Below are 130462 nucleotides of genomic sequence, written 5' to 3' on the forward strand. Positions count from 1 at the left end.
TTATTTTCACAGCTTCCTCTGGAATGCTGAATGTTTTGAAGCTGAGTGAGAACCAGAAATTACACACGGACATTCATACACAAATTAGATTTTAATAATTTTAGTCAAGACTGAAACATTATATTTCTCTGTGTTTTGAATATGGGGAACAAATCTTCTTCTTTTTTCCTCTGAAATTATGACATTGAGTTTCGTCCGTTTTTCTTTGCACGTTTCCGTTCATACATGTGATAGAAAAAAAAAGCAATGTTCGTTATAATTAAAAGGTAATCATCAATGCGTATCGGTAAATGATCAGCGGTGGACAGCAAAACGCTGTGGTATTTCTATTAAATTGAGGTAACTTTTGATAAAAGCATGGAATTTACTGGACATTTTCACGCTGATGAGAACCTGCGTTTTATTGCTGTTATTGTTGTTTATATTAAATGGAGTAAGCCATATATTTTAAAAAGTATTTTTTGTTTATCCTACTCGTTCACGTTCTCTTAGGTTTGTTTACTTCTTTGCGTGGTTATGTTGAATTGAGGTGAGCAATAATCGACATTTCAATCCATAATAAATTGCAATTGCCTGTCATGCCCTATACAGTGTATACCGAAACAAAAATCACATGTCATGCTGTTTCACTTTCTATATTTACATATCGTGTGTTCTTTTAAAATTGTCTCTTTCTTATCCAGCCCTGACCAGTTGGCGCAAGTCAGATTTCACCCGACCCATTTAAGTGTCTCCTGTGCAGTCATGCATGAAAACTAAGTGAAAATGTCACCAAAAGAAGCAGGAAGAGTTACTCTAAAATTACATATGAACATATCTTATCTGAATTGCTACAGAATAAAACTACGGCCAATTCTAAAAGTGTATATTTTGTGACTCGCACTGTATACTATCTTTGGCCGTTTATTGCATGTACAGTAGTTGTAATAAATAATGTAAATATAGAAAGTGAAACAGCATGACATGTGATCTTTTTTGCGGTATATCTGAAAACAATCAACCAATCAATCAATCCAGGTGAATACATATGATTATAACTTTGTGCAAACTACCACACCACATGCACTAACACACGATGGCAGTAGGTAAGCGATCTTCTTGCGGATACCTGTTTTTAATTGTCTCCTTCTTCAACAAATGTTGCTCAGGTAAGTAGGTTGCCAGTCTGTCAATTGTCATTTGTGATATTTTGGGGGGATAAAAACCTAGAGATTCGCGTTTGTTGAGTTATAAATGCTAGGTGATCGGACTGAAAACTAGTTCGTATGACACTGCCCAGTTGTGAATATTGTTTTATGTCACAATAGAAAAACAAAAGATTCTGAAATTCAGCCATTCCAGTGAAACCATTAGTTTTCATGTTAACAAAGGCATCTCTGTATTATGATAAATTTCAATATACTTTTATGAACACGTACACGTTATTTCTGGTTTCATGACGTCATCAGTAATAATATACAAACTGAATGCTGATTAAGTCAAGGAGGATATTTACTCACCATGAAGTAACAAGAACTTCTGAAGCTGAAGATCAATATTGTACCCGATATCATTATTTGTGCTACGAACATGGGGGAAAAATCATTCTAAATTCTCCCAACGATAACTTCAGGTACGATGACGTCATGATTCTGAAACCTTGCAAAGTCATTTGTGGTTGTTTAAAGAGTATCTAGGGGCAATGTGGTAAAATTGTAATAAATGTTTTTTAAATTAAAAATGTTCTACTGTCTTTGAAGAGCTGCCAGAGGGCGTCCTTTTTTTTTAACATTCCTCACCAAGGACTTCCATAATTTGTGTATCTGTTGTAAATAGCTTTCATTTTCAAGTTATATTCAATTTTCACTGTACTTCCGGTAACATCGGAAGTAAAGGTCAAACGGCGTTGTGCCTGGGAATACAAAATATTGCCCGAGGCAATGCCTTACCGATCACCAACAATGAAAACGGCACTCCAATCATTTAAAAGTAAACATCCAAAGTAATCAGTCCACCATTAAACTTACACAGCTTGTGATTTGATACCTGATGGCGTCATGATGACGTCACAAAAGTTATAACATCTTCGGACTGAGGTCCTACTTCATACCAGGTTTTATGATCACCACCTCAACCGTTTGGAAGAAATCTTGGTTTGTTTTGATTAGAGGCTCATTCTATATTTTGAATTCACCTAACTTTAATATCCCGATAGCCCCAGAAGGAAAGGTCAGACGACTTTGACTTACATTTTCATTAAGGTATGGTCGTTCAGGTCGCAGAGTATGTGCGTGATAGTTCATTTTGTTCATGAGTTATAAAGGACAAAACCGTAATATTTTTTTTTAAATCGCTTGTCATTTCATACCTGATGACGTCATCATGACGTCAGAGTAATATATACACCTTGGATCAGTTGTGGGGAATTATTATCAGGATATTTTTGTAAATGTTTTAATTTTATTTTGTAGTCGGTTTCATGGGCGTGGTCACTCTTTGGCCTTTATGAGGCAAATGTGCACAAAGTTAACAGTGTATTACAGTGAAATCTCGATAATTCAAACCGCACAGGAACAGGTTCGAAATTCTACTTAAGCAGAGTTGTGAGTTAAGCAGGGTTTTATATCATTGTTATACTACTGAAGGGAATGGACTCTTTGTTGGACTTAACAGTTGTTTTGAGTTATCAGAGTTTGACTTGTCGAGATTTCACTGTATATCATAAAATATTCTGCTTCAGTTTGTTATTGCTTCCCGAAATGGACTAATACAATATCCCAATGTCATTTTCTCCAGTTTCTTCGCAGGAGGTAGAATTGTCCAGAATAAGTCGGTATGAAATAGAAGGGCAAGGGACGGAGTTTAAATGTACAGTCGGAAGAGAATATTACAATCGAGACTATTTCTCACACTCAGTCTGGCTCCTTAACGGGTATCCATTGTTCGAGCACCCCGACGAATTTCCAGCAACGCTGGAAAGTAGCAAAAAGATAACGCTGCACAGAAACCAGACTGGATCCACGTTGATGTGTCTGCTGCATCCGATTGAGAAAAACTCGACCTTGACACTAAACGTAATGTGTAAGTAGTCCTCTCCTTTAAATATTGCTAAATCTATACCTTATTCTTTAATTTGAACGTGATCCACATGCACAGCGTTCGATTACTTCCCCCGCGCCTATACTCGTACAACCGCAACTGCTTTCGATATAACCCTCACGTGACTTGTCGCGCTAACTAGAGTCTGGCTCAATGGTTCAATCCAGTAAATATGCCAAAAATCCGTCCGCCGAGCTCATGAATAAAAATTATGCACTTAAGTTATTCTATATTTTAGAGAATTCAGAGAGCCATGGAATTGGGGAATTGAAGACATGTATAGCACTGCACTAGGCTCTGGCCTGGACCTGGGGCTTCCGATTCTGAGCATTTTGGATGCGATTCGGTCCGAAAGTGGCGCTATTTAGCCATGTTGTGCAGGGAACCTTTTTCAAAATGGCTTCTTTTCCAGTTTGGGAAACATCATTCGTTTTAGGGGTGAGAATTTCTCAAAAATGTATTGGTCAACCCAATAAAAATTGAATGGAAAATGAAAGACGGTCATTGGTTTCTGTGTAGCCTGAACAGCTGTGAGAGTTCTGAGTATTGCTAAAATACTCAGAACCACCCCAAAGTCACGATATAACCTCAAAGTAACCGACCCTAAAGTAACCAAACCGCCGAGTCTATTTTGAGTTTCTGCAACCCTGTGAAAAAAAGTAGACTGAATCCAGGTCCCTACATTTTCGATTCTGGTTGAGGGCGGGAACAAGCTTGCCTTGCGAAAACTGAACTACTGAACTCGGGTTGAAAATCGAAAAAATGCTTGGTCATAAAATTACGGTGGTTTTATTCTAGATCCACCAAGCGCCGTGACCCTGCATGTCAACACCACACATTCATGTGAGAGCGACACGGAGTGCAGCGCTGATGTCACAATCGGAAGTCGCTATCGATTCGCCTGCAACGCGTCAGGTTCGAATCCAGCCAGTAACATCACCTGGCTGATCAATACCAAGGCCCGTTCGGGGATGGGACAGACTGAGATCTCTCCAGATTGGAGCCAGTCACGCCAAGATGAGACCAACGAGGACTGGGAAACCTCGAGTCGGATCGATCTGCAGATACTCCCAGAGCATCACCAGGGAAGCATCACATGCAGAGCGATGTTTCCCGACGGAGGCACAGTGTTCAGAGAGATAACCGTGAAACTGAATGTCGACGACAAACATGGTATGTTAAAGAGACCAATTTTGTTAAGTCGAGCTGGGCACAAACGTCTCAGTTGAGGAAACTTTATATCAATTGCTTGCTGGTGGTGCCGCCTCATTCCATATTGCAAAGCTCCTAATGCTGATGGTCATATTATATCTTATATGTCTTATTTCTCACAGAAGCAATGCTGCTCGCCATCCTTATACCAACTGCGGTGGCTGTGTTCATAGTCGGCGTCATTGCAACTGTTTGCAAATTGCGGTCAAACATCAAGCGTGAAAGAGCAAGAAGCTATAGAGGTAAAGAGGCTGCCATCGAGAATTATTCAGGCAAAAAGCTACCGACTATTTCAGTTCTTTTGTAATGCACAAAGAGGAAAGCAAATTTTGTGATAAACAAAATAATATTTGCCCTTTCGAGCCGAGAGTCTCAATTTAGGACTCTGAGACACCTCTGAGACACATTGTACTTTAAATAACTGAATTTAAATAAGGCACGCCGAGCAAGGGGTCTAAAACATGGCCGTCTCAAAGTTTTGATGTTAGAGACAGACAGTTGGAGACAGTATTCAACTTGCATGTGAACCTTTTGGATGTTATCTGCCAGGGAAAGGCATCTTCTAAATACCGATCATTAGCTATATAGGAGCTAATCATATCCGTCTTAAAACAAACAAGACGGAATCTGTACTCTCTCTCTCTCTCTCTCTCAGAGGGGCTGATATGCATGGGTCGACACTTAAATAAATAAAACAATTTAAATGAACCAAGGGGCCCACTCACCAATAATCACTTTAATACACTGCACTGTAAATAAATCTACCCTTTTACTTCGTCCTACTAGCGGTAATTCTCAACCAAAACTCGGTCCACAACTGTTCCCCAAATACATCTGTGATTTGTAAATAATTTCTAACTGTTTCGAGAAATTTAAACCTTTAAAAACTGCTTGATAATAGTTGATTTTTACTATTGCCATTCTTCTACAATGTTGTTTTTTTGGTACATGTACATCATTACTTATCTTCAAGCAAACTTGAATCCTCGATCCTGATAGTTCGATCTATGGAAACAAACCATGGGTTAAAAACCACATATCCCACATCATAGCAGAAAAAAATGTTTTGTAATATCGTGCCAATAAGTCACACAGATAAATGGTTGAAACATACTTTGCAAGAAGTAAATTAAAGCCAGAGTCCATCATTTGCAGCCATCAGAAAAGTAACTGGCGTAATTATTGTTGAAAAACATACTTGGTTAAAAGACAGTAAGGGAACTAAACTCCCTGTGAAAGTACTCTTCCTGGCAAGCTGTCATTTTGAAGTAATCAACGAAAGAAGGCCTATCCAACTGTGCGTCTTAAAGGTAGAGTCCATCATTTGTAATTTGTGCATTTTGTTCGATTGAAGCAACAAAAGAGTTCAAAATCTAATGAAGGATACTGAGCAACTAACCTGATGAAGTTTCAGCTAAGCTTCAGCTGTACATTCCGAGAAAAACAGCATTCTAAGATCTCAATTTCAAATCAAAAGTTGCTGAATCATGTTTTGAATTGTTTTGAATTGCAACTATACGCGACGTCGCGCACTGATCCGAAGAATTATAACAACCGCGCGCGCGTGTGCGTCGTTCGAATACTTGTGCGCGCTGCGCTGAATAACAAAACGAACTACTAATTTAAATTTTCCTACGGTGCTTCTTAAGAATCACCGTTGGAAATGCCTTCTTTCGTTGATTACTTCAAAATGACAGCTTCCCAGAAAGAATAATTTCACAGGGTGTTTAGTCTCCTTACTATCTTTCAACCAAGTTAGTTTTTCAACAGTAATTACGCCAGTTACTTTTCGGATGGCTGCAAATGATGGACTCTACCTTTAAAACGCATCGTAGGAAAATTTAAAATAGTAGTTCGTTTTGTTATTCGGCGAAGCGCGCGCAGGCATTGGCACGACGCACACGCGCGTGCGGTTTGCTATAATTCGTCGGACAGTGCGCGACATCGCGTATAGCTGCAACCGGCTCAGTGAGAACGTGTTTTGGACGCTGAATTCAGGCCCAATTTAAAAACATGACTTAGCAACTTTTGATTTGAAATTGAGATCCTAGAATGCTGTTTTTCTCGGAATATTCAGCAGAAGCTGAGCTGAAACTTCATCAGGTTAGTTGTTCAGTATCCTTCATAAGATTTTGAACACTTTTGTTGCTTCAAACGAACAAAATGCACAAATTACAAATGATGGACTATAACTTTAAATCACTGTGGTGTAACCTTTCATAGCTGCATGCATTCCTGCAGGAATTGTGACATGAGACTGAGTGGTTGCAGTTCTCAGTCGCGAGTGCGACGCACAACGCGCAACGCGCGTAATTAATAAGCAGCGCAGTGTATATGACGCTTATTTATAATTATGGAACACAGTGTATATGATATAGTTTATATGCAACGCAGTGTTCATGAAATTAACGGTTACGTTTTTACAGATTGGACACGTGGCCGTTCTAAACCAATGAAATAACAGTATCCAAGCACATGATATAACAAATGGCGCTATCCAATTCGTTAGTTAAAAGTCATACCCGCGCGCGCACCACTGATTACTAGCGCCCATTGGATAAACGTTCGGGGTGCGTTAGCTTCCGGTTCCATTCGTGCTATGCTACATTGTGTGAAGAATACATGGTTGACTTGAGATGACGTCACACTAACGAACCGGATAACAAAGATGCACGCGCCATTCCTGCAGCACGCACGTATACAAAGGATGAACGCTGGTAGTTCGCGGACAGAGTGCATGTTTCATCTTTACTGCGCGTCAAGTTTGCTTGAAGATACATTTGTTATGTGTTTTTGTATAATTGTATATCTGTAACCTATTTGAGGTAAATCTTTTCTGTACAACTTTGACGAAAATAGTTTTGCATATCACGTTCAACCTTCTATTTCACTTCTTTACTTCAGTATAAGAAAGTGCTGAGTAAAATGTGTAACATGCCGCATTTGAGAAAATTAAAGTTTCAAACTTTGTTTTACTTGCAGGGATGAGATTGTAAATCAAAAAGTATTTTAAAAGATGCATATGTTTCCGTACTGTAACGTCTTTCTCCCAGATTCACAAAATCTGATGGTAGACTAAAGTCTGGAAACTCTCTCACCTGTCTTTGCCAGTCCTAGTAGTTTACACCAAATTCGCTGTACATTGTTTCCTCCAAATATAACACATGAAAGTTAAGGTAAAAACAAACACTTATTTTGACTCTCAATTTAAGTACGGAAATATAATCACAACATAGACAATGTATTAATTTAAATTCGTTTAGCGTTAATAAAGGTCCTGTCACGATGGAGACGGGCCCTCTATTTTTTTTTGGTTAGCTATAATCTCAGTTTAATCCAGTCAGTAAGCAGTGTTGGCAACGGCTGTATTTCATTTTTCATAGAATACCAAGGCACAGTTTGCCTTTTCTCTAAACTACTCGAAAGTACGTTTCCCTTTAAAATTTTTTTTTTTTTAGCCCGTAAAATTCACCAATTCAGATTTCACAATAATATTTTTAGCTGATATTTTAGGTTTCCCATTATTTCCGAGCGCCCCGTTTTATTAGCTTGAAGTCCAAATGTATTTGAACATGTGTGCTATTTCTCGATCATAAGGCTAGTGAGTGCATGGAGCTAGATTTGTATTAATGGTTAGTGTGTTTTCGTACTTTTGGTCAAGCTTTAGGAAATTAAATTTGGGTTCCCAACTTTCTCTTCGTCGAAGACATTTCCGTTTCTTAAAATTGCCGAACAGTACTTCCTTTTTGGTAAGACATTTTAACTGTCACCAACTGAAGTTTTCAAATATCCCTCAGAACGAGTTGACATACGCGCTGACTAAGCTGTCGTTTCAAGGTGGGAAAATGGAGTAAGAAAGCGCATGCGCGCTTACCTTATATACAGATTTTCGCTCGCTGTTTCGTTTGCATTGTTGCAAGCAGAATACTTATATATTATTTTTTACATGTCACGTACGAAGAGCGTGTAGGCCTATAGTTGCTCTTTTATTGGCCTACTTGTGGTTACCCTGATGCTCATGCAGGAGATTGTGGGTTGTATTCCCGCTCGGCCAAACATCCACGCAGAACATTTTACTTATTTTTTACTTATACCGCTATTTATATATCAGTTAATTAAAAAAAAGGCAAATAATATTTGGGCTGGCGCTGCCACGGAACACGAACCCGCCACATGTTTTCCTGCCACGGGTCGTCTCTTCCCTGGCCAGGACTCGATCGAACCCGCGACCATCCACCCACTTCCGCACCGCACTCTCTACCGGGTACCGTGTTTTAATTTTGAATATTAACAAACTAGCACTTTAAGGGGAACTTCATCATGTAAATATCTGCGCCCTAATTACATTCCAGCAATCAAGCTATATTTTACCAGGGTACTTTAATAACCTTGGGCCTTTTTTTTTCATTCCCCCTGTCCATAACAGACTAGGTTTACTTCTTTGAGTCTAGGTTTACTTCTTTGAGTTGTTAAGTTGAAATGATGGCATAGTGCCCGACATTTTGTCTGTACTGTTTTCAGCTATAATGATTTTAAAAAAATGTAATAGCTTTTCATGGCCTTTCGTTGACCTCACATTGCTTGTGGTAAAAATAAATTAAGCAAATGTAGAAAGTGAAATTGCATGACGCGATCTTTGTTTTGTTAAATCAAGCAAGCTGACTAATTACGATTACATATGAGTTGCTGTTTCCTTGTGCGAATTAACACACCCAACAATGGCCTCAGGTAAGCGAGCTTCTATTGGTGTCTACATGTTCCTACTAATTGTCTCCATCTTCAACATATTGTGCCCAGGTAAGTAGGCTGCCACCTTTTCGGAACATTTTTTTAAACAAAACTGAAAAGAAAAACAGGGTTAAGCCAATCAGTGACACAATTGTAGAAAGATCAGTCGACATTCACATGAATCACGAATTGAAACGAAAGCAGTAACTTTGTGTGACAGTTTCTCGAACATATGTTTCAGCTAAACCTTAATCTGACAACTTTTTTTTCTCGGGAATGCTTGGTGTTGAGATTTATTGGCTATTTTAAGGCTATTAGGAATACCTGAATTATACTGTTTTAGGTCGTGAACCTGTTCAACTTAACAATCAACGAGAACAAAAAATAGCCGACATAAAAACAAGAAAACCTTGGGAAATGAACATTTCAGATAAGTTCTCTTTATTTGTGTTTGTGTGTGTGCAAGCATTACTTTCCCCTATGGGAGTTCCGAGCAAAAGATGTCACCATAAACCAGGTGTCAGATACGTCGTGTGGACTTACCCACGTCCACACAAGGTTTTCCCCTCTCTGGTTCAAAGGTTTTTTTGAGTAAGCTTTATTCGTCGCAAAAAAAAGAAAAAAGAAACACTCGAGGGAATCATAGTAATCAAAGTGGATGAAAGAGTTTTCACAGTGTGAGTGAAATGAGGTTTTTCTTAACTACACGAAAACGAAAGAATGTCCACACTATGTATGCATCGTATGTTTGTGTTTGTTTCTGCATTCAATAGGGGACGTTGAACAATAGAGGACAATAGGGTCCCCACTTCCCGAGAGCTCCCCAATTTGGATTCATGTACAAAACATATGGGGGGTTTTCAAGAGTACAAAGAGGGGCAATATAGCAGGCAAATACACACTTGGGTGTGGGTGTGTGTGTGTGTTATTATCTGATTACTGTGCGTGGTCACTTTTTTAGCCTGTGAGGCAACTGTGAACAAAGTGGACAGTGAGATTTTTCATAAAATATTCCATTATGGTTTTGCTTTCCAAAATGGAATAATATAATATCCTATGCCATTTTCTCCAGTTTCTAAACAGGAGGTAATATTGTCCAGAATAAGTCCATATGAAATAGAAGGGCAAGAGACCGAGTTTAAATGCACACTTCAAGGAGACAATTGGCAAAATATCACACAGTTTTTTTTCTGGCGCATTAACGGGACAATTGTTGATGGGCCCGAATCGAAAGGACTTCCGTTTGAGAGTCGCCTGAAGACAAAGTTGTACAAAAACCAGACAGGATCCACGTTGATGTGTATATGGCACCCGGCTGATGAAAACGCGAGTTTGACGTTAAACGTAATGTGTAAGTAGACTAGTTCTATATTTCATCCTAAATCTATTCCTAAAGGTAAACAAACTCGTGACTTTTTGAAACTTTTGTAAAGGCAGTTTTAAACTAGTTTTGTATCAACAAATAAGGTATTCACAAACAACTTATTAAAGAAAGTAGGCCTATACGTGACCCAAAACAACGCAACCTTGGGAGATTTGCCTATTTTTTTTCAAAAACGTGATCTGTGTACGTTAATGTTTTTGATATTAGATTAAAGCTGAGAGCTTATTCTGTCAAATACTGGAGGGGGGGATCATAAAAACATATTGGGTTACCGTTAGCACCCAGTCAGTTTCCCTGTGTGGTTCCTTTGAAAACATATTAACTCTTGATTGAATTTAAAGATGACTGTCTGTGTACTACAACAGATCCCCATTAAATGTTTTAGATCTGGAAGGAGCTTCTACATGTCAATTGGTGGTCGGTCGGTCGGTCAATCCGATCGTCTGTCTGTCTGTCTGTCCCCGAAATCGACCAAAAGTATGATGTTCCATATGTGCCATCGGCGTCGCATTTTTCAGCTCCGGCAGGGATTATTTGGATCGATTTCATGCAAGACTGTCATGCAAGGGTAGCAACGCTTCTTGCAAATCGGCTAGAGCTTATTGTGCACTCGCACTTGTTTTTAACTGTATCATTCGTGCAAAGGGGAAATTATTTGGAGTTTCTGCAGTCTTCTGACTAAAGGTGTTTTTTTTTTTAGTTTGCGTTTCCTCGCAAACAGCTCCGCCTTGCGAGTAGACCGATTTCCGGTCGCAGCATTCGTGATGTTGATTGGAGGGAACCAATTTACCCTACTTCTGTCAGGTCGTCAAATATTCATAATTTGTTGAAAGTCATTCCAAAATGATGTGTGCCGATTTTCACGTTCAATATCCCATTTTAAACATTTTTTTTTAAACGATTTCCTTTTTCCCCGGGTTTAATCTAGATCCACCAAGCGCCATGACCCTTCAAGTCAACACCACACATTCATGCGAGAGCGACACGGAGTGCAGCGCTGATGTCACAATCGGAAGTCACTATCGATTCATCTGCAACGCGTCAGGTTCGAATCCAGCCAGTAACATCACCTGGCTGATCAATACCAATGCCTGTTCAGGAATGGGACAGACAGAGATCCCTCCAAATTGGAGCCAGTCACGCCAAGATGAAGCCAACGAGGACTGGGAAACCTCGAGTCGGATGGACCTGCACATACTCCCAGAGCATCACCAGGGAAGCATCGCATGCAGGGCGATGTTTCCCGACGGAGGCACAGTGTTCAGAGAGATAGTCATGAAACTGGGTGGGTGAAAAAGACGAAGTTTGCTTAGTGGAGCAGACACGAAAGTTTCAGTTAAGGAACCTGTTATCTCAACAATAAATTACTCACTGTAGGTGCGACCTCCATAATGGCTTCTATTTTGAATGGTCGTATAATTTAGTCTATACATCCACCGCGTTTCGGAACTCAAAAGCCCGCCAGCCAGTGCCAATTATTTTGCCCCCCAAATCGCGACAACTCTGGACATATAGCTTCGTGAACTCAAAACTCCGCCAGCTAGTGCTGATTATTTGCCACCCATGTCGCGACAACTCAAGACACCCACGTTCGTGAACTTTAAACTGCCCTAGCTAGTGCAAATTTGTCCCCCAAATCGCTGACGACTTTTGATGTCAAGATTCTTGAAGAGCTAGTGCCAATTACTTTGCTCCAAATTCGCGGACAATTCTAGACACTTCGGTTCGTGAACTCAAAGCTCCGACAGCTAGTGTCAATATGTCCCCTAAATCGCAGGCAACTCAATGACATACACATATTGTGATCATTCACTCTCTGTGATATTCAACAAATTTGAGTCTTTTCTCCCAACAAATTGTCAACTGTATCTTCTATTTTAGCGGTAAGAAAATCTATTATGAGTTTCTGCAATCCTCTGAAAAACTGGGTTTGTGCGTGGACGATAAATTCCGCTTAGCGGGTATACTGATTCCCAGTCCCTACTATACCTTCTGGTTGAGGGCGGGAATCAGCCTACCCTGTGAAAACTAAATTATTGTAGGGCCTGAAATAATTAAAAATTTGTAAAGGGGGAAATGGGGTGTGACATAACAATATTGTGGTTTCATTCTAGATCCGCCAAGCGCCATGACCCTGCATGTCAACACCACTCATGCATGCGAGAGCGAGACTGTGTGCAGAGGTAATGTCACAATCGGAAGTCGCTATCGATTCATCTGCAACGCGTCAGGTTCGAATTTAGCCAGTAACATGACCTGGCTGATCAAACCAAAGACAGAGATTCTGCCAGATGGGACCCAGTTACGCCAAGAAGAGGCCAACGGGGACTGGGAAACCTCGAGTGAAATCAACCTGCAGATACGCCCAGAGCATCGACTTGGAAGCAACACATGCAGGGTGATGTGTCCCGACGGAGGCACAGTGTTTAGAGAGATGGTCATGGAATTGATTGTCAACGACAAACTAGGTTGGTAAAAAAAGATCAAGGTTGCTTAGTCGAGCTAGGCACACAGGTCTGAGTTGCGAAAACTCGTTACACTCATACAATTACCCACTCGCTCGAACGATGATGGGGGAGAGTGTGGTGCCTCCTTTGCAAAGGCTTCTAATTTTGATGGTCGTGTATGTTTTGTCCTATTTCTCACAGATATACTGCAGCTGCTCGCCATCATCATACCGGCTGCGGGGACTGTGTTAGCAGTCGTCGTCATTGTAACTGCTTGCACACTGCGGTCCAATGCCAAGCGCGAAAGAGCACAAGAGGTTACAGAGGTAAGGCTGCCATTCAGAATTATCCCGGCAGAAAGCTTCAGAATACTTCACTTTTGGGGGGGATAAATAACAAAACATGCCCTCAGTGAAGGCACACAGAGCAAGGTGTCTATAACGTGGCCGTCTTTAAAGGTTTTGAAGTTTAGACAGCCGGTGTAGCGTGAATGTACGTTTTTATGAAATTCGGACTCATTGGTAATAACGCGCATGCGTAAGTATGGTAATTAGGAAAGTGACCGGTCACGTGAGAGGGATTAACCAATAATAGGGAAAAGGGGTCCGATTTTCATAGGAGTCGGATTTTCATGTGACACCGGTCAGAAACCCCGTTTCACCTGCATAAGAACCTTTCGGATGTTATCTGCGATGAAAAGAAATCTGCGATGAAAAGAAACATTATAAGTCCAAAATATCGTAAGACATAGAAACAATCTTAGCTGACGGAAACAAGCAAAACTGAATTCTGTATGTATTCTATCAAAGGTAATGGAGGAAGGCACTACGAAGAAATGTAACTTTCCCCGGAGCAAGATTACGCTGTTCGATGTCATTGGAAGTGGGAACTTCGGTCAAGTCTTTAGAGCGACTGCAGACGGGATACTGCAGGAAGGAGTCGAGACGGAGGTGGCTGTGAAAGTACTCAAAGGCATGAAACTGATTATACATGAAGACACTACAGATTGTGGATGATGACCTACCCGCTACACTAACCTGCACCATGCAGACATTTGCTGGTCCCACAGGGCCAAACTGGTGTCATCTTTGTACCCATCTCACTGACCGACTAACTGACTTACTCTGACTGACTCTACCTCTGTGCTGGGCGGTATTTATTTTTCTTTCTCTCTGGTAATGAGACCAATTATTTCTCAAAAGTGCCCTAGGCACTGCAGCTCGAAAGCCCGAGGAAACCTGTAGAAATAACACGAGAAGAATTTAAAGTTTTAGAGGTGGGAGGAATACCCCGAAGAACATTCTGGAGAAAACCTATGGAATCAGGTAGGGACTAAAAACCCAATCCACATGTGTACCAGGACAGGGTTCGAACCCAGCCAACAGTAGTGGAAGGCGCGAGGACAGTAACCACTGCGCCAACCAGACTCCCTTGTCGACTTGGATAATTACCTTGTAACGCCCAGGAATGGGTCCGGGTAGATCTGGCCCACTGGTTAGACCATAATGGAAGAAAAGGCTTCCAATTGATAGCCATTATTATTATTTGAGTATTACTATGTGCGCTTTGAGGCCAAGTATACTAAGGTCGCTTAGTCTAGTATTATAAGATTGCACACGGAGATACACCTAACCGCTATTGGCGACCATTATGACCTGATTTATTGCCATTTTTTTGTTAAAATTGTTTGTTTGTTTGTTTTTTTGTTTCAGAGTCTGCTGATGGAGCAGCCGTCTGTGACTTCAAGAAGGAAATCGCGATCCACAAAACTTTGAAGAGACATCCGAATGTAGTCTCCATGTTTGGATGCTGCACTGACTCGGGTGGGTAGCTGCACTGACTCGGGTGTGAATTTAGTTTTCAGATAATGGGTCGTATCAAGATTAAGCGAAATAGTCAGGGACTACAGCTATAACGCCAAAATACATTCAGCAGCCATTTTTTTTAATAGAGGTGTATTTTGTGTTCTTAAATCAGTAATAATGAATACGCAAGAGGTAGAACAAAACACGCACCAATAAAATGAGAGGTTGGAATTAAATACAGATGGGCTGATGAGAATATGACGATTATTTTAGAATCTCAACTCCGACATGCCCCTTTTGACTCTTTTTTTCTTCTTATAATCTGTTTCTCAGAACCCTTCGTCATCATTCTGGAGTTACTTCCAGGGGGCAGTCTACAGGGTTACCTGAGGAACAAGAAAAAGGCATGGATGGAGGAAGCCGTAGAAGGCGCTAAACCTGTCCCTCCATCCGAGCTGCTTGCTTTTGCCTCTCAGATCGCGAGTGGCATGGAATACCTGTCATCAGTTGGGGTACGTGTGGGAATACAAGATAAAGAAAATCATAAACAGAGAGTAAAAACATTCAGACTGCGGTCAAGATCAATGTCGCAGTCACGTGGTTCATTATCTAATGCTGATCGCAGACAACCATGTTGTCACCACCATAATACATTTGATGTAATCTGGTCAAACAACTATAGCTTTATCACCTAGAAAGAAATTAGAGACCTGTCTGTACTGATGACCTCTAGGGTTAGGGTTAATGTAAGTGTTAGTGGGTATGTAAACACCGGCAATCGTGGACCTAGGACAAAAGGGTTAGGGCACACGCAATACGACCTACGATTGACCGATAGCCCACGATTGAAATTCGTGTACAAAACCAATGAGAGCTGTTGCTAAAAAGTTCGAGTACAAATAAAGGAATGAGGATTACGGACAATAGGGAGTTCGCGATTGCCGGTGTTTACACAGATGCGTGTGGGTGTTAGTGTTAGGTATGAGTTTATGATTAAGTGTGCGTTTATGAGAAGACCATGCAAAATCCTGAAAAATCGACAAGGTGGGGGGTCAGCGAATTAAGTTCAAATCTTGGCCATTTGATCCCCACCTGAGACGATACCACTCGGTGGAGTAGCTCGATAAATAATCACACGGTGGCCGAGTACGGGGCCCTAACAATTTTGAGCAAAAAGGGTGACTTCCGGGGAGTAAATTTGTGTTGTTTTTGGTGTAAAGTTATAGCCTCGTTTATACCCTTAAACTAAATCGTTTACGGTCGAACTACATATCAAAAGAAAGGGTTTAATCTCCTCTAAACGATGAAATATAAATCTTTGATATGCAAGCATTCACTGCGGAGATATAGGCGTAAAAAAAACACGTATCAGCTCTATTACGAAATGAAGTCCTTTACGCGGTTAACCATAACTTAATTAATGCAGGGCTGAGAGTCCACAAACTTGGAGGAAATATAGTTCAGATATCCGACTACAATAATACAAAATAAAAAAACTGTCAGCTCTTCTTCTTTTTGTTTGCTCACGGTCAACAAAGTTGAAAAATTCCTAATTTTCAAGACCAAACCTACATAGCCCCTAGACAGTTCCGAGTGCAATTGGTTGACATTTTGCAGGAATTGTTGTAAGGGCGTAACAAAATCTACATGTTGCAGACTTCACCTATTGGGTGGGTGGGTGAGTGGGCTACCTTTGGTAGTGCGCACTGATCCGGTAGGAGGGGAACGTTCTGTTGCCACCCACCCAGTTAGCGCGCGGTATCGAAAGAGGGCGCCCTCATATTACATTACCGTCATAATGGCAGCCATGGACATGCCGTCTGTGCGGCTGCAATGTGATTTTAGTAATTTAGTGTTGCAAAGCCATCGAATGTGGTGTAAATCCCTCTTATCTGCGCGAACTAAATACAGTGCAACTTAATCGATGCACAAAAGACATACGGAGCCATTTGTAGAAGTGGAAAGTCGCTGCATATGATGTGAATGTCGAGTGGAAACTGATCCTCCTGCGCCTGCGATGTGGTTTGTTCGACGTCGATGCATACACTGATCATGATAAGACAATACGTTCAGCGCATAGATACAAGTTAGGGTTGAGTTGGACATCATCAAGGAAATGTTGTCATCCACTCCATAAAGGGAAAGGCTAACCATTCCGTGGTGTGAATAAAGCAACTAGCCGTGAGATCATAGATGTTTGATCGATGGGGTACCCTGATCACTGTTGTGTTGGAACAGGTAAGAAGACAGAAATCAAACAAAAATACATTTTTGAAAATTGAAATGAATTAATCATGGTCATGGTCCATTTCTGATCAACTGACTTTGTTCCTGGGTAGGTTATATCAATTAAATCCCTTATCATGCAGTTGACTTGGGACCAGTGAAATTTATTATTGTGTGAAAAATTAATACTGGTTGTCACAGCTCTGGTTTTCGGCAGTGGACACACATGGTGGATATTTAGCCGGAGCTGGATTTTGAATTTATTTTTTTTATATAAAGAAAGTTGGAACTGCACTGAACATGCGCAGTTTGGGGAATAACACATATATTTTTTTTTGCACTTACATTGTTTTTTTTTTTTTTATTCACGAGATGTGACTCATCTGACCATTTACAACTTCAGATTTGTTTCCTCTTTTATACAAATCTTCCAGAGCCAGCCACATCAGAAAAAGAAAAAGTAATAAGTGCAATTAAATACAGGCAATATAAAATAATAAAAGAAGATTTCTTATTTTTATTTATTTATTATTATTTTTTTTGCGGGGGGGGGATTTATGACATGGGTTTTGTTCAAGGCATCTATTGCTCAATATTGTTGGCTACATACGCCCCGCTTTATATCTTTTACTTTAAAAAAATATTAAGCCTGCTGCGGCCTTAACACTTTGTTAATTCTCACTGTTGATATGACTTTCAGGTATCTGTAGAGGTTGTCTATCTTAGCACAAACAAGCAGTTACGCACCAGACAGCGGAACAATTACCATCTAGTGATGTGCTCTCTAAGGAACAAGAAGAGCATCAGTGTACAATCAGTGATTTCACATCGCCGGTAGGTGTACCATCTCTCCAACCCACCGACACAGAGTGCACTTCAGTTCATGAGGTAAAGAGAGTGAACTAAGAATGGACCTTGACATATTGCATCTCATTTATCACAGATGAATTGTAAGCACTCTTCTTTGAGTACATCAATTTGTATTTCAACCCTATATGAAGCACGCATCTCACTGTTTTTATTTTCTCATGATTATTTCTAGCATACATCTGAGTCCTCATCAACTGATGGAGATATTACACAGGATGTAGGTACACTTGACTCTTCTTGGGCAACAACCCCCTGACCAAAGAATGTGCAGCTGCAATCCCTGAACACTTTCCTTACTCAGGGGGGAATGTCTGCTGTTGATGGGCAGCTTCGTCTGTCATTAGAAGAAGCATCTGATAGCACCATCCATTATTATAGAAGGAAGGCAAAGGAAGCCTTTGGTTTAGTTCTTCATTGTTTAGCACCAGGTCAAGAAGATGGGCTCATGAAGATTACAATCGGTGAAACAACTGCTGAATCATCACAAAGTGGTCAAAATTTTGATAGTAGTGCCCGTCTTCCTTTTTTTTTTAATAGAGAACTAGAGATTCGAGACCTCAGAATTTGCTCTTTATAAGCAGCAGTAGGACATCTTTGTAAAAGTGTTCTTTATAACAAAAGTCGACTGTAGTACTACCATTTTACTTATTTGGTGGGGTGGATAACAGGTTTAAGGTTTGGATAAAAATTAATTGGATCCTTTTTGATTATTGATTTTTTGAAAGGTTTTCCTCAAATTTTGGTTGGTAAAATAAATCATTCTTTTTTGGTCTTTCTAAAAATTTGTTTGTCATTGTTTATATTTATTCAAATTCCTCTCTACTTGTTCCTACCCCATCTAGGTCTATCTCATTTTTGACAGCGAGTACCCCAACATTTAGCGTTTTTCTCATTCAATTTATTATTTTCCAAGTTTATTAATTTTCCGGGTTACATTAACATGCCAAAAAATAACAGAATTGTCATCCAAGCCTCATTCCCATCATTCCCACATTTGGTGCGCGATATGTGGCAGTGTGTAACCCCCCCCCCCCCATTGTGTCTTCATTGTGTTCTGGTAATCTCAGGAATTCTTTAAATGATTATTGGGGGATACTTCTGTTAACAAAAAGACAAGTGTGTGTTGAGTATAGGGACATTTGTGGGGACTCCCTCTGCCACAAATCGGGCAGGGTATACATTCCATCCTGGACTCTGAAAGATGGCGGCCATATTGATTTAAAGTGAACCCCCCTACCCTAAAAATGGGATAAATTAAGGAATTATAGCACCCCTTATGGCGTCTCCAGTATTAAAATAGGTTTTAATTTTATTGATCATTTTATGCCAATTTTCATAACATTCAAGCAAAAAAGACAAAAATTATGTGAAAAATACACTTTTTGACCAAAAAGGTTCCAAAAAAGCCCTCTGTTAAAGATTTTTAAAAACATTTTTGACGTCATTATTTACAAATTGGAAATATAAAACTTGGTAGCAAATTTCATGAAAATTGGTTGTCGACTTTTGAAAATACAGAAAGGGGGGGATGCACTGTATGCCCCTCCCCCGTCCCTTTACTAGCGAAAAATAGGGGTAAAACAGACTCCTGCCATTTTATACTAATAACTGCTGACAATATTTTTATTCTTGATTCTTAAAGACCATGATAAGAACTCTCTTTCACCTGAGTGTCATTGTTCTAAGACCTGCACTAATGACGCTACGGCGACTTAAAGATCGCTATTTCTATGACTCAACTTTGGGGGTACCCTTAGTGCCGTTGCCTCCTAAGAGCAATTTTTTTCTAAATTTTGAGTACCTGGTTTTAGGTCAGGATACAACCTCAGGACCCTGCAAATTTCATTTCTCTGCTGCTTTCCCCTGTTGAGCAGCAAGCGTTTAAACGTTTGTACCCCAAAATCATAAAAATCACCATTTTTCACTAATAAAAACACATTTTTGGCTCTTTTTTCTGCTACGGAGGTCAGATTGGCCAAATATTTTGTACAACCTCAAGGCTACCTATGACCCACCTACCCCCCAAATTTTAACCAAATCCGCCGACCCCCACCTTGTCACGGTCTGCATGGTCCTCTCGTGGACATACTCTTAAACTACTTAACTATTAATTTTGCGTGTTCCGCGGCTTTGCACTTATGATCTCAGTCATTGAGTACAGGCTAAGACGAATCGTCATGTCTGATACAGCAAGCAATGTACACTGAGGTCAGACTGAGATCATTTGGCGAAATCAGACTTCCAAGTCACTTAACTATTAAATAGAAATCCCTATTTTTCTCGCCATTGTGGTGTATCAATTTCACGGGTGGTTATGTTAGGCTATATTAAAGATAATTCAAACATTTCTTCAACTTCGAACAAGCATACACATTTTTTTTCTGCAGTGCATTCACCGTGATTTAGCAGTCCGTAATATCCTCCTTGATAAAGACATGGTATGCAAGCTGTCCGACTTTGGCCTAGCGCGTGATGTTTCTGAGACACAACAATACGAAAGGACTTCAGTGGTAAGTTAACTTCTAGCCGGCCTTCCTTTTTTTCTCGAGCTTTCATTCATATGTTTGACTACGGTACTTGTATTTTGAACAACAGAGTTGTACACTGTTAAACCTTCTCCATTCTTATATATGGCTAGCCGAGTAAAGTTGGCCCTACAGGTCTAGACCTGTCAACGTCACAGCGCACAATCGATCCGGAAAGGCTATTCGCCGGAAGTCTATTCCGTGTTTTTGGTTCACACAACGGTCCGATTAAGCCCATACATTGGTGTAACGGGGTAATCCTATACGATATCACTGCCCGGCTCTCCTGACCATACAACCGGTCTAAGTCACAAGTGACAGTCAGTCAGTTGGTAGGACAGGTACAAAGAGGACAGTATGGTGGTTCATTGGTACCAACGAATTAATGAACGTCCTCCGTTTGTCCATAAATTGTATTAGCTTAATATGTCAATATCTGATATTTCACGATTGCCTTTCGCAGGGGATGATTCCAGTTCGCTGGTTGGCTATCGAGAGCCTGCTTGACGATGTCTATACCACCATGAGTGATGTCTGGTCATTCGGCATTCTGCTGTGGGAGATTGTGACACTGGGTGCGTCAATTATTTCTGCCTTTTAATAACGGATGCTTTGAAGTTCATAATCGATAGCGTGCCCTCTACCTTCCAGCCGGTGTGGTGCGGAATTATGGCGCAGGAAGGAAAATGACTTGTGTTTGTAATTTGCATCTGTGTTGTTGCCGAGTCCTTCACAAGGCCTCACAAGTCCATCTATATACAATTCACCCAGTCCCAAGTCACACGCTATTCAAATGAACCTTGACAAAGACATTCTCCCTTTACTGTTCATCTGCTGTCACTTGTAACCGGACTTGTGACTTGACGGGTGATTTACTCATTTTGTTTGGAAATGATTTACTCATTTTGTTTGGAGATTGTAGACTTTATTCTTATTTCATGCGCAAGGATGACAGCATACTTGTGTACCGGGCAAATATAAAATGCTATCTTTCCAGCTAATCTCTAGCAAACGCCACATAGATCTGTGACACATATCTTGTCCCACAGGTGCCCACCCCTATCGTGGCTTGCGTGCACGTGACGTAATTGATTCCATAGAACGGGGCTTTCGGTTAGCAAATCCCGCCCACTGCAGCGAACAACTGTAAGTACCTAAAATCGGTTACGATATTGGGATGTGGCAAAGATCATTGGCCAAGTGGAAACAGATAACATTCAGATAACAACAGCATGCAGATCAAATATTTGTGAAAACACCAAGCAAGAGAACATTCACTGGGAGACACAGCTTCAGTAGTCGCATACGACTACTGAAGCTGTGTCTCTGAAATACTACTTAAAAAAACATATGATTTTCTATCAAGTGACTGTTATTTAAGCTATACCTTAAAGAGGATTTTCTTACGCATCCATTCCATTCCATGTATACACTAAGACCCCCCTCCCCCTTTACACTGGGCTGCGACCTTTGGGCCTAGCCTCCCTTGTGCGACCATGAAACTGGCCAGGTCGCCGTTGGAGGCTCAAAGGAGGCCGAGAGGTTGCCTAGGCCATTCAAAGATGGTACACAGGATGTTCAGACATCGCCATGGACGCCATGGTCTTCGTAAATTTTTGAACATGTTAAAAGCAGTCGCACAAAGGTCGCCGAGGAGGTTGGTTGCTCAAAGGTGGCTCAAATGAAGCAGAAGGGAGGCACAAGCATCGCCCGGTTGCAGAATGGATGCACAATGGTCGGCCAATGGTCGCCACGTAATAGATCTGTTCTGTTGCAAATTTTGCTGTCTATCTCGGTGATGCTTCTGCTTCCATATATAGGAGGCAGAAGCATGGCTGAATGGTCGACCAGTGATCGCCGTTAGTTACCAGGTCATCCATATCTCTTCATTTTTGCTGGTCCCATTTGGTCAGCTTGACATCCAATTTGCTCCTATCTCGCTGACTAACTGACGGACTCACTGTCACTTGTAACCTTGTCTGGCTGCCCATCTCATTTTACTGACTGTACTGTGTCGCTTGTGACTTACACTGCCCTGGACCAGCTTGATAAGTCTTGCCTATAATGAGGTAGCATCCTGCAACACATGTGCATTTGTTAGTCTTACGCCCCTTATTCCATCAAGCCTCCATGCGAACGGCGAGAGTAGATTTTTCTTTCACTATCACATTACCACTACAGTTTAGTTTAAGTACCTAAATTGCTTCCGATATTGGGAACTTTCACTCGGGAGGTTACACACTGAGTATACAGTATTTTTACACGTCGGTGAAGGGCAAAGACTAATATTGAACTCAGAACTTTTGGCCATTCTGAATCAACTGAATTGAAATGTGTGTCTTATGTTGAAACAGTTACGAGGTAATGAATAAGACCTGGCAGGAGACGCCTAGCGAACGCCCGACATTTCGCGAATTGAGAGAGACCCTTGAAGGAATGATCCCTGAGGCTCCGGTAAGCATAATTGAGTGGTTAACTCCGTGCATGAAATTTAGCTGACGTAATGGGTGTCCCCCCTCCCCCCCAAAAAGGAAGCCTGTAGGCTCCGCGCACAAAAAAACCCTCATCGGTAAAAAAAGAAAAAAAGAAAAAGAAAGAAGATTTGGATGAGACCACTTGGAGAGACATTCGAACATTGCTGACGACGCCATTGATCTCCGTATACACAGACTGTGTATGGAGATCAATGGACGACACTCAACGCTTACGCGAAGACATGGCTGCTTTGTGCATATTTAGAATACACTTAGTCGTGCGTATTTCGCGATACACGCACGCGAACCACTACGTGCGCACATGCGTACTTTCAAAAGTGGTACTTTCAAAAGCCCTCTCTTATTCAGGCACGGAGCGCATTTTCGGTCTCTCTCTATAGATATAGAATAAAAAGACTCAGCCTCGACTCAAGGGGCGCGTGCTCGTTCCTTACACTAACCCCTGTCTGTGATGATGACGTAAATGACGCTGATTGGCTATTCACAGGTTTCAGGCCGGGCGCGCCGATAATACGCTCGCGTGCTTTGCACGTAACGTCACGTACGAAAAAAAATTGTGATTCAAAAGTAGCAATGCTTGTACGAAATGGATTATGGCAGCCGCGTTTTTCGCTAAAAAAATCCTGTATCTGTGGTTGTAAAAGCACGAAAGGGGTACGTACATCTAATACAAATCTTTGCTAAATAACGCAACGTCCAAACGTTATGTTTGAAAGGATTGTTTCTTCAAATCACAACTTTTAACATTTTAAATATGGCGTCGGCACGTTAAACGGATAAACTGCAGCCCTAATTACAATGTGCCATATTTTGGCACATTTAAATTACACAATTCCAGCGTTTACGATCGCGCATGGCATGATGGGAAACGACATGGCGCAGCAAGATCGTATCCACGGGGCACGAGGTTGAAAAAGACCTCAAAGACGGCCATCTCTGTAAGGAAACTGCAACTGCGTAATTTACGCATTATTTTACTGCGTATCAAGCACGCATTGCGCAGTGTTGAAAATGTTCCAAACACGCGCGCTTATTGCTGGAAATGTGTTCGCAATACGACGCTGCCAATGCGCTTTATGCAAGTTGACGCTCAAAATGCCGATGCACGTGGTTGGTCTGTAGGAATTGAAATCATTTGAGAGAGACCTTGTATGGTCGCTCACTCGTATAGCGCGGGGCACGCCAGCATATTAATTAATTATGCACAAAACCGTAGCGTATTGTTCTATTTGTTTCTGCTTTCTTTGCCATAAAATCCTGACAAGAAGATGCAACATTTCCCGGCGCTACGCGCCGTGAAAACTCAATTTTGCCATATACGTCGTGTACAAAGAGCAGAATTACCATTCGTACATATGAATAATTAATTAGCCATAATTCCAAAACCCTTTAACCTATAGTCGGAAATTTCTTGGGTATTTTCATGATGAGTTGCTCTATGCAATGTACCAAGTTTCAAAATTGTTCGTCACTCGATGACCGAGATTTTACGGAAGGCGGGGCGGAATCCGCCCCCCCCCCCGGCTGAAAGATGGTCAAAATAACCCGGCCTGATTAGGGTTAAAAGTGCCACAGTCAAATGACGGTTTTTACCTCATTTTTGGTCGACAGATTTACCTGGATATGGCGAACTTTGTGGCCGATCAATACGTGGGAAAAAACTCTTGAGCATCTTTACTTCATCTCGTGTCCTCGCCTGACCTCTTCAACACTGTTTGAATGGATAGATCCACTACGCCCGCCCCCTGATGTTTTGACCAATCACAGCTGTGATTATAGTGCGACATGCGTGCACTTGCACGTGACAAGCGCGTCTGAATCATGTAGCAAGGCATAAGCCTATTTGAGGTATGGTGGACACAATAGGAGGGCGCTATTTGGTTTGGGTAAATACAAAGGACTTTACACAAATCAAACAGCGCCCTCCCATTGGGCGGGGCCTACTGGATTAGTCTGCTTGTGTTAAATTACTTCCAAATATTCCTTCACGAAGAAGTAGGTTCCAAAGTATTACGAAGATTAATTTTACATTACAAACAATGCATGCTCTTCTTTTTGCTTCCATGTTAAAAGTTTTCTTTGTGGAGGCAGTTGCTGTCTTTCGTACGGTGGCCCTCGAACGACAGTTTAATATTGACCTTTTTAATATGAACCTTGTAACTTCTTAATATTGACGTTGTACCTTCGCAATATGCACGTTGCACGTAGCTTAATATCGCATTGTGGAAGTTGTTCCTTCTTAATGTGAATGTTCCAACTTGTTAATGTTCACGTTCGATCTTGTCAATGTACACCATTGATCATGCTTGATGTCAACGTTGCACCTTGCTTCTTCGCAATATGAACCATGTACCTTCGCATTGTGAACGTTTGACCTTGCATCTTGTTAATATCATTGTTGAACAGTCCTCCTTCGCAATGTGAATCATGCATTCTAAAAAGTACGAGGTCCTTGTCAAGCCCTACAGTTAGACAACCAGTTATGATGGAGTTTCAATCTGACGGCTGTTTAATGTCACTTAACCTGGTTCTACCTTGTAGTGATTTTATCATGACTCAAGGCTCTCTCTTTTATTTCACTCATCTTTTATAATTCATGTTCAGGCTAACCATAACCCAAGGTTGGGCATACATGTAAAAACATACATCCTGAAGCAAATTTGTCATTGTTTCAAATAACCCGATCTAATCATTTCAACCGTTTATTATACACAAATTTATACCGGTTCGCTTTCTGAATGTTATGATTTCTTTCTTCCTGTACTTTCATCTTTGCCATATCCCAATAATTTTTGACTCGCCAACAGGGCTCCTTACCAAATAGTATGAGGATCCCCGCTGTTTGACGAGCATTTGGTTTTCGGGCTACTGCTAAGTCGAACCCTACATACCCCCCCCCCCCCTCCCTTTCCCCGGATATCCGCGCCTGACCGCAACATGAAGAATATTCGCAATTGGCTGACGACCAGTCATGTATGCATGAACTCCAAACAACTTCGAATAGGGTGCCCCGGCAACACGTGATTCGCACTCAACGCAACGGTGCGGTCGTGATGCGGCGCTCTCTCGCGGTGGCGGGTTATCGCTGCAGTGGGTAATTGCGCATTCAACCATAAAAACGTCTAGCCCCTAGACAAGCTCGAGTATGCTGAAGGTGTATGCACTGAATAAACAATTAAATAATTGACCGAAGCCACCCGTGCCCCGCGCGCTATCGCTTTTACAATGATTGACGGAAATGGGACCGTTGGTGAAATCCCCGATATTTCCCCGAAGTAATAAATACCAATGTATGCCCTTACTATTGTTGTCATGCCTTATAAGACGTGGATATTATTTCGTAACGGTACCACCGCATATAAATGATGTTCCTTTCAATTACATCTTAAGATCATACTCTTATACTAATTAAATACGCAGATCTCGACGGAAATCTCCCGTAACTATGATTAAAAACAAAAAAAATCTGAATAGGGCTTGAAGGATGTAAAGTATTATGATAAAAACCTTCTTAACGTGATCACAGAACACTGTTTTGCATTATTGTAATTGGCAGAGAGTATACCGTCAAGAAGTTAATTAGTCTCATGAATTGAACACATCTTTTCTAGTGAAACAGCGCTCATTAGCCTGAACATGAATTATAAAAGATATGTGACATAAATCAGAGAGCCTTGATTCATGACAAAAATCACTACAAGGTAGAACCAGGTTAAGTGACATGAAACAGCTGTTGAAACTCCATCATAACTGGTTGTTTAACTGTAGGGCTTGACAAGGACTTCGTACTTTTTATAATGCATGATTCACATTGCGAAGGAGGACGGTTCAACAATGATATTAACAAGATACAAGGTCAAACGTTCACAATGCGAAGGTACATGGTTCATTTTGCGAAGAAGCAAGGTGCAACGTTGACATCAAGCATGATCAATGGTGTACATTGACAAGATCGAACGTGAGCATTAACAATTTGGAACATTCGCATTAAGAAGGAACAACTTCCACATTGAAATATTAAGCTACGTGCAACGTGCATATTGCGAAGGTACAACGTCAATATTAAGAAGTTACAAGGTTCATATTAAAAAGGTCAATATTAAAATGTCGTTCCAGGGCCACCGTACATTTTAATTTGATGAGGACAGTGTACATGTACATTTAAGAATAGTGATCAATAATTATTAACAGCACTTTTGAAGAAGTAAATCCTTAAACGACTCCAAAATGTTTTAATATAAAATACTAAATGGCAGTCATTATAATTGTATATTTCCATTATCGTAATTCCAAAATTTAAACAATCAGTCCTGTAATTGGCCGGTTTTTTTCTGCTGTGTGGATAATAAATAAATAAAATAAGTCATAGCTTATAAGTGATTACAATCACAAACCACGACTAAAAACCAAAACGAAATCTACACAAAAGGTAGAATGAGAGGAATTATTATAAAAATTACAAACGATAGCAGCGCAGCTAAATAAATGAAAGAAACCCTCAATATGATATTGACAGTAAGCTTCAGACGCTGCGGGGGGGGGGGAGTTTAAATCCTCAAAGAGACATGTGGTGAAAGGGTGTGTTAATTATGGCAGAAAATTAAAAGAACCTGTTTCGTTACTAAAACTCAACGAACATGTACATTTCAAAACGTTGACAGAATTTATAGAATTGACATATTCATGTCGTATTCATCGCCGGGGATGCACCTTCTTCCTTTGATCATCCTTGTCTTTCTTACTGGTGAAGACGTACTTGCATCCGGCTCCACACCTTCCTAGATCCTTTTCCTTGAAAACGGGCATGTGTTCACAAGGCAAGTCCCTAGGAAGATGCAGAGCCTCTATGTAAAACAGCAAGGGGTCGAACATTGATAAAGATTGCAATTTACTTCGTCCTACTAGTAATTATTATCGGCCAAAATTTGGTGTATGTAAACGTGTTATTTGTAAATAATGTCAAACTGCTCCGCTTTTAAAAATCTATGTAAATAGTTCATGCGATTATTGCCATTCTTCTGCCTTGATTTCTATAGATGTACATATTATAATAGGATGCACGGCAACAATGTAAATACTCGACCTAATGTATATGAAGCAAATGCCATTGCATGACAATTTTTTTAACAACTAGTTTTGGTTTGTTACAACATTTGTATATATCCAGCACGATTTGGGGCAAAGAAGTACCCCAGTATCCCTATATCCTATACATACAAGCTATGCAGATTGATGACACATTGATGACTAAGGTTTATGACTTTATTTTTTTGTGCGTATATTTCTGTTTGTAAATTGCATAGTTTATATATACATATATATATTGGCTGGGGTTCGGGAGAGCACATCTTTTGATGACAGTTAACTTTTGCTCTTCCCTGGGCAGCCCCTGGTAATGAGATATGTTTACTTCTTTGTTGTCCAAAGATTTAAAATAAAATGAAAATAAAAAGTATGTTTTCATTCAACTTTTTTTCTAATGAAAATAGGCTATTTAATAAAACATCGGGATGTGTAGCTCTATTTTCATCAATTGCATTTTCGAATCTTTAAAATATCTTTCTGTAAAAATTTAATTTACGATCGTGTAGTAAGTGGAAGTTGGACTTAGCCTTTTCTGCCAGACATAGATTGACAGAAAATTATGCAAAACAAAGTTAGGCTAATTCAAGTCATATTTAAGGAAATACCAATCTCCATAATGTTGTTATGTTTGATTAAGTATTCAATAACAAGAATTGTTACTGGGACTGTTTTATTACCAATATTTCAGGACAAAAGCTGTTATTTGACCTTTCCGCTTCCTTATTAGTGGAAAAACTTGTAATTTATGTTACATTTTGCAATCGTTTGGCACACATGAATGTAAACTAATATACCGTAGATCTTAACAATAACTTTTACAGTGTAAGTAGTCAAGTTGATTTTAAGCACCATCAGAACAAGCAATGTACAACCAATGGAGTTCACTTTGAGTCATTTGTGAAGGCAGTCATGCAGTTTCCCAGACTGAAACTATACACTGGTGATTAACTCATAACTACATACATTATTAACCCCTCGATCCGTTTACCGAGTGAATACCTGTGAAAAAAAATCCCCTGTTCAAGAGACCAATAATAATAATTGATTGTTTCAAACCGACAGTTCCTATCGTTTGCATAGATAATGGAGGAATGTTGCATTATCCTGACGCCACTTGTTTTCATCATATTTTACTCAATGTTGAGAAGACATGAATCTGGGACTGAGAAACATTTCCAATTTTGTCAGAAAATTCTTTGAAAATGCACTCGGCTCAAAGACTTCGTACACAACCGAAGAAGTAGCGTCTGACTACTGCATTCTTTCTGTAACGTTTGCCGGATGAGTTCATAGCGCCCTCTCTGTGTTGTCTTAGTTTGAACTATTGAACCCGGAAATCGTCTGCAGCAATCGTCCAATTAAATGCCTAAACGGTGTTGTGCGTGAAGTGCGAATCTAACTATCCATGTACGGATGTAGGCTTGTAGGCATACACGAGCTTAGGTGATAGTGATATACATGTACATAGCTACATGCATGGTTGAATGGAAATGAATTATGTTTACTAGTTTGGTCCTGTGGTTTGGTTTTATCAGTAATTTCTGCTCAGTACTTTGGAATGACTCGTTCTATCGCTGATGGCCATTTGACAAGGAAACGTACGAAAATGAGTACTCTTCAGTCATGTCAGTTTATCAATATTGTTGTTACTGCTGCCATGGTCTCAGGTGGGAAAAACATGTCCTTGTTTTATTAAACTTAATTCACAGCTTATAATGGAATTGACATAGGCCTAGGCCCTCTACCGATGTATTCAGTGTCGGCCTATGTACCCGAAGTATCTTAAAACGTGCACTCACGAATTTGGGATTTCCCAAATTCCTTGTTGTGTGTCACTATAGTATATACAAATAATGGAAACGACATTAAAAAAAAAATATCGAGACAATATAAAATCGCGACAGTTGACGGTTGGCAGGAAGGGCTTCCTTTGATCATAAAACAACCTTTCTTTGATCAAAGAGCACACGCAATGTAAATTGTGTGATGCTTTCCTTGAAAATGCACCAAGTTGTTAATTAAGTCAATTTGAGCGAAGACAATTATTCTCCAAAATTTTCGAAGGCAAAGATTTTTTTTTAAATACTGCTCATCGACCGCTGGAATTCAATTGCACGTGTTTTTTTTCAGCGAACACTCAGCGAATGAGCTCGAATAATCCTTTATGACAAGTGAGTGCTGATGTATAATGAGCACTTCATTTTCAAATGAAATTTAGTGAGCTGTTCAAGTACTAATTTTAATAAGAAGGTCATCCCAGATAGTATTAGTAATGTAACACATCTTTTTTTTTAGGGGGGGGGGGGGTGCCAAGTAACAAGTAGTTTTGTTTGGCGCACAAGCCGCACATGGCTTAGAAAACAATTTACTTTTTACAGTGCAGATAGCTCGTGTAATTATGATGTGGGAAGTACTACGCGAAAAAATGGACCTCATTAAAAACTGTCTTTATTCTTCATCTCAAATAAAACATGAAACAATAAACTTACTTGCCTGTTAAATGAAGGAAGAAAGGAAAACTCTAATCTGCAATTTCGCAAGTTAAGGGTTGGTTTTCAAATGGCTTTATTTTGTTTCAATAATTATTTTTGATGTTCAGCAATTGTCAATGAACACCTGTAATTGTAAATAAACTTTTGTAACCAAAAAAAAAGGTTTATGTAATTATTATTAAGTACTTCAATTAAGCTTACCTATCAACATATAATTTTTCTCCTTCCTTAACGTACATTGATGTATATTTATGGATTTGGAGGATAATTTTCCTCATTCATCTAGCTGTTATGAAGTGTGGCTTTTGTGGTGCTCGTCCTTGAACTACCTGTTTTTTCTGAGAAACAGGGTGGGAATTGAACCCACATCTCCACATTGACACACTCACCCAGTGAGAAACTGAACATCAAGACAATGGCATATCAAACTGTACATTTGTCAGCAACGTGACAACAGATCGACTCAGCTTATTTTACGTTTGAAATGTCCCCTCGTTTAACATGTAGGTCATACAGGTCGTGTAGTAAAAAAGAGTCAAGAGATCCAGTCTGTGTGCATACCCACCAAGTACATGTGCATATGTAACCCCCTTCATGATTTAGTGGTCAATTAAGAAAAATGCCTACCTTTATGGGAAGTTGAAAATGCTCGGAACAGCATGGTGTCTCAGGCGGACTGTTTGCCTTGACCTATCGAAATCGCCTTCCACAACCTGTGTGCAGTTTCATTCATTCAATCATTTATCCATTTCGCAGACAGGTATTTGGTGACTATTTCATTAGTGTCACATGCAGACTAGCAGTATTCAACCTTTACAGTCATTGTCAATCGTTATTTAATAGACCTACAGGCCACAATTGTAATTGTGAACAATAATGAGAAATACCTTCCCTTTCACAGTCTCCCTTGAACGCTTTTTTTTGCATGACATTTTTTTTGGAATTTACTTTTAGGAAATACAAGTAAATATTTTCACCTTTTAACTATTTAAAGATTCGTTTGCAAATGAATAGCCAAAAGACACTTTTCTTTTTCATCGCACTATTTTGACGGTATTTGTAGACTTTGTAATTACATTTTGAATGACGTTTACACATACAACATAGTAAAATACGTACAAGGATGATGATACTGTAAATTCAAATGAAGTTTATGAAAAAGCTCCACCGCCGGGTAATTCCAGTGTCGCGGGAACGTGCCACACACTATTTCTGGTTCATCTAAGCCGAGTAAGTTTCTTTTCGACTTTGGCTTTTAGCAATGGGACCAAATTAATATGTAGAATATTGAATAGTTTTCACTGCAGTCTGTTTCACTCTGTTGCAACAGTAAGGTAGTTATTGATGTATCTACAAGTATTTGTTGCACATGAAATATCATATATCGCCTTTTCCCCCTTTGATGGAGGCGTGGGTCAAAGTAGGAAGAGCCTTCTACTTAAACGTTTCACTTCCGCGTTTGTATAAAAATGTATAATGTAAACGCGAAAATATATATTTTGCACTTATACATAAACCTTTTTTTCCCACATATCAGCCAGTAAGATGTTCGCGTTATAAACAGGCTACTTTGTAATGAGAATTAATATTTTGAATATTGAATAATTTGTACAGTGCTAATTTGTAATCTTTTGTTTCAAGACATGGATTTATTGACGCATCTGAAAATATTTGTGATGATATTCAGTAGCATTATTAATTCAGTGCAATTTTTAATTGTCACCTTCATTTATCGACTGAATCAATTGTGTGTGTGTATTAAATACGTATCAATGGATTTTAATATATACAATATTGAACGATTTACATTGCACTGTATTGTGAAAACGTCAGGTACTGATGTGTCTAAAATCATGAGTATTGCAGCTGCAAACAAGTAGTAGCTATGCCCATTCAACATGTGCAGTTTTATTCACTACGTTCACGTGCAGACTGGCTGTTGACGTATTGGTGACATGTAAACTAGCAGCATCCAACCTGGTCGGTAATCGTTTTTTGTTAGACCTACATACGCGTGTTTCATCCATACATGAAAGGAAAATGAGAAATACCTGTCACAATCTCCGTAGAATGCTGCACCCGCTATTGAATCGTGCTTAGACATCTGCAATTGTGCTGATACAGTATTGTGGAACAGTCTGAGAAAATCGGTCATCAGGTAATCATTCCCTGACGTACAAGTACGTACTTCCGTGACCTTGCAGATCACCGCAAATTTCAGTCACAACCAGTGATGTGGTGCAGGGCGCCATTTTCCGTAGTCCAACAGTGCAAACAGACTCGACTTAGTTATTAATAGGCCTAGAATACAAACGTCACGTGATGTTTGGATTGAGATGCAGGGTTCAATGGGTTGAAGGCCTGCGAGTTGCCGCCTTAAAAGCAACCGTGTTTTTTTGTTGGTGCAGTTTTGAACGGTAATAATTATTGAACAATATTATTTTAATAAAATCGTATTTTGCACGATTTGATGGTTTAACATAATGTGGTGTGTTTCTTTTTATGTCGATGAATGGTCGATTACAGACCTTACATGATATAGTGAACTTTTTTGCATGAAAAATGTAATCATTATCCAGAGCAATTTGGAATACCTCTGTTCCCTGATGATGCTGGGGGAATACAAATCAAAGTTAATAGTAGGAAATATATAACGATCAGTGTCATCTGCATGACCTTTGTTTCATTTCCATGCTTGACGGTTGATGTTAATACATGTAACATAGTAATTTTGAAATACATGTCAGCGGCACTCGGTGGTCTGGTTCCCAGACCAAAATATTCCGACTAATCCTGATTCATCGGGATTAGTCAGAATCTTTTGGCTGGGAACCAGACTATGCACTCGGCTGCACTGCAAATTACGTGGGAAATTCAAATTGAAATTCTTTAAAATGGATCTTAATTTTCCAATTGTAATGGTTGCATTGTTCGTTTTTGAAACATGTGCCTCCTTACATTACTTAGAAGACGAACATCCAATTGGTGCAAGTAGATTTACGAGAACAGGTAAGTACGGGACTGAGATAATCATTCATTTTATATACATGTATACAACAATCGATATAGGCTTAGGCTTGTAACGGTTGGATCTCAATACTATTGCCATGGTTCGTCTTCAAACTGGTTAGCTTGTGTGGCGGTTAGTTAATCAATTTTGTTGTAGGTTGCAGATTAGGCATGCATATCAGGGTATAAATTTGGACAAACATATGCAAGCTTTCAATGTGGATCCCAAAGCTCTTGCCTTCTTGTTCATTATTGAGGATTCGACACAATATTATTCAAACATGATTTCAACGAATTTCCCGTTACAATGTTCCATTCTTTATTACAAGGTAGGCTAATAATTGGTACAAAGCCAAACTATCCTGCGCTCACCAAATTTATGTACTGAAAAAATTGTATAGTATGTTGGTTGCTCAGTGAAAAAAAAGAGAAGTCAAGCTTTATATTAAAGCTGGTCCAATGGCTAAAAACATTAAGAACCATTGTTGATTCAGTTAAGGAGAATGAACTTCGGGCTAAAGAGGAATAGAATTATCACAGTTTATTCGCATATATCGTCGCTTTGCTCACGAAGTGACAAAAACCTCCAAAATCGATAATTATTCGATTTTGAGTTTTACTAGCCATTTTATTATAGTTGTCTCAAGGAACAATTTGACCAAGTTTCAAGGCAAAATATTGTTTACTTTCTTAATTATTGTAAACAAACAATTAACAAAAAGCCTGAAATCGGTGATTTTCATTTTCACAAAGTGTAAAAAAGTGTAAAATGTTCTCACGAAGTGACAAAAAGTCACCTCGTGAGCAGGGCCAGAAATTATACAATGGTCTATTCGCGGCAGGATGGAAGCATACACGCGCGGGCGAACGATGTTGAAAAAGAACAGACGCGCGCGCGCTCAACTGTCGTGACGCGCAAAAGTAACAAGTTTGTTGCGTCGAAAAAAAGATTCATGATCCCACGAAGTGACAAAAACTGTGTACAAAGTAATTGGCAAAATATGGGAGCCAAAGTTCTGAAGTTCTCACGAAGTGCAAAAAAGTTTTATTAATGAATTACTGTTTAATTACGAACTATTTTTAACAAACAACTATGAACTAACAAAGAGCAAATCATATCCTATCGGACAATGTAAAAATTTCCGAATTCTGTTACTGCAAAATGGTCGAAAATGTCCTTTGAAAAAATGAATAACTTCAAATGCGATTATCTCAGAATGAACTTTTGTCAAATTTTGAGGTTTTTGTCACTTCGTGAGCAAAGCGACGATATGTACAATGTTTAGTTTGCTAGAATATACATAAAAAACGACAGTCAATTCGTACGTAATTCTGCGAAATGGACAGTTTGTTAGTTCATTATTACTTATCTAATTACTTAGTATTACAAATTCAGCATTTTAGTGTTTTGGGCAATATAACTAGTTATGTGTAGCATTGTTAGACCCTGGAAGAGCTTAACAATATTGTTTTCTATCAAAGGTTTAACGACATGTGTCAAAATGTATCATGACATGTTATTGACATTTATGGCCATCTATTAAACCTCAAGATTATGGTCGAATGTGCCAGAAGATCATGGTGCTACTCAATGAGAATTTATTTCCTGTTAAAGGGAAAATACAACATTTGCAAACATCAAACAATAAAACTAACAAATCATTTTGAAATACCTTGCTGGACTGTTAGTGAATGACAGTGTAAAGCATCCTGTAAAATCATGGCACCTGGTATACTGTCATTTTCAAGAAAAGTGGTATTTTTGTATCAATTTCCAACGCTGATCGGCCGATCAGCGTTGGAAAAAACTGGCTTTTTTTTTTTAAATACTGGCCCCAATTGACCATCGCACTTGTTTGCAATCAATTACACACCTATGAACGGGTACAAGCCAGCTAGACTGGTTCCCTGACCTTACAATTCCCCAATGTATGTAAACTGCTCTGTTTCTTCTTAATAGGAGTCAGGGAACCAGACTACAGGAAAATGATTGTTTTTCTTGGTTTTTATAGCATTTTTGAACCCAAAACCTCAAAAAAGTCAGTGTAACTATATTTGTTATATATTTCCAACCCCCCAATTCCATCCATTTCTGAAAATTACAGCAATAGCAAATGATGTATATTTCCTTTAATAATGAGAACATTTCTCTATCAAGAAAAATTACAATTGAAAAGAAGTATTGCATTTTTATCAAATGAAGTCCATAGTATATCTTCACACAAGAATTATATACATACACAATTTACGATAGAAAAATGGGAAGAAAATTAATTGAAAAATGGTGTGTGTACTCACCGACTATAGACTGACTAACGTTCGTGTGAGAAGGAAAATATAGCGTCAACTAAATAATAGTCGGGATAAAACACCAGCAAGGCTCTGTGGCGTTAAGCCCTGTTCATACTTCACGCGAAAGCGAAAGCGAAGCGAAATTCGTGACGTCAACAATACATTCGAAGCGCGTCCACCATTGTTGACGACATGAATTTCGCTTCGCACAAGCTTTCGCGTGAAGTATGAACCGGGCTTTATCGTTAGCAAAATACGCCTCATACCACAAGTATGAGGCGTATTTTGCTAATGATAACGCCACAAAGCAGAATAAAAATTGAAGGTGTGGTTTGCTGGATCAAGAGCAAGAGTGTGAGCGCCCACATACGTTTCATCCAACTTTACACTGCGCATGTGCTACTCCTAGGGTTATTTGCACACGTATTAAGGGCTGCCGATTTGACACCGATGGTGTGACTCAAAAAGATATCTTTGCATTTTATTGTTAAATACACCACTTAATTAGGCAGCCGTTGTTATTTTATTACTATTTAGTTTAATCACTGTTTATTTCTCAAAAAAAAGTTTAAAGACGTTTTCTGAGAGTGTAGAAACAGTGATTTCATGAAACAACCGTTTTTTTCTCAGATGTCGTTAGTTTATATTTAGGACCAATTTTTGACAAGAATATAGTTTCAAAGGTTTAACATTCATACTTGTAAATAACGGTAGAGGAGAATATAAAGTAGTCAGACTTGTGAACAAGTTTTCGCTAGATTTTTTGATTGACTGCGTTGGAATATTGTTTTAAAAAATCCACTTTTTTTCGTCGGAATTGATTAGTTTTGTGTAAAATTTCGACATAATATCACTTAAAAATAGCACTTAATGCTTCAATCAATTCTCATCGTATTCAAAAATACGGCTTCATAAAATCAAACTAACATGTTTGTTGGAGAAAAAAGGCTGGTCGCAATTGGCATAACGGGATGATCCTATGCAATAACACTACTTAGCTCACAAGCGAGAGTGAGTTAGTAAATCAGAGTTGTACATGAGAGAATAGGAGGCTGTCCCCTGGGACTAGTATAACCTGTACTTGAAGTTTCAGAAATCCTATACTAAATTACCTTCAGTCATTGTAAACATCAGTAAGCTAAGTAAATGAGAACACCGATATATGTATCAAATTAATATAGTACCTTGTGTCTTTTTAATTTAAATTTCATTTAATATTACAGCAGCATTCAACCTGGTCGGAAATCGTTATTTGTTAGACCTACAGGGATATTTAACAGTTGTTGACTGATGTGATGTGTGATATGACGGTTTGAACACCCGAGGGACGCATAGCGCCTGAGGCGAAGCCGAGGGTGCTATGCGTCCCCGAGGGTGTTCAAAACGTCATATGTTTTGACATACCTCTGTCTTGATGATGTGTTTTACTTGTTTTTCTAAGGGAAATTAAGGGTGGCAAACTGAAGGAATCTTTGAAAACTTTTCTTTCAACATATATAGATGTAGGGACATTAAAACAAGCTTAAGTTCAGGGAAATTTGGGGTAAAGGTTTTACAAGTTTAATAAAAAAAACAAATCTTATCCCCTGGCATATTTTATAGTGGTAGGGACAATGAATAAAAACCTGTTCAATCCCCCGATGCTTTTTAAGGTGTCGGCTTATTCCGTAACGGATTCCACTTAGGCCATTTCTGCGGTATGATGTCCCATTCTTCTTGTTAACGTTTCCAAAAAAGTCTTCAAGAAGACTGTCCAGTTCTTTCACAGGAAGTGTCTCGAAAGGAGTGTCCTTGCCCGTTTCTTCGCAGAATTCTCGTACAACGCGGACTGCGTAGTCGGTACAACGTTTGGTGTTCGATGAGTCTTGTTCAAAAGCTAAATCTTTTATTTGTTGTTTGGAGCGGCTCAAAAACCTTTTTTGGGGCGGAGAATCTGTGCCTCCGGGCTCAGCTGACATGTTGAGGCTGATGAGGATCGTATATGAAAAAACTAACTGTGTCAGCTCTGCATTTCCGAAGTTCTGAAGGCCTAGGCACCGTTACTAGAGTCAGTCAAAACGTAAACATAATCTTAATGCCGCTCGTCGCTGGCCGCCAAATTAAAGTAAATAGCGTCTGCAAATGCACTGCTCCCTCACTGCTATACATGTACATTATATTGTGGAACGTGAAAGTACTGCGGGGTACCAGTGAGTACAAGTATAGTCTGGTTTAAACGCGGTCTGCGCATAATGGTCTGGACTGTGGGGCGGGGACTAGTCTACATGCATGTGATATCACAATGTGATATACAACGGGAGTGTGCCATGCATATTTATCGCCCGGTCAGGTGATCGTCCTGGGCCAATGAAAATACAGTATAAAGACAGAGGTATGACAAGCGTGTTTCATGCATACACCAAAACAAAATGAGAAATACCTGTAGCAAACTCTGTAGAATGCAGCACCCGCTATTGAATCGTGCGTAGGCATCCGTACCGTGATAAAGTATAGTAGAAGCGTCTGAGAAAATCGATCATCAGGTAATCATTCCCTGACGTACAGTACGTACTTCCGTGACCTTGCAGATCACCGCAAATTTCAGTCAAAACCAGTGATGTGGCGCAGTTATAATAGACGCCGTTTTCCGTAGCCAACAATATGCAAACAGACTTCGTTATTGATATAAACGTCACATGATGTCTGGATTGAGATGTAGGGTTCAATGGGCTGAGTGCCTGCGATTTGCCGCTTAGTCTATTTACAATAGAAACACTGGGAAGAACATTAATTGAAAAATGGTGTGTACTCACCGACTATACTGACTAACGTTCGTGCAAGAAGGAAAATCTAGCGACAACTAAATATTAGTCGAGATAAAACACAAGCAAGTATGAGGCGTATTTTCCTAATGATAACGCCACAAAGCAGAATAAAAATTGAAGGTGTGGTTTGCAAGTGTATGAGCGCCCACATACGTTTAATCAGCCGACTTTACACTGCGCATGTGCTACTCCTAGGGTTATTTGCACACGTATTAAGGGGCTGCCGATTTGACACCGATGATGTGACTCAAAAAAGATATCTTTGCATTTTATTGTCAAAGAGACCACTTAACTAGGGAGCCGTTGTTTTGTATTACTATTTAGTTCAAGTACTGTATAATTCTCGAAGGAATGTTTAAATATATTCTCTGAGAGTATAGAAACAGTGATTTCATAAAACAACCGTCTTTTCTCAGATGTCTTTAGTTTACATTGAGGACCATTTTTTGGACAAGAACATTCTTTCAGAGGTTCAAAATTCATACTTATAAATAACGGTAGAGGGGATTATCAAGTAGTCAGATTTTTTTATTTATCTTTTAATTGACCGTGTTTGAATATTTTCCAAAAAATCAACATTTTCGTCGGAATTGATTTGTTTTGTGTAAAATGTCGACATAAATCACATAAAATAGCGCTATATGATTCAATTATTTATCACCGATATTCAAAAATATGGCTTCATAAAACCAAACGTACCTGTCTGTAAGGAACAAAATACAACGACTGGTGTCAATAAGCACAATGGGGTAATCTTATGTAATAGCACTGCTTAGCTCACAATTGTGAGTGAGTGTTGTACATCTAGGAATAGGAGGCTGGCCCTTGGGACTAGTAATAAACTGTAGTTGGAGTTTTAGGCTTCCTCTATTAAACTCCCTTAGGTCATTGGCAACATCAGTAAGCTAAGTAACTGGGAACACCGATGTTACTTTAGAATCAGATTAATATAGTACGTGATGTCTTTAAACTTCGATTTATATTGCAGCTCGAAATGTCAAATTACCGACTTACCTCTCACCGAACGAAGTCGTTCTTCCCAGAGGTCATACTCAGCACATCCGGTGTCCCAGCTACATCAAGGGTGAACGAGTGAGCCTGGTGTTCTGGTTCAAAGGGGAACAACTCCTAGCCCGCTACACCCATCCCAAAGTTGGCAGTAGTTATGCTTGGAGTGATCGTTATCGGATGTCCTACTCGCATGATTTGGTTATAAGTCACTTCGACTTACAAGATCAGGGGGAATATGTCTGCAGTGTTGTCCCCAGCGCTACTGGGTTACAGAGGAGGCAGTTGGTTTCCGTCACTGTTCTAAGTGAGTATATACTTTTATTGATTGAAGGCAAGTATAATGATTTGGGCCTGTATAGACGATGGGGCATTTGTTTACACATTGCATTTGGCTGTCACGTGATGCAAGCTTTAAACAAACGGGTTTCTTCGGCACTCCATGTTGATCTCTTGAATATGGAATTTTTTTCAAAGAGTGTTGACATATAAAATTCCTTGTCGGCAGTGGCGTAGCGTGGGGGGCACCCCCCCCCCCCATGAAACCTTGTCGCCCCCCTCCAAGTCGCCCCCACTGAGATTTTGAGTTTCTAAAAAAAATATATCATTGACCTACATGACGCCCTCCATGAAATGATCCAGCCCCCCAGGCCCCCCCCCCCCCCCCCCCCACTGAAAAATTCCTGGCTACGCCACTGCTTATCAGCATGACGTCACAGCTAAAGTACATGGTTTATACTACTACTATCACATTGTTTGTCCAAGTGCACTTTCCCAAATTATGCCAACGTATAAAACGAGTTCCTGTTTGCATTTGACCCATATTTTATATATACAATAATAATTAATAATCGTGCTTATATAGCGTTTTCCATCGTATCAACAATCTCATAGCGCTTTACAATTATTACCCCGTTCATCAGGTCATGATACCACGCGGCAGCCGATATCAGCGCTCAATCGGTCCTCAACCCTCACAAGTACCCATTTATACTCCTGGGTGGAGAGAGGGAATTGTAGTTAAGTGTCTTGCCCAAGGGCACAAACACCATGTTCCTGGCAGGGTTTGAGCCCACGCACCTTCGTACATGAATCAAACACCGTAACCACTGGATCATGGCATCCTACAAAGCTTAATTTCAAAGGAAAATAATCAGTTGCATTAAAATAGGGGCGGGTTTAATGTGAAAATAAAGCACTTGAAGCGCACACACCTCCAAAAAACTAAATAATGATAATAATAATTATAATATTAAGTATAATAATTTTAAAAAAATACACACCCGGATTTTCCCCCGCTTTAAATCTCAGCAGGAATAACTTGTCAGTATAATGTTTCAAAATATGACTTTAAGAAATCAAGGAACTTGCTTGGTTGCTTTGTTAATAAAACAAAATTACTGATGTCACAATCTCTTCTTACACGGAGCTCCTGTGGTTGGTTACTATTTTCCATTGTAAAACTATTCATTTTTTTCATTCAGCCGATGTCCCCAGCTTTAAAGAGGCCATGTATAATACAACAAGCGATGCCTACGTACAACGGAACAAAACTTATCACATTCAGTGTACAAGCTACAGGGAAGGGGAGTCCGTGAGTTTAGTCTTCTGGTTCAAAGGAGGCCAACTCATAACCCGATTCGCCAACCCAGCAGTTGGCACTAACTTTATTTCGAGTCGTCATTACTGGATGTCCAGTTCGCACGGGTTGGTCATAAACCGAGTTCAAGCGGCTGATGATGGAGACTACATGTGCGGTGTGGTGCCGACTGCAACAGGGGTGCAAAGGAAAGGATCAGTGCGAGTTACTGTGTTAGGTAAGGCATCTGCATGTATCACTTGCCATAACTGTCAATTAATTACACAATAACTTCTATGGTGGCTAACCTCTTCTCCAGGCTGTTGGATCCTGTTTGAATTCCACCCAATGACCAATACGAATTTGTCTGCCAGTGCCCACTTAATCACTCTTGCTTTCCTATGGACTAAAATCTCCACAGGTTTCAATATCTAAACTCTTTCATTCCCTAAAAATGCCCTTTCGCTATTTATGGAAAAAGGACATTGTCCTTGACGTTTCATGTTGGTGTCCCTTAGGCCAAAAAAAAGTCTCCAGTTTCTGGTATGCGCGCGCGTCGCCGTAGCCATGCGCGTCGGCAAAATGAAAACGTGGGTTTTTTTTTTCAATACAAGATGATGTCTCAAAACCGCCAAACTCACTGGTTTGACTGGAATCCTGCTGCTGCACAATTTTAACGTGTTTTTAGATGGGGCTATGATCGAGAATAAGCTTTATGTGGCCTCTCTGGACTCCCATATATTTGCACTAAGTTTAGTTCAAACTGTAACCTTTTATTGTTTTATCAGAATCACATGGAGTTAAGGCAAAACACATATTTTGCCGTGTACACAATTATGTACAGCCCACCCCTCCTCTACAAACGTAATATTGCGAACTTCCTATTGATACAGACTTATTCTTTTATATTTCCCACAGGTCCCAAATTTCCAATCGTGGACGATGCACTGTATGTAAATACTGGTCTCATTCTCGAAAGAGGGCAAGGACACGTGACGATGACCTGTCCCGCATTGCGCATGGACCAACAGGCTGCCACTGTCTACTGGTCCCTTGGCAACGAAGAGACCATGGATACCAGCATCATCGGTGTGAAGTTCTCCGATGGGGAGGCAATGGTATCGGATGACTACCGTGGCGATTACAACATCACAGATGGTGGCTCGTTGGTTTTGAACACATTAGACATGCCAACTAGTCGTTTCTGGTGCCATGTTTTTACGGATCAGCCGGGTCTGTTTTGTGCATATTATGACATCACCAAGACAGGTAATTCACATACAAACGGCACGTTCGTGCGCATGTTGATTGTAGCGCTCAAAGATGTTTGTTTGCGTGTATACTTCCATGTTTACGTTTCACCAATTAATTTTTGATTTTTTTTCGTGCTAAACTCTTCCATGTTTCTGTCAAAATGATATCCACCTGAACAAGGTCCTCTTCATGGGCATTTGATAGCCAGCTTATTCAGTCATTGTTGAATTGTGTTATAAAACATCAGACTCACTCTGTCTATTTTCAATCCATTTTATTGATAGTGCCTTGCTCAACAACGGAGAGTGCGACCAGTGGGAAGGTTGGCCGTAGTGACGAAATAATTCCTCAGGAAAGTGATATCTTCCAAGGTGAGATAGAACTAGAATATCACGAAAGAGTATGGCCATCTAGTCCCATTGATATAGTTAATCAAAGAAAGGCAAAGTTACAGAAGGCAAGCACAAGTATTTTGTTATGAACTCAACAGCAAGTCTATGGAACCTCCGTCAACCACTTGATGTTGTGGTGATACTATTGGTCGGGTCACGTTCCATCGGCTTTGTAGGATGATTATCCTGAAAGCGAATGGATACAACAGCATACCTTAAACCGCATTTTCATTTTCTTCCTTTCATTATAGGCAAGGCACCTTACGATTCCATAGCTCTATCGACAGCAAAGCTTCCGGATGGCCCGTATATCGTTCCTGTAGCGTGTCTACTCACTGTCTTAATCATGTTCATCTTGGTGAAGGGGGACATCAGAAATGAAGATGCGGAGAGTGGAATGCAAACCCAAGGTAACAAGTGAAACATCAATACATGTACATGAGGAAGGGGTTGTTGTAGCATGGTACTTCAACCGTCGAGTTATTGCTACCGTAGCTGATTTTGCAGATGTTGTGGTGGAATGTGCTATAAATACTGCATGCTTTTAACTAAACCCTTAGTTTGTACTCTTAAAAAGATTTCGGGGCAAACTTCTAACTCATGTCCCCTTCCCATGTCAGCTTGGACGTCATTCCGACAGGTAGCCGAAAGGCAAAACGAACAACTCAGCATCTTTCTAGTGTAAAACTTGCTAATAATTAACAGTAAAATGACAACACTCTTAAACCACCCATATTTCAAGAGATATAGTGCAGATTAGATGATGGTTTCCTGTGATTACAGCTAATTATCGTAAATAGTGGTTTCATGGTCCATACCCCTTCATCTTCAAGATGCGTACACCTCAAATCCTCAAAAAAGTTATTGTGTTTGTTGAAAAAGAACGAGGGGCTTTTCTACCGCCCTTCCTTTATCATCCTTCAAAAACGTTTTAAAGGAATAGTGACAAACGATTGGAAGACATGTTGCAATCAGTGTGACCTATGACTTGTGACATGACCTAGGCTATGTCATTTATCTATAGATGAATCCGAGGCCAATCAGAGTGCCAAGCCGAGAGAACCGACCTCAGTTGCCGCAAAATGGACAGAGAAGGGAGGTGTTGTAACTGTCACTATTCTTCCAGGTAATAATGATAACACACACATTTGATGGGTTATTCGTTGTGAAAAAAAGACAATTGACAAGTAAACTTTATTTACAATTCAATAACTTCACTTTCAATAGAATGAAACAAGACAAGGCAAGCCTAGTAAAGCTGGTCCCAAAGCGCACAGATTGCTCTTTAATGAATTCAGAATGGATGTCCATTTGAAGTCTTTACATGCATCTGGTCTATACAGTGGGCCGGATGTATCCCACTCATTCTGGTTTTACGGCATAATCCTATTACAATAGCACTGTCCGGTTAAACACCTGTTTGAATGAAAATATATATTGTCCCTTTATCAGGTATTGGACTATTATGTCCTATCCGCCCCTCCCTCTGTTTCAAGCCTCCATATTTTCTCCCATCAAAAATCAGAGAAATGTAACTAATGACATTCATGTCTGAAACTCAATTCCCAATACAGATGAACCTCATGGTTCCACAGACAATTCTTCAGCTGACAGAAGTGAGACTTGTACAGCCGTTCGGGACTTCGCAGCGTTTCTGCTGTCACTGTTCAACATGGTGAAAAATAAATTCTAAATAAAGGCATCATGAAAAGAGACTTAGGTGCTGTGAAATGACACGCATAACAATTATAAATCATCGTAGCATATAGAGCGCCCTCACTGATGACATGCTTTGTCCCACTGTATATATGCTTGTTTGACACTTTGCACTTTCATTGTCGGTAAATTGAAATCACAAAACAAGGGGCTGACTGACACCAATCAACACTTAATGCACTAAATAAATTTTTCATTTTAGTTCTAGAGGTTAATCTCAACCGAAACTCTGTGCATGTAGCCATGTACACCTGTTTCCGAAATACATATGCAATTTGTAAATAATTTCTAACTGCTTCATGAAAGATGAACCTTTTAAATTATGTAAATTGTTGATTTTTATTGTCATTCTGCAATATATTTTACATATACATGTTGTAAGAAAAGGCGCTGTAACAATGCGTATACTAAAGTTTAATAGTGTGTAGAAAGCGAATTACATTGCATTTTTATCTTTGTAAACAATTAACCTTTTTGAAACATGCAGTTAAAACGCCTGCAGATTTCACTCGTTGTAATGTGGTTGAATGATTCAGGTGGAACCATCTTGCCAATGGTGTCGATGAAGTTAACCGCTTGAGCAGAAAAATCAGTTTCCCCGATGCACGTGAGACATGTGCAAGTTGCGTGTCTTGCATTTCTTCAGCCTAGTCAGAGCTATGGAGCTGCTGTATCGTACAAATGCATATTCCAACCAAAATACTATTTTTTTTCAGTAACATAAATTTGACTGCCCTGTCTATTGCATTGTACATATTCTTCCATCTTGAAGAGTGATATTGATATCGATGTTTGAAGTCGTAAGTTAATTGTGAATCGCTAGCACGTGAAAGATTCTACCTTGAATAATAAAATAATAGTCGTGACTTTTGGAAGCTTTTTACACCGACATTTCTGTTATAGTTCCACTGAAGACAATTGGAAGGAAGTTTATCATGTTAATGGAGTTATAAATATTACAAGTTATTTTCATGGCAAGTTGCTGCAGAATTATTTAAGATGTATTTTTTTTTAATTGGTGTATATACCTACAATCTATTCCAGCTTTCTATTCTTTTGAGTACAGCTTTGTTGAAAGTAGTTTAGGTGATCAAGTTATACATATTAAGATCATTCAAAACCATTGCTTTTATTAATATGTAAATTGAGTTTATTGCTCACCAAATTTAGCGTGAAGTACGGAGCTTACTCTCCATGCACTACTTTAAAGTGATGAATAAATTCGAGCATGCCACATTCGAGCAAATCACAATTTAAATTTGTTCTGTGTTTGTATTTTGCCAGTCCCAGCAGTTTCCAACAATTCGCTGCACAGTGTTTCCTTCACATTGTAAACACATAAAAGCTAAGGCAAACACTTCTTTTGACTCCCAATTTCAGTCTAGAATTATAACCACATTTAGCCATTCTACAAGAAATTTGAAAAGTCACCAATTATGCTTGAGCTTTGAAATATCCCCAAAGAACGAGTTGACATACGCGCTGACTTAGCTGTACTTTCTTCAACCCTCATGAGAAAGCGCATGCGCGCTAACTCTACTTAGTTTTCCATATTTCTGGACTTTTCTTTTACTGTTTTGTTTGCATTATTCCAAGCACAATACATGCAGTTAAATATTACGTTTGTACACCTCATGTAAGCAGAGCGTGTGGGCCTGGTGGTAGGCACTCTGACGTTCATGCCGGAGTTTCTGGGTTCGATTCCCGCCCGGGTCGATATACCAGCAGAGCAGTTTACTTCTGGATTCGAACCCGGTTCGCCGGAACAGGAGCTCCGTGATTTACCTCCGGGACGCCGGCACTTCTTCAGCAGGACTTCTAATTACAAATATATGAAGCTTCGTTTGTACTTATAGAGTGAAAGAAAAATACAAATCTAGCCGGGTTTTCAGCCCGCTACCTCTAGACTTAGGGCAGGAAGATCTAGCACGAGGCCACCACTATTTTCGAGGGGGCAAACAATTCACATATTTGTAGCATCGTCTTCTAACTGGGAATTTCTTTTTTTTTTAAATAAGATGTGCTGAGTTGGAATCGAAATTACGATCTCCGACTTGTGAGTTATCGGATCTTCGATGATACTGACGTTTTCACTGGAAGTTCCTTTCAAGTCTCAAGTAGATTAAGAGTCGTTTTCTACTCGAAAGTACAATTATAATTTGTACTCGACAATACAAAAGCTCAATCTTTAAACGGGGCTAAATCAAGTGATATCGAGTTTACGGCACTTAGATTTGCCATGAAACTGCCGGCTACTTTTAAAATGGCGCCCTTTAATATCTAATCTCCTTCTTGGAGATTGGACACAATTAGGGCTGGTACTGGGCCGAAGTGAAACCCTGAATTTGTGAACGAGATTTTTTTTTTTGGGGGGGGGGGGTGGTTCGATGCTTCAAGATTTGAAAATCCTTATATGTCTATCACTGTTAATAACAAACTGGTACTTTACGGAGAACTTCATCATCTAAATAATTATCTGCGCCTTCAGTCAAGTCCGGCAATTTAAATTGTTCCAGTAGGCCTAGATAATTGATCTTGTTTTCTTATTTCTTATTTTCAAGACAACCTACAGGATGAGTCAAAGACTTGGATTAATGTTTTCCTCTTAAAAGAAATTACATTTGATACACCACTAAAACACGTATTAAACGAGGATGTTCTTCCACTCGTGTGAAAAAAAAATACTGAAATTGATTCATGGTATATCAAAAGTTAGCCATGTTTTAATAACCGAACCCATTATCTTTACAGCTGCCTCTGGAATGCTGAATGCTTTGAAGCTGAGTGAGAACCAAAAATTACACACGGACATTCATATACAAATTAGATTTTAATAATTTTAGTCAAGACTGAAACATTATATTTCTCTGTGTTTTGAATATGGGGAACAAATCTTCTTCTTTTTTTCTCTGAAATGATGACATTGAGTTTCGTCTGTTTTCCTTTGCACGTTTCCGTTCATACATGTGATAGAAAGAAAAGCAATGTTCGTTATAATTAAAAGGTAATCATCAATGCGTATCGGTGAATGATCAGCGGTGGACAGCAAAACGCTGTGGTATTTCTATTAAATTGAGGTAACTTTTGATTAAAGCATGGAATTTACTGGACATTTTCACGCTGATGAGAACCTGCGTTTTATTGCTGTTATTGTTGTTTATATTAAATTGAGTAAGCCATATATTTTAAAAAGTATTTTTTGTTTATCCTACTCGTTCACGTTCTCTTAGGTTTGTTTACTTCTTTGCGTGGTGATGTTGAATTGAGGTGAGCAATAATCGACATTTCCATCCATAAAAAAGTGCAATTGCCTGTCATGCCCTATACAGTGTATACCGAAACAAAGATCACATTTCATGCTGTTTCACTTTCTATATTTACATATAGTGTGTTCTTTTAAATTGTCTCATTCTTATCCAGCCCTGACCAGTCGGCACAAGTCAGATTTCACCCGACCCCTTTAATTGTCTCCTGTGCAGTCATGCATGAAAACTAAGTAAAAATGTCACCAAAAGAAGCAGGAAGCGTTACTCTAAAATTACATATGAACATATCTTATCTATATTGCTACAGAATAAAACTATGGCCAATTTTAAAAGTGTATATGTTTTGGACTGGCACTGTATACTGTCTTTGGCCGTTCATTGCATGTACAGTAGTTCTAATAAATTATGTAAATATTGAAAGTGAAATAGCAGGACATATGATCTTTGTTTCAGTATATCTGAAAACATTCAACCAATCAATCAATCCAGGGGAATACATATGATTATATCTTTGTGCAAACAACCACACCACACTAACACACGATGGCACTAGGTAAGCGATCTTCATGCGGATACCTGTTTTTAATTGTCTCCTTCTTCAACAAATGTTGCTCAGGTAAGTAGGTTGCCAGTCTGTCACTTGTCATTTGTGATATCTTTTGGGGGAAAAAACCTAGAGATTTGCGTTTATTGAGTTATAAATGCTAGGTGATCGGACCGAAAACTATTTCGTATGACACTGCCCAGTTGTGAATATTTTTTTATGTCACAATAGAAAAACAAAAGATTCTGAAATTCAGCCATTCCAGTGAAACCATTAGTTTCATTTTAACAAAGGCATCTTTGTATTATGATAAATTTCAATATACTTTTCTGAACACGTACACGTTATTTCTGGTTTCATGACGTCATCAGTAAAAATGTACAAACTGAATGCTGATTAAGTCAGAGAGGATATATACTCACCATGAAGTAACAAGAACTTCTGAAGCTGAAGATCAATATTGTACCCGATATCATTATTAAATCTACGAACATGGGGAAAAATCATTCTAAATTCTCCCAATGATAACTTCAGGTACGATGACGTCAAGATTCTGAAACCTTGCAAAGTCATTTGTGGCCGTTTAAAGAATATCTAGGGGCAATGTGGTAAAATTGTGATAAATGGTTTTTAAATTTAAAATGTTTTACTGTCTTTGAAGAGCTGCTAGAGGGCGTCCTTTTTGTTTTTTTAACCTTCCTCACTCAGTGACTAAGGACTTCCATAATTTGTGTGTCTGTTGTAAATGGCTTTCATTTTCAAGTGATATTCAATTTTCACATCACTTCCGGTAACATCGGAAGTAAAGGTCAAGCAGCGTTGTGCCTGGGAATCCGAAATATTGCCCGAGGCAATGTCTAATCGATCACCAACAATGAAAACAGCACTCCAATCATTAAAAGTAAACATCCAAAGTAATTAGTCCAATATTGAACTTACACAGCTTGTGATTTGATACCTGATGGCGTCATGATGACGTCACAAAAGTTATAACATCTTCGGACTGAGGTCCTAGTTCATACCAGGTTTTATGATCACCCCCTCAACCGTTTGGAAGAAATCTTGGTTTGTTTTGATTAGAGGCTCATTTCTATATTTTGAATTCACCTAACTTCAATATCCCAGTAGCCCCGGAAGGAAAGGTCAGACGACTTTGTCTGTGGTAATTAAAAATGTTCATTAAGGTATGGTCTTTCAGGTCGCGGAGTATGCGCGTGATGGTTCATTTTGTTCATGATTTATAAAGGACAAAACCGTAATATTTTGAAAACAAATCGCTTGTCATTTCATACCTGATGACGTCATCATGACGTCAGAGTAATATGTACACCTTGGGAGCAGTTGCGGGGAATTATTATCCGGATATTTTTGTAAATGTTTTATTTTATTTTGTAGTCGGTTTCATGGGCGTGGTCACTCTTTGGCCTTCATGAGGCAAATGTGAACAAAGTAAACAGTGTATTACAGTCAAATCTCGATAATTCAAACCGCAAAGGAACAGGTTCAAAATTCTACTTAAGCAGAGTTTTGAGTTAAGCAGGGCTGTATATCATTGTTATACTGCTGAAGGGAATGGATACTTTGTTGGAATTAACAGTTGTTTTGAGTTATCAGAGTTTGATTTATCGAGATTTTATCGAGTATATCATAAAATATTCTACTTCAGTTTGTTATTGCTTCCCGAAATGGAATAATACAATATCCCAATGTCATTTTCTCCAGTTTCTTCGCAGGAGGTAGTATTGTCCAGAATAAGTCGGTATGAAATAGAAGGGCAAGGGACGGAGTTTAAATGTACAGTCGGAAGAGAATATTACAATCGAGACTATTTCTCACACTCAGTCTGGCTCCTTAACGGGTATCCATTGTTCGAGCACCCTGACGAATTTCCAGCAACGCTTGAAAGTAGCAAAATGATAACGCTGCACAGAAACCAGACTGGATCCACGTTGATGTGTCTGCTGCATCCGCTTGAGAAAAACTCGACCTTGACACTAAACGTAATATGTAAGTAGTCCTCTCCTTTAAATATTGCTAAATCTATACCTTATATTCTTTAATTTGAACGTGATCCACAGCGTTCGATTACTTCCTCCGCGCTTATACTCGTACAACCGCAACTGCTTTCGATATAACCCTCACATGACTTATCGCGCTTACTAGAGTCTGGCCCAATGGTTCAATCCAGTAAATATGCCAAAAATCCGTCCGCCGAGCTCATGAATAAAAATTATGCACTCAAATTATTCTATATTTTAGAGAATTCAGAGAGCCATGGAATTGTGGAATTGAAGACATATATAGAACTGCACTAGGCTCTGGCCTGGACTTGGGGCTTCCGATTCTGAGCATTTTGGATGCGATTGGGTCCAAAAGTGGCGCTATTTAGCCATGTTGTGCAGGAGACCTTTTTTTTTAAAATGGCTACTTTTCCAGTTTGGGGAACATCATTCGTTTTAGGGGTGGTCTTTTTGGGGTGAGAATTTCTCAAAAACTCATTCGTCAACCCAACAAAAATTGAATGGAAAATGAAAGACGACATGTTTGTCATTAGTTTCTGTGTAGCCTGAACAGCTGTGAGAGTTCCGAGTATTGCTAAAATACTCGGAATCACCCCAAAGTCACGGTATAACCCCAAAGTAACCGACCCCAAAGTAACCGAACCGCCGGGTCTACTTTGAGTTTCTGCAACCCTTTGAAAAAAAGTAGACTGAATCCAGGTCCCTACATTTTCGATTCTGGTTGAGGGCGGGAACCAGCCTGCCTTGCGAAAACTGAACTACTGAACTCGGGTTGAAAGTCGAAAAAAAGCTTGGTCATAAATTACGGTGGTTTTATTCTAGATCCACCAAGCGCCGTGACCCTGCATGTCAACACCACACATTCATGTGAGAGCGACACGGAGTGCAGCGCTGATGTCACAATCGGAAGTCGCTATCGATTCGCCTGCAACGCGTCAGGTTCGAGTCCAGCCAGTAACATCACCTGGCTGATCAATACCAAGGCCCGTTCGGGAATGGGACAGACAGAGATCTCTCCAGATTGGAGTCAGTCACGCCAAGGTGAGACCAACGAGGACTGGGAAACCTCGAGTCGGATCGATCTGCAGATACTCCCAGAGCATCACCAGGGAAGCATCGCATGCAGGGCGACGTTTCCCGACGGAGGCACAGTGTTCAGAGAGATAACCGTGAAACTGATTGCAGACGACAAACATGGTATGTTGAAGAGACCATCTTTGTTAAGTCGAGCTGGGCACAAACGTCTAAGTTGAGGAAACTTTATATCAATTGCTTGCTGGTGGTGCCGCCTCCTTCCATATTGCAAAGCTCCTAATGCTGATGGTCATATTATGTCTTATGTCTTATTTCTCACAGAGGTATTGCTGCTCGCCATCCTCATACCGACTGCGGTGGCTGTGTTCATAGTCGGCGTCGTTGCAACTGTTGGCAAATTGCGGTCAAACATCAAGGGTGAAAGAGCAAGAGGCTATAGAAGTAAAGAGTCTGCCATCGAGAATTATTCTGGAAAAAAGCTACCGACTATTTCAGTTGTTTTGTAATGCACATCTTGTGATAAACAAGATAATATTTGCCCTTTCGAGCCGAGAGTCTCAATTTAGGACTTTTTACTCTCACTCAGTATCTCAGCCAGTCATTCAGGCAGTCAGAGCACAACAGACCCCTTGAATCCAAGGTCACATCTAAAGAGCAAGTGTTTGTTCCTCTGAGACACATTGTACTTTAAATAACTGAATTTAAATAAGGCACGCCGAGCAAGGGGTCTAAAATATGGCCGTCTCAAAGTTTTGATGTTAGAGACAACAGTTGGAGACAGTATTCAACTTGCATGTGAACCTTTTGGATGTCATCTGCTAGGGAAAGGCATCTTCTTAATACCCATATATCATAAGCTATATTAACAAATCTTACAAACAAATCTTACGTCTGAAAACAAACAAGACGGAATGCTTACTCTCTTAAAGAGACTGTATGCATGGGTCGACACTTTGTACTGTCATTGTCGATGAATTTAAATAAAACAAGGGGCCCACTCACCAATAATCACTTTAATACACTGCACTGAAAATAAATCTACTCTTTTACTTCGTCCTACTAGTGGTAATTCTCAACCTAAACTCGGTCCATGCACAACTGTTTCCCAAATACATCTGTAGTTTGTAAATAATTTCTAACTGCTTCGAGACATTTAAACCTTTAAAAACTGTTTGATAATAGTTGATTTGTATTATTGCCATTCTTCTACAATATCAGGGTTTTTTTGGTACATGTACATCACAATTTATCTTCAAGCAACATTGAATCCTCGATCCTGATAGTTCGATCCATGGAAACAAACCATGGGTTAAAAACCACATATCCCACATCATAGCAGAAAAAAATGTTTTGTAATATCGTGTCAATAAGTCACACAGATAAATGGTTGAAACATACTTTGCAAGAAATAAATTAATATTTCACAATAATATTTTCAGCTGATAATTTAGGTTTCCCATTATTTCCGAGCGACCCGTTTTATTAGCTTGAAGTCCAAATGTATTTGAACATGTGTGCTATTTCTCGATCAATAGGCTAGTGAGTGCATGGAGCTAGCATTTGTATTAAATGGTTAGTGTGTTTTCGTACTTTTGGTCAAGTTTTAGGAAATTAAATTTGGGTTCCGAACTTTCTCTTCGTCGAAAACATTTTCTTTTCTTAACATTGCCGAACAGTACTTCCTTTTGGTAAGAAACTTTAACTGTCACCAACTGAAGTTTTCAAATATCCCTCAGAAGGAGTTGACATACGCGCTGACTAAGCTGTCGTTTCGAGGGGGGGGGGGGTGGAGTAAGAAAGCGCATGCGCGCTAACCTTATAAGCAGACTTTCGCTCGCTGTTTCGTTCGCATTGTTGCAAGCAGAATACTTATATATTATTTTTTACATGTCACCAACGAAGAGCGTGTAGGCCTCAAATTGCTCTTTTTTGGCCTACTTGTGGGGACCCTGATGCTCATGCAGGAGATTGTGGGTTGTATTCCCGCTCGGCCAAACATCCATGCAGAACATTTTACTTATTTTTTTACTTATACCGGTATTTATACATCTATTCATAAAAAAAAAGGCAAATAATATTTGGGCTGGCGCTGCCACGGAACACGAACCCGCCTCATGTTTTCCTGCCACGGGTCGTCTTTTCCCTGGCCAGGACTCGATCGAACCCGCGACCATCCACCCACTTCCGCACCGCACTCTCTACCGGGTACCGTATTTTAATTTTGAATGTTAACAAACTGGCACTTTAAGGGGAACTTCATCATGTAAATATCTGCGCCCTAATTACATTCCAGCAATCAAGCTATATTTTACCAGGGTACTTTAATGACCTTGGGTCTTTTTTTTTCATTCCCCCTGTCCATAACAGACTAGGTTTACTTCTTTGAGTTGTTAAGTTGAAATGAGGGCATAGTGCCCGGCATTTTGTCCGTATTGTTTTCAGATATAATGATTAACAAAAAATGTAATAGCTTTTCATAGCCTTTCGTTGACCTCACATTGTTTGTAGTAAAAATAAATTAAGCAAATGTAGAAAGTGAAATTGCATGACGCTATCTTTGTTTCATTCAATCAAGCAAGCTGAATAATTACGATTACATATGAATTGCTGTTTCCTTGTGCGAATTAACACACCCAACAATGGCCTCAGGTAAGCGAGCTTCTATTGGTGTCTACATGTTTCTACTAATTGTCTCCATCTTCAACATATTGTGCCCAGGTAAGTAGGCTGCCACCTTTTTGGAACATTTTTTTAAACAAAACTGAAAAGAAAAACAGGGTTAAGCCAATCAGTGACACAATTATAGAAAGATCAGTAGACATTCACATGAATAACAAATTGAAACGAAAGCAGTAACTTTGTGTGACAGTTTCTCGAACATAGGTTTCAGCTAAACCTGATTCTAACAACTTTTTTTTCTCGGGAATGCTTGGTGTTGAGATTTATTGGCTATTTTAAGGCTATTAGGAATACCTGAATTATACTGTTTTAGGTCGTGAACCTGTTCAACTTAACAATCAACGAGAACAAAAAATAGCCGACATAAAAACAAGAAACCTTAGGTAATGAAAATTTCAGATAAGTTTTCTTTATTTTGTGTTTGTGTGTGTGCAAGCATTACATTGACTGTGTGGAGTCTAGTTACGAGCAAAAGATGTCACCATAAACCAGGTGTCAGATACGTTGTGTGGACTTACCCACGTCCACACAAGATTTCCCCCTGTCTGGTTAAAAAGGGTTTTTTGAGTAAGCTTTATTCGTCGCAAAAAAAAAAAAGAAACAGTCGAGGGAATCATAGTAATCAAAGTGGATGAAAGAGTTTGTTCACAGTGTGAGTGAAATGAGGTTTTTTTCACAGGTTTTTCTTAACTACACGAAAACAAAAGAATGTCCACAACTATGTATGTATCGTATGTTTGTGTTTGTTTCTGCATTCAATAGGGGACGTTGAACAATAGAGGACAATAGGGTTCCCACTTCCCGAGAGCTCCCCAATTTGGATTCATGTACAAAACATATGGGGGTCTTCAAGAGTACAACCAAAGAGGGACAATATAGCAGGCAAATACACATGTGTGTGTGTGTGTGTGTTTATCTGATTACTGTGCGTGGTCACTTTTTTAGCCTATGCGGCAACTGTGAACAAAGTGGACAGTGAGATTTTTCATAAAATATTCCATTATGTTTGTGCTTCCTGAAATGGAATAATATAATATCCTATGCCATTTTCTCCAGTTTCTACACAGGAGGTAATATTGTCCAGAGTAAGTCCATACGAAATAGAAGGGCAAGAGACCGAGTTTAAATGCACACTTCGAACAGACCAATGCCAAAGTATCCCACAGTATTTTTTCTGGCTTATTAACGGGTCACATTTGTCGGATGGGCCCGAATTGAGAAGATCGTGTGAGAGTCGCCTAAAGAAAAAGTTGTACAGAGACCAGACAGGATCCACGTTGATGTGTGTATCGCAACCGGCTAGTAAAAACGCGAGTTTGACGTTAAACGTAATGTGTAAGTAGACTAGTTCTATATTTCATCCCAAATCTATTCCTACAGGTAAACAGACTCATGACTTTTCGAAACTTTTGTTAAGGCAGTTTTAAACTTGTTTTGTATCGACAAATAAGGTTTTCACAAACAACTTATTAAAGTTAGTAGGCCTATACAGGGTGACCCAAAACAGCGCAACCTTGGAAAATTTGCCTATTTTTCAAAAACGTGATCTGTGTACGTTAATGTTTTTGATATCAGATTAAAGCCGAGAGCTTTTTCTTTCAAATACGGGGGGGGGGGGGGGGGGGATCATGCAAACAACACCATAAGCACCCAGTCAGTTTCCCTGTGTGGTTTCTTTGAACAAATATTAACTCTTGATTGATTTTAACAATGACTGTCCGTGTACTACAGATAACAGTTTTTTCCTCTTAAATGTTTAAAACAGGAGCTTCTACATATCAATTGGTGGTCGGTCGGTCGATTAGTCCATCCAGACAGGATGGTCTGTCTGTCTGTCAATTTCATGCAAGATTTTTATGCAAGGCTTCTAGCAAAACGGCCAGAGCTCATTTTGTGCAATGGGGAAAGTTATTTGGGTTTCTGCAACCTTCTGACTAAAGGAGTTTTTTGGTTTGTGTTTGCTCGCAAACAGCTCCGCCTTGCGAGTAGACCGATTTCCGGTCGTAACATTCTCGATTTTGATTGGTGGGGGGGGGGGACCAATTTACCCTACGAAAAGTGAACTTCTGTCAGGTCGGCAATTATTCATAATTTGTTCAAAGTCATTCCAAAATTGAAGTGTGCCGATTTTCACGTTCAATATCCCATTTTAAACATTTTTTAAAACAATTTCTCCCCCCCCCGGGTTTAATCTAGATCCACCAAGTGCCATGACCCTCCAAGTCAACACCACTCATTCATGTGAGAGCAACACGGAGTGCAGCGCTGATGTCACAATCGGAAGTCGCTATCGATTCATCTGCAACGCGTCAGGTTCGAATCCAGCCAGTAACATCACGTGGCTGATCAATACCAATGCCTGCTCGGGAATGGGACAGACAGAGATCCCTCCAGATTGGAGTCAGTCACGCCAAGATGAGACCAACGAGGACTGGGAAACCTCAAGTCAAATCCAGCTGCAGATACTCCCAGAGCATCGCCAGGAAAGCATCACATGCAGGGCGACGTTTCCAGACGGAGGCACTGTGTTCAGAGAGATAGTCATGAAACTAGGTGGGTGAAAAAACACGATGTTTTGAAAAAAACCGACACGAAAGTTTCAGTTAAGGAACTCGTTATCTCATCAATAAATTACTCAATGTAGGTGCGACTTCCGTAATGGTTTCCATTTGGAATGGTCGTATAATTTAGTCTATACATCCACCGCGTTTGTGAACTCAAAAAGTCCGCCAGGCAGTGCCAATCATTTTGTCCCCAAAATCGCGGACAACTCTGGACATATACCTTCGTGAACTCAAAACTCCGCCAGCTAGTGCTAATTATTTGTCACCCATATCGCGACAAATAAAGACACCCACGTTCGTGAACTTGAAACTGCCCTAGCTAGTGCAAATTTGTCCCCCAAATCGCTGACAACTTTTGATGTCAAGATTCTTTAAGAGCTAGAGCCATTTTTTTTGCTCCAAATTCGCGGATAATTCTAGACATTTCGGTTTGTGAACTCAAAGCTTCGACAGCTAGCGCCAATATGTCCCTTAAATCGCGGGCAACTCAATGACTCAAAAGTATTGTGATCATTCACTCTCTGTGATATTCAACAAATTTGAGTCTTTTCTCCCAATAAATTGTCAACTTTATCTTATATTTTAGCGGTACATAGATCTAATGGGAGTTTCTGCAATCCCCTGAAAAAAAATGGTGTGTGCGTGGACGATCCGCTAAGCGAGTAGACTGCTTCCCAGTCCCTACTTTACCTTCTGATTGAGGGCGAGGAACCAGCCTACTCTATGAAAACTAAATTATTGTCGGGCCGGAAATAATTCAAAATTTGTAAAGCTATTCCGTAATTAAACGGCTGCCGATTTTCACATTCGATATCTCATTTCAAACAATTTACAAAAACAAATATCTCTCCCTTGGGGGGGTATGGGGTGTGAAAATCGAAAATAAAATGAAATAACAATATTGTGGTTTCATTCTAGATCCACCAAGCGCCATGACCCTGCATGTCAACACCACACATTCATGTGAGAGCGAGACGGTGTGCAGCGCTAATGTCACAATCGGAAGTCGCTATCGATTCACCTGCAACGCGTCAGGTTCGAATCCAGCCAGTAACATCACCTGGCTGATCAAAACAAAGACAGAGATTCTTCCAGTTTGGACCCAGTTACGCCAAGAAGAGGCCAACGGGAATCGGGAAATCTCGAGTCAAATCCACCTGCAGATTCGCCCAGAGCATCGACTGGGAAGCATCACATGCAGGGTGATGTGTCCCGACGGAGGCACAGTGTTTAGAGAGAGAGTCATGGAATTGATTGTCAACGACAAACTAGGTTGGTAAAAAAAAATAAAGTTTGCTTAATCGAGCTAGGCAAACAAGTCTGACTTGGTTTGCTTAATCGAGCTAGGCACACAAGTCTGAGTTGGTGAAACTCGTTACACTCATTAAATTACTCACTCGCTCGAACGATGTTGGGGAGCTTGCTGCCTCCTTTGCAAAGGCTTCTACTTTTGATGGTCGCTTATGTCTTGTCCTATTTCTCACAGATGAACTGCAGCTGCTGGCCATCGGCATACCGGCTGCGGTGACTGTGTTCGTAATCGTCGTCATTGCAACTTTTTGCACATTGCGGTCCAATGCCAAGCGTAAAAGAGCACAAGAGGTTACAGAGGTAAGGCTGCCATTCAGAATTATTCCGGCAGAAAGCTTCAGAATACTTCATTTTTGTTGTAATAAATAACAAACCATGCCCTCAGTGAAGGCACACAGAGCAAGGTGTCTAACGTGGCCGTCTTTAGAGGTTTTGAAGTTAAGACAGCCGGTCAGAAACCCCGTTTCACTTGCATTAGAACCTTTTGGATGTTATCTGCGATGAAAAGAAATCTGCGATGAAAAGAAATTAAAGTCCCAAGTATCGTAAGATATAGGAACAAATTTGCCTGAATCAAACAAAACTGAATTCTTTATTCTCTCAAAGGTAATGGAGGAAGGCACGTATGAAGAAATATAACTTTCCCCGGAGCAAGATTACGCGGTGAGTTAAATATGCAAGATATTTGTAGGCCTTAATTAAATGGTGAATGAAGACTTAGTGTACGCATATAGTGTAAGCATGATTGTAGTTTAAATTTAAGCCTTACGGCATTATAAAAATGAAGACGTCTCCACCACAGAGGTAATTTCACAGTGTCGCGGAACGTGCCACGCACTAATTCTGGTTCACATAGGCATACACACTTGATGTTAAACTGTTCAAGATTGTTGCGTTTAGCAATGGGAGTGGACTTCGCCTAATTAAGATATGTAGAATATTGAATAATACTATTTTCACTGCAGTCTGTTGCAACTGTTAGGTTGGCTTTGATGTATCTACGTATTTGTAGCGCGTAAAGTATCATGTCCCCTTTTCCCCCCTTGATGGAGGCGTGGGTCAAAGTGTGAAACATGACGTGCCTTCTAACGTGTCACTTCTGCGTGTGCAATAATGAATGATATATATATATATTGCATCTACATGTATATATAAGATTTCTTTCAGCACATAGGGCCTATCAGCCTGCAAGATGTTTACGTGATATAGGCTACATAGCAATGAAAATGCACAATTTCTACAGTGCAAATCTGTAGTCTTTTGCTCAAGACATGTATCTTAAAATGATCTGTGGCATGTGTTCAATAGCATTTCCATATTGTCAGTTTAATTAATGACTCATTCAATTCTGTGTGTGTATGAGTATGACATGCAAACAAGCATATCTATTCAAGCTGTGTGCAGTTTCATTCATTCATTATCGTTTACTTATTTCACAGACAGGAATGTCTTTTTTATTAGTCTCCGCATCCAACGAGTCTTAATCACTTCGTCAAACAACTCAAACAGCTCAGTTTAAAAAAAAGAAGAAGAAAATATAAAGCGGAGAAAAAAAGAAAGAAAAAGAAAAAAACGGGGGGGGGGAGATGTCATCTTGCAGCGATGTTTTTGTCAAGGGCGGATCCAGAACGCATTTTTTGGGGGGGGGGGGCAAAAGTAGTTTATGTACAGTAATTTTATTACAGCTACTGCTTGTGGTTCTGTGGTTCTGTGATTCCTGATGGTCACAAATAGAGAAGCCTTCTCGAGTAGACCAGTGTATCCCTTATCCAGCATCCATAATATTTGGGTACGTGTATAAAACATTATTGCTTGAAATGTGCCTAAGAAATTGGAGATTTAGAGAATTGGAGATTTGGAGATTAATGTGTTGTAAAATTATTGCATAGCAAGTGCTTATGGAGATTATTTCTTCCTAATTAAATTTTTATGCCTTTAATATTTGTATGCCTCTCGTAAGAAATGAACTTGTAAATTCGCAGCAAAAACATTTCTATGGAACAAATCAATGGAAATTTAGGTTTATAGAATCAGTAATGCAATTTCTCATGACGAGAGATAACCAAGGATAAGGAGAGATGGTTATTTCAAATAATTAAATAATTGAATATTGGATTCATAGTCATTGTATATTTGTAATTAAATTAATTTCTATTCTTCTGTTTTCTGTTATTACAGACTGCTGAAGAATGACTGTCGTTTTTTTTTGCAGTTTTGTTGTAGTTTTTTGTAGTAATCAAATTTTGATCAATTAAGTGGAATTATATCCCTGTGTCTCTTTCAAATTTTCTGCGTAGCCTTTCCAGCTCGGTTACATGAGTTTCATTGATACTTCACATGAAAAATAATGAGAAAAACTTGTCACAGTCTTCCTTGAATGCAACACCCACTACGGGACAAAGGGGTGATCGTTTGTAGACATCTTTGCTAAGGCCAAAAAAAAGTCTCCGGTTTCTGGTATGGAGCTTGCCCAAAAAGTGGTGCGGCGACGCGGCTTTTTTTTTTTTTTTACCTGGTTTTTTTTTTCTTCAAATGTCGGCTGATGACTGCAAATGGTGCCCGACTAAACTTAGTGCCAATATATGAGAGTCCAGAGAGGCCACATAAGGCTTTTTCTCGACCATAACCCAATCTAAAAACACGTTAAAATTGTGCAGCAGCAGGATTCAAGTCAAACCAGTGAGTTTTGGCAGTTTTGAGACATCATCTTTCATTGAAAAAAAACGTTTTCATTTGCCGACGCGCATGGCTACGGCGACGCGCGCGCATACCAGAAACCGGAGACTTTTTTGTTTGGCCTAAGCCACTAAATATATATGTATCATGTATGTGGAACCGTCGGAGAAAATCGGTCATCACCTAATGTACATGTACTGCCGTGACCTGGCAAAACGCCGCAAACGTCAGTGATAACTGATGTGGCGCAGTATGGGCGCCATTTTTGCCGTGGCCAACAATGCGTATCGACCTAGTTAAGTTGATGCAAACGTCACGTGAGATTTTTTAGAAGAACAAGGTTCAAAAAGGCTGAGGGCCTGCTTCGCTCGTACCCCCCGCCCTGCAAACAGGACGCTGGGATACTCTGATGAGCTTCACAGAATTTTGTGAAGGAAGTGGCCTATGACCTATGTATAAAGCATCTGGCTGCAACTGTTCAAGACCGCAGTTAGACAATGTGCGCAAATAATATCCGAAAATGTTTATAGAATTGCGCACATTCCATACCGGATGTGATTTCTGTTTCATCGCGGACCATGTTGGCCAAATTTTGTGCGTCACATAATGCAATCCGACCGTTCGTGATTCGAAACGGAGCCTGAGCGAGCGACGGGAATTGTAAATTTACAACACAGATAAGTTTTACAGAATTTCCTACATTATTAGGCCTACGCTTTTCAACGAGAAAAAAAAAATAGTTCTAAACTGGAATAAAAGAGTAATGAATCAGTCTTAACGGCCGTTTCAAACCTTACAGAATCATGACCTTGATGACGTTCAGGTCACTGGTCACGCAAAATCCAACCAATCAGAGCGTTTATTAATCAGAGTATCCCAGCGTCCTGTTTGCAGGGCGGGGGGTACGAGCGAAAGGGTCTGCGAGTTGTCGCCTTATAGCCCAACCGTCAATGCAGACGATACCATTATTGTTTAGGTGAGGTACATTCATCACAATTTCCTGAAAAAGTGTTTATTAATATTCCGCAAGCCAGGTCCTGTCACGATGGAGACGGGCCCTCTAACTTTTTTGGTTAGCTATAATCTCAGTTTAATCCAGTCAGTAAGCAGTGTTGGCAACGGCTGTATTTCATTTTTCATAGAATACCAAGGCACAGTTTGCCTTTTCTCTAAACTACTCGAAAGTACGTTTTCCCTTAAAATGCTTCTTTTTTAGCTCGTAAAATTCACCAATTCAGATTTCACAATAATATTTTCAGCTGATAATTTAGGTTTCCCATTTATTTCCGAGCGACCCGTTTTATTAGTTTGAAGTCTAAATGTATTTGAACATAAATCTAAAAATTAATGTGGCCTGACGTTGCGAACTTAGCAAGTTCTTCTTCAGAGGCTAAAACAGAAATGACAGAGGTACATACATTAACATGGGGGTGCACACAAACATGCAGGGATGAAGGAAGAAACACAAAAGGAGGATTAGGTGGGAAAGGTGTGGAAAGATGCAGGGGAGGGTGGATGAGAGAACAAAGAAACAAAGGGAGATGGCAAACCACAAGGGGTCTGGTATGAACGGGGGAGGGACCAGAAAGGGGAAGGATCAAAGGTCACAGGGAGTGGGAACGGACAAAAGAGTGTGGGAGAGAAGGGGGATTATGGGGGGGGGGGGAACAGTATGGAGGTGGAAAGGGATGAAAGATGGGGAAAGATGGGGAAACACAAACAATGAAGACCAGGTGGATTATCTGTAACAGAAGACAATGGAGGAAGAAAAATATTAATATTAATATTTTTCATACCAGACCCCTTGTGGTTTGCCATCTCCCTTTGTTTCTTTGTTCTCTCATCCACCCTCCCCTGCATCTTTCCACACCTTTCCCACCTAATCCTCCTTTTGTGTTTCTTCCTTCATCCCTGCATGTTTGTGTGCACCCCCATGTTAATGTATGTACCTCTGTCATTTCTGTTTTAGCCTCTGAAGAAGAACTTGCTAAGTTCGCAACGCCAGGCCACATTAATTTTTAGATTTATATATTTCAGGTCCATCCAGTCAGTAAGCAGTTTGCAGCAGTCTTACTTTTTTCATGTATTTGAACATGTGTGCTATTTCTGAGCTAGATTTGTATTAATGGTTAGTGTGGTTTCGTACTTTTGGTCAAGTTTTAGGAAATTAAATTTGGGTTCCCAACTTTCTCTTCGTCGAAAACATTTTCTTTTCTTAAAATTGCCGAACAGAACTTCCTTTTGGTAAGAAATTTAAACTGTCACCAACTGACGTTTTCAAATATCCATCAGAACGAGTTAACACACGCGCTGACTAAGCTGTCGTTTCGAGGGGGGGGGGATGGAGTAAGAAAGCGCATGCGCGCTAACCTTATATACAGACTTTCGCTCGCAGTTTCGTTCGCATTGTTGCCAGCAGAATACTTATATATTATTTTTTACATGTCACGTACGAAGAGCGTGTAGGCCTATAGTTGCTCTTTTTTGGCCTACTTGTGGGGACCCTGATGCTCATGCAGGAGATTGTGGGTTGTATTCCCGCTCGGCCAAACATCCATGCAGAACAATTTACTTATTTTTTACTTATACCGGTATTTATATATCTATTCATAAAAAAGGCAAATAATATTTGGGCTGTCGCTGCCACGGAACACGAACCCGCCTCATGTTTTCCTGCCACGGGTCGTCTTTTCCCCGGCCAGGACTCGATCGAACCCGCGACCATCCACCCACTTCCGCACCGCACTCTCTACCTGGTACCGTATTTTAATTTTGAATGTTAACAAACTGGCACTTTAAGGGGAACTTCATCATGTAAATATCTACGCCCTAATTACATTCTAGCAATCAAGCTATATTTTACCAGGGTACTTTAATGACCTTGGGTCTTTTTTTCGATCCCCCTGTCCATAACAGACTAGGTTTACTTCTTTGAGTCTGGGTTTACTTCTTTGAGTTGTTAAGTTGAAATGAGGGCAGAGTGCCCGGCATTTTGTCCGTACTGTTTTCAGATATAATGATTAAAAAAAATGTAATAGCTTTTCATGGCCTTTCATTGACCTCACATTGCTTGTAGTAAAAAATAAATTAAGCAAATGTAGAAAGTGAAATTGCATGACGCGATCTTTGTTTCGTTAAATCAAACAAGCTGAATAAGTACGATTACATATGAATTGCTGTTTCCTTGTGCGAATTAACACACCCAACAATGGCCTCAGGTAAGCGATCTTCTATTGGTGTCTACATGTTCCTACTAATTGTCTCCATCTTCAACATATTGTGCCCAGGTAAGTAGGCTACCACCTTTTTTGAACATTTTGTTTTAAACAAAATTGAAAAGAAAAACAGGGTTAAGCCAATCAGTGACACAATTATAGAAAGATCAGTAGACATTCACATGAATAACGAATTGAAACGAAAGCAGTAACTTTGTGTGACAGTTTCTCGAACATAGGTTTCAGCTAAACCTTAATCTAACAACTTTTTTTTCTCGGGAATGCTTGGTGTTGAGATTTATTGGCTATGTTAAGGCTATTAGGAATACCTGAATTATACTGTTTTAGGTCGTGAACCTGTTCAACTTAACAATTAACGAGAACAAAAAATAGCCGACATAAAAACAAGAAACCTTAGGAAATGAAAATTTCAGATAAGTTCTCTTTATTTTGTGTTTGTGTGTGTGTGCAAGCATTACATTCACTGTGTGGAGTTCCGAGCAAAATATGTCACCATAAACCAGGTGTCAGATACGTTGTGTGGACTTACCCACGTCCACACAAGGTTTCCCCCTCTTGGTTAAAAGGTTTTTTTGAGTAAGCTTTATTCGTCGCAAAAAAAAAAAAAACACTCGAGGGAATCATAGTAATCAAAGTGGATGAAAGAGTTTTCACAGTGTGAGTGAAATGAGGTTTTTTTCACAGGTTTTTCTTAACTACACGAAAACAAAAGAATGTCCACACTATGTATGTAACGTATGTGTGTGTTTGTTTCTGCATTCAATAGGGGACTTTGAACAATAGAGGACAATAGGGTCCCCACTTCCCCAGAGCTCCCCAATTTGGATTCATGTACAAAACATATGAGGGGTCTTCAAGAGTACAAACAAAGAGGGACAATATAGCAGGCAAATTAATTCACACTTGTGTGTGTTTGTGTTATTATCTGATTACTGTGCGTGGTCACTTTTTTAGCCCATGAGGCAACTGTGAACAAAGTGGGCAGTGAGATTTTTCAAAAAATATTCCATTATGTTTTTGCTTCCCGAAATGGAATAATATAAGATCCTATGCCATTTTCTCCAGTTTCTACACAGGAGGTAATATTGTCCAGAATAAGTCCACGTGAAATAGAAGGGCAAGAGACCGAGTTTAAATGCAAACTTGGAACAGGCAAATGCCAAACTGGAACGTTTTTTTTCTGGTTTATTAACGGGACACCTTTGCCGGATGAGCCCGAATTGAGAAGACCGTGTGAGAGTCGCCTAAAGAAAAAGTTGTACAGAGACCAGACAGGATCCAAATTGATGTGTATATCGCAACCGGCTAATAAAAACGCGAGTTTGACGTTAAACGTAATGTGTAAGTAGACTACTGTTATATTTCATCCAAAATCTATTCTTAAAGGCAAACAAACTCTTGACGTTTCGAACCTTTTGTAAAGGTTTTAAACTAGTTTTATATCGACAAATAAGGTATTCACAAACAACTTATTCAAGTTGTTAGGCCTATACAGGGTGACCCAAAACAACGCAACCTTGGAACATTTGCCTATTTTTCAAAAACGTTAATAATTTTCATATAAGATTAAAGCTGGGAGCTTTTTCTGTCAAATACTGGAGGACGGATCATAAAAACATATTGGGTTACCGTTAGCACCCAGTCAGTTTCCCTGTGTGGTTCCTTTAAAAAAATATTAACTGTTGATTGATTTTAAAGATGACTGTCCGTGTACTACAACAGATCCCCCTTAAATGTTTAAGATCTGGAAGGAGCTTCTACATGTCAACTGGTGGTCGGTCGATCGGTCAATAAGACGGTCTGTCTGTCTGTCCCCGAAATCGACCAAAAGTATGATGTTCCATACGTGCCAACGGCGTCGCATTTTTCAGCTCTGGCAGGGATCATTTGGATCGATTTCATGCAAGACTTTCATGCAAGGCTTCTTGCAAAACGGCTAAAGCTTATTGTGCACTCGCACTTGTTTTTTAACTCAGTGTATCATTCGTGCAAAGGGGAAAATTATTTGTGGTTTCTGCAACCTTCTGACTAAAGGTTTTTTTTTTCTTTTGGTTTGCGTTTCCTCGCAAACAGCTCCGCCTTGCGAGTAGACCGATTTCCGGTCGCAGCATTCTTGATTTTGATTGGAGGGAACCAATTTACCCTACTTCTGTCAGGTCTTCAGTTATTCATAATTTGTTGAAAGTCATTCCAAAATTGATGTGTGTCGATTTTCACGTTCAATATCCCATTTTAAACATTTTTTTTTAACAATTTCTTTTTTCCCCGGGCTTAATCTAGATCCACCAAGCGCCGTGACCATGCAAGTCAACACCACACATTCATGTGAGAGCGACACGGAGTGCAGCGCTGATGTCACAATCGGAAGTCGCTATCGATTCATCTGCAACGCGTCAGGTTCGAATCCAGCCAGTAACTTCACCTGGCTGATCAATACCAATGCCTGTTCGGGAATGGGGCAGATTCTTCCAGATTGGAACCAGTCACGCCAAGATGAGACCAACGAGGACTGGGAAACCTCAAGTCAAATCCAGCTGCAGATACTCCCACAGCATCGCCAGGGAAGCATCGCATGCAGGGCGACGTTTCCAGACGGAGGAACAGTGTTCAGGGAGATAGTCATGAAACTAGGTGGGTAAAAACGACAAAGTTTACTTAGTCGAGCTGGACACGAAAATCTCAGTTAAGAAACTCGTTATCTCAACAATAAATTACTCACTGGTGGTGCGACCTCTGTAATGGCTTCTTGTTGTGATGGTCGTATAAATTTTTATATACATCCACCGCGTTTGTGAACTCAAAAGTCCGCCAGCTAGTGCCAATATGCCTCCTCCCCGCCCCGAATTCCGGACAACTCTTTACATCCACCACGTTCGCGAACTCAAAACTCCGCCATTGCAGCCAGTGCTAAATATTTGTCACCCATATCGCGACAACTCAAGACATCCACGTTCGTGAACTTGAAACAGCCGCAGCTAGTGCATATTTGTCCCTTAAATCGCTAGTTAGTGCCGCTAATTTTGCCCCCAATTCGCGGACAACTCTAGACAAAATTTGCACTAACTAAATTTTAGTTTCGTGAACTCAAAGCTCAGTCATCTAGTGTCAATTTGTCCCTCAAATCGTGGGCAACTCAATGACGTAAAAATATTGTGATCACACTCTGTGATATTCAACAAATCGTCGCTTTGCTCACGAAGTGACAAAAACCTCGAAAATCGATATTATTCGATTTTGAGTTTTACTGGCCATTTTATTAAAGTTGTCTCAAGGAACAATTTAACCTAGTTTCAAGGCAAAATCTTGTTTACTTTCTCAATTATTGTAAACAAACAATTGACAAAAAGCCTGAAATCGGAAATTTTCATTTTTACGAAATGTTAAAAAGTGTAAAATGTTCTCACGAAGTGACAAAAATTCACTTCGTGAGCAGGGCCGGAGAAATTATACATTGGTTTACACGCGGCGGGATGGGAGCACACACGCGCGTGCGAACGATGTTGAAAAAGAACAGACGCGCGCGTGCTCACCCATTGTATGACGCGCAAAAGTAACAAATTGTCGTCAAAAGTACAAATAAGTAAAGCCTTCGCGATTCATGTTCACACGAAGTGACAAAGAGTCAGCTCGTGAACAGCGCCAGAACACAGAAAATAATTATACAATGGTCTACACGCGGCAGAATGGGAGCATACACGCGCGCGCGAACGATGTTGAAAAAGAACACACGCGCCCTCGCTCAACTGTCGTGACGCGCAAAATTAACAAGTTTGTTGCGTCGAAAAAGTACCAAATAAGTAAAGCCTCCGCGATTCATGATCCCACGAAGTGACAAAAAACTGTGTACAAACTAATTGGCAAAATATGGTACCCAAAATATTGATGTTCTCACGAAGTGCAAAAAAGATTTATTAATGAATTACTGTTTAATTACTCACTATTTCTAACAAACAATTTTGAAATAACAAAGAGCAAATCATATCCTATCGGACAATGCAAAAACTTTCGAATTCTGTTACTGCAAAGTGGTCGAAAATGTCTTTTGAAAAGATGAATAACTTCAAATGCGATTATCTCAGAATGAACTTTTGTCAAATTTTGAGGTTTTTGTCACTTCGTGAGCAAAGCGACGAAATATGAGTAATTTATCCCAACAAATTGTCATCTGTATCTTCTATTTTAGCGGTAAGAAAATATATTATGGGTTTCTGCAATCCTCTGAAAAGGGGTTTGTGCGTGGACGATCCGCTTAGCGGGTAGACTGATTCCCAGTCTTTACTATACCTTCTGATTGAAGGCGGGAACCAGCCTACCCTGTGAAAACTAAATTATTGTCGGGCCGGAAATAATTAAACATTTGTAAAGTTATTCCATAATTAAACGGGTGCCGATTTTCACGTTCGATATCTCATTCAAACAATTTACAAAAACAAATCATATATCTCCACTTTTTTGAGGAGGGGGGGGGGTTAAAATAGAAGGACATAACAATATTGTGGTTTCATTCTAGATCCGCCAAGCGCCATGACCCTGCAAGTCAACACCACTCATTTATGCGAGAGCGAGACTGTGTGCAGCGCTGATGTCACAATCGGAAGTCGCTATCGATTCATCTGCAACGCGTCAGGTTCGAATCCAGCCAGTAACATCACCTGGCTGATCAAAACAAAGACAGAGATTCTGCCAGATGGGACCCAGTTACGCCAAGAAGAGGTCAACGGGGACTGGGAAGCCTCGAGTGAAATCCACCTCCAACTACGCCCAGAGCATCGACTGGGAAACATCACATGCAGGGTGATGTGTCCCGACGGAGGCACAGTGTTAAGAGAGATAGTCATGGAATTGATTGTCAACGACAAACTAGGTTGGTAAAAAAGATCAAGTTTGCTTAGTCGAGCTAGGCACACACAGGTCTGATTTGCGAAAACTCGTTACGCTCATACAATGAACGATGATGGGGGAGCAAGGGCGGATCCAGAACACAATTTTTTTGGGGGGCCAAAAAAATTTGGTCCCCCAAAAAGTGGGTCAGAAAAATTACGGCGTGGGGTTCGGGGCCCGCTTAAATTTGGATTCTAGATGCTCTGTGGTGCGATCTGAGGCAATTTCTGACCACTTTAACCACTGTTTTTTTTAGGAAAAGGTGGTGGTGTACTCATTGCCTGCCTTTATTGCGATGTCGCATAAAAAAAAAAAAAAAATTGGTTTCGTTTTTTTTTGGGGGGGGGGGGGGCATGGCCCCCTTTGGGCCCCCCCCCCGGATCCGCCCTTGTGGGGGAGAGCGTGGTGCATCCTTTGCAAAGGCTTCTAATGTTGATGGTCGTGTATGTCTTGTCCTATTTCTCACAGCTATACTGCAGCTGCTCGCCATCATCATACCGGCTGTGGGGACTGTGTTAGTAGTCGTCGTCATTGTAACTGTTTGCACACTGCGGTCCAATGCCAAGCGTCAAAGAGCCAAAGAGGTTACAGAGGTAAGGCTGCTATTCAGAATTATTCCGGCAGAAAGCTTCAGAATACTTTACTTTTTTGTGATGATTAAAGGTTTTGAAGTTGAGACAGCCGGTCAGAAACCCTGTTTCACTTGCATAAGAACCTTTCGGATGTTATCTGCGGTGAAAAGAAATCTGCGATGAAAAGAAATATTATCAGTCCCAAATTTCGTAAGATATAGAAACAATCTTAGCTGACTGAAACAAGCAAAACTGAATGCTGTATTCTCTCAAAGGTAATGGAGGAAGGCACTATGAAGAAATGTAACTTTCCCCGGAGCAAGATTACGCTGTTCGATGTCATTGGAAGTGGGAACTTCGGTCAGGTCTTCAGGGCAACTGCAGACGGGATACTGCAGGAAGGAGTCGAGACAGAGGTGGCTGTGAAAGTACTCAAAGGCAAGAAACTGATTATAAATGAAGACACTACAGATTGTGGATGATGACTTACCCGCTACACTACACCTGCACCATGCAGACATTTGCTGGTCCCACATGGCCAACCTGGTGTCATCTTTGTACCTATCTCACTGACCGACTAACTGACTTACTCTGACTGACTCTCACCTCTGTGCTGGGCAGTATTTATTTTTATTTCTTTCTGTTAATGAGACCAATTATTTCTTAAATGTGCCCTAGGCACTGCAGCTCGAAAGCCCGAGAAAACCTGTAGAGAGAACACAATGAGAAGAAATTAGAGGTAGGAGGAATACCCCGAAGAACATTCTGGAGAAAACGAATGGAATCAGGTAGAGACTAAAAACCCAATCTACATGCATACAGGACAGGAATCGAACCCAGCCGACAGCAGTGGAAGGCGAGGACAGTAACCATTGTGCCAACCAGACTCCCTTGTCGACTTGGATAATTACCTTGTAACGCCCATGAATGGGTAGATCTGGCCCATTGGTTAGACCATGTTGATGAAAAGGCTTCCAATTAATGGCCATTATTATTATTTGAGTATTACTATGTGCGCTTGCAGGCCAGTTATACTAAGGTTGCTTAGTCTAGTATTATAAGATTGCACACGGAGATACACCTAACGGCTATTGGCGACCATTATGACCTGATTTATTCTCAGTTTTTTGGTTATAAGTGTTGGGGTTTTTTGGGGTTTTTTGGTTTCAGAGTCTGCTGATGAAGCAGCCGCCTGTGACTTCAAGAAGGAAATCGCGATCCACAAAACTTTGAAGAGACATCCGAATGTAGTCTCCATGTTTGGATGCTGCACTGACTCGGGTGGGTTCCACGTTTGTGAATTTAGTTTTCAGATAATGGGTCGTATCAAGATTAAGCGAAGTAGTCAGGGACTTCAGCTATAAAGACAAAATACATTCAGCAGCCATTTTTTTTTTAAATAGAGGTGTATTTTGTGTTCTTATATCAGTAATAATGAATACGCAAGAGGTAGAACAAAACACGCACCAATAAAAATGAGAGGTTGGAATTAAATTCAGATGGGCTGATGAGAATAGGCTTTCAATAATGACGATTATTTTAGAATCTCAACTCCGACATGTCCCTTTTGACTCTTTTTTTTTCTTCTAATGATCTGTTTCTCAGAACCCTTCGTCATCATTCTGGAGTTACTACCAGGGGGCAGTCTACAGGGTTACCTGAGAAACAAGAAAAAGGCGTGGACGGAGGAAGCCGTAGAAGGCGCTAAACCTGTCCCTCCATCCGAGCTGCTTGCTTTTGCCTCTCAGATCGCGAGTGGCATGGAATACCTGTCATCAGTTGGGGTACGTGTGGGAATACAAGATAAAGAAAATAATAAACTGAGAGTAAAAACATTCAGACTGCGGTCAAGATCAATGTCGCAGTCACGTGGTTCATTAACTAATGCTGATCGCAGACAACCATGTTGTCACCACCATTATACATTTGATGTAATCTGGTCAAGCAACTATAGCTTCATCACCTAAAAAGAAATTAGAGACCTGTCTGTACTGATGACCTCTAGGGTTTGGGTTAGAGTAAGTGTTAGTGGGTATGTAAACACCGGCAATCGTGGACCTAGGACAAAAGGGTGAGGGCACAAGCAATACGACCTACGATTGACCGATAGTCCACGATTGAAATTCGTGTACAAAACCAATGAGAGCTGTTGCTAAAAAGTTAGAGTACAAATAAAGGAATGAGGATAACGGACAATAGGGAGTCCACGATTGCCGGTGTTTACACAGATGCGTGTGGGTGTTAGTGTTAGGTATGAGTTTATGATTACTTAACTATTAATTTTGCGTGTTCCGCGGCTTTGCACTTATGATCTCAGTCATTGAGTACAGGCTAAGACGAATCGTCATGTCTGATACAGCAAGCAATGTACACTGAGGTCAGACTGAGGTCATTTGGCGAAATCAGACTTCCAAGTCACATAACTATTAAATAGAAATCCCTATTTTTCTCGCCATTGTGGTGTATCAATTTCACGGGTGGTTATGTTAGGCTATATTAAAGATAATTCAAACATTTCTTCAACTTCGAAAAAGCATATACATTTTTTTTTTCTGCAATGCATTCACCGTGATTTAGCCGTTCGTAATGTCCTCCTTGATAAAGACATGGTATGCAAGCTGTCCGACTTTGGCCTAGCGCGTGATGTTTCTGAGACACAACACTACGAAATGACTTCAATGGTAAGTTAACTTCTAGCCGGCCTTCCTTTTTTTCTCGAGCTTTCATTCATATGTTTGACTACGGTACTTGGATTTTGAACAACAGAGTTGTACACTGTAAAATGTCCTATGTCAATTTCGACTCGGACTCCGGGTCGTATTTCCGTGAATTTTGGATGAAATCGGGCGGAATGGCTCTATTTTGCAATGGAGCGTAGACGTTCATTTACAATATGGAGATGGCTTCAGGACTGTTTTTAGGGGTGATAATCTTTGGATGGAGGTTTCTCACAAAGGTCATTGGTTAACCCCCCAAAAAATTGAACGAAAAATGAAACATGAATTAAGCTTGTGATTTTTTTTTTATAATTTGGGGAATCGCGCGTAGTTATCACCGAGGATTAAATAAATTATGACAGTCTATTTACTGGTCTGTAACCATTGATCTCCGTTAATCTGTACAATGGAGATCAACGTCTGGATCCTTTGATAATTAAAAATGGCGTCCTCTACGATGATGCAGTACCCTGTGTGAGGGCGCTTTTTCACAACGAGACAATGAACCCGTATAGCGCTTCGAAGGTCGAAGGTTTGAAACCTTCTCCATTGGCTAGCCGAGTAAAGTTGGCCCTATAGGTCTAGACCTGTCAACGTCACAGCGCACAATCGATTCGGAATGGCTATTCAACGGAAGTCTTTTCCGTGCATTTGGTTCACACAACGGTCCGATTAAGCCCATACATTGATGAAACGGGGTAATCCTATACGATACCAATGCCCGGCTCTCCTGACCATACAACCGGTCTAAGTCACAAGTAACAGTCAGTCAGTCGGTAGGACAGGTACAAAGAGAACAGAATGGCGGTTCATTGGTACCAACGAATTAATGAACGTCCTCCGTTTGTTCTTCAAATTTATTGTCAATATCTGATATTTCACGATTGCCTTTCGCAGGGGATGATTCCAGTTCGCTGGTTGGCTATCGAGAGCCTGCTTGACGATGTCTATACCACCATGAGTGATGTCTGGTCATTCGGCGTTCTGCTGTGGGAGATTGTCACACTGGGTGCGTCATTTATTTCTGCCTTTTAATAACGGATGCTTTGTAGTTCATAATCGATAGCGTGCCCTCTACCTTCCAGCCAGTGTAGTGCAGAATTATAGCGCAGGAAGGAAAATGACTTGTGTTTGTAATTTGCATCTGTGTTGTTGCCGAGTCCTTCACAAGGCCTCACAAGTCCATCACTATACAATTCACCCAGTCCCAAGTCACACACTATTCAAATGAACCTTGACAAAGACATTCTCCCGTTACTGTTCATCTTCTGTCACTTGTAACCGGACTTGTGACTTGACAGGTGATTTACTCATTTTGTTTGGAAATGATTTACTCATTTTGTTTGTAAATTGAAGACTTTATTCTTATTTCATGCGCAAGGATGACAACATACTTGTGTACAGGGCAAATATAAAATGCTATCATTCCAGCTATCTCTAACAAACGCCACATAGATCTGTGACACACATATCTATTTTTTTTCCCACAGGTGCCCACCCCTATCGTGGCATGCATGCACGTGACGTAATTGATTCCATAGAACGGGGCTTTCGGTTACCAAATCCCACCCACTGCAGCGAACAACTGTAAGTACCTAAAATTGGTTACGATATTGGGATGTGGCAAAGATCATTGCCCAAGTGGAAACAAATAACATTCAGATTAACAACAGCATGCAGATCAAATATTTGTGAAAACACCAAGAGAACATTCACTGGGAGACACAGCTTCAGTAGTCGTATACGACTACTGAAGCTGTGTCTCTGAAATACTACTTAAACAAACATATGAGTTTCTATCAAGTGACTGTTATTTAAGCTATACCTTAAAGAGGATTTGCTTACGCATCCATTCCATTCCATGTATACACTTAGACCCCCTCTTCCTTTACACTGGGCGGCGACCGTTGGGCCTCCCTTGTGCGACCATGAATCTGGCCTGGTCGCCGTTGGAGGCTCAAAGGAGGCCGAAAGGTTGCCTAGGTCATTCAAAGATGGTACACAGGATGTTCAGACATCGCCATGGACGCCATGGTCGTCGTAAATTTTGAACATGTTCAAAACAGTCCCACAAAGGTCGCCGAGGACCTTAGTTGCTCAAATGTGGCTCAAATGAGGCAGAAGGGAGGCACAAGCATCGCCGTGGTTACAGAGTGGATGCCCAATGGCCGGCCAATGGTCGCCACGTAATAGATCCGTTCTGTTGCAAATTGTGCTGTCTATCTCGGCGATGCTTCTGCCTTCCTTGTGCCTCAAGGGTCGCCTAGGAGGCAGAAGCATGGCTGAATGGTCGACCAGTGATCGCCGTTAGTTACCGTTGGTCGCCGAGGATGGCACAGAAGAGGCACAGAGGAGGCTCAATGGTAGCCCAAACATTGCTCGGGGGTTGCCTATGTTGCCTTGAATCGCGTTGGTTGTCGTAGGTTGCACAGGTGAAGCACAGGGGAGGCAGGCAAGTGGCTCAGTGGACGCATAGGTCGCTAGTAGCTCAACATGAAAATGCCCGAAAATTGCAGTTTTGGTGGTTCAAGTGAGAAACAAGGATTGCTGGAGCAGTTCCATGCATAGAAAAAGGATTTTCTGGGTGTAGGCGACCATTGAGCGTCCTGGCCAGTTTTGGTCGCTCATAGGTGGTACAAAGGTCGCAGCCCAGTATAAAGGGGCCTCTGAACATATAGGCCTACATGGAATATTCATCCACACCGGCGGCAAGACGTGACATCCTTTCCATTTTGCTGTGGTTGTACCAGAGATGAAATTTTTTCCGATTTCCGATTTTTTTTGTTTTACTTCTCCTAAGAAACAATAAAAACTGACCAGCAAAAAATCAAATTATGTGTCTGCTAGTTTTCTTTTCAGACAGTCGGACAAATTGTTGACATTAGCAATGTAGAAGGGGTATTAAACACTGTGAAAACATATGAATTTACTCAGCATTCAGAAAACAAAATCATGCCATGTTTCTTTGTAATAAAAATATATTTCTCATAACTATATGCTAATTACTCTAAGGTCTCGGTCTCGCCCATAAGGTCTTTGTCTCGGTCTCGACTTTGGACCCTGAGGTCTCGATCTCGGTTCTCAGGTCTCGCTCTCGGTCACGACCTTTCAGATCTCGACTACACAACACTGATGACTAATGATATTAATTGTATTGAAGAGAGGTCATCCATATCACTTCATTTTTGCTGGTCCCATTAGATCAGCTTGACATCCAATTTGCTCCCATCTCGCTAACTAACTGACGGACTCACCGTCACTTGTAACTTTGTATGGCTGCCCATCTCATTTTACTGACTGTACTGTGCCGCTTGTGACTTACACTGCCCTGGACCAGCTTGATAAGTCTTGCCTATAATGATGTAGCATCCTGCAACACATGTGCATTATTAATCTTACGCCCCTTATTCCATCAAGCCTCCATGCGAACAGCCAGAGTAGATTTTTCTTTCACTATCACGTTACCACTACAGTTTATTCTAAGAAATTTTCTTAAAACTTTGAAGTACCTAAATCGCTTGCGATATTGGGAACTTTCACTTGGGAGGTTACACACTGAGTATACAGTATTTGTACACGTCGGTGAAGGGCAAAGACTAATATTGAACTCAGAACTTTTGGCCATTCTGAATCAACTGACTTGAAATGTGTGTCTTATGTTGAAACAGTTACGAGGTAATGAATGAGACCTGGCAGGAGACGCCTAGCGAACGCCCGACATTTCGCGAATTGAGAGAGACCCTTGAAGGAATGATCCCTGATGCTCCGGTAAGCATAATTGAGTGTCCCCCCCCCCCCCAAAAAAAAAAGGAAGCCTGTAGGCTCCGCGCACAAATACCCCCTCATTGATTAAAAAAAAAAAAAAAAAAATTGCATGAGACCACTTGGAGAGACATTCGAACATTGCTGACGACACCATTGATCTCCATATACACAGACTGTGTATGGAGAGCAATGGACAACACTCAACGCTTACGCAAAGACATGGCTGCTTTGTGCACATTGAGAATACACTTAGTCGTGCGTATTTCGCGATACACGCACGCGAACCACTACGTGCGCACATGCGTACTTTCAAAAGTGGTACTTTCAAAAGCCCTCTCTTATTCAGGCACGGAGCGCATTTTCGGTCTCTCTCTATAGATATAGAATAAAAAGACTCAGCCTCGACTCAAGGGGCGCGTGCACGTTCCTTACACTAACCCCTGGCTGTGATGATGACGTAAATGACGGTGATTGGCTATTCACAGGTTTCAGGCCGGGCGCGCCGATAATACGCTCGCGTGCTTTGCACGTAACGTCACGTACGAAAAAAAAAATTGTGATTCAAAAGTCGCAATGCTTGTACGAAATGGATTATGGCAGCCGCGTTTTTCGCTTAAAAAATCCTGTATCTGTGGTTGTAAAGGCACGAAAGGGGTACGTACATCTAATACAAATCTTTGCTAAATAACGCAACGTCCAAACGTTATGTTTGAAAGGATTGATTCTTAAAATCACAACTTTTCACATTTTAAATATGGCGTCGGCACGTTAAACGGATAAACTGCAGCCCTAATTCACGCATTATTTTACTGCGTATCAAGCACGCATTGCGCAGTGTTAATGTTGAAAATGTTCCAAACACGCGCGCTTATTGCTGGAAATGTGTTCGCAATACGACGCTGCCGATGCGCTTTATGCAAGTTGACGCTCAAAATGCCGATGCACGTGGTTGGTCACTAGGAATTAACGTCATTTGAGAGAGACCTCGTATGGTCGCGCACTCGTATGGCGCGGGGCACGCCAGCATATTAATTAATTATGCACAAAACCGTAGCGTATTGTTCTATTTGTTTCTGCTTTCTTTGCCATAAAATCCTGACAAGAAGATGCAACATTTCCCGGCACTACGCGCCGTGAAAACTCAATTTTGCCATATACGTCGTGTACAAAGAGCAGAATTACCATTCGTACATATGAATAATTAATGAGCCATAATTCCAAAACCCTTTAACCTATAGTCGGAAATTTCTTGGGTATTTCTTATTATAGTTGCTCTATGCATGTACCAAGTTTCAAATTTTTCGTCACTCGATGACCGAGATCTTACGGGAGGCGGGGGGCGGAATCCGCCCCCCCCCCGGCTGAAAGATGGTCAAAATAACCCGGCCTGATTAGGGTTAAAAGTGCCACAGTCAAATGACGGTTTTTACTTCATTTTGGTCGACAGATTTACCTGGATATGGCGAACTTTGTGGCCGATCACTACGTGGGAGAAAACTCTTGAGCATCTTACTTCATCTCGTGTCCTCGCCTGACCTCTTCAACACTGTTTGAATGGATAGATCCACTACGCCCGCCCCCTGATGTTTTGACCAATCACAGCCGTGATTATAGTGCGACATGCGTGCACTTGCACGTGACAAGCGCGTCTGAATCATGTGGCAAGGCATAAGCCTATTTGAGGTATGGTGGACACAATAGGAGGGCGCTATTTTGTTTGGGTAAATACAAAGGACTTTACACAAATCAAACAGCGCCCTCCCATTGGGCGGGGCCTACTGGATTAGTCTGCTTGTGTTAAAGAAGTTGTGGAATGCTCGAAGACATTTTCGTCATTTTTCGGGTATATGTAGCCTAAGGTGTGATGAAATAAAAACGACTATTGTTTCTGTCATGAAATGAGTACAAAAGGTACTTTTGAGAGCTGTTTTTCAGGTCCAGTTTCGACCCCAACGTGCAACTGTGTAAAAGTCGTCGTTGCGGGCAGCAAACAAAACACAGTAAATCGTGACGTAATAAACAGGACTCCCGATGCACAGTAGCATACACGAGTCCTGTTACACAGTTGCACGTTGGGGTCGAAACTGGACCTGAAAAACAGCTCTCAAAAGTACCTTTTGTACTCATTTCATGACAGAAACAATAGTCGTTTTTATTTCATCACACCTTAGGCTACATATACCCGAAAAATGACGGAAATGTCTTCGAGCATTCCACAACCTCTTTAAATTACCTCCAAATATTCCTTCACGAAGAAGTAGGTTCCAAAGTATTACGAAGATTAATTTTACATTACAAACAATGCATGCTCTTGTTTTTGCTTCCATGTTGAACGTTTTCTTCGTGGAGGCAGTTGCTGTCTTTCGTACGGTGGCCCTGGAACGACAGTTTAATATTGACCTTTTTAATATGAGCCTTGTAACTTCTTAATATTGACGTTGTACCTTCGCAATATGCACGTTGCACGTAGCTTAATATCGCATTGTGGAAGTTGTTCCTTCTTAATGTGAATGTTCCAACTTGTTAATGTTCACGTTTGATCTTGTCAATGTACACCATTGATCATGCTTGATGTCAACGTTGCATCTTGCTTCTTCGCAATATGAACCATGTACCTTCGCATTGTGAACGTTTGACCTTGCATCTTGTTAATATCATTGTTGAACCGTCCTCCTTCGCAATGTGAATCATGCATTCTAAAAAGTACGAGGTCCTTGCCAAGCCCTATAGTTAGACAACCAGTTATGCTGGAGTTTCAACAGCTGTTTAATGTCACTTAACCTGGTTCTACCTTGTAGTGATTTTTATCATGAATCAAGGCTCTCTGATTTATGTCACATATCTTTTATAATTCATGTTCAGGCTAATGAGCGCTGTTTCACTAGAAAAGATGTGTTCAATTCATGAGACTAATTAATTTCTTGACGGTATACTCTCCGTCAATTACAATAATGCAAAACAGTGTTCTGTGATCACGTTGTTGTAGAAGGCCTGTTTCTAAATGTATCGGTTGAACTGTGAAATTGAATTATTTTACTATATCGTATAGCAAGCGTTATACGCTTCATCCGGTATTAGAAACCAATAATCGCCTATTCTATCTAGAGATCAATGTTTTCCATATTTTTGTATATATCCATCTTTGATTGCGTTGCTAAGTTTGATTAAGTATTCAATAACAAGAATTGTACACTGCTGCATGCAGCGTTGGACTGTTTTATTATTCAGGACAAAAGCTGTTAATTGATCTTTTTAGTGGGAAAAAATGCTGATTAATTATACATTTTGCAATTGTTTGGCACCCATGAATGTAATGTAATATACCGTAGATTTTAACTATAACATTTACAGTGTAAGTAGCCCAATTTGGATTGATTTTAAAACACAAAAACTATTTGGAATAAGCAGCACCATAAGAACAAACAATGTTCAATCCAATTGAGTTCACTTTGAGTCATTTCTGGAGCCAGTCATGCACTTCCCCCTCCTAAAACTATACACTGGTAATTCATTCACAACTACATACATAAGTTAACCCCTAGACCCGTACACCTGTGAATAAAAAAAAAATCCTGTTCAAGAGGCCTTTAATAATAAATTGATTGTTTCAAACCGACAGTTCCCATCTTTTGCATAGATAATGAATGTTGCATTATCCTGACGCCACTTGTTTTCATCATAATACTACTCCATGTTGAAAAGACATGAATCTGAGACTGGGAAACATTTCGAATTTGGCCAGAAATACTTTAAATATAACACTCGACGATCCATAGACTTTGTACACAACCAAAGAAGTAGCGTCTGACTACTGCATTCTTTCTGAAACGTTTGCCAGATAAGTCTATAGCGCCTTCTCTTGTATTGTCTTAGTTTGAACTATTGAACCCGGAAATCATCTGCAGCAATCGTCCAATTAAATGCCTAGACGGTGCTGTTCGGTAAGTACGAATCTAACGGATGTACGGATGTAGGCTTGTAAACATACACGAGCTTAGGTGATAGCGATATATACGTGTACATGTACATAGCTACATGCATGGTTGAATGAAAATGAATTATTTTACTAGTTTGGTCCTGTGGTTTGGTTTTATCAGTAATTTCTGCTCAGTACTTTGGAATGACTCGTTCTATCGCTGATGGTCATTTGACAAGGAAACGTACGAAAGTGAGTACTCTTCAGTCATGTCAGTTTATCAATATTGTTGTTACTGCTGCCATGGTCTCAGGTGGGAAAAACATGTCCTTGTTTTGTTAAACTTAATTCACAGCTTATAATGGAATTGACATAGGCCTAGGCCCTTTACCGATGTATTCAGTGTCGGCCTATGTACCCGAAGTATCTTAAAACGTGCACTCACGAATTTGGGATTTCCCATATTCCTTGTTGTGTGTCACTATAGTATATACAAATAATGGAAACGACATTAAAAAAAAATATCGAGACAATATAAAATCCGACAGTTGACGGTTGGCAGGAAGGGCTTCCTTTGATTACAAAACAACCTTCTTTGATCAAAGAACACACACAATGTAAATTGTGTAATGCTTTCCTTGAAAATGCACTTTTGTTAATTAAGTCAATTTGAGCGAATACAATTATTCTCCAACATTTTCGAAAGCAAAGATTTTTTTTTTTAAATACTGCTCGTCGACCGCTGGAATTCGATTGGACGTTTTTTTCAGTGAACACTCAGCGAATGAGCTAGAATAATCCTTTATGACGAGTGAATGCTGATGTAATGAGCACTTCATTTTCAGATGAAATTTAGTGAGCTGTTCGAGTACTAATTTTAATTAAAAGGTCATCCCGGATAGTATTAGTAATGTTACACATCCTTTTTTTGGGGGGGGGGGGTGGGGTGCCAAGTAACAAGTATTTTTTTTTGGCGCACATGGCTGTGAAACAATTTACTTTTCACAGTGCAGATAGCTCGTGTAAAAATGATGTGGGAAGAACTACGCGAAAAAAGGACCTCATCAAAAAAAAATGTCTTTATTCTTCATCTAAGAAATAAAACTAGGTGAAAGAATAAACTTACCAACTTGCCTGTTAAATAAAGGAAGAAAGGTAAACTCTAATCTGCAATTTCACAAGTCTAAGGGTTGGTTTTCAAATGGCTTTATTTTGTTTCCATAATTATTTTTGATGTTCAGCAATTGTCAATGAACACCTGTAATTGTAAATAAACATTTTTTTTAACAAAAGAGTTAACATAATTATTATTAAGAACTTCAATTAAGCTTACCTATCAACATATATTTATCTCCTTAAAATCAACTATTAACGTACATTGTTGTATATTTATGGATTTGGAGGATAATTTTCCTCATTCATCTAGCTGTTATGAAATGTGGCTTTGTGGTGCTCTTCCTTGAACTACCTGCTTTGTCTGAGAAACAGGGTGGGAATTGAACCCACATCTCCACATCGACACACTCACCCAGTGAGAAACTGAACATCAAGACAATGGCATATCAAACTGTACATTTGTCAGCAACGTGACAACAGATCGACTCAGCTTATTTTACGTTTGAAATGTCCCCTCGTTTAACATGTAGGTCATACAGGTCGTGTAGTATAAAAGAGTCAAGAGATCCAGTTTTTGTGCATACCCACCAAGTACATGTGCATATGTAACCCCCTTTTGAAAGTTGAAAATGCTCGGAACAGCATGGTGTCTCAGGCGGACTGTTTGCCTTGACCTATCGAAATCGCCTTCCACAACCTGTGTGCAGTTTTATTCATTCAATTATTTATCCATTTCGCAGACAGGTATTTGGTGACTATTTTATTAGTGTCACATGCAGACTAGCAGTATTCAACCTTTACAGTCATTGTCAATCGTTATTTAATAGACCTACAGGCCACAATTGTAATTGTAAAAAATAATGAGAAATACCTCCCTTTCACAGTCTCCCTTGAATGCTTTTTTTGCATTCCATTTTTTTTTGTAATGTTTTTTTAGGAAATACAAGTTAATATTTGCACCTTTTTAACTATTTATAGATTTGTTTGCAAATGAATAGCCAAAGACACTTTTCTTTTTCATCGCACTATGTTGACGGATTTGTAGAATTTGTAATTACATTTTGAATGACGTTTACACATACAACATAGTAAAATACGTATAAGGATGATGATACTGTAAATTCAAATGAAGTTTATGAAAAAAGCTCCACCACCGGGTAATTCCACAGTGTCGCGGAAACGTGCCACACACTATTTCTGGTTCATCTAAGCCGAGTAAGTTTCTTTTCGACTTTGGCTTTTAGCAATGGGACCAAATTAATATGTAGAATATTGTATAGTTTTCACTGCAGTCTGTTTCACTCTATTGCAACAGTTAGGTAGTCATTGATGTATCTACAATTATTTGTAGCACGTGAAATATCATATCCACTTTTGCCCCTTTGATGGAGGCGTGGGTCAAAGCAGGAAGAGCCTTTCACTTACACGTTTCACTTCCGCGTTTGTATAAAAATGTATAATACATGTAAACGCGGAAATATATACTTTGCACTTATACATAAATATTTTTTTTTTGCACATATCAGCCAGTAAGATGTTTGCGTTATAAAACAGGCAACTTTGTAATGAGAATTAATATTTTGAATATTGAATAATTTGTACAGTGCTAATTTGTAATCTTTTGTTTCAAGACATGGATTTATTGACGCATCTGAAAATATTTGTGATGATATTCAGTAGCATTATTAATTCAGTGCAATTTTTAATTGTCACTTTCATTTATCGACTCAATCAATTGTGTGTGTGTATTAAATACGTATCAATGGATTTTAATATATACAATATTGAACGATTTACATTGCACTGTATTGTGAAAACGTCAGGTACTGATGTGTCTAAAATCATGAGTATTGCAGGTGCAAACAAGTAGTAGCTATGCCCATCCAACCTGTGCAGTTTTATTCACTACGTTCACGTGCAGACTGGCTGTTGACGTATTGGTGACATGCAAACTAGCAGCATCCAACCTGGTCGGTAATCGTTATTTGTTAGACCTACAGGCATACGCGTGTTTCATCCGTACATGAAAAGAAAATGAGAAATACTTGTCACAATCTCCGTAGAATGCTGCACCCGCTGTTGAATCTTGCGTAGACATCCGTACTGATACAGTATTGTGGAACTGTCTGAGAAAATCGGTCATCAGGTAATCATTCCTTGACGTACAAGTACGTACTTCCGTGACCGCAAATTTCAGTCACAACTAGTGATGTGGCGCAGGGCGCCATTTTCTGTAGTCCAACAGTGCAAACAGACTCGACTTAGTTATTAATAGAATACAAACGTCACGTGATGTTTGGATTGAGATGCAGGGTTCAATGGGTTGAAGGCCTGCGAGTTGCAGCCTTAAAAGCAACCGTTTTTTTTTTTTTTTGGTGCAGTTTTAAACGGTAATAATTATTGAACAATATTATTTTAATAAAATCGTATTTTGCACGATTTGATGGTTTAACATAATGTGGTGTGTTTCTTTTTATGTCGATTAATGGTCGATTACAGACCTTACATGATATAGTGAACTTTTTTGCATGAAAAAATGTAATCATTATCCAGAGCAATTTGGAATACCTCTGTTCCCTGATGATGGTGGGGGAATACAAATCAAAGTTAATAGTAGGAAATATATAACGATCAGTGTCATCTGCATGACCTTTGTTTCATTTCCATGCTTGACGGTTGATGTTAATACATGTAACATAGTAATTTTGAAATACATGTCAGCGGTACTCAGTAGTCTGGTTCCCAGACCAAAATATTCCGACTATTCCTGATTCATCGGGATTAGTCAGAATCTTTTGGCTGGGAACCAGACTATGCACTCGGCTGCACTGCAAATTATGTGGGAAATTCAAATTGAAATTCTTTAAAATGGATCTTAATTTTCCAATTTTAATGGTTGCATTGTTCGTTTTTGAAACATGTGCTTCCTTACATTACTTAGAAGACGAACATCCAATTGGTGCAAGTAGATTTACGAGAACAGGTAAGTACAGGACTGAGATAATCAATCATTTTATATACATGTATACAACAATCGATATAGGCCTAGGCTTGTAACGGTTGGATCTCAATACTATTGCTATGGTTTGTCTTCAAACTGGTTAGCTTGTGTGGCGGTTAGTTGATCAATTTTGTTGTAGGTTGCAGATTAGGCATGCATATCAGGGTATAAATTTGGAAAAAAAAACATATGCAAGCTTTCAATGTGGATCCCAAAGCTCTTGCCTTCTTGTTCATTATTGAGGATTCGACACAATATTATTCAAACATGATTTCAACGAATTTATAGCGTCAACTAAATAATAGTCGGGATAAAACACCAGCAAGGCTCTGTGCCGTTATCATTAGCAAAATACTCCTCATACCACAAGTATGAGGCGTATTTTGCTAATGATAACGCCACAAAGCAGAATAAAAATTGAAGGTGTGGTTTGCTGGATCAAGAGCAAGAGTGTGAGCGCCCACATACGTTTTATCCAACTTTACACTGCGCATGGGCTACTCCTAGGGTTATTTGCACACGTATTAAGGGCTGCCGATTAGACACCGATGATGTGACTCAAAAAGATATCTTTGCATTGTATTGTTAAACACACCACTTAATTAGGGAGCCGTTGTTATTTTATTACTATTTAGTTTAATCACAGTTTATTTCTCAAAGTAATGTTTAAAGACGTTTTCTGAGAGTGTAGAAACAGTGATTTCATGAAACAACCGGGTTTTTTTTCTCAGATGTCGTTTGTTTATATTAAGGACCAATTTTTGACAAGAATATAGCTTCAAAGGTTTAAATTCATACTTGTAAATAACGGTAGAGGGGATTATAAAGTAGTCAGATTTGTGAACAAGTTTTCGCTAGATTTTTTGATTGATTTTTTTATTGACCGCGTTTGAATATTGTCAAAAAAAATCTAATATTTTTTCGTCGGAATTGATTAGTTTTGTGTAAAATGTCGACATACAATCACTTAAAATAGCAATAAATGCCTAAATCAATTATCATCGTATTCAAAAATACGGCTTCATCAAATCAAACTAACATGTTTGTTGGAGAAAAAAAGGCTGGTCGCAATTGGCATAACGGGGTAATCCTATACAATAGCACTACTTAGCTCACAAGTGAGAGTGAGTTAGTAAATAAGAGTTATACATGAGAGAATAGGAGGCTGTCCTCTGGGACTAGTATAACCTGTAGTTGTTTAAGAAATCCTATATTAAATCTCCTTCAGTCATTGTAAACATCAGTAAGCTAAGTAATTGAGAACACCGATATATGTATCAAATTAATATAGTACCTTATGTCTTATTGAAATTTCATTTAATATTGCAGCAGCATTCAACCTCACCCCCGAGTCGGAATCGTTATTTGTTAGACCTACATGGATATGCGTGTTTCATGCATACACCAAAACAAAATGGGAAATACCTGTCACAATCTCCGTAGAATGCAGCACCCGCTATTGAATCGTGCGAAGACATCCGTACCGTGATGCAGTATTGTGGAACCGTCTGAGAAAATCGGTCATCAGGTAATCATTCCCGGACGCACAGTACGCCCTTCCGCGGTTCAGTCACAACCAGTGATGTGGCGCAGCCTTATAATGGACGCCGTTTCACGTAGCCAACAATATGCAAACAGACTTCGTTATTGATACAAACGTAAGGTGATAATGGATTGAGATGTAGGGTTCAAAATAAACAAATCTGTACGATTCATTTGCCAAGCAGCGCAACATAAAAAGAAATTGTTTCAATCGAACGTTGATGTGGATTGCTTGAAGCCGTGACATAAAATGGAGATCCCTTATCGGCAACATACGCGCTCCCGCTAAAAACCAATTACGCCAATTGGCTGCCGCAGAATCCTTGCGCGGCACATAAAAAAGAATTGGTTATGTAACGTCCGCAATGGCATTATGCCCGCAAGTTTGCACACGGCACGCAAGCAATGCTTTGCTTGTTTTGGCTGCCCCGGGATGCACAGGATCCCAATTTGCATGCGGCTTGCCTTCAATACGTTAATATTCTCGTGCACTGTTCCCCGCAACAACATTGAACTCACGCAATAGCATTCAGATATATATAAAGTATAATACATTTTACCCTTTATGTCGTAAAATGTGTTGATTGGGGGGCCGGCTAGTTTCCTAATGAATGTGGGTTGTTGCACAACAGGAAAGAAAATATCCAGGCTTAACTACATTTAGAAAATCGATTTAGTGCGATTCCTTGTATTCAGAGCATCATGGCGGACATTCGTCTCGCAGGAATAATTGTGGTGAATTTGGCTTCGCTTAATGTCTCGCTTGCCCAGACAGTATCCACATCGGACCCATTAACCGCCAGTCCAGGTAGGCTTGAATTTTCCGTTCATGGAATTTTTGTAACAGAACTGGTCATCGTCGTCTTTCTAGATATTTCCCCCATTTTTTCGAGGGGGAGTTACACTTTTCTTTTATTGTGCCTTTCCTTAAAAGTGGTTGATCTTTTGTCTGTACTTCCCATTATGATATAGGAATGGCGATGTTTGTGCACGGTTTTGGCGTGTTATTCGAATGGAAAGAAAAGCTACATGAAATAACTGATATCTCTCACGGTTGATTTTTTAGCAATTGTTTAAGGTTTCAAACTATTTTCTTTATAACTTCCGGTCTGATCACGTCATCCATTTTTTTCACGCACAGGTCTTTTCTGCATTAAGTTCATCATGTATGTTAGGTTTAAAGCGATTACCGCAAATTTCGCCACATACATCAAGTGATAATGCGTTTTCGACGTTTTTTAAACTGCCGCTAGAGGGCGCTTTAACATTTGATGACGTCACCTGTAATATGTTTGTACAGTACTGCCTAGGCAGTCACTCACATCGTTGAAAGCAAGTTCGCATCTTCTGCCAATTTCAAATAATAAGGCACTTCCTGTTTCGACCGGAAGGGTCACGTGATTTTGCACTTAACACCAAAACTGAAGACCCTTCAATATTGTATCGATTGCCATAAAAAACAAAATCAAATCTGTAGCAGTTGATTTTATATTGATTTTCAAAGATTTAATCTAGATACCTGTGATTGCATGTAATACGATACCTGATGACGTCATTTTGACGTCATTACCAGAAAGTTCAAGAGCTATTTTAACTGTGCTATATACAGCCAAATCTTGATTATATCTATCACGGTATATTTTCTAGCAATTTTTGAAGGTTTAAAGGTCTTTTTATTGTAACTTCCGGTCTGATGACGTAATCATTTTTTTTTTCGCGCACAGGTGTTGTCTGCATTATGGTCATCATGTACATTAACTTTGAAGCGATTACCGCAAACTTCGCCACAGACATCAAGTGAAAATGCGTTTTTGACGTTTTTTAACCTGCCGCTAGAGGGCGCTCCAACACTTCATGGCGTCACCCATTATTTTTTTTGAAAGGTCAATCCAGGCAGACACTTCAATCGTTAAAAGCAAGTTCATATCTTTTTCCACTTTAAAATTATTAGGCACTTCCTGTTTCGACCGGAAGGAAGGGTCACGTGATTTAACGCGAACAAAATAAAATGAAGATCATGTATTTCCATGTCGATTTCCGCAAATTTCAGGTTCCGGTCTCTCACGGTTGATTTTATATGGAATTTCAAAGATTAAATTTATTACACTTTGAAGTGACGTCACGTGACCCGTGATTATGTCATGATTACGTAATTGCAAAAAAGCACATCTGGTAGCAGACCAGTAAATAAACTTCCATAGACCCCAATGGTAAATGCTCCCACTTCAAAAATTCGGAAAAAATACTCACAACTCTCCAAGGTGTTCGAGACGCACATCAAATTAAAGCTTATTTCATCATCTTTCATTTTCTTTTCAATTTTCGGGGGGTCAACTGATGACTTTTAGGGGAAATTTCCATCTGAAGATGATCACCCCTGAAAAAAGTCCTGAAGCCCATCGCCATTTTGAAAAACGATGCCTACACTCCATTGCAAAATAGAGCGCTTTTAGGGTCCAAATTACAACAAAATTACACAGAACTGCAAGCTCCCAGTCCTGTGCACGGCTTCCACCCATATTTTTTACAAACCCTCAAGTTCATGGCCCAAAGCATGCCCAAATACCGAAGATTTTGAGGGCATGCAAATCGTGATTTGGCCGGCGCAGGCAATTTCGGACCGATTTACTGGTCTGCACCCTATAGAGAAGCGAGGTTTTGAAAAATTTCCCCAAACCACTTGTACGGCACGAGGAAGGATGGATGACTCATATTTCATCAAAAAATTGCAAGAAAAAAAATCTCTGACTGCGATTTCTGGCCTAAACACAAGCCCTCTGTTTGCGGCTGCCTTACTGTAGGGCGCCCCCAACGGGCGTTAATTGAGTTTTTGCTCTTTCCGACCCCAAATTACCCCCCCCCCCCCTTGTTCGCTCGAAATTGCTGTGATCGGACGACGGTCCATCGGCCGTATTCAGATTTTGGGCGCATTTGTTGCGGAACCGCCATTGGTGACCCCTTTTGAAACGCTGCCCCCCCCCCCCAAGGTTCCGCCCCCCTGAGAGAAAAAACACTCCGCAAACATTTGACAACAAACGATGGAAGGCGCCATTTTGAAACTACAGGTAGCAGACCAGTAAATAAACTTCCATAGACCCCAATGGTAAATGCTCCCACTTCAAAAATTCGGAAAAAATACTCACAACTCTCCAAGGTGTTCGAGACACACATCAAATTAAAGCTTATTTCATCATCTTTCATTTTCTTTTCAATTTTCGGGGGGTCAACTGATGACTTTTAGGGGAAATTTCCATCTGAAGATGATCACCCCTGAAAATAGTCTTGAAGCCCATCGCCATTTTGAAAAACGATGCCTACACTCCATTGCAAAATAGGGGCGCTTTTAGGGTCCAAATTACAGCAAAATTACACAGAACTGCAAGCTCCCAGTCCTGTGCACGGCTTCCACCCATATTTTTTACAAACCCTCAAGTTCATGGCCCGAAGCATGCCCAAATACCGAAGGTTTTGAGGGCATGCAAATCGTGATTTGGCCGGCGCAGGCAATTTCGGACCGATTTACTGGTCTGCACCCATCTGCGGTAGGTTGTGCATTCATGTATTGACAATTGAAGTTCATATATGTTTTCATTTTGACACACAGTTCAGGAGAAGGAATGTGTATAGAAGAAAAAATAACTAAAGACCCTAGCAAAAACAATAGGTTTTGGGCTAAAGCCCAACACCTAAAAACAAGAATATTGAAGTCTTACAATAACAATAGGTGTAATTAGTTATTGACGCAAACGTCACGTGGTGGTTGGATTGAGATGCAGGGTTCAATAGGTCGGGGCCCTGCGAGTTCCCGCTTTAAAGCCCAACCGCACTCAGCTGCACTGCAGACGATACCATTATTTTTTTAGGTGAGGTACATTCATCATAAGTTCCTAAAACAGTGTTTACTATTATTCTGAAAGCCAAATTTTAGCCTGATTGGTTTTTAATCAACAGAATGACATTAAAGTATCAATTATTTACTTGTATTACTTATTTTTGTTATTTTGTTTACGTGTGTTTTTACCTATGTCCCTTTTTGATATGGGTGGCATTTCCCTCAATAGAAGTTAGTCTACCAATAAAAGGAAAGCGCACTCAATTTCAAACCTCTAAAAAGTGGGACATTCAAATTCAAACCTCTGAAAATGGATCTTAATTTTCCAATTTTAATGGTTGCATTGTTCGTTTTTGACACATGTGCTTCACTACATTACTTAGAAGACGAACACCCAATTGGTGCAGGTAGACTAACGAGAACAGGTAAGTACGGGACCCAGATAATCTTTTTTTTAGATATATATATTCATGTATATAACAATCGATATAGGGCCTAGGCTTGTTACAATTTGATCTGAATGCTATTGCTATTTGTTGTCTACAAGTGAACCTTGTATGGCGGTTAGGTGATCAATTTGGTTGTAGGCTGCGGAATAGGCATAAATATCGGGGTATGGATTTGGAAAAATTTACATATATGCAAACATTCAATGTGGATCACAAAAGCTCTTGCCTTCTTGGATTTGACAGAACGTTATTCAACATAATTTAAATGAAATACAACTGTCCGTTCTTTATATCAAGGTAATAATTGGTACAAAGCCAAACTATCCTGCGTTCATCAAATTTATTTGCTAAGAAATTGTAAAGTGTGTTTTGGTTGCTCAGTGAAAAAGTGGAAAAAAGACAGCTCAAGCTTATTAAAGCTGGTCTCATGGAAAAAAAAAAGAGCCATATGAATCAACAATTATTGTTGATTCATCATGACTATTATCTGGATGCAAACAAGAAGTAGCTTTGCCTATTCTACCTGTGCAGTTTTATTAACTAAGTTCACATGCAGACTGGTATCTGTTGATGTATTTTATTAGTGAAAACATGCAAAGTAGCAGAATTCAACCTGCTCGGTAATCGTTATTTGTTAGACCTACAGGTATATGCGTGTTTTATCCATACATGAAAACAAACTGAGAAATACCTGACACAATCGCCGTAGAAGGCAGCACCCATTGTTGGTGTGTAGTTCCATGCAAAGACTTGTAGCCAATATGTGGAACCATCTGAGAAAATCGATCATTAGGTGATTTCCTGGCGTACAGTAGGCCTACGTATTTCAGTGTGGCGCGCTATTATTGGCGCCATTTTCTGAAGCCAACAATGCAAATAGACTTTGTATGCAAACGTCACGTGATGTTCGGATCGAGGTGCAGGGTTCATGGGTTGAGTGCCTTCGAGTTGCCGCCTTATTGCCTAACCATCATTAATCTATTTTTTAACCGTTATATTGAATAAGGTTATTTTAATAAATAAGGTACGCAATTTGCACGATTTGATGATTTGACATACACATGTAATGTGGTGTGTTTCTTTTATGTCGATTGGTGCGTCAATTGCACTATATGTATCAATAAATTGTTGTTACATGTATATGACTATCCAGATTAGTTCAGAGATGTCTTTTCCCTGATGATGGCGAAGGGAGGGGAAATCAAAATAATTGTAGGAAATATATAACGATCATGACGTGTCCTCTACATGAACTTGTTTTCTTTTCGTGCCTGACGTTTTCAAAGGTCAGTGACCTCTGACACTGACGATACCATTAATTTGTTAGGTAAGGTACATCCATCATAAATTCCTAAAACAGTGTTTACTCTCATTCCAGAAACCATTTTTAGCCCGATTAATTGGTTTCTAACAAACAGAATGACCATTAAAGTTTCACTAATGTTTCAATAATGTTTCAACGTACTTTTTTTTTTTTTATTTTTTTTTTTCATATCGGCTGCCTTCCTTTCAACAGTAGTTCAGCTACCAATGAAAGAATGAGAGCGCCCTCAATAACCAAAGCGGGAATTTCAACTTCTGAAAATGGATCTTAATTTTCCAATTGTAATGGTTGCACTGTTCGTTTTTGTCGCAAGTCATGTGCTTCACTACATTAATTAGAAGACGAACATTCTAATCGGTGCAAGTAGATTGCCGAGAACAGTCGCGTTTGAATATTGTCTAAAAACCAACACGTTTTTTATTCGTCGGAATTGATTAAATGTTGTGTGTAAAATGTCGTCTGTCGTCATATAAAACACTTAAAAATAGCGCTACATGCTTATATTATTTATCACCGATATTCAAATACTTGCTTCATAAAAATCAAACTCTCACTTTAGGTTTTTAGCCCCAGTTTGCCGGTCAGAACCTGCCCTCAAAGTACATTGAGTTCGATTGAGTACTACCTATCGAGCAATCCAAAAAACACTAAAACAATACCGTTTATATAGTGGGCTTTTAAAATTGGTTATTTTTTATCAAAACAAACCATCTAGCGATAACAAACCTATTCTATGTAAAAAAAAAAAAAAATTCGCCACGTCAGGTTTTATGTTCAGTATTTGTTTGCCCTGTGTGATAGCTTCAAATATCTGAAAAAATAAATAAATAAATAAATAAATCTCAAGCGAAAAAGCGACCCACATGAACGATCGAAAGTCTTTTTGAATCACGTACGTGACCCCAAACAGTGCCAAGTTTGCGATGAAGCACGCATGAGCAGCTGAGTAGAACGACAACAATATACACCAGCATTTTAGATATGTCGGAATGTGCCCGTTGAATACAGCTGGCTATCCCAAAAAGTGCTTGCTGGATGCAGCAATGTAAGCAAACAAGCAAGGGCGCTACAGCAAACGTTTTCTGTAACTACAGAGGGAACTGCTTCTTAAAGTAAATGGCTCATCATAACGTACAGCCTATGCGGTAGTAACATTACGCGTATTAAAAATGTTCCTGATGAGACCTGTATGTTAGAATATTGACTGGTCACACAAAAATAGCATAACGGATCAGTCATAATTATACAGTACCAATGCTCAGCTCATAAGTGAGAGTGAGTCAGTAAATCAGTGTTGTACATAAAGGAATAGTATAGGCTGTCCCCTCGGACTAGCAAAAACTGAAGTTGGAGTTTTAGACTTCCTCTTTCAAACTACCTTGCGTCATTGTCAGCAACAGTAAGCTAAGTAATTGAGAACACCGAAAATTAAGATTAATTTAGATAAATTAAATTTTATTTTTTTAATCAGATTAATTTAGCACCTTACGTATTTAAAAATCTATTTATTTCGCAGCTGGGAATGTCAAATTACCGACTTACCTCTCACCGAACGAGGTCATTCTTCACAGAGGTCAAACTCAGCACATCCGGTGCCCCAGCTACAACAATAACGAACGATTGCGTCACGTGATTTGGTTCAAAGGGGAACAACTACTTACCCGCTATACCGATCGCAAAGTTGACAGTAGTTATGCTTCGAGCGATCGTTATCGGATGTCCCACTCGCATGATTTGATCATAAGTCATGTCGACATGAGGGACCAGGGGGAGTATGTTTGCAGTGTAGTCTCCAGCGCTACTGCGTTAGAGAGGAGGCAAACTATTTCTGTCACTGTCCTGAGTGAGTATATATTTGCATTACATTTTACTGATTGAAGACAATTTGTTGGGATTAGGGCCCTCATAGCTAAATATTTTTTAAGTTATGAAATTTTAAACACAACCACCGTTTTAAAGTTCTGTCCACATATCACAAAAAGGCGTGCGTTCTTTCAGCAAAACGAAAACCATACACCCCTATGTGATTTGTTTTGATTTTCTGAAAGAACACTTCTATTTTTGTGATCCGTGGATAGAACTTTAAAACGGTGGTTGCGTGTAAAATTCCGTAACTTGCAAATTACATGAGTGATTCGAATAATTCTTGTACTGAAAGAGAGCTTACGAAATGGGCTCTCATATCTGAGATTTTGAAAGTGCTACGTACAGAACTTCACTAAAACAATGGTCCCGACACGTGGGTTTCTTGTTTTCTGACTAACCCTGTACTAAGGTTAACCCCGTCTAAAAAAATACCGAAAAAATTGCATTATAATCGGGGCGTTCTTAATGTCAAAAAAGCAAACAATGAGAATATATTAATACAAAATATATGCAAGGAAATGTTACCCAAAAGTCCCCCAGTTTTAAAATTCAGCATATATAACATCAATATAAATTTTCGGAAAGAGTTGAAGAAATCAATGAACTTGCTTTATCATTAGAAAATGGTAATGAAAGCACTAATGTCAAAATCTCCTCTTACACGAAGCTTCTGTTGTGCGTCCATTTTAGAAATGTTCGATTTTATTTTCATTCAGCTGATGTCCCGAGCTTTAAAGAGGCCATGGACCTAACAGCAGGTGAGGTCTACGTACACCGGAACCAGACTCATCACATTCAGTGTCCAAGCTACAGGGAAGAGGAGTCCGTGAGTTTGGTCTTCTGGTTCAAAGGAAGCCAACTTATAGCCCGATACGCCAACCCAGAAGTTGGTACTAACTTTATTTCGAGTCGTCATTACTGGATGTCCAGTTCATACGGGTTGGTCATAAACCAAGTTCAAGCGGCTGATGAAGGAGACTACGTGTGCGGTGTGGTGCCCAGTGCGACAGGGGTGCAAAGAAAAGGATCAGTGCGAGTTACTGTGTCAGGTGAAGCATCTGCATGCATCACTTGCCATTACTATTAACTAATTGCACAATAATTTCTATGGTGCTAATTAACCTCTTTTCCATGCTGTTGGATCCTGGTTTGAGTCCCACCCAATGACTTTTACGAATGTGTGTGTCGGTACCCAATTAATCACTTTTGCTTTCCTAAAATCTTGCTTAGGACTAAAATCTCCACAGTTTTCTCAGTATCTAAAGTCTTTCATTCCGTAAAATTGTCCTTTCACTATTTATGGAAAAAAGAGCATTGTCCTTGATGTCTCTTAGTTCAAACTGAAATCGTTTTGGTTTTATTAGTATCACATGGAGTTTAAGGCAAGAAACATATTTCACCGTGTACATAATTATGTAAACCCACCCTCTACTCTACAGTTATTGCGAACTTCCTGTTAATACAGACTTGTTCTTTTATATTTCCCACAGGTCCCACATTTCCAATCGTGGACAATGCACAGGTTGTAAACATTCTCGAAAAAGGGCAAGGACACGTGAAGTTGACATGTCCCGTACTGCGCATGCACAAACAGGCTGCCACTGTCTACTGGTCCCTTGGCAGCGGAGACACCATGAGAACCAGCATCATCGGTGTGAAGTTCTCTGGTGGGGGAATCATGGTTGCAGATGATTACCGTGGCGATTACAACATCACCGTTGGTGGCTCGTTGGTTTTAAACACATTAGACATGCCAACCAGTCGTGTCTGGTGTCATGTGTTTCTGCATCACCAAGAAATGTCTTCTGCATATTATGACGTCATTGAGACAGGTAATTCAATGACCAACGTTTGCCTGCTTGTTTTACACGTTTGATTAATAGTAAATTCCTTGCTGGGCTCAATGCTTTGTCTGCATGTAAGGCATAATCGTCAATAAAGTGTAATTCGCCCTTTCCTGTTTGGGCTTTCTCCGTGATCAACTCTTCCATGTTTCTATCAAAAGGCTATCCACCTGAACAAAGTCCTCTACATTTGCACTTGCTAGCCAACTTTATTTTGTATTATTTGTTATGAAACATTCAGATTTGGTCTCACCATTTCAATCTACATTTTATTAATAGTTCCGGGCTCAACAATGGACAGTGCAACCAGTAGGAGCGTTGACCACAGTGATGAACTAATTTCTCAGAAAAATCGGACCGTTCAAGGTGGGATTACAATGAACTATACAGGGTGGTCAAAAAATCCGGAACCTCATACTTCCACTATTCGGAGATTCAAACCAATTATAACAATGCACGGATAATCTCTTTAGAAGAAAAATGAAACCAAGATCGCCAGCTTCTGTCCAGTAGTTTTTGTTCTTGAGCCTATTTTGTGAAGCAAGGTGATTTTTGTCCCGATGAATTACTAAACCGCGCCCGGGTATTTGGCTTATTTTGTAATTGATATAGGGATCGTTATCTAATAATGCCCTCATGAAAGAAGTATCCTTCACAAAATAGGCTCTGCAGCAGAAACTACTTGACCGAATTGAGATATGTTGGTATCATAATTCTCCATCAATTTGTACAGGTGGTTTGAGTATCAAGGTAGTGGAAGTCTGATGTTCCGGTGTTTTATTTTACCACCCTGTATAACATCACTAAAAATGTGTGGCAATAAAGTACCTCTGCTGATAGTTAAATCAAAAAAAGGCATCGCGAAATGTTACAGAAAGCTTGTGGCATCGTCTTTGTTTGCATTGTTCTACAACGTGGACTAGATGTAGACAAATCCGGGTACGTGATTACCAATGGCGAAAGCATTGTATCAGCTTGTGTGTGAATCCAAAACCCCATGTAACCGATTATCTGATTACTGGCTTGCACAGTTATTGAAGTGCTGCGAAAGACTGGTGATGAACAGGCTAGCCAATCCATGGTTTCAGCGAGATAATCCCATTTTAGTTCGGTTTACAAGTAACAGTCTAGTCAATGAGTCAGTCAGTGAGTCAGTGAGATAGGTACAAAGAGGACTCTGTTCTGGCTCCCTGATATCAGCAAACATTTCAACAATCAGAAGTTAGAAACTGACATCTAAATAAAGCCGAAAGAGCGTCTTATAGATCACTGTCTTGCTGAATGTGGATTTAACCTCACAGGAAATATGTTTGTTAGGCAAGTGTCAAGATGATCAGCTTGCCACTTGCCAAAACAACCATTAATGTGAGGTTAAATACACATTCAGCAAGACAGTGAGACACTCTGAACATCTAGTCTTTTTTGTAGTACTTGTAATGGTTTATTAAAAAACATGTCTCGCAGTTAAAAACTAATGTGTACATGTGAACTTCATATGATATTTTTACATTTACTATTCCTTTAACAACTAAAACCAGTTATGCTACAATTAAATGTGTTTATTTATAGACTCACTCATTAAAAAAACATGAACAATAAAAAGTACTTCAAAGTGTATATAAAATAAAGATAATTTTTTTTAACAAAATACGTAACAACAATATTTTGCATTTTTGTCAGGTTGAAATCCTTAACAGTTTAGATACTTGTATTATCTCAGCGAGGTCTCTTAATTTCATTGCAAGTCCTGCAAAGACATGGGGAGTCGCAATTTTAGAATCTTCTTAATATCTTAAGTTTTGCTAGTATTTTGTTGTATATTAAACCGCATGTCCATGTAACCTCCTGTATTTCAACCTCTTGATGATGTGGTTACACTATTGACAGTGTTGTGGTTGAGATCATATGACCATCATCAGACCGACACAAAACCTCCAGTCTCAATTCAAGCCACCAGCGATTCAAATTAATTGCCCCGAAGGAATTTCTTTGTCATTGTGCGTACCCAGTTACTTGAGGCTGGTCTTGCGGCTGTTCTTGGACTCTCTCTACAATTGGTCTCGTATTGGTCTTGTATCTGGTTTTGACTGAAACACCGACTATTGATCGTGTCAAAACAAATGTTCTTTGCATGATTATCCTGAAGGTGTATGAATAGCACACCGCCGCATACCTGAAGCAGCATTTCCATTTTCTTTCGGCAGCAAAACTTCCAGATGGCTCGGCTGTGCAGAGTGTCGTTCCTGTAGTGTGTGCACTCATCACTGCTATCGGCGTTATCATAGGCATTTGCATCTGTGTGAAGAGGAGAAATAGAAACATTTATGAAGCTGTGAGGAGGGAAAATCAAGGTAAACTGTTCCAAAATCATTACATTAACACACAGAGCTGGGAGGGGTTGTTGTAGCTGTAGTGCTTCCAAACTGCCCCCTGCTTCTGTCGTAGCTAATTTGACAAATAGGCCTATTCATAGTGAAACGAGCTGAAAATACCACACTATTTTAATTAAAATCAAAGAATGTACTAATCAGAAGTCAAAGTTACGGGCTTCTTCTAAACCCTACCTTCCCCATTTCAGCTGGTACATCATTGCAACGGGCAGCCAAAGAGTAGCCAAAATGCAAAACGAACATCTCAGCATCTTAAACTCTAAACATTTAAAGCGATATACATGCAGTTCAAAATAGGTAGTCCATGGCTACTTTACTGAAAGAAAAATGAGCCATACGTACACCCCTTTACACTCAAAACCTTAAAATCTTCGACCGTACAATTATTTGTTTTGTTGAAAAAGAATAAGTAGCCAAACCACTTCCCTCCCTTCAAAAACTTTTAAAAGGAGTTTGACCGTTGTAACACAGGATTGCAAGCATATGTTGCAATCAGTGTGACCTATGACCTGTGATATGACCTATGCCCTTTATTTTTAGATGAATCCGAGGCTAATCAGAGTATAATGCCGAGAGAACCGGCCTCAGTTGCAACAAAATGGACAGAGGAGGGAGGTGTTGTTACTGTCACGGTTCTTCAAGGTAAACAATAATATAAAAAATAAGAAAATTATAATCAGTCATTCGTTGTAATAAAGAATACTCAAATAACAGTGTTGCTGTTGAAACCCCTCAGCCGGAGTCAAGCTATCATCCGGAAACCACCTTCAACTCATCACTGTGACCTTGACCTTTGACCTTCTGGCCCCAGACCAAATCCCAACTTACCTATACCAGCAAGGGCAATAGCCCCCTACTGGGGCATGGAGTGAGAAACCCAAATTACATTTCTAACTCAAGTATCCGGAAACCATTTACCTTTAACTCGCCACGGTGACCTTGACCTTTGACTTTTTGACCCCAAAACTCATTCCATTTTGCATGTACCCAAGGGCAACCCCCTTCTGAAGTTAGAAACCCAAATCACATTTCTAACTCAAGTTATCATCCGGAAACCATTGACATTTAATTCATTACGGTGACCTTGACCTTGGACCTTTTCATCCCAGAATCAATCCAAACTTGCCTACTCCAAAGGGCAACCCCCTGACGAAGTAACAATCCCAAACAACATTTGTAACTCAAGTTATCATCCGGACACTAAGCTGCCCGGACATACGAATGGACGCCGTATAGGCAATGACAATACCCCTCCAGCCTCTCGACTGAGGGTTGAAAAATAGACAGTAATATTGACAAGCAAACTTTTTTCACAATTCAGTAACTTCACTTTCAATAGAATGAAACAAGACAAGGCAAGCCTAGTAAAGCTGGTCCCAAAGCGCACAGATTGCTCTTTAATGAATTCAGAATGGCTATCCATTTGAAGTCTTTACATGCATCTGGTCTATACAGTGGGCCGGATGTATCCCACTCGTTCTGGTTTTACGGCACAATCCTATTACAATAGCACTGTCCGGTTAAACACCTGTTTAACTGTAAATATATAAATTGTCCCTTTAGGCCAAAAAAAAAAAGTCTCCGGTTTCTGGTATGCGCGCGCGTCGCCGTAGCCATGCGCGTCGGCAAAAAGAAAACGTTTTTTTTTCAATAAAAGATGATGTCTCAAAACCGCCAAACTCACTGGTTTGACTGGAATCCTGCTGCTGCACAATTTTAACGTGTTTTTAGATGGGGTTATGATCGAAAATGAGCTTCATGTGGCCTCTCTGGACTCCCATATATTTGCTCTAAGTTTAGTCGGGAACCATTTGCAGTTATCAGTCGACATTTGAAGCAAAAAAGTCAGGTAAAAAAAAAAAAAAAAGCCGCGTCGCCGCACCACTTTTTGGACAAGCTCCATACCAGAAACCGGAGACTTTTTTTTTTGGCCTTATCAGGTATTGGACTATTATGTCCTATCCGCCCCTCCCTCTGTTTCAAGCCTCCATATTTTCTCCCATCAAATATCAGAGAAATGTAACTAAATGACATTCATGTCTGAAACTCAATCCCCAATACAGATGAATCTCATGGTTCCACAGACAATTCTTCAGCTGACAGACGTGAGACTTGTACAGCCGTTCGGGACTTCGCAGCGTTTCTGCTGTCACTGTTCAACATGGTGAAAAATAAATTCTAAATAAAGGCATCATGAAAAGAGACTTAGGTGCTGTGAAATGACACGCATAACAATTATAAATCATCGTAGCATATAGAGCGCCCTCACCGATGACATGCTTTGTCCCACTGTATATATGCTTGTTTGACACTTTGCACTTTCATTGTCGGTAAATTGAAGTCACAAAACAAGGGGCTGACTGACACCAATCAACACTTAATGCACTAAATAAATTTTTCATTTTAGTTCTAGAGGTTAATCTCAACCGAAACTCTGTGCATGTAGCCATGTACACCTGTTTCCGAAATACATATGCAATTTGTAAATAATTTCTAACTGCTTCATGAAAGATGAGCCTTTTAAATTATGTAAATTGTTGATTTTTATTGTCATTCTGCAATATATTTTACATATACATGTTGTAAGAAAAGGCGCTGTAACAATGCGTATACTAAAGTTTAATAGTGTGTAGAAAGCGAATTACATTCCATTTTTGTCTTTGTAAACAATTAACCTTTTTGAAACATGCAGTTAAAACGCCTGCAGATTTCACTCGTTGTAATGTGGTTGAATGATTCAGGTGGAACCATCTTGCCAATGGTGTCGATGAAGTTAACCGCTTGAGCAGAAAAATCAGTTTCCCCGATGCACGTGAGACATGTGCAAGTTGCGTGTCTTGCATTTCTTCAGCCTAGTCAGAGATATGGAGCTGCTGCATCGTACATATGCATATTACAACCAAAATACTATTTTTTTCAGTAAGTAAATTTGACTGTCCTGTCTATTGCATTGTATATATTCTTCCATCTTGAAGAGTGATATTGATATCGATGTGTGAAGTCGTAAGTTAATTGTGAATCGCTAGCACGTGAATGATTCTATCGTGAATAATAAAATAATAGTCGTGACTTTTGGGAGCTTTTTACACCGACATTTTTGTTATAGTTCCACTGAAGACAATAGGAAGAAAGTTTATTATGTTAAGATATTTTCATGGCAAGTTGCTACAAAATTATTTAAGATGTATTTTTTTTTAAATTGGTGTATATACCTACAATCTATTCCAGCTTTCTATTCTTTTGAGTACAGCTTTGTTGAAAGTAGTTTAGGTGATCAAGTTCAACATATTAAGATCATTCAAAACCATTGCTTTTATTTATGTAAATTGAGTTTATTGCTCACTAAATTTAGCGTGAAGTTCGGAGTTAACTCTCCATTGCACTACTTTAAAGTGATGAATAAATTAGTGCATGCCACATTCGAGCAAGTCACAATTTTAATTTGTTCTGTGTTTTCATTTTGCCAGTCCCAGCAGTTTCCAACAATTCGCTGCACAGTGTTTCCTTCAAATTGTAAACACATAAAAGCTAAGGCAAACACTTCCTTTGACTCCCAATTTCAGTCTAGAATTATAACCGCATTTAGCCATTCTACAAGAAATTTAAAAAGTCACCAATTATGCTTGAGCTTTGAAATATCCCCAAAGAACGAGTTGACATACGCGCTGACTTGGCTGTACTTTCTTCAACCCTCATGAGAAAGCGCATGCGCGCTAACTCTACTTTGTTTTCCATATTTCTTTCTTTTACTGTTCGCATTATTCCAAGCACAATACATGCAGTTAAATATTACGTTTGTACACCTCATGTAAGCAGAGCGTGTGGGCCTGGTGGTAGGTACGTACTCTGACGCTCATGCCGGAGGTTGTGGGTTCGATTCCCACCCGGGTCGATATACCAGCAGAGCAGTTTACTTCTGGACTCGAACCGTGATTTACCTCCTGGCCACCGGCACTTCTGCAGCAGGACTTCTAATTGTAAACATATGAAGCTTGTTTGTACTTGTAGAGTGAAAGAAAAAATACAACTCTAGCCGGGTTTTCAGCCCGCTACCTCTAGACTCAGAGCAGAAAGATCTACCAAGAGGCCACCACCATTTTCGAGGGGGGGAAACGATTCACATATCTGTGGCATCGTTTTCTAACCGGGGAAAAATAAGATGTGCTGGGTTGGAATCGAACCTACGATCTCCGACTTGTGAAATATCAATCTTCGATGACACTGACGTCTTCACTGGGAATTCCTCTCAAATCTCAAATAGATAGAGAGTCGTTTTCTACTCAAAAGTACATTTTGTACTCCCAATTATATTTTATACTCGACAATAAAAAAGCTCACTCTTTGAACGGGGCTAAATCAACTGATATTCGAGTTTTCGGCCCTCAGATTTGGCATGATACCGCCGGCTACTTTTAAAATGGCGCCCTCTAATATCTAATCTCCTTCTTGGAGATTGGACACAATTTGGGCTGGTACTGGGCCGAAGTGAAACCCTGAATTTGTGAACGAGATTTTTTTTTGGGGGGGGGGGTGGTTCGATGCTTCAAGATTTGAAAATCCTTATATGTCTATCACCGTTAATAACAAACTGGTACTTTACGGAGAACTTCATCTAAATAATTATCTGCGCCTCCAGTCAAGTCCGGCAATTTAAATTTTACCATTAGGCCTAGATAAATGATCTTGTTTTCTTATTCCTTCTTTCCACAACAGACTACAGGATGAGTCAAAAAGAGACTTGGATTAATGTTTTCCCCTTAAAATAGCAATTGTATTTGACCAACCATTAAAGCACGTATTAGACGAGCATGTTCTTCCACTCATGTGAAAAAAAAAAGAAATACTGAAATTGATCCATGGTATATCAAAAGTTAGCCATGTTTTAATAACCGAACCCATTATCTTTACAGCTGCCTCTGGAATGCTTTTAAGCTGAGTGTGAACCAGAGATTACACACAGACATTCAGATACATTATTTTATTTTGATAATTTGAGTCAAGGCTGCAACATTACTTTTCTCTCTTTTCTGAATTTGGTAAACAAATCAATTTTTTCTGAAATGATGACATTGAGTTTCGTCTGTTTTCCTTTGCACGTTTCCGTTCAAACATGTGATAGAAAAAAAAACAATGTTCGTTATAATTAACAGGTAATCATCAATGCGTATCGGTAAATGATCAGCGGTGGACAGCAAAACGCTGTGGTATTTCTATTAAATTGAGATAACTTTTGATTAAAGCATGGAATTTACTGGACATTTTCACGTTGATGAGAACCTGCGTTTTATTGCTGTTATTGTTGTTTATAAGTAAGCCATATATTTTAAAAATATATATAAGCCATATATTTTTGTTTATCCTACTCGTTCACGTTCTCTTAGGTTTGTTTACTTCTGTGCTTGGTTATGTTGAATTGAGGTGAGCAATAATCGACATTTCAATCCATAATAAAGTGCAATTGCCTGTCATGCCTTATACAGTGTATACCGAAACAAGGATCACATGTCATGCTGTTTCACTTTCTATATTTACATATAGTGTGTTCTTTTAAATTGTCTCTTTCTTATCCAGCCCTGACCAGTTGGCACAAGTCAGATTTCACCCGACCCCTTTAATTGTCTCCTGTGCAGTCATGCATGAAAACTAATCAAGTGAAAATGTCACCAAAAGAAGCAGGAAGAGTTACTCTAAAATTACATATGAACATATCTTATCTGAATTGCTACAGAATAAAACTATGGCCAATTCTAAAAGTGTATATTTTGTGACTCGCACTGTATACTATCTTTGGCCGGTTATTGCATGTACAGTAGTTGTAATAAATAATGTAAATATAGAAAGTGAAACAGCATGACATGTGATCTTTTTTTCGGTATATCTGAAAACAATCAACCAATCAATCAATCCAGGTGAATACATATGATTATAACTTTGTGCAAACTACCACACCACACTAACACACGATGGCACTAGGGAAGCGATCTTCTTGCGGATACCTGTTTTTAATTGTCTCCATCTTCAACAAATGTTGCTCAGGTAAGTAGGTTGCCAGTAAGTTACTTGTCATTTGTGTTATCTTTGGGGGAAAAAACCTAGAGATTCGTGTTTGTTGAGTTATAAATACTAGGTGATCGGACCGAAAACTATTTCGTATGACACTGCCCAGTTGTGAATATTTTGTTATGTTACAACAGAAAAACAAAACTATTCTGAAATTCAGCCATTCCAGTGAAACCATTAGTTTTCATGTTAACAAAGGCATCTTTGTATTATGATCAATTTCAATAAACTTTTATGAGCACGTATACGTTATTTCTGGTTTCATGACGTCATCAGTAAAAATGTACAAACTGAATGCTGATTAAGTCAGAGAGGATATATACTTACCATGAAGTGACGAGAACTTCTGAAGCTGAAGATGAATATTGTACCCGATATCATTATTTGTGCTACGAACATGGGGGAAAAATCATTCTAAATTCTCCCAACGATAACTTCAGGTACGACGACGTCATGATTCTGAAACCTTGCAAAGTCATTTGTGGTTGTATAAAGAATATCTAGGGGCAATGTGGTAAAATTGTGATGAATGTTTTTTAAATTAAAAATGTTCTACTGTCTTTGAAGAGCTGCTAGAGGGCGTCCTTTTTTTTAACATTCCTCACCAAGGACTTCCATAATTTGTGTATCTGTTGTAAATAGCTTTCATTTTCAAGTTATATTCAATTTTCACTGCACTTCCGGTAACATCGGAAGGTCAAACGGCGTTGTGCCTGAGAATCCAAAATATTGCCCGAGGCAATGTCAAACCGATCACCAACAATGAAAACGGCACTCCAATCATTTAAAAGTAAACATCCAAAGTAATTAGTCCACTATTGAACTTACACAGCTTGTGATTTGATACCTGATGGCGTCATGATGACGTCACAAAAGTTATAACATCTTCAGACTGAGGTCCTAGTTCATACAAGGTTTTATGATCACCACCTCAACCGTTTGGAAGAAATCTTGGTTTGTTTTGATTAGAGGCTCATTTCTATATTTTGAATTCACCTAACTTTAATATCCCGGTAGCCCCGGAAGGAAAGGTCAGACGACTTTGACTTACATTTTCATTAAGGTATGGTCGTTCAGGTCGCAGAGTATGTGCGTGATAGTTCATTTTGTTCATGAGTTATAAAGGACAAAACCGTAATACTTTTTTTTAAATCGCTTGTCATTTCATACCTGATGACGTCATCATGACGTCAGAGTAATATACACACCTTGGGATCAGTTGTGGGGAATTATTATCAGGATATTTTCGTAAATGTTTTTATTTTATTTTGTAGTCGGTTTCATGGGCGTGGTCACTCTTTGGCCTTTATGAGGCAAATGTGCACAAAGTAAACAGTGTATTACAGTGAAATCTCGATAATTCAAACCGCAAAGGAATAGGTTCAAAACTTAGAGTTTTGAGTTAAGCAGGGTTGTATATCATTGTTATACTACTGAAGGGAATGGATTCTTTGTTGGACTTAACAGTTGTTTTGAGTTATCAGAGTTTGACTTATCGAGATTTCACTGTACATCATAAAATATTCTGCTTCAGTTTGTCATTGCTTCCCGAAATGGAATAATGCAATATCCCAATGTCATTTTCTCCAGTTTCTTCGCAGGAGGTAGTATTGTCCAGAATAAGTCGGTATGAAATAGAAGGGCAAGGGACGGAGTTTAAATGTACAGTCGGAAGAGAATATTACAATGGAGACTATTTCTCACACTCAGTCTGGCTCCTTAACGGGTATCCATTGTTCGAGCACCCCGACGAATTTCCAGCAACGCTGGAAAGTAGCAAAATGATAACGCTGCACAGAAACCAGACTGGATCCACGTTGATGTGTCTGCTGCATCCGCTTGAGAAAAACTCTACCTTGACACTAAACGTAATGTGTAAGTAGTCCTCTCACTTAAATATTGCTAAATATATACCTTATTCTTTAATTTGAACATGATCCACAGCGTTCGATTACTTCCCCCGTGCTTATACTCGTACAACCGCAACTGCTTTCGATGTAACCCTCACGTGACTTATCGCGCTTACTAGAGTCCGGCTCAATGGTTCAATCCAGTAAATATGCCAAACATCCGTCCGCCGAGCTCATGAATAAAAATTATGCACTCAAATTATTCTATATTTTAGAGAATTCAGAGAGCCATGGAATTGGGGAATTGAAGACATATAGCACTGCACTAGGCTCTGGCCTGGACTTGGGGCTTCCGATTCTGAGCATTTTGGATGTGATTCGGTCCGAAAAAGGCGCTATTTAGCCATGTTGTGCAGGGAACCTTTTTCAAAATGGCTACTTTTCCAGTTTGGGAAACATCATTCGTTTTAGGGGTGAGAATTTCTCAAAAATTTATTGGTCAACCCAATAAAAATTGAATAGAAAATGAAAGACGGTCATTGGTTTCTGTGAAGCCTGAACAGCTTTGAGAGTTCGAGTATTGCTAAAATACTCAAAATCACCCCAAAGTCACGGTATAACCCCAAAGTAACCGACCCTAAAGTAACCGACCCGCCGAGTCTATTTTGAGTTTCTGCAACCCTGTGAACAAAAGTAGACTGAATCCAGGTCCCTACATTTTCGATTCTGGTTGAGGGCGGGAACAAGCTTGCCTTGCGAAAACTGAACTACTGAACTCGGGTTGAAAATCGAAAAAATGCTTGGTCATAAAATGACGGTGGTTTTATTCTAGATCCACCAAGCGCCGTGACCCTGCATGTCAACACCACACATTCATGTGAGAGCGACACGGAGTGCAGCGCTGATGTCACAATCGGAAGTCGCTTTCGATTCATCTGCAACGCGTCAGGTTCGAGTCCAGCCAGTAACATCACCTGGCTGATCAATACCAAGGCCCGTTCGGGAATGGGACAGACAGAGGTCCCTCCAGATTGGAGTCAGTCACGCCAAGATGAGACCAACGAGGACTGGGAAACCTCGAGTCGGATCGATCTGCAGATACTCCCAGAGCATCACCAGGGAAGCATCGCATGCAGGGCGATGTTTCCTGCCGGAGGAACAGTGTTCAGAGAGATAACCGTGAAACTGATTGCCGACGACAAACATGGTATGTTGAAGAGACCATCTTTGTTAAGTCGAGCTGGGCACAAACGTCTAAGTTGAGGAAACTTTATATCAAATGCTTGCTGGTGGTGCCGCCTCCTTCCATATTGCAAAGCTCCTAATGCTGATTGTCATATTATGTCTTATGTCTTATTTCTCACAGAGGTATTGCTGCTCGCCATCCTCATACCGACTGCGGTGGCTGTGTTCATAGTCAGCGTCATTGCAACTGTTTGCAAATTGCGGTCAAACGTTAAGCGTGAAAGAGCGAGAGGCTATAGCGGTAAGGAGGCTGCCATCGAGAATTTTTCCGGCAAAGAGCTACCGACTATTTCAGTTGTTTTGTAATGCACAAAGAGGGAAGCAAATTGTGTGATAAACTGAATAATATTTGCCCTTTTGAGCTGAGAGACTCAATTTAGGACTTTTTATTGTCACTCAGTATCTCGGCCAGTCAGTCATTCAGGCAGTCAGAGCACAACAGACCCCTTGAATCCAAAGTCACATCTAAGAGCAAGTGTTTGTTCCTCTGAGACACATTGTACTTTAAATAACTGAACTTAAATAAGGCACGCCGAACATGGCCGTCTCAAAGTTTTGATGTTAGAGACAGACAGTTGGAGACAGTATTTAACTTGCATATGAACCTTTTGGATGTCATCTGCTAGGGAGAGGCATCGTCTTTATACCCATATATCATAAGCTATATTAACAAATCTTATCCGTCTGAAAACAAACAAGACGGAATGCTTACTCTCTCAAAGAGACTGTACACTCTTATTTCGGTTGTGTACTATATGAACCTAGCAACCAGTTGTGTTAAAAAATTGAACAAGTTGTGAAATATTTTACACAAGTTGTGTAAACAAAAGTTTACACAACGGGTTGCTAGGTTCATATAGCACACAACCGTTTGATTTTTACACAACCGAAATAACAGTGTATGCATGGGTCGACACTTTGTACTGTCATTGTCGATGAATTTAAATAAAACAAGGGGCCCACTCACCAATAAGGCAAAATAAAAAAAAAACATGTTTAGCGTCCTGCCTCTTTGACAAAAAGGAAGGAGGAGGCCCTTTTTTCTTTTTTTTCTTTTCAAAATGGCCGCCCAACACATTTTTCAAGACAACGCGGCCGGGCTATTTTTCATGATGGTTACCAGCTTTTTTTCAAAATGGCCGCCACTTGGACTCATTGACTATTTCCACAGCTTTATACACGGTATAAAAGTCTAAAAATACGATTTCTTTCGTCAGAGATCGTTAAAATTTATCAATTTTTGTCTTTTAAAAAAAAAAAAAAAAAAAAAAAAAGGAGGCGGCCTCTAAAAAGGAAGCGGGCGGGGACGCTAAACATGTTTTTTTTTTTACTTCGCCTAATCACTTTAATACACTGCACTGTAAATAAATCTACTCTTTTACTTCGTCCTACTAGTGGTAATTCTCAACCTAAACTCGGTCCATGCACAACTGTTTCCCAAATACATTTGTGATTTGTAAATAATTTCTAACTGCTTCGAGAAATTTAAACCTTAAAAAAACTGTTTGATAATAGTTGATTGTTATTATTGCCATTCTTCTACAATGTTGTTTTTTTGGTACATGTACATCACAATTTATCTTCAAGCAAACTTGAATCCTCGATCCTGATATTTCGATCCATGGAAACAAACCATGGGTTAAAAACCACATATCCCACATCATAGCAGAAAACATGTTTTGTAATATCGTGCCAATAAGTCACACAGATAAATGGTTGAAACATACTTTGCGAGAAATATATTAAACTATTAAAGCCAGAGTCCATCATTTGCAACCATCCGAAAAGTAGCTGGCGTAATTATTGTTAAAAAAACATTCTTGGTTGAAGGACAGTAATGGAACTAAACTCTCTGTGGAATTATTCTTCCTGGCAAGCTGTCATTTTGAAGTAATCAACGAAAGAAGGCCTATCCAACTGATGCGTCTTAAGACGCACCGTCGGAAAATTTAAATTAGCATTTCGTTTTGTTATTCGGCGAAGCGCGCGCAAGCATTGGCTAGACGCACACGCGCGTGCGGTTTGCTATAATTCGTCGGATCAGTGCGCGACATCGCGTATAGCTGCAACCGGCTCAGTAAGAACGTGTCTCGGACGCTGAATTCAGGCCACATTCAAAACATGATTCAGCAACTTTTGATTTGAAATTGAGATCCTAGAATGCTGTTTTTCTCGGAATATGCAGCTGAAGCTGAGCTGGAACTTCATCAGGTTAGTTGTTCAGTATCCTTCATTAGATTTTGAACACTTTTGTTGCTTCAAACGAACGAAATGCTCAAATTACAAATGATGGACTATATCTTTAAAACACTGTGGTGTAACCTTTCATAGCTGCATTCCTGCAGGAATTTTGACATGAGACTGAGTGGTTGCAGTTCTCAGTCGCGAGTGCGACGCACAACGCGCAACGCGCGTAATTAATAAGCAGCGCAGTGTATATGACGCTTATTTATAATTATGGAACACAGTGTAAATGATACAGTTTATATGCAACGCAGTGTTCATGAAATTAACGGTTACGTTTTTACGGATTGGACACGTGGCCGTTCTAGACCAATGAAATAACAGTATCCAAGCACATGATATAACAAATGGCGCTATCCGGTTCGTTAGTAAAAACGTCATACCCGCGCGCGCACCACTGATTACTAGCGCCCATTGGATAAACGCTCGGGGTGCGTTAGTTCCGGTTCCATTCGTGCTATGCTACATTGTGTGAAGAATACATGGTTGACTTGAGATGACGTCACACTAACGAACCGGATAACAAAGATGCACGCGCCATTCCTGCAGCACGCACGTATACAAAGGATGAACGCTGATAGTTCGCGGACAGCGTGCGTGTTTCATCTGACTTGTGCGTCAAGTTTGCTTGAAGATAAATTCGTTATGTGTTTTTATATACTTGTATATCTGTAACATATTTGAGGTAAATCTTTTCTGTACAACTTTGACGAAAATGGTTTAGCATATCACGTTAAACATAATATGTGAAATAGAAGGTTGAATTTTGTACTCCTATCATTATTTAGGCTATATTTAATTTAGTTTTGAAAGATCTTAATATTATTAAGATCATTCAAAACTAAAGTAAATATAGCCTAAATAATGATAGGAGTACAAAATTCAACCTTCTATTTCACTTCTTTACTTCAGTATAAGAAAGTGCTGAGTAAAATGTGTACATGCCGCATTTGAGAAAATTGCAGTTTCTAACTTTGTTTTATTTGCAGGGATGAGATTGTAAATCAAAATGTCTTTAAAAAGATGCACATGTTTCTGTACTGTACCGTCTTTCTCCCAGATTCACAAAATCTGATGGTAGACAAAAGTCTGGAAACTCTCTCACCTGTCTTTGCCAGTCCTAGTAGTTTCCACCAAATTCGCTGTACATTGTTTCCTCCAAATATAACACATTGAAGTTAAGGTAAAAACAAACACTTATTTTGACTCTCAATTTAAGTCCAGAAATATAATCACAACCAAGACAATGTATTAATTTAAATTCATTTAGCGCTAACATAGGTCCTGTCACGATCGAAATAGGCCCTCTAACCTCTTTGGTTAGCTATAATCTCAGGTTAATCCAATCGGTAAGCAGTGTTGGCAACAGTAATATTTAATTTTTCATAGAATACCAAGGCACATTGCCTTTTCTCTAAACTACTCGAAAGTACGTTTCCCTTAAAAATGTGTTTTTTTTTTAGCCCGTAAAATTTCACAATAATATTTTCAGCTTTAATTCAGGTTTCCCATTATTTCCGAGCGACCCGTTTTATTAGCTTGATGTCCAAATGTATTTGAACATGTGTGCTATTCCTCGATCAATAGGCTAGTGAGTGCATGTAGCTAGATTTGTATTTAATTGTTAGTGTGTTTTCGTACTTTTGGTCAAGCTTTAGAAAATTAAATTTGGGTTCCCAACTTTCTCTTCGTCGAAAACATTTTCTTATCTTAAAATTGCCGAACAGTACTTCCTTTTGGTAAGAAATTGTAACTGTCACCAACTGAAGTTTTCAAATATCCCTCAAAACGAGTTGACATACGCGCTGACTAAGCTGTCGTTTCGGGGGGGGGGGTTGGAGTAAGAAAGCGCATGCGCGCTAACCTTGTATACATACTTGCGCTCGCAGTTTCGTTCGCATTGTTGCAAGCAGAATACTTAAATATTATTTTTTACATGTCACGTACGAAGAGCGTGTAGGCCTATAGTTGCTCTTTTTTGGCCTACTTGTGGGTACCCTGATGCTCATGCAGGAGATTGTGGGTTGTATTCCCGCTCTGCCAAACATCCATGCAGAACATTTTACTTATTTTTTTACTTATACCGGTATTTATATATCTGTTCATTAAAAAAGGCAAATAATATTTGGGCTGGCGCTGCCACGGAACACGAACCCGCCTCATGTTTTCCTGCCACGGGTCGTCTTTTCCCTGGCCAGGACTCGATCGAACCCGCGACCATCCACCCACTTCCGCACCGCACTCTCTACCGGGTACCGTATTTTCATTTTGAATGTTAACAAACTGGCGCTTTAAGGGGAACTTCATCATGTAAATATCTGCGCCCTAATTACATTCCAGCAATCAAGCTATATTTTACCAGGGTACTTTATTGACCTTGGGTCTTTTTTTTCATTCCCCCTGTCCATAACATACTAGGTTCACTTCTTTGAGTCTAGGTTTACTTCTTTGAGTTGTTAAGTTGAAATGAGGGCATAGTGCCCGGCATTTTGTCCGTACTGTTTTCAGATATAATGATTAAAAAAAAGTAATAGCTTTTCATGGCCTTTCGTTGACCTCACATTGCTTGTTGTAAAAATAAATTAAGCAAATGTAGAAAGTGAAATTGCATGACGCGATCTTTGTTTCGTTAAATCAATCAAGCTGAATAATTACGATTACATATGAATTGCTGTTTCCTTGTGCGAATTAACACACCCAACAATGGCCTCAGGTAAGCGAGCTTCTATTGGTGTCTACATGTTCCTACTAATTGTCTCCATCTTCAACATATTGTGCCCAGGTAAGTAGGCTGCCACCTTTTTGGAACATTTTTTTTTTAACAAAACTGAAAAGAAAAATAGGGTTAAGTCAATCAGTGACACAATTATAGAAAGATCAGTAGACATTCACATGAATAACGAATTGAAACGAAAGCAGTAACTTTGTGTGACAGTTTCTCGAACATAGGTTTCAGCTAAACCTTAATCGAACAACTTTTATTTTCTCTCGGGAATGCTTGGTGTTGAGATTTATTGGCCATTTTAAGGCTATTAGGAATACCTGAATTATACTTTTTAGGTCGTGAACCTGTTCAATTTAACAATCAACGAGCACAAAAATAGCCGACATGAAAACAAGAAAACCTTGGGAAATGAACATTTCAGATAAGTTCTCTTTATTTTGTGTTTGTGTGTGTGCAAGCATTACATTCACTGTGTGGATTTCCGAGCAAAAGATGTCACCATAAACCACGTGTCAGATACGTTGTGTGGACTTACCCACGTCCACACAAGGTTTCCCCCTCTCTGGTTAAAAGGTTTTTTTGAGTAAGCTTTATTCGTCGCCAAAAAAAAAGAAACACTCGAGGGAATCATATTAATCAAAGTGGATGAAAGAGTTTTCACAGTGTGAGTGAAATGAGGTTTTTTCCACAGGTTTTTCTTAACTACACGAAAACAAAAGTATGTCCACACTATGTATGTAACGTATGTGTGTGTTTGTTTCTGCATTCAATAGAGGACGTTGAACAATAGAGGACTATAGGGTCCCCACTTCCCGAAAGCTCCCCAATTTGGATTCGTGTACAAAACATATCGGGGGTCTTCAAGAGTACAAACAAAGAGGGACAATATAGCAGACAAATACACACCGGTGTGTCTGGGTGTGTTCCTGCATGGCATTACGCCTGAGGACAGACAACAAAAGGAGCACAAAGGGGCCATTGATCCTCGAAGGAAGGTGCCTATTGTCCTCGAACGCAGGTTTGTGTGCTTAGTCTATGGGAGAGTGTTATATTACAGGGACAAAGGAAAACACAAAGCCAATCCTCGGAAGCATAGCAAAAAACGACTTTGTGTGTGTGTGTCTGTGTGAGTCTGTGAGCTTGTCTTACATACGCAGTGTGGACTTCCGAACAAAAGACGTCCACATAATGTAGGTAGCAGCGACGAAGTGTGGACTTGCCCACGTCCACACAGTGTTTCCCCATTTCTGGAAAACAGGTTTAGAGGCATTTTTGGGTTAGGTTTATCTGTAGCAGAATGAAGAGAAACACTAAAGGGAATCATTGAAAAAAAATTGGGTTGTAAGAGTTTTCACAGTTTGAGAAAAATGAGTTTTTCCACTGGTGTTCCTTAACTACACGAAAAGAAAGGAAAGTCCACACTAGGTATGTGGAACAGGTCTGGGTGTGTGTGTGTGTGTTATTATCTGATTACTGTGCACGGTCACTTTTTTAGCCTATGCGGCAACTGTGAACAAAGTGGACAGTGAGATTTTTCATAAAATATTCCATTATGTTTTCGCTTCCCGAAATGGAATAATGATATCCTATGCCATTTTCTCCAGTTTCTACACAGGAGGTAATATTGTCCAGAATAAGTCCATATGAAATAGAAGGGCAAGAGACCGAGTTTAAATGCACACTTGGAACAGACCAAAATATACAACAGTTTTTTTACTGGCTTATTAACGGGACACCTGTTGATGGGCCCGAATGGAAAGGACCGCCGTTTGAGAGTCGCCTAAAGAAAAAGTTGTACAGAGACCAGACAGGATCCACGTTGATGTGTATATGGCACCCGGCTGACAAAAACGCGAGCTTGACGCTAAACGTAATGTGTAAGTAGACTAGTTCTATATTTCATCCCGAATCCATTCCTCCTTCTTTAAAGGTAAACAAACTCATGACTTTTCGAAACTTTTGTAAAGGCAGTTTTAAACTAGTTTGGTATCGACAAATTAGGTATTCACAAACAACTTAGTTTAGTTGGCAGGCCTATACAGGGTGACCTAAATCAATGCAACTCTGGAACATTTGCCTATTTTTAAAAAACCTGATCTGTGTATATGCTATTTTTTTTTTGATATCAGGTTAAAGCTGGGAGCTTTTTTCTGTCAAATACTAGGGGGGGGGGGATCATAAAAAAAACATACTGGGTTACTGTTAGCACCCAGTCATTTTCCCTGTGTGGTTCCTTTGAAAAAAATATTAACTCTTGATTGATTTTAAAGATGACTGTCCGTGTACTACAACAGATCCCCCTTAAATGTTTAAGATCAGGAAGGAGCTTCTACATGTCAATTGGTGGTCGGTCGGTCGGTCAATCCGATGGTCTGTCTGTCTGTTCCCGAAATCGACCAAAAGTATGATGTTCCATATGTGCCATCGGCGTCGCATTTTTCAGCTCCGGCAGGGATCATTTGGATCGATTTCATGCAAGACTGTCATGCAAGGGCAGCAACGCTTCTTGCAAATCGGCTAGAGCTTATTGTGCACTCGCACTTGTTTTCAACTGTATCATTCGTTTGAAGGGGGATATTATTTGGAGTTTCTGCAACCTTCTGACTAAAGGTGTGTTTTTTGTTTAGTTTGCGTTTCCTCGCAAACAGCTCCGCCTTGCGAGTAGACCGATTTCCGGTCGCAGCATTCTTGATTTTGATTGGAGGGAACCAATTTACCCTACTTCTGTCAAGTCGTCAAATATTCATAATTTGTTGGAAGTCATTCCAAAATGATGTGTGCCGATTTTCACGTTCAATATCCCATTTTAAACATTTTTTTTAAACGATTTCTTTTTCCCCGGGTTTAATCTAGATCCACCAAGCGCCATGACCTTTCAAGTCAACACCACTCATTCATGCGAGAGCGACACGGAGTGCAGCGCTGATGTCACAATCGGAAGTCGCTATCGATTCATCTGCAACGCGTCAGGTTCGAATCCAGCTAGTAACATGACCTGGCTGATCAAACCAAAGACAGAGATTCTGCCAGATGGGACCCAGTTACGCCAAGAAGAGGCCAACGGGGACTGGAAAATCTCGAGTGAAATCAACCTGCAGATACTCCCAGAGCATCGACTGGGAAGCATCACATGCAGGGTGATGTGTCCCGACGGAGGCACAGTGTTAAAAGAGATAGTCATGGAATTGATTGTGAACGACAAACTAGGTTGGTAAAAAAGATCAAGTTTGCTTAGTCGAGCTAGGCACACACAGGTCTGAGTTGCGAAAACTCGTTACACTCATACAAAACTCACTCGCTCGAACGATGATGGGGGAGCAAGGGCGGACCCAGAACACAATTGGGGGGGGGGCAAAACAATTTTGGTCCCCCAAAAAGTGGGTCAAAAAATGTCAAAAAATTACGGCGTGGGGTTCGGGGCCCGCTTAAGGGCCCCGAAACAAATTTGGATTCTAGATGCTCTGTGGTGCGATCTGAGGCAATTTCTGACCACTTTAACCACTGTTTTTTGAGGAAAAGATGGTGGTGTACTCATTGCCTGCCTTTATAGCGATGTCGCATAAAAAAAAAAAAAACATTGGTTTCGTTTTTTTTTTTTTGGGGGGGGCATGTTTTTTATTTTTTTTTGGGGGGGGGGGCATGGCCCCCTTTGGCCCCCCCCTGGATCCGCCCTTGTGGGGGAGAGCGTGGTGCCTCCTTTGCAAAGGCTTCTAATGTTGATGGTCGTGTATGTCTTGTCCTTGTAGTGACTGCCCCTTTAACCATTACGCGGCTTAATGTAAATAACAACATTGGCGTCACATGTAAAGAACTCGCCAATCAACGCCAGCGAACATCTTTGACTGGTACCCTGTATTGTACATACATGTATATATTCGCTGGTGCGTCCACATGTGCTCTGTGTGGGTTTTTCCATGTGTTCTGTCGTTGGTGAAAAGTTACGAGTTATCGCGTTTTGACATTTTTGAGCACCAATCTTCAGCAGTATTTTATCAGCGTTTATCATCGTCTTCGTGTGTTTTTCGTCAAGTCAGTAATCGTCTGTTTGTGTCCTGAACAATCCTCGTGGATAAAAACTCTATACGAACAGTGGTTCGTGCATCCGCGCCAGGAGAAATATCGCGATCGACAGAGTCAATATTCGTCCCGCGGCGAGAAGACCGAGCGTGTGGACTCGTGCCCAATTCTCGGACAAATCTCTTGGTGAGTTGACAACAGCTTTCGTACTGAGTATAACCAAAAATACCCTACATTGGTGACCCTGCACACCTGGAAAGGGTTCGCAAATTCTCTGGTCTCCCTCATCATCATTCGTGTCTCGCCCGTGGGTACACATCACACGTTGTTTTATATTTCAACTCGGCCATGCCGGACCCAGCCCCCGCCGACGTTGCCGCCCCTGAGGGCGCCCTACCACCTAAGCCAGTTCTGCACCCAGTCGCCGCGGTCAGTCTCAAACTGCCACCATTCTGGCCAAATGACCCTACTCTGTGGTTCGCGCAAGTTGAGGCCCAGTTCCTCACTCGCAACATCACAACACAGGCCACCCGTTTCGCATATGTCATTGCCTCTCTGCAGCCAGAGATAGCTCAGGAGGTCAGGGATCTTCTGATCACACCACCCACTACTGACCAGTATGACCGTCTTAAATCAGAGCTGATTCGCCGGACCTCCCTGTCGGAGCAGAAACGCCTCCACCAACTACTCATCTCAGAAGAGCTCGGAGATCGCAAACCGTCCCAGCTACTACGCCGGATGCGGCAGCTCCTCGGAGACAGTTCACTGGAGGATAAGATCTTGAAACAGCTCTTCCTGCAACGTTTGTCGACCAGTACGCAGTCTATTCTTGCCTCCATGGCTGATTCCGTAGGTATTGAACAGTTGGCTGATTTAGCTGACAAGATCGTGGAAGTTTCTCCCCCTTCAACCGCGTCAGCTGTTGGAATTGCAGCCCCCGCTCCCTATTCTCCACCACAGACCCAACTGCCGCAAGCTCATCCGGATATCCTGGTACTGCAAGACCAAATGGCCTCACTCACGCGTCAAGTCCAAGCCTTGACGACACAATTACAGCGTGGACAGGCCCGTAGCCGTAGCCGTGGTCGTCCAAAATCCCGCACCTACCCTGCTGACTGCAGTCCCAGCGCCCCCGCCGGTCGGTCTGGAGACCGACAGTGCTGGTATCACTGGAAGTTTGGTAGCAAGGCAACCAAGTGCACCAGCCCGTGTTCCCGCCGTACTCCACCAGTCTCGGAAAACCCCCAAGCCAGCGGCTAGCGGCGACAAGTCAGCCTGGCAACACCATACCCAGTCGCCTCTTTTACATCACGGATAAGCAGATGGGCACACGTTTCCTGGTCGACACCGGGGCAGAAGTAAGTGTCCTTCCACATAACCCTAAACTTAAGATGCAATCTACTTCCGTTAACTTACAGGCAGTCAATGCTTCGCCTATCAAGACCTACGGAGAAAAATCTGTAACATTAGATTTTGGGTTGAGGCGTGTATTTCGTTGGGTATTCATCATTGCTGACTTACCAACACCAATCATTGGTGCAGATTTTCTCCGCCACTTTGATTTATTGGTTGATGTACGACACAATCGACTCATCGATACCAACACGAATCTTTCTGTACAAGGGATTTCATCGCATACAGCTTCCGTCAGTCCTATGTTTGTGGTTGCATCAGCTTCATGCTATGACACTCTACTTCAAGAATACCCCAGGATTTCTCGTCCGGTGTATACGCATACAGAAGTGAGACACAACATCACCCATCATATTGAGACTACAGGACCCCCGGTCGGTGCTCGTCCCCGACGACTTGCACCTGATCGTCTGCACGTTGCGAAAGCCGAGTTCGATCACATGCTGGAGTTGGGCATCATACAGCCATCCTGCAGCAATTGGTCCTCGCCTCTGCACATGGTGCCAAAAAAGACGCCTGGTGACTGGCGCCCTTGCGGAGACTATAGGGCACTCAACAAATGCACCGTACCCGACTGCTACCCGATCCCACACCTACAGGATTTCTCATCATCCCTGCACGGTTGCACGGTTTTCTCCAAAATAGACTTGATCCGGGCATATCACCAACTACCAGTCGAGCCTGCTGATGTCCATAAGACCGCCATAACTACGCCCTTTGGACTTTACGAGTTTGTGCGCATGCCCTTTGGGCTGCGGAATGCAGCGCAAACTTTCCAGCGGTTCATCGACGAAGTAACCCGAGGCTTGCCTTTTGTCTACGTCTATCTCGATGACCTATTGGTGGCAAGCACTTCCGAGGCGGAGCACTTGGATCATCTCCGACGGCTGTTTGATCGTCTAGCTGAGTATGGCGTGGTCATTAATCCAGGCAAATGTCAGTTTGGAGTTCCCAACCTCACTTTTCTCGGCCATCACGTTGATCAGTTTGGTATCCGCCCGTTGGCAGACAAGGTGAAGAGCATCCAGGAATTCCCAGTGCCGGAGTCACTTAGCAAGTTACGAGAATTTCTTGGGTTGATCAACTTCTACAGACGGTTTATCCCCAATTGTGCAGACACCGTTCAACCTCTCACTGACATGCTCAAGAACTGTAAGAAGAAAAACCAGCCCATCGAGTTGGACGAGCGTGCCCGGTCAGCATTCGAGCGCGTCAAGGCAAAATTAGCAGATGCAACGCTGTTGGTCCACCCAAAGGCTGAGGCACCATTGTGCCTTCTCACCGATGCATCAGATGTGGGAGTCGGGGGTGTTCTACAACAATGTGTAGATGGAACATGGCAACCTCTCTCCTTCTTCTCGAAGCGTCTCCAACCGGCCGAAACACGCTATAGTACATTTGGCAGAGAACTCCTCGCAATTTACCTCAGCGTGAAATACTTCCGTCATATGCTCGAAGGTCGCTCGTTCTGCATTTACACAGATCACAAACCACTCACCTACGCTATGCATTCCAAGCCAGATCGCCATTCACCACGTGAAGTTCGTCATCTTGATTACATCTCACAGTTTACGTCTGACATCCGTCACATCAGTGGGAAATCTAACACGGCAGCAGATGCACTTTCACGCATGGCACTAATCGATGCTTTGGAGGTTTCCGATGTCATCGATTTTGAGGCCATAGCCGCTGCCCAACAGACCGATGCGGAATTACTCAACCTGACCAACACTTCGTTACGACTCATCACAGTGCCTCTCCCCACATCGCCTGGCACCATCATCTGTGACACGACTACGGACAATCCTAGGCCTTATGTTCCTCACAAGTTCCGACGGCCCATTTTCAATGCATTACATGGCTTGTCTCACCCTGGTATCAGAGCGACGCAGCACTTAGTCTCTGCACGTTTTGTGTGGCCCGGTATCAACAAAGACGTCAGGACCTGGGCTAAAAGGTGTCACCAGTGTCAACGTTGCAAGATTCATAGACACACCAAATCACCTTTGGGAACATTTTCCACGCCCGACGCTAGGTTTGCCCATGTCCACATTGACCTCGTTGGCCCGCTTCCGCCTTCCAATGGACAGTCATACTTGCTAACTTGCGTTGACCGCTTCACCCGATGGCCGGAGGCCATACCCATCCCTGACATCACGGCAGAGACGGTTGCTCGAGCTTTCATCACCCATTGGGTGGCCCGTTTCGGTGCACCTTCCACCATCACTACCGACAGGGGACGACAATTTGAGTCCTCACTTTTCCGAGCTCTCACAGACATGCTCGGCTGCACGCGAATCCGCACGACATCCTATCACCCTTCCGCGAATGGACTCGTAGAACGCCTACATAGACAGTTGAAGGCATCCCTCAAAGCTCACACTAATCCGAAGTGGACCGAATCCCTTCCGTTTGTGTTGCTTGGTGTCAGGACCGCTGTTAAATCAACTCTCGGTTGCTCCTCTGCAGAGATGGTTCTCGGTACTACACTCCGATTGCCCGGTGAATTTGTTGCACCTAGTCCCACAGATGGGGATCTGGACCCCAGTGACTACATCCATCGTCTTAGACGACACATGCAAACCATTCACCCTCCGCCACCTCGGTCCCAGCAGAGCAACTCTCAGGTGCACCCTGATCTCCTCACGTGCACGCATGTATACGTTCGACACGACGCAGTGAGAACACCACTTCAGCCCCCCTATGATGGCCCGTTTCTGGTACTCAAACGGACGAACAAGTTTTTCGTTTTGGACAGGAAGGGTAAGCACGACACCGTCAGCATTGACCGTCTCAAAGTCGCATACCTTGAGGATGCCATACCCGTCGGCCTCAGGGCACCTGCGATCCCACAGAAACTTCCTCCTGCCATGCCCCCTCCTCGACCCACGCCGCCTCCTCCAGTTCCAGAGGTCAAGACCACTAGATCTGGACGCCATGTACATTGGCCTGCTCGTTATGTCCAGTTTTGCACTTCAGGCACTTGAAACATTTTGATTTGGTCGTTTGTATCGATCGTTTCTTATCTGCTCCGATCTAGGGGGGAGCTACTGTAGTGACTGCCCCTTTAACCATTACGCGGCTTAATGTAAATAACAACATTGGCGTCACATGTAAAGAACTCGCCAATCAACGCCAGCGAACATCTTTGACTGGTACCCTGTATTGTACATACATGTATATATTCGCTGGTGCGTCCACATGTGCTCTGTGTGGGTTTTTCCATGTGTTCTGTCGTTGGTGAAAAGTTACGAGTTATCGCGTTTTGACATTTTTGAGCACCAATCTTCAGCAGTATTTTATCAGCGTTTATCATCGTCTTCGTGTGTTTTTCGTCAAGTCAGTAATCGTCTGTTTGTGTCCTGAACAATCCTCGTGGATAAAAACTCTATACGAACAGTGGTTCGTGCATCCGCGCCAGGAGAAATATCGCGATCGACAGAGTCAATATTCGTCCCGCGGCGAGAAGACCGAGCGTGTGGACTCGTGCCCAATTCTCGGACAAATCTCTTGGTGAGTTGACAACAGCTTTCGTACTGAGTATAACCAAAAATACCCTACATCCTATTTCTCACAGATGTACTGCAGCTGCTCGCCATCATCATACCGGCTGCGGGGACTGTGTTAGCAGTCGTCGTCATTGTAACTGTTTGCACATTGCGGTCCAATGCCAAGCGTGAAAGAGCACAAGAGGTTACAGAGGTAAGCCTGCCATTCAGAATTATTCCGGCAGAAAGCTTCAGAATACTTCACTTTTTTGTGATAAATAACAAAACATGCCCTCAGTGAAGGCACACAGAGCAAGGTGTCTAACGTGGCCGTCTTTAGAGGTTTTGAAGTTTAGACAGCCGGTCAGAAACCCCGTTTCACTTGCATAAGAACCTTTCGGACGATATCTGCGATGAAAAGAAATATTATAAGTCCCAAATATCGTAAGATATAGAAACGATCTTAGCTGACTGAAACAAGCAAAACTGAATTCTGTATTCTCTCAAAGGTAATGGAGGAAGGCACTATGAAGAAATGTAACTTTCCCCGAAGCAAAATTACGCTGTTCGATGTCATTGGAAGTGGGAACTTCGGTCAGGTCTTCAGGGCAACTGCAGACGGGATACTGCAGGAAGGAGTCGAGACGGAGGTGGCTGTGAAAGTACTCAAAGGCAAGAAACTGATTATAAATGAAGACACTACAGATTGTGGATGATGACTTACCCGCTACACCAACCTGCACCATGCAGACATTTGCTGGTCCCACAGGGCCAACCTGGTGTCATTTTTGTACCTATCTCACTGACCGACTAACCGACTTACTCTGACTGACTGTCACCTCTGTACTGGGCAGTATTTATTTTTCTTTCTTTCTGAGACCAATTATTTCTCAAAAGTGCCCTAGGCACTGCAGCTCGAAAGCCCGAGGTAACCTGTAGAGAGAACACAATGAGAAGGAATTAGAGGTAGGAGGAATACCCCGAAGAACATTCCAATGTAATCAGGTAGGAACTGAAAACCCAATCTACATGCGTACAGGACAGGAATCGAACCCAGCCAACATCAGTGGAAGGCGAGGACAGTAACCACTGTGCCAACCAGACTCTCTTGTCGACTTGGATAATTACCTTGTAACGCCCATGAATGGGTAGATTTGGCCCATTGGTTAGACCATAGGGATGAAAAGGCTTCCAATTGATAGCCATTATTATTATTTGAGTATAACTATGTGCGCTTTGAGGCCAGTTATACTAAGGTTGCTTTGTCTAAATTTATAAGATTGCACACGGAGATATACCTAACCGGTATTAGCGACCAATATGACCTGATTTATTCCCAGATTTTTGTTATAATTTTTTTTCTTTTCTTGTTTTGTTGCAGAGTCTGCAGATGGAGCAGCCGTCTGTGACTTCAAGAAGGAAATCGCGATCCACAAAACCTTGAAGAGACATCCGAACGTAGTCTCCATGTTTGGATGCTGCACTGACTCGGGTGGGTCGCTGCACCGACTCGGGTGTGAATTTAGTTTTCAGATAATGGGTCGTATCAAGATTAAGCGAAATAGTCAGGGACTACAGCTATAACAACAAAATACATTCAGCAGCTATTTTTTTTTTTAATAGAGGTGTATTTTGTGTAAAAGTCCGTAATAATGAATACGCAAGAGGTAGAACAAAACACGCACCTATAAAATGAGAAGTTGGAATTAAATTCAGATGGGCTGACGAGAGCTCAAAAATAGGCTTTCAATAATGACGATTATTTTAGAATCTCAACTGCCTCTTTTGACTTTATTTTTCCTATTGATCTGTTTCTCAGAACCCTTCGTCATCATTCTGGAGTTACTACCAGGAGGCAGTTTACAGGGTTTCCTTAGGAACAAGAAAAAGGCATGGACGGAGGAAGCCGTAGAAGGCGCTAAACCTGTCCCTCCATCCGAGCTGCTTGCTTTTGCCTCTCAGATTGCGAATGGCATGGAATACCTGTCATCAGTTGGGGTACGTGTGGGAATACAAGATAAAGAAAATAATAAACAGAGAGTAAAAACATTCAGACTGCGGTCAAGAGCAATGTCGCGGTCACGTGTTTCATTATCTAATGCTGATCGCAGACAACCATGTTGTCACCACCATTATACATTTGATGTGATCTGGTCAAGCAACTATAGCTTCATCACCTAGAAAGAAATTAGAGACCTGTCTGTATACTGATGACCTCTAGGGTTAGGGTTAGAGAAGGGGTTAGTGGGTATGTAAACACCGGCAATCGTTGACCTAGGACAAAAGGGTTAGGGCACACGCAATACGACCTACGATTGACCGATAGTCCACGATTGAAATTCGTGTACAAAACCAATGAGAGCTGTTGCTAAAAAGTTTGAGTACGAATAAAGGAATGAGGATTACGGACAATAGGGAGTTCACGATTGCCGGTGTTTACACAGATGCGTGTGGGTGTTAGTGTTAGGTATGAGTTTATGATTAAACTACTTAACTATTAATTTTGCGTGTTCCGCGGCTTTGCACTTATGATCTCAGTCATTGAGTACAGGCTAAGACGAACCGTCATGTCTGATACAGCAAGCAATGTACACTGAGGTCAGACTGAGGTCATTTGGCGAAATCAGACTTCCAAGTCACTTAACTATTAAATAGAAATCCCTATTTTTCTCGCCATTGTGGTGTATCAATTTCACGGGTGGTTATGTTAGGCTATATTAAAGATAATTCAAACATTTCTTCAACTTCGGACAAGCATACACATTTTTTTTTCTGCAGTGCATTCACCGTGATTTAGCAGTCCGTAATATCCTCCTTGATAAAGACATGGTATGCAAGCTGTCCGACTTTGGCCTAGCGCGTGATGTTTCTGAGACACAACAATACGAAAGGACTTCAGTGGTAAGTTAACTTCTAGCCGGCCTTCCTTTTTTTCTCGAGCTTTCATTCATATGTTTGACTACGGTACTTGTGTTTTGAACAACCGAGTTGTACACTGTTAAACCTTCTCCATTCTGATATATGGCTAGCCGAGTAAAGTTGGCCCTACAGGTCTAGACCTGTCAACGTCACAGCGCACAATCGATCCGGAATGGCTATTCGCCGGAAGTCTATTCCGTGTTTTTGGTTCACACAACGGTCCGATTAAGCCCATACATTGGTGTAACGGGGTAATCCTATACGATATCACTGCCCGGCTCTCCTGACCATACAACCGGTCTAAGTCACAAGTGACAGTCAGTCAGTTGGTAGGACAGGTACAAAGAGGACAGTATGGCGGTTCATTGGTACCAACGAATTAATGAACGTCCTCCGTTTGTTCTTCAAATTTATTGTCAATATCTGATATTTCACGATTGCCTTTCGCAGGGGATGATTCCAGTTCGCTGGTTGGCTATCGAGAGCCTGCTTGACGATGTTTATACCACCATGAGTGATGTCTGGTCATTCGGCATTCTGCTGTGGGAGATTGTCACACTGGGTGCGTCAATTATTTCTGCCTTTTAATAACGGATGCTTTGTAGTTCATAATCGATATTGTGCCCTCTACCTTCCAGCCAGTGTAGTGCAAAATTATGGCGCAGGAAGGAAAATGACTTGTGTTTGTAATTTGCACTGTGTTGTTGCCGAGTCCTTCACAAGGCCTCACAAGTCCATCACAATACAATTCACCCAGTCCCAAGTCACACGCTATTCAAATGAACCTTGACAAAGACATTCTCCCGTTACTGTTCATCTTCTGTCACTTGTAACCGGACTTGTGACTTGACGGGTGATTTACTCATTTTGTTTGGAAATGATTTACTCATTTTGTTTGGAGATTGTAGACTTTATTCTTATTTCATGCGCAAGGATGACAGCATACTTGTGTACGGGGCAAATATAAAATGCTATCTTTCCAGCTGATCTCTAGCAAACGCCACATAGATCTGTGACACACATATCTTCCTTTTTGTCCCACAGGTGCCCACCCCTATCGTGGCTTGCGTGCACGTGACGTAATTGATTCCATAGAACGGGGCTTTCGGTTAGCAAATCCTGCCCACTGCAGCGAACAACTGTAAGTACCTAAAATTGGTTACGATATTGGGATGTGGCAAAGATCATTGCCCAAGTGGAAACAAATAACATTCAGATAACAACAGCATGCAGATCAAATATTTGTGAAAACACCAGGAGAACATTCACTGGGAGACACAGCTTCAGAAGTCGCATACGATTACTGAAGCTGTGTCGCTGAAATACTACTTAAAAAAACCATATGAGTTTCCACCAAGTGACTGTTATTTAAGCTATACCTTAAAGAGGATTTGCTTACGCATCCATTCCATTCAATGTTTACACTTAGACCCCCCTCCCAAACATTGCTCGGGGGTCGCCTATGTTGCCTTGAATCGCGTTGGTTGTCGTAGGTTGCACAGGGGAAGCACAGGGGAGGCAGGCAAGTGGCTCAGTGGTTCAAGTGAGAAACAAGGATCGCTGGAGCAGTTCCATGCATAGAAAAATGATTTTCTGGGTGTAGGCGACCATTTGGCGTCCTGGCCAGTTTTGGTCGCTCATAGGTGGTACAAAGGTCGCAGCCCTGTGTAAAGGGGCCTCTGTACATATAGGCCTACATGGTATATTCATCCACACTGGCGGCAAGACGTGACATCCTTTCCATTTTGCTGTGGTTGTACCAGAGATGAAACTTTTTCCGATTTTTATCGGAATCGATTTTTTTTTTAATTCTCCTAAGAAACAATTAAAACTGACCAGCAATCAAATTATGTGTCTGCTAGTTTTCTTTTAAGACAGTCGGACAAATTGTTGACATTAGCAATGTAAAAGGGGTATTAAACACTGTGGCAACATATGAATTTACTCAGCATTCAGAAAACAAAATCATACCATGTTTCTTTGTTATAAATATATATTTCTCATTACTATATGTTTATTAGTCTAAGGTCTCGGTCTCGGTCTCGCCCAAAATGTCTTGGTCTCGGCCTCGACTTTGGACCCTGAGGTCTCGGTCTCGGTTCTCAGGTCTCGCTCTCGGTCACGAACCTTTCAGATCTCGACTGCACAACACTAATGACTAATGATATTAATTGTATTGAAGAGAGGTCATCCATATCTCTTCATTTTTGCTGGTCCCATTTGGTCAGCTTGACATCCAATTTGCTCCTATCTCGCTGACTAACTGACGGACTCACTGTCACTTGTAACCTTGTCTGGCTGCCCATCTCATTTAACTGACTGTACTGTGTCGCTTGTGACTTACTGTGCCCTGGACCAGCTTGATAAGTCTTGCCTATAATGAGGTAGCATCCTGCAACACATGTGCATTTGTTAGTCTTACGCCCCTTATTCCATCAAGCCTCCATGCGAACGGCGAGAGTAGATTTTTCTTTCACTATCACATTACCACTACAGTTTATTATAAGAAATGTTCTTAAAACTTTGAAGTACCTAAATTGCTTGCGATATTGGGAACTTTCACTTAGGAGGTTACACACTGAGTATACAGTATTTTTACACGTCGGTGAAGGGCAAAGACTAATATTGAACTCAGAACTTTGGGCCATTCTGAATCACTGAATTGAAATGTGTGTCTTATGTTGAAACAGTTACGAGGTAATGAATGAGACCTGGCAGGAGACGCCTAGCGAACGCCCGACATTTCGCGAATTGAGAGAGACCCTTGAAGGAATGATCCCTGAGGCTCCGGTAAGCATAATTTAGTGTTTAACTCCGTGCATGAAATTTAGCTGACGTAATGGGTGTGTCCCCCCCCCCAAAAAAAAAGGAAGCCTGTAGGCTCCGCGCACAAATACCCCCTCATCGGTAAAAAAAAAAAAAAACTTGGAGAGACCACTTGGAGAGCCATTCGAACATTGCTGACGACACCATTGATCTCCATATACACAGACTGTGTATGTAGATCAATGGACAACACTCAACGCTTACGCGAAGACATGGCTGCTTTGTGCACATTTAGAATACACTTAGTCGTGCGTATTTCGCGATACACGCACGCGAACCACTACGTGCGCGCATGCGTACTTTCAAAAGTGGTACTTTCAAAAGCCCTCTCTTATTCAGGCACGGAGCGCATTTTCGGTCTCTCTCTATAGATATAGAATAAAAAGACCCAGCCTCGACTCAAGGGGCGCGTGCACGTTCCTTACACTAACCCCTGGTTGTGATGATGACGTAAATGACGCTGATTGGCTATTCACAGGTTTCAGGCCGTGCGCGCCGATAATACGCTCGCGTGCTTTGCACGTAACGTCACGTACGAAAAAAAAATTGTGATTCAAAAGTCGCAATGCTTGTACAAAATAGATTATGGCAGCCGCGTTTTTCGCAAAAAAATCCTGTATCTGTGGTTGTAAAGGCACGAAAGGGGTACGTACATCTAATACAAATCTTTGCTAAATAACGCAACGTCCAAACGTTATGTTTGAAAGGATTGATTCCTCAAATCACAACTTTTAACATTTTAAATATGGCGTCGGCACGTTAAACGGATAAACTGCAGCCCTAATTATAATGTGCCATATTTTGGCACATTTAAATTACACAATTCCAGCGGTTACGATCGCGCATGGCATGATGGGAAACAACATGGCGCAGCAAGATCGTATCCACGGGGCACGAGGTTGAAAAAGACCTCAAAGACGGCCATCTCTGTAAGGAAACTGCAACCGCGTAATTTACGCATTATTTTACTGCGTATCAAGCACGCATTGCGCAGTGTTGAAAATGTTCCAAACACGCGCGCTTATTGCTGGAAATGTGTTTGCAATACGACGCTGCCTATGCGCTTTATGCAAGTTGACGCTCAAAATGCCGATGCACGTGGTTGGTCAGTAGTCATTGAAATCATTTGAGAGAGACCTTGTATGGTCGCTCACTCGTATGGCGCGGGGCACACCAGCATATTAATTAATTATGCACAAAACCGTAGCGTATTGTTCTATTTGTTTCTGCTTTCTTTGCCATAAAATCCTGACAAGAAGATGCAACATTTCCCGGCGCTACGCGCCGTGAAAACTCAATTTTGCCATATACGTCGTGTACAAATTCGTACATATGAATAATTAATTAGCCATAATTCCAAAACCCTTTAACCTATAGTCGGAAATTTCTTGGGTATTTTCATGATGAGTTGCTCTATGCATGTACCAAGTTTCAAAATTTTTCGTCACTCGATGACCGAGATCTTACGGAAAGCGGGGGGGGGGGGGGGAATCCGCCCCCCCCCCCCCCCGGCTGAAAGATGGTCAAAATAACCCGGCCTGATTAGGGTTAAAAGTGCCACAGTCAAATGACGGTTTTTACTTCATTTTTGGTCGACAGATTTACCTGGATATGGCGAACTTTGTGGCCGATCAATACGTGGGAGCAAACTCTTGAGCATCTTTACTTCATCTCGTGTCCTCGCCTGACCTCTTCAACACTGTTTGAATGGATAGATCCACTACGCCCGCCCCCTGATGTTTTGACCAATCACAGCCGTGATTATAGTGCGACATGCGTGCACTTGCACGTGACAAGCGCGTCTGAATCATGTAGCAAGGCATAAGCCTATTTGAGGTATGGTGGACACAATAGGAGGGCGCTATTTGGTTTGGGTAAATACAAAGGACTTTACACAAATCAAACAGCGCCCTCCCATTGGGCGGGGCCTACTGGATTAGTCTGCTTGTGTTAAATTACTTCCAAATATTCCTTCACGAAGAAGTAGGTTCCAAAGTATTACGAAGATTAATTTTACATTACAAACAATGCATGCTCTTGTTTTTGCTTCCATGTTGAACGTTTTCTTCGTGGAGGCAGTTGCTGTCTTTCGTACGGTGGCCCTCGAACGACAGTTTAATATTGACCTTTTTAATATGAACCTTGTAACTTCTTAATATTGACGTTGTACCTTCGCAATATGCACGTTGCACGTAGCTTAATATCGCATTGTGGAAGTTGTTCCTTCTTAATGTGAATGTTCCAACTTGTTAATGTTCACGTTTGATCTTGTCAATGTACACCATTGATCATGCTTGATGTCAACGTTGCACCTTGCTTCTTCGCAATATGAACCATGTACCTTCGCATTGTGAACGTTTGACCTTGCATCTTGTTAATATCATTGTTGAACCGTCCTCCTTCGCAATGTGAATCATGCATTCTAAAAAGTACGAGGTCCTTGCCAAGCCCTATAGTTAGACAACCAGTTATGATGAAGTTTCAATCTGACGGCTGTTTAATGTCACTTAACCTTGGCGTCTACCTTGTAGTGATTTTATCATGACTCAAGGCTCTCTCTTTTATTTCACTCATCTTTTATAATTCATGTTCAGGCTACCATAACCCAAGGTTGGGCATACATGTAAAAACATACATCCTGAAGCAAATTTGTCATTGTTTCAAATAACCCGATCTAATCATTTCAACCGTTTATTATACACAAATTTATACCGGTTCGCTTTCTGAATGTTATGATTTCTTTCTTCCTGTACTTTCATCTTTGCCATATCCCAATAATTTTTGACTCACCAACAGGGCTCCTTACCAAATAGTATGAGGATCCCCGCAGTTTGACGAGCATTTGGTTTTCGGGCTACTGCTAAGTCGAACCCTACATAACCCCCCCCCCTCCCTTTCCCCGGATATCCGCGCCTGACCGCAACATGAAGAATATTCGCAATTGGCTGACGACCAGTCATGTATGCATGAACTCCAAGCAAACAACTTCGTATAGGGTGCCCCGGCAACACGTGATTCGCGCTCAACGCAACGGTGCGGTCGTGATGCGGCGCTCTCTCGCGGTGGCGGGTTATCGCTGCAGTGGGTAATTGCGCTTTCAACCATAAAAACGTCTAGCCCCTAGACAAGCTCGAGTATGTTGAAGGTGTATGCATTGAATAAACAATTAAATAATTGACCGAAGCCACCTGTGCCCCGCGCGCTATCGCTTTTACAATGATTGACGGAAATGGGACCGTTGGTGAAATCCCCGATATTTCCCCGAAGTAATAAATACCAATGTATGCCCTTACTATTGTTGTCATGCCTTATAAGACGTGGATATTATTTCGTAACGGTACCACCGCATATAAATGATGTTCCTTTCAATTACATCTTAAGATCATACTCATACTAATTAAATACGCGGATCTCGACGGAAATCTCCCGTAACTATGATTAAAAACAAAAAAAATCTGAATAGGGCTTGAAGGATGTAAAGTATTATGATAAAAGCCTTCTTAACGTGATCACAGAACACTGTTTTGCATTATTGTAATTGACGGAGAGTATACCGTCAAGAAATTAATTAGTCTCATGAATTGAACACATCTTTTCTAGTGAAACAGCGCTCATTAGCCTGAACATAAAAGATATGTGACATAAATCAGAGAGCCTTGATTCATGATAAAAATCACTACAAGGTAGAACCAGGTTAAGTGACATGAAACAGCTGTTGAAACTCCATCATAACTGGTTGTTTAACTATAGGGCTTGACAAGGACTTTGTACTTTTTAGAATGCATGATTCACATTGCGAAGGAGGACGGTTCAACAATGATATTAACAAGATACAAGGTCAAACGTTCACAATGCGAAGGTACATGGCTCATTTTGCGAAGAAGCAAGGTGCAACGTTGACATCAAGCATGATCAATGGTGTACATTGACAAGATCGAACGTGAGCATTAACAATTTGGAACATTCACATTAAGAAGGAACAACTTCCACAATGAAATATTAAGCTACGTGCAACGTGCATATTGCGAAGGTACAACGTCAATATTAAGAAGTTACAAGGTTCATATTAAAAAGGTCAATATTAAAATGTCGTTCCAGGGCCACCGTACATTTTAATATGATGAGGACAGTGTACATGTACATTTAAGAATAGTGATCAATAATTATTAACAGCACTTTTAAAGAATTAAATCCTTAAACGACTCCAAAATGTTTTAATATAAAATACTAAATGGCAGTCATTATAATTGACATTTCCATTATCGTAATTCCAAAAGTTAAACAATCAGTCCTGAAATTGGCGGTTTTTTTTCTGCTGTGTGGATAATAAATATAACAACAAAAGGTAGAATGAGAGGAATTATTATAAAAATTACAAACGATAGCAGCGCAGCTAAATAAATGAAAGAAACCCTCAATATGATATTGACAGTAAGCTTCAGACGCTGCGGGGGGGGGGGGGTTAAATCCTCAAAGAGACATGTGGTGAAAGGGTGTGTTAATTATGGCAGAAATTAAAAGAACCTGTTTCGTTATTAAAACTCAACGAACATGTACATTTCAAAACGTTGACAGAATTTATAGAATTGACATATTCATGTTGTATTCATCGCCGGGGATGCACCTTCTTCCTTTGATCATCCTTGTCTTTCTTACTGGTGAAGACGTACTTGCATCCGGCTCCACACCTTCCTAGATCCTTTTCCTTGAAAACGGGCATGTGTTCA

At 40.5% G+C, this 130462-nt stretch overlaps 5 protein-coding genes and 1 long non-coding RNA gene across 6 annotated transcripts; all 6 read left to right on the plus strand.

Annotated features, from left to right (window-relative positions):
- The first annotated feature begins 1075 nt into the window (after positions 1-1075).
- LOC119728652 (fibroblast growth factor receptor 4-like) lies at positions 1076-24438 on the plus strand. Its single transcript, XM_038200999.1, has 14 exons — positions 1076-1148; positions 2776-3060; positions 3877-4251; positions 11331-11687; positions 12517-12870; positions 13051-13175; positions 13659-13821; positions 14562-14672; positions 14988-15166; positions 20138-20260; positions 20739-20850; positions 21325-21421; positions 22630-22729; positions 24382-24438. The coding sequence occupies exons 1-14, from the start codon at positions 1076-1078 to the stop codon at positions 24436-24438; spliced, it is 2511 nt and encodes an 836-aa protein (XP_038056927.1).
- Positions 16369-18720, plus strand: LOC119741116. Its single transcript, XR_005272721.1, has 3 exons — positions 16369-16892; positions 17581-17768; positions 17923-18720. It is a non-coding gene; the product is annotated as an uncharacterized LOC119741116 (long non-coding RNA).
- Positions 24439-33265: 8827 nt separating the features above from the next.
- On the plus strand, positions 33266-43106 carry LOC119728729. The gene is made up of 6 exons (XM_038201120.1): positions 33266-33356; positions 39441-39767; positions 40945-41277; positions 41958-42308; positions 42578-42664; positions 42937-43106. The coding sequence occupies exons 1-6, from the start codon at positions 33266-33268 to the stop codon at positions 43104-43106; spliced, it is 1359 nt and encodes a 452-aa protein (XP_038057048.1).
- A 5104-nt stretch (positions 43107-48210) lies between these two features.
- LOC119728803 (tyrosine-protein kinase transmembrane receptor Ror-like) lies at positions 48211-77172 on the plus strand. Its single transcript, XM_038201239.1, has 15 exons — positions 48211-48283; positions 51055-51429; positions 51589-51708; positions 55003-55281; positions 56143-56466; positions 57738-57782; positions 57997-58121; positions 69462-69624; positions 70357-70467; positions 70792-70970; positions 71721-71867; positions 72801-72912; positions 73394-73490; positions 75572-75671; positions 77116-77172. The coding sequence occupies exons 1-15, from the start codon at positions 48211-48213 to the stop codon at positions 77170-77172; spliced, it is 2307 nt and encodes a 768-aa protein (XP_038057167.1).
- Positions 77173-85945: 8773 nt separating this feature from the next.
- Positions 85946-97797, plus strand: LOC119728886. The gene is made up of 7 exons (XM_038201355.1): positions 85946-86051; positions 92365-92691; positions 93431-93763; positions 94205-94546; positions 96763-96909; positions 97489-97590; positions 97685-97797. Exons 1-7 carry the CDS (start codon positions 85946-85948, stop codon positions 97795-97797), a joined length of 1470 nt encoding a protein of 489 aa, XP_038057283.1.
- Positions 97798-102911: 5114 nt separating this feature from the next.
- LOC119728968 (tyrosine kinase receptor Cad96Ca-like) lies at positions 102912-127391 on the plus strand. Its single transcript, XM_038201472.1, has 12 exons — positions 102912-102984; positions 104599-104883; positions 105691-106065; positions 120080-120204; positions 120500-120662; positions 121372-121482; positions 121810-121988; positions 122769-122891; positions 123360-123471; positions 123954-124050; positions 125600-125699; positions 127335-127391. The coding sequence occupies exons 1-12, from the start codon at positions 102912-102914 to the stop codon at positions 127389-127391; spliced, it is 1800 nt and encodes a 599-aa protein (XP_038057400.1).
- The last annotated feature ends 3071 nt before the right edge of the window (positions 127392-130462 follow it).

The sequence above is a fragment of the Patiria miniata genome, unplaced genomic scaffold (assembly GCF_015706575.1).
Source record: "Patiria miniata isolate m_02_andy unplaced genomic scaffold, ASM1570657v1 HiC_scaffold_1, whole genome shotgun sequence".
Lineage (NCBI taxonomy): Eukaryota > Metazoa > Echinodermata > Asteroidea > Valvatida > Asterinidae > Patiria > Patiria miniata.

Coding starts and splice junctions, on each gene's coding strand:
- LOC119728968 (XM_038201472.1), top strand. CDS start 102,912: ATGGCACTAGGGAAGCGATCTTCTTGCGGATACCTGTTTTTAATTGTC. Junction 120,205..120,499: donor GAGCACAAGAGGTTACAGAG/GTAAGCCTGCCA, acceptor ATTCTCTCAAAG/GTAATGGAGGAAGGCACTAT. Junction 121,989..122,768: donor AATACCTGTCATCAGTTGGG/GTACGTGTGGGA, acceptor TTTTTTCTGCAG/TGCATTCACCGTGATTTAGC.
- LOC119728803 (XM_038201239.1), top strand. CDS start 48,211: ATGGCACTAGGTAAGCGATCTTCATGCGGATACCTGTTTTTAATTGTC. Junction 71,868..72,800: donor ACTACGAAATGACTTCAATG/GTAAGTTAACTT, acceptor TGCCTTTCGCAG/GGGATGATTCCAGTTCGCTG. Junction 72,913..73,393: donor GTGGGAGATTGTCACACTGG/GTGCGTCATTTA, acceptor TTTTTCCCACAG/GTGCCCACCCCTATCGTGGC.
- LOC119728886 (XM_038201355.1), top strand. CDS start 85,946: ATGGCGGACATTCGTCTCGCAGGAATAATTGTGGTGAATTTGGCTTCG. Junction 92,692..93,430: donor TATTTCTGTCACTGTCCTGA/GTGAGTATATAT, acceptor ATTTTCATTCAG/CTGATGTCCCGAGCTTTAAA. Junction 94,547..96,762: donor TTATGACGTCATTGAGACAG/GTAATTCAATGA, acceptor TTCTTTCGGCAG/CAAAACTTCCAGATGGCTCG.
- LOC119728652 (XM_038200999.1), top strand. CDS start 1,076: ATGGCAGTAGGTAAGCGATCTTCTTGCGGATACCTGTTTTTAATTGTC. Junction 13,176..13,658: donor GAGCACAAGAGGTTACAGAG/GTAAGGCTGCCA, acceptor ATTCTATCAAAG/GTAATGGAGGAAGGCACTAC. Junction 15,167..20,137: donor AATACCTGTCATCAGTTGGG/GTACGTGTGGGA, acceptor TTTTTTCTGCAG/TGCATTCACCGTGATTTAGC.
- LOC119728729 (XM_038201120.1), top strand. CDS start 33,266: ATGGTTGCATTGTTCGTTTTTGAAACATGTGCCTCCTTACATTACTTA. Junction 39,768..40,944: donor GGTTTCCGTCACTGTTCTAA/GTGAGTATATAC, acceptor TTTTTCATTCAG/CCGATGTCCCCAGCTTTAAA. Junction 42,309..42,577: donor TTATGACATCACCAAGACAG/GTAATTCACATA, acceptor TTTTATTGATAG/TGCCTTGCTCAACAACGGAG.